Consider the following 144,179-nt stretch of genomic DNA (forward strand, 5'->3'; position numbering starts at 1 on the left):
GCAGTGTCACTGCGCTCATCTTGTTCTTCAGCAATGTCCTCAAGTGTACCTGCATTTTCAATTGACAGTTCTGCCACCCTATTCTTTTTAAACTGTGGCTTTTGTTGTGCGGACTTATCTTCTCTTTTGTCTGTGGACTGTGGTGAGTCTTTCTTTTGTTTCATGTAGTCAGGACGTCTCTCTGACCTGCCCACTCTCTCGCTATGTCTATCCGGTGCATCCTGAAAGGAACAAGAGGGACGTTGTAGGAGGCTGGCCAGATGTGTAGTGGGTATTTATGGTACTTATACCTTATACAGGGTCCAGTTATCACTTATTAGTGAAATGTAGGCAGTGTCTAGAAGACAGACTCTCTAGAGGTAGCTGTGGATGAGCAGCCGAGGCTTATTTAGGAGACATGCAAAGCTCATGCAATACCACTGTAGCCACACAGTACTCACACTCATGAAAGAAAATACTTAGGCGGTCATTCTGACCGCGGCGGGCGGCCGTAGCCGCCCGCCATGCGGTCACCGCCATTTGGCCGCTCAGCGGTCAAAAGACCGCGGAGGCCATTCTGGCTTTCCCGCTGGGCCGGCGGGCGCCCGCCAAAGGAGCGCCTGCCGGCCCAGCGGGAAAGGCCCTGCAACATAGAAGCCGTCTCTGAATAGAGCCGGCGGTGTTGCAGGGGTGCGACGGGTGCAGTTGCACCCGCCGCGATTTTCACTGTCTGCTATGCAGACAGTGAAAATCATGCTGGGGCCCTGTTAGGGGGCCCCTGCACTGCCCATGCCAGTGGCATGGGCAGTGCAGGGGCCCCCAGGGGCCCCACGACACCCGTTCCCGCCATCCTGTTCCTGGCGGTAAAAACCGCCAGAAACAGGGTGGCGGGAAGGGGGTCGGAATCTCCATGGCGGTGCTGCTTGCAGCGCCGCCATGGAGATTCAGCCCAGACAGGGGAAATCCGGCGGGAAACCGCCGGATCCCCTTTTCTGACCGCGGCTTTACCGCCGCGGTCAGAATGGGCAGGGAAGCACCGCCAGCCTGTTGGCGGTGCTTCCGTGGTTATCCATCCTGGCGGTCGATGACCGCCAGGGTTGGAATGACCTCCTTAGTGCTACAAAAATAAAGGTTCTTTATTTTGGTGACACAAACACCAAAAATACGATAGAGACTATACTCCCTTAGGAGGTAGGTAATACACAAATTATAAACACTAGTATGCAGAAATATGCATAAAAACAGTTAAAAAACTGTGAAATTATTGAAAATCACAATAGTTAGAAAAGGGCCTAGGGGGAGCACAAACCATATACTAAGAAAGTGAAATGTGAAAGTCGGTCTCCCACCTAGGCAAGTGTCGTGTGTAGAGGGGACCAGGGAGTACTAGAAAGGGCCAAAGGTAAGTACTAGAACACACCCCAGTGACCAGGAAGCAGGAGTAAATCCCAGTAAATTTCCAGGAACATACACAGAAACGAGAATAAGAAGTATGCAAGACCCAGAAGAGACTGCAAGTCACCAACAGTGGATTCCTGGACAAGGCCTGTGGAAGAAGGGGACCAAGTCCAAGAAGCACAGAAGAGTCCACGAAGAGCAGGAGCCCCTGCTAACCCGGATGAAGGTGCAAAAGGAGAACCACCGGTGAAGAAGGAAAGTCACTACTGCACCCAAAAAGATTAAGTTGGGTTCCTGGAGGGGGCAAGTGATGTCCAACACCAGATGGAGGATTGCAGTCAGGTTTGCGTCGTCGGAGTCCACCAACAGGCCTTGGCACACACAAAGCTTGCGGTTAGTGGTAAATGGTGCTGCCCGGGACCAGGAAGAACCAGGAAGGGGAGGCAGAGGTGGCCCTCAGCAATTCAGAGAGCCCACAGACGAACAGGCAGTGTGCACAGGAGTCCCACAGCACAGGGACAAGAAAGTTGCAGAAGAGGCCCACGCAGCACTACGACAAAGGCTCCCACACCACTGGAGAATCACTCAGAAAGCTGTGCATTACAGGATAGAGTGCTGGGGGCTGGGACTACAAGCTTCACGAACGACTTGGAGAAAGGATGCCAACAAGCCTTGACAGCTGCAAAAGACGAGGTAAGCACTTATCAGGGGAGGGCTGTGAGGTCACCTGCTGGCACTGGCCACTCATATGCTCCAAGAGTTCCCCGTCAACCTTGAATCTAAGATGGTAAAACCCAGGGGCCCTCTGGAGGAGCTCTGAGCACCACCCCTGGGGTTGTGATGGACAAGGGAGTGGTCACTCCCCTTTCGTTTGTCCAGTTTCACCCCAGAGCAGGTGTAGACTGGTTTAAGCTAGGAGGACACCAAATGAGCCCATCAAAGCATTTCCAGTGGCTTGGGGAGGCTACCCCTCCCAAGCCTGTAACGCCTATTTCTAAATGGAGAGGGTGTAACACCCCTCTTTCAACGGAAATCCTTTGTTCTGCTTTCCTCCCCTCGAACATTTCAAGCAACAGGAGGGCAGACACCTGTCTGTGGGGTGGCAGCAGCTGTGGCTGCCTGGAATACCTCAAAAGGCTGAAATGGTAGTACTGGGAGTCCACTAAGGAACCCCCAGAGTGCATGGAATCATACAACCAATGCTTGAAAAGCCTTGAGGTATTATTTCAACATTCTTGATACCAAACATGCCTATGTTCGGAGTTACCATTATGTAACTCGACATAGGTAGTGACCTATGTCAAGTACATGCGTGAAATAGTGTCCCCGCAATCACAATGTCTGGGAAAATGGCCCTGGAGTTCATGGGGGCACCTCTGCTAGTGCAGGGGAGCCCTCACACACAGGTACTTTGCATCCTGCCCTCAGGGCTGGAGGTCCTGGATAGGGGTGACTCATTAGTGACCTGGTGTAGTGTAAATGGCAGCGAAAGGGTGCTTGTACCTTTTCACACAGGCTGCAATGGCAGTCCTGCAGAAGCCTTTGCAAGGGCTCCCCATGGGTAGCAAAATATATGCTGCAGGCCATAGGGGTCCCCTGGAACCCCAATGACCTGGGTACCTAGGTACCATATACTAGAGGCTTAGAAGGGGGCACCGATATGCCAATTGTGGGTGAAATACTGTGTTAGCAGTAACGAACAACCAATTTTTAAAGGTGAGAGCATAACTACTGGGGTCCTTGTTAGCAGGATCCCAGTAGACACAGTCAAGCACACCGACATCAGGCCGAAAATGAGGGTAACCATGCCAAGAAAGAGGGTACTTTCCTACAGACGTGAATCAGTATATCTGCCAGGAGCTTTTAAATTTACTCTGTTTCTGAGATTATGGCTCTCATTACAACCTTGGCGGGCGGCTGAATGCAAAGCAGCCACACTCCCGCCGCGGTCATTTTGAGATCCCCACTGGGCCGGCGGGTGGAAACCTGGTTTCTGCCCGCCGGCCCAGCGGGGATCTCGGACGCAACACAGGAGCCGGCTCCAAATGGAGCCGGCGGTGTTGTGGCTGTGCGACGGGTGCGGTTGCACCCGTCGCGCTTTTCACCGTCTGCATAGCGGTTAAAACCGCCGGGACCAACGTGGCAGTAAACTGCTGGTCATAATACCATGGGAAGCACCGACAGCCTGTTGGCGGTGCTTCCGTCAAAACAGCGCTGGTGGTCTTTGACCGCCAGGGTTTGAATGACCCCCATAATCTCCTTTTGGAATTTTCCGGGTGTGGAGAATCTGCTTTCTGACTTTGTCTGTCTTTACATTTCTTTTGTCTATCCCAGTGCTTTTTAGAACCCTCCTGTCCTTGTTTAGTACCTTCCTGAGGGATGGCACTTTGTATTTCAAGCTTTTTTGACTTGGCTCCCAAACTATCCTGTACTGTACTGGTATAGGTGTCAGAGAAAATTTTCAGTAGCTGTTTCTTCTGTTCCAAATGTGGAATCTCTCGGAGTCGCTGGCGTATAGCCAGGGCTATCACTTCCCCTTTAATGTTACTGAGTATGATTGAGGAGACTACGTCAAAGTAACGCATTAATTTCATCCCTAAATCTAGGGCTGGTACAGCCCTGTGCTCATTCCAAATACACTTCTGGTAAATTGACAAGTGATGGGATACCATATGTGGTAGTATAAATTGCAGCGAAGAATGTACCCCATTTGGCAGAGTCATCCACAGAGGGAAACATGCTGAAGAGCAAGCACATCGTGAGAATTCTATGTTCTTCCTGGGCTCCCATATGGGGAAACACAGCTTCCAGGTGATTTGTTTTCTGGGCTATCCAGAACAGGATTTTCTCTTATTCTGCGGTGACTTTACCCATGTTAGAATGTACTGTTTGTGTGTATTAATCCCAGTAGTAGCAAATTGCTACCCAGCAGGTGTTGGTGGTGCTGGACATGCTGGTGTAGTGTTCAGAGTTTGCATTACAAACTGAACAATTTGTCTATATAATGTTACTAGCTCAAGGTATAGATTGCAGGGTGAGGTGTATATGTGACAAACATAGGCCACGTTGGTCCTTCATTACCTAAGGGACCTAGGGGGTCATTACAACATTGGCGGTAAAGCCACTTACCGCCGTGCAGAAGAGCGCCAATACACCGCCGCGGCCGTGGAATTCCGCCACAGCTATTATGACACACAACTCGGAATCCGCCGAAATTCAGACACCCACACAAGTCCGCCACACCAAAGGTCAGTGTTAAACTGGCGAAAACAAACCTCCACCTCCACGCCAACAGAAACACGCCCATGCTATTACGACCCACGAATCCACGCACATCTCCAAAACACCGCCACATTGGACAATTCCAAATACACACACCTGATACACATACAAACACCACTCCCACACACCCAACTCTATATAAAACCATACGACCAAAATGTATTCACGAAGGCCAGAGAGACTGCACAGAATAGACAATCCCACCACACAGAGGCACACAACACCATCACCCACACAACATCCATGCACAAAACACCACACACCACTACACATCACCACAAGCATCAACACTCACACCACCCCACACATCACACACACCACCCCATGTCACGCCAAAGACACCCCCGCTTTTCCGAGGAGGAGCTCAGGGTCCTGGTGGAGGAAATCCTACGGGTAGAGCCACAGCTATTTGGCTCACAGGTGCAGCAAACATCCATAGCCAGGAAGATGGAGCTGTGGCGAAGAATCGTGGACAGGGTCTACGCTGTGGGACAGCATCCAAGAAATCGGGAGGACATCAGGAAGAGGTGGAACGACGTACGGGGGAAGGTGCGTTCAGCAGTCTCCAGGCACAACATTGCAGTTCAGTGGACTGGCGGCGGACCCCCACCTCCTCCCCCACAACTAACAACATGGGAGGAGCAAGTCTTGACCATCATGCATCCAGAGGGCCTCGGAGGAGTCGGTGGAGGAATGGACACTGGTAAGTCAATTCGTAACTATCATATCCCCCACCCTACCTGCATGCTATCACACACCCCAACCCTCACACCCTCCCCTATCACCCAAACTCCTCACTAATGTACTAAGAACACAAACCACACATCCCAACACCAAGCCCTGCATGACACAACTAAGCATGGACACCCATCACTAAAGCATGCTCACTGCACATACCCATAACAACCCCTAACATCATCACACAAGCCCCCACACAGAAATGCTTGCACTGGGGTACACACTCACCCACCCATTGCACACCATGACACACACACATGCAATAATCATGCTCTTATGCCCCTGCAGGATCACGAAGGACTGTCACCACCCCAACTCCACTCCACCCACAGAAGAGGCCCACAGTGACGATAGCAGCGCTGCCCTACTGGATATTGATGACCAGCCCGGACCATCGTGGGCCTCAGGACAGTCGGTTCCCCTCGCACAGGCACAGCCCAACACTGACCTTCCACCCTCTGGTAACACCAGCACAGCACCCACCCAGCGGGTCCAAACCTCCGTACCCAGGACAGGTCAATCAGCTGTGTGTCCACCACTACAGGGAACCAAGGATAACCCACCACCCCAACAACAACAGGGACCTGGGGGCAGTGGTAGTGGGCACAAGGTCCAGGGGACGGAGGCACAGGAACACAGGGGAACTGGGAGGGCTGCTGTGCGACAGGGGGCGGACCGGCCAGGGGAACCCACTCTCCACGAGGCCCTCTCCTCCATCATGGGAGCATGCCACCACTCCCAGGAGACGATGGCGACGGTCCTGGTCAAGTTTCAGGAGACCCAGCGCCTGCAGGAGGAACAGTATTTGGGGTTAAGGGAGGAGCTCAGGACCATCAGCTCCACCTTGGGCACCATCGTAGGGGTGCTGAAGGATATACAGCAGACCTTGAGGGACACCGTGGCACTCCAAGGGGCCCCGGACACTAGCATTGACGATGAACTGCCCACCACCTCCGCCGGCGCTAGTGGACAGGACGCCCCGCCACAGGACCACCACACCAGCACCCCACCCCCTGCAGACGGACAACCACCACGCAAGCAGTCCCTGAGATCCAGGAACAGGACAGAGCAAGATGGCAAGACCCCCGCCAGGAAATGAGACCACCCTGATTGTCCTTCCACTGTCCCACTTTGTTACCCTGTCCATACTTAAACTTCCCCAGCTCCACTTCCTTTGCCCATATGGCCAGTGCACCTGTGAGACTAATAGACTGGACTCTGCCATGGACATTCCTCCGACATCACCCATCACCATTTTACAACCCCCTCCATTTTTGAGCACTTCAATAAACACCCTTGAACCACAAAACAATGTTGAGTCAGTCTATGATTTGGTTAATTGTATTATCAATGACAGTGTCAAAATGCGTTTCTAGTTGTAAAGGCAACATACCTATGTCACACATCACAAGTCCTTGAAGGATGCATGCAGATGACACACGTTGGTAAGCACACCTGTGAAACCGTAATGGAAAGGAACAACTCAGTTACCAAATAATCCTATGAAATTACACACAGGATAGAGGAAGACGTGTGACAGTGAATGTAATGGTAAAAATGAAAATGTTCTCACCTGTGTATCACTGGAAATATTGCTCTATGACTGACTCCCTGTTGTTGTCTTCTTCCTCAGCTTCCTCCTCATCACTGTCCACAGGCTCCACAGGCTCCACAGCTGCCATGACACCGTCATCTGGACCATCTTCCTGCAGAAAAGGCACCTGGCGTCGCAAAGCATGATTGTGAAGCATCGAGCAGGCGATGATGATCTGGCACACTTTCTTCGGTGAGTAGAATAGGGAACCACCTGTCATATGGAGGCACCTGAACCTGGCCTTCAGGAGGCCGAAGGTGCGTTCGATAACCCTCCTAGTCCTCCCATGGGCCTCATTGTAGCGTTCCTCTGCCCTGGTCCTGGGATTCCTCACTGGGGTCAATAGCTAGGACAGGTTGGGGTAACCAGAGTCCCCTAATAGCCACACACGGTGCCTCTGGAGTTGACCCATCATATCAGGGATGCTGCTATTCCGCAGGATGTAGGCGTCATGCACTGAGCCAGGGAACATAGCATTTACCTGCGAGATGTACTGGTCTGCCAAACATACCATCTGTACATTCATGGAATGATAACTCTTCCGGTTCCTGTACACCTGTTCACTCCTGTGGGGGGGGACCAGAGCTACATGGTTGTCATCAATAGCACCTATTATGTTGGGGATATGTCCAAGGGCATAGAAGTCACCTTTCACTGTAGCCAAATCTTCCACCTCAGGGAAAATGATGTATCTCCTTACGTGTTTCAGCAGGGCAGACAACACTCTGGACAACACGTTGGAAAACATAGGCTGGGACATCCCTGATGCCATGGCTACTGTTGTCTGAAAAGAACCACTTGCAAGGAAATGGAGCACTGACAGCACCTGCACGTCAGGGGGGATTCCAGTGGGATGGCGGATTGGTGACATCACGTCTGGCTCCAACTGGGTACATAGTTCCTGGATAGTAGCACGGTCAAACCTGTAGGTGACAATTAAATGTCGCTCCTCTATTATCAACAGGTCCACCAGCGGTCGGTACACCGGAGGATTCCGCCATCTTCTCAATTGTCCCAAATGACGGTGCCTAGGAAGGGCAACAGCGACCACAGAGTCAACTATTTTCCAGGTATGTACCCACAGTTACACAGAACACGACACCAAACACAAAACCCTTCCTGTATGTGTGTTGAGTGTAGGCCTAGCTATGTGTGACACAGAAGTAAATGAAGCCATGTGGGACCCTGAAATGGCGGCTGCCTGACCTCTAATCTGGGACAATGGGATTGTGGGGTAACTGCGTTGCCATTGCACACCGTCGCGGTAGGCGGTCGTAGACCGTGGAGCAATGCTGCATTGGTTAACATTGGACCTTATGGGTCCCAGGAGCCAATGAACAAGTGCGCCGCCGGAGATGATACGCACCACCGCGGACGTCACCGCTGCGGACGTCACCTCTATTTTCTATCTGTTCAATCACTAGGTACCTGATCTTCGACAGGAGAGGACCTACACTGCACGTGCTGCTGTGACCTCGGTCTGGAAGCGACGATGGCTGCTGCGTCTGGGGAAAGGGCCCCTGCCTTCACTGCTCAGGAGTTGGAGAAACTAGTAGACGGGGTCCTCCCCCAGTATACGCCACTCTACGATCCTCCAGACCAACAGGTTAGTACACAGGTAGCACGTTGTATGGGCTAGGCCTGGGTGGAGAGGGCTGGTTGTAAGATGGAAGGGGGCAGAGTTCAGGGAACATTAATGCATGTGAATGAATGTGCCACATGGCTAAGGTAGGGAGGGGGGACACTCACATCGACGGTGCAGTTGGTAATGACTACTCTTCTTCCCTTGTGCATGTCATGTAGGTCAGCACCCACCAGAAGAAGGACATTTGGCGTGCCATCGCCAAGGACGTCCGGACCCTGGGGGTCCACCAGAGACGGGGCACCCACTGCCGGAAAAGATGGGAGGACATTCGCCGCTGGAGCAAGAAGACGGCGGAGGCTCAGCTGGGGATGGCCTCCCAACGTGGGAGGGGTGCCCGTCCCACCATGACCCCCCTGATGTTCCGGATCCTGGCAGTGGCCTACCCTGAGTTGGATGGGTGCTTTAGGGCATCACAGCAGACACAAGGGGGTGAGTACACTCTCATTCTGCGGACTTTGCTTGTAGTGGAGGGGTCTGGGTGGGGGAGGAGGCCTGTGGGTGTACCTAGGCCAGGCAGAAATACGTAGGCTAGGCCCCTCCGTAATGCAGGCCATGTGGCACTCTACCCCACCGCAGTAGAGTGCCAAGTACAGGTATACATGCCCCTGTGGCATTCATTTGTGCATAAGTCCACCATAGCCATGTAGGCCATATCCCAGGAACTGCATCTGTAGAGGCCAGGAGCACGGCGTAGTGCAGGGGGCTGCTGTGTCTGTATTGTCCGCCAACGGTAGTGGTATGCCATGCACTCAACCTGTCTTTCTTCTGTCTTGCCCCCCCCCCACTTGTTGTGGTCTCCCTGTTCTTTTGTGCATCAACATCATCAGGCGGAGGTACAGTGGCACCGGAGCACGAGGGAGCTGCATCCCACATGGCCATGGAGGGCCACACCACCGACTCTGAATGCACCAGTGGGACGGAGGGCGAGGGGAGCTTCACGTCGGCCACCGGATCACCAACCAGCGACACGGACTCGTCCGCCGATGGGAGCTCCCTTGTGGTGGCGGCACCATCTGTGCGCCCCACTTCTACAGGTACAGTCGCCACCTCCCCTACCAGCACCGCCCTCCCAGCAGCCCCTCAGCGTTCGCCCCGTGCCCGCTCACCCAGGAGGGTGGGCATCACCTTCACCCCAGTCCCACCTGCTGCCCTCAGTGAGGAGGCCATTGACCTCCTCAGGTCACTCACTGTTGGGCAGTCTACCATTGTGAATGCCATCCAGGGTGTAGAAAGGGAGTTGCAACACGGTAATGCATTCCTGGAGGGCATTCATTCTGGTCAGGCTGTCCTTCAGCGAACCCTGCAATCTCTGGCCTCAGCACTGATGGCAGCCATTGTCCCTGTGTCTAGCCTCCCCCCTCCAACCTCCTCCACCCAGACCCAATATCCTGTACCCCAGCCTATCCCAAGCACACCATCAGACCAGCATGCACACACCTCAACACACAAAAGTAGCTCAGGCAAACATAGGCACCACACAACCCACAGGCACACACACAAGCATCACCCACATGCAGACAAAGCAACATCCACTGCCTCCACTGTGTCCCCGTCCTCGTCGTCTACCTCCTCCCTCCCATTCTCGTCTACACTCTCAACTACATGCACTACATCTACAGGCACCAGGACTCGCACCAGAACACCCAGCACCACACCCCGCTCACCTGCACTCACCACCTCCACTCCCATTTACACGTCCCCTGTGTCCTCTCCCAGTGTGTCTGTGACGCCCCCTCCCAAAGTACACAAACGCAGGCACACACCCACCCACCCAACAGCCATCCACCTCAACGACAGCCTCCAGAACCTGCACCTGCACCCAAAACACCTAAAGTGACACCTCCTACAACCACCTCCTCTTCCTCCACTCCCATACCCCCTCCAGCTACCCATCCCAGTGTTCGTCAGAAACTGTCCCTCTGTACAGTTGAACTTTTTTCCCCCTCCTTCACTTCATCATTCCCGTCGTAGCGCCTCAGCCAAAAAGCCTCCAGTACCAGTGGTGCATGTTCAAGGTGTGTGGAGTGCACCGGCCACCAGGGCAGGCAGTGTGACACGGAGCCAAGGCACTGCCAGTCCACCTCCTGTAAAGGCTCTGAAATTGGAAAGTGGACAACGGGACCGTGTGAAGACTCCTGGAGGCAAAACAACTCACAGTGGTCCCAGGGGGGTAGCAGAGTCAGCTGTGACTCCTCCAAAGGTGGGGAAGGGCCAGAAGAAGTCTGCACAGCCTGGTGTGAGCATCACGGCGGAGAAGGGCGGCATCCTCCCTGGCAACCGGGATGCCACCGCCAGCACCGTCATCACTGGTCCGAAGACCACCGCCAGAGTCATTGCCCAGGAGGGCCCAAGTATCGTCACTGGTCAGGAGACCACCGCCAGAGTCATTGCCCAGGAGGGCCCAAGTATCGTCACTGGTCAGGAGACCACCGCCACTGCCGGAATCATTGCCCAGGAGGGCCCAAGTATTGTCACTGGTCAGGAGACCACCGCCGGAGTCAGTGCCCAGGAGGGCCCAAGTATCGTCACTGGTCAGGAGACCACCGCCGGAGTCAGTGCCTTGGAGGGCCCAAGTATCGTCACTGGTCAGGAGACCACCGCCACCGCTGGAGTCATTGCCCAGGAGGGCCCAAGTATCGTCACTGGTCAGAAGACCACCGCTGGAGTCATTGCCCAGGAGGGCCCAAGTATCGTCACTGGTCAGGAGACCACCGCCACCGCCGGAGTCATTGCCCAGGAGGGCCCAAGTATCGTTACTGGTCAGGAGACCACCACCGGAGTCAGTGCCCAGGAGGGCCCCAGCAGCCACAGCCCCGCTGGGCAATGAGGGACTGTCATGCCACACACCAATGTCCAGTCCAGAGAACGTCATTCCACACACCAATGTACAGTCCAGAGAACATCATGCCACACACCAATGCCCAGTCCAGAGAACGTCATGCCACACACCAATGCCCAGTCCAGAGCCCGCCATGGCTAAGCACAGCTGAACAGTCCAGAACCGCCATGGCAAATCACCGCTGAACAGTCCAGAACCGCCATGGCAAAGCACCGCTGAACAGTCCAGAACCGCCATGGCAAAGCACCGCTGAACAGTCCAGAACCGCCATGGCAAAGCACTACTGAACAGTCCAGAGACCGCCATGGCAAATCACCGCTGAACAGTCCAGAGCTGCCATGGCAAAGCACCGCTGAACAGTCCAGAGATCGCCATGGCAAATCACCGCTGAACAGTCCAGAACTGCCATGGCTAAGCACCGCTGAACAGTCCAGAGACCGCCATGGCAAAGCACCGCTGAACAGTCCAGAACCACCATGGCAAAGCACTGCTGAACAGTCCAGAACCGCCATGGCTAAGCACCGCTAAACAGTCCAGAGACCGCCATGGCAAAGCACCGCTGAACAGTCCAGAGACCGCCATGACAAAGCACCGCTGAACCGTCCAGAGACCGCCATGGCAAAGCACCGCTGAACAGTCCAGAACCGCCATGGCTAAGCACCGCTGAACAGTCCAGCGACCGCCATGGCAAAGCACCGCTGAACAGTCCAGAACCGCCATGGCTAAGCACCGCTGAACAGGGCATGCACCGCTGAAGAAGGAAAAGACCGCCACTTCAAGCATTGTTATCCCATGTGCAGCTGGAACAGTGACGGGAAAGGAACTGTCACGGGGAGACTAATCCAGTCTGGGCACCAGTCCCCCTCCAGAACCAGTGGTGGCTGTTATCTACTTGAGAGACTGTGGCTTTGCACTCCCCAGGATGGTACAGTGGGCAAACCACCCACTGTAGAGACTTCAGAGACTGTGGCTTTGCACTCCCCAGGATGGTACAGTGGGCAAACCACCCACTGTAGAGACTTCTGAGACTGTGGCTTTGCACTCCCCAGGATACATCAATGGGCATGGAGCCCCGTCGTGGATCTGGCTTTGCACTCATCCGGCTGAGGTGCCCCCCCTTCCCTTCCCCCTGAGGTGCCTGTTGTATTTGTCTCTGATGCCCCGGCAGTGTTCTCTCTGTTTGTGGACAGGTATCAATTGTGGGCCTCGCCCATGCATTTTTGGACTAGTGGTGCACGGACATTGATATGTGCATATCTGCACTACTTCTCGTAATGTATATACTTTTGAATGATTTTATCATATTTCTGTATATATTTGAGACATGTATATTGAAACATTACAATGTTTGAACTGATTTTGTTTTGTGTTTGCATTCTTCGGGGGGTTGTGGGTTGTTACTGTGATGTTTGTGAATGCATTGGTGTGTATGTTGTAGTGGGTGAGGGTGGGGGTGTTTCGTGTGTGTCCCCCTGACTTTTGCCTCCCCCCTCCCCTATGTCGTAGGTGCAGTACTCACCGTTGTCTTCGCCGGCGCCGGCGTTGCTCTTCGTAGATGAGTAGGAATACAAGGGCCGGTAGGATTTGTAATTCCGGATCCATGGAGTCCTCCTTCCTCGTGAGATGTGTTCAGGTGAGCGTTTTCCCATTGCAGGAACTGTTTCCGCCGTGTTTTTATCCACGGTGAATCCGCCCCGGAAAAGGTGGCGGATTGGTGGGTTGTGATACTATGGGCGGTACATTGTCTTCCGCCTGTCTGTTGGCGGTGACCGCCGCGCTGCTTGTCTGTACCGGCGTGGCGGGCGGGGTGTTAAAGTGGCTGTCTTTGTTGGCGGTTTCCGCCAGGGTCATGATTCCCTTTTTTTGTCCGCCGGCCCGTTTGCGGTATTACCGCACCTTTAACACCGTCCGCCAGGGTTGTAATGACCCCCCTAATCTCATGGTTTGTATTACGTGTGGTAGGGCTCCATTAATCTAGTTCTGTTGTTCTTGATATGTGATCAGAATTTCACGATAGTGGTATGCTTGGCACCAGTGAGGTACATTTGCAATTCTGTATGTGTGGGGTGTGAATGATCTCTGGTCTTCCTGAGGAAAAGTGACCCAGGAGTAAAATGTTTCTGTTTGTTAAGCTTCACTACTTTCTACTATGAGTGTGACATCCCAGCCCTCATCTGTTAAGGCATTCGCTACTAGGTGTATTGTTAATGCTTGTCTGGCATTATTAGGAATGTCTATGACGTTAGCCATATTGTGTAATGTGTAAAGAGATGGAACACCAAGTGGGGAGAAAGTCATTTTAATAGTTTGAGCTCGAACAACCTACAGCCTAGTTAGGTGCTCCCTGTTTGCTGAGGAGGATCTTCCCCAAGATCACGGACGTCTCCGTATAATAGTACTTAGGGTACCTGTTGTATATGAGACAGTGATATTCCGTAAATTAGTGCATAAGAACCATTGTTGGTGGCACACTGTGGTAATTAGACTCTTGCTCTAGGCAAGACTGCTGGTTTAAGTATGACAGTACTTTGCTTGTAGGTGACTAGGCTAGTCCTACCACAAGTCGCAACTGTCAGCCCACCCTCCCGGCTCACAAGCAGTACCTCACCAAAAACCCAAACAGTAAAAAATGATTTGTGGCAGCCTTTCTGCATGGAGTCAAGAGTACGATTTCTCAGGGAGGTCGTGGTTAAATGGAGATTACCCTTTTCTCACATGAGAAACATCTCAATGAAACATAGGCAATGAAGGAGATGCAATAAAGTTTCAATAGGTTTTCTTAACCATACTGCAATCTACGATAAGTTGCATGGGCCGCAATGATTAGGATAATGAACAATGCAAGAAACAGAATGGTAAAACCAAGAGTCATGAATACAAAGACCACCCTATCTTGCAATAACATAAGCTAAGCAAACCCTAATACCCTAGCATGGTGAACTTAATCCCTAACCTAAAGAGAGCTAGGTATGTTAAACCTAATCTGCCAGTACCATGTCCATTAGAAGAGCCCCTCAACCCTCGTTTCCTTGGAATGAGGTCTCTAGATCAGACTCCGTAGGTATACGAAGAGTGGGTCAGCATCTAGCGAAGTGTAGCATAGATAGCGTTGATGGCAACTGGTGGGAATCCCTCTGATTAGCTTGTCTGTGTGAGATGCATTTATACAGATCTGGTAGGACCCCTGACACAGGTATGTTCTCAAACAATAGATAAGAAGGCATGCTTGGGACAGCAGTTATATAAACAATTCCCTGAAAAGGTACATTATGTTACTGTCACAAGAAAGTGGGAAAGTACATAATGTGAATACCTATGAATCTCATTTATCATTGACGCTGATAGTGACACCTTTACAGAGTGGCACTGATAACATGAAGCTAAAACACCTTCCTAACTATAAACATGGCAGCCATCTTAGAAGCATTAATTAAATAAATGTGCTAAAACAGAGGAAGCTAAATAGGTTAAAAGTCACTAGGTGACGGATACACAGGACTGCAAGCCAAATGCTAAACTAAACTTCCCATTAAATCTAAATAGAATCCACTACACAGCTATTGTTAAGAATGTGTACATGGTGCCATGTGATACATGTTAGTACAGCTCAGTCACCACTCACACCATGCTACCACACAGAGTATGGAGCCCATGCACTTACCAAGTCTCTGCTGTTACAGCTCCTCCAGTTGAGTATGGAAGTTCGGCCACACTGTTCTCAGGACCCTCCGGTACAGTGGTGTGAGGCAGGGTTGGTGCACTTGGGGCTGGAAGGACTGACACAACAATTCTTGGGCCCAACTGAAAGCCCAATGTTTCAGGACCTCCCAATGCTTGCCGCAGGTCCTTGCTGTGGAAAGAGAATCTTCTAGTTCTCTCGATTTGTTCAGCAGTATCTGTCTGAAGATGTCGGATTCATAGCAGCAATGATCTCAAGGCCTTTTCATTTTTGTAACTGTTGAAGTTTCATTGCTGCAATGAACCTTTTAATTGTGCCACCACTGAATCGATGGTTTCACCTTGCTTCTATCTCGTGGAGTGTAAAAAATGTAATTCATAATTCACATTCCATTTTGGTAAAATATGACGCAATCAGCAACGTTTTAGACCACCATATGAAAGATATTCTTAGCCTACAAACTGATATATGTTAAACTGTGTGTCAGTTCAATGCATCACATAGAGTCATATCAGCCTTTTCATTTTCAAAGCCTATAGCCCCTGTGTAGAGAGCGAAATCTTTGCTTAAAGATACCTCACTCGGTTTACCCTCGTCATCTTTCTTCTTACCTGGAATCACTTTCTCAACCAGTAGCACCTGCAGGCAACAGGACACAATTGTTTGTATCTGTTATCATTCCTTTTATTCATAAACGTCCTTAAGTTTGGATTGTCACCTTTTGCCATCACACAGCTAATCATTCAAACATAGCTAACAATGTACAAAGTCCTCTTGTGCCCAATCTCGGGGTACACAGTAGTTTGCGAATACTAACGCAACCATTATCAGCCCTTACCAATAGCAACACACAATTGATGTCTCCACTCCCGGCGTGGAGTCTGGAAACCTGTCACAGCACTGGGAGAAAAGACGCTCCCCAGAACTAGAGTGGTCACAACACTACAAGTATAAGGCCCTCATTACAACATTGGCGGTAAATGCCATTTACCGCCGTGCAGAAGACCGCCAACGCACGGCTGCGGCCTAGGAAAACCGCTACAGCTATTTCGACCCACAGGCTGGAATCTGCCAAAATCTAGACACCCACACAAGTCCGCCACACCAAAGGACAGTGATAAACTGGCGATAACAAAACCTCCACCATCACACCAACAGGAATACGCCCACACTATCACGACCCACGAATCCACGCGGCAGTCTTTCAACTGCGGTATTCCATTGGCGGTACACACCGCCGCGCTCAAAATACACACACATTTACAAAACACTACCACATTGGACACACCACCTCACGCATCTCCCACACCACACCATGGCACCGCAAAGACACCCCAGGTTCTCTGAGGAGGAGCTCAGGGTCATGGTGGAGGAAATCATCCGGGTAGAGCCACTGCTATTCGGATCACAGGTACAGCACATCTCCATTGCTAGGAAGATGGAGCTATGGCACAGAATCGTAGACAGGGTCAACGCAGTGGGACAGCACCCAAGAACACAGGATGACATCAGGAAGAGGTGGAATGACCTACGGGGGAAGGTGCGTTCCGTGGTCTCAAGACACCAGATTGCAGTTCAGAGGACTGGCGGCAGACCCCAACCTCCTCCCCCACAACTAACAACATGGGAGGAGCAGGTCTTGGCTATACTGCATCCTGAGGGCCTTGCAGGAGTAGCAGGAGGAATGGACTTTGGTAAGTCAAATCTGAACTGTTACATCCCCCACCCTACCAGCATGCTATCACATACCCCCACCCTCATCCTCACCCCATCTCTCCAACACCTCACATATGTCCCACTATCACAAACCACCCATCCCAACACCAAAGCATGGACACCCATCACCAAAGCATGTCCAGTACAGATACCCACACAGATCCCCAAACCAAATATCACACAAGGTCCTAGACAAGAATGTGAGTACTGGGGTACAGGGTCACCCACCGATTGCACACAATGGCAAACACAGATGCAATAATCATGCTGTTACACCCCTGCAGGACCCCTACCCAACGTCACCGGACAGGAGGTTCCAGACATGTCCACCCCCCCCACAGAAGAGGCCCATAGTGATGACAGCAGCTCTGTCCAGCCTGATCTAGATGACCAGCCCGGCCCATCTGGGACCTCGGGACAGTCGGTTCCCCACACACTGGCACATGCCACCACAGAGCCTCCCCCCTCAGAAAACACCAGCACAGCACCCACCCAGCGGGCTCATACCTCTGTACCCTCTGTCTGTCAAGCAGCAGTGTGTCCACCACTACAGGGAACCCAGGCAAACACACAAACCCAAGAACAGTAGGGACCTGGGGGCAGTGGCAGTGGGCACACGGTTCAGGGGACAGAGGAACAGGAAAACAGGGGAACTAGGAGGACTGCTGTGCAACAGAGGGAGGACAGGCCCAGGGAACCCACTCTCCATGAGGCCCTCTCCAACATAATGGGAGCGTACAATCATTCCCAGGAGACGATGGCAACAGTACTGGCCAAGTTTCAGGAGACCCAGCGGCTGCAGGAGGAACAGTATTTGGGGATCAGGGAGGAACTCAAGTCCATCAACACCACCCTGGTCACCATTGTAGGGGTGCTGAAGGACCTTGTGAACACTAGGAGGGACACTGTGGCACAACAAGGGGCCCCTGACACTAGCCTCAAAGATGAACTGCCCACCACCTCCGCCGGCGCTAGTGGACAGGAGCCACCGCCACAGGACCACAACACCAGCACCCCACCCCCTGCAGATGGAGAATCACCCTGCAAATGGTCCCTGAGATCCAGGACAAAGACAGAGAACAATGCCAAGACCCCCGCCAAGAAATGAGACCACCCTGAATATCATACTTCTGTCCCACTTCGTCACCCTGTCCATCCTTAAACTGCCCTAGCCCCACTTCCTATGCCCCTTTGGACAATGCACCTGTGAGACAAATAACTGGACTCTGCCATGGACATTCCTCCACCATCACCCCTGACCATTTTCTAACCCTCTCCACTAATTTGCACTTAAATAAACACCCTTGAATCACAAAACAATCTGAAGTCAGTCTGTGCTTTCACAAATGTGTATTTGCTATAGCTAAGGAAAATAGCAATGTCCATTGTATTGTCAACATACCTATGTCGCACAGCTCTAGTCCATGAGGTAACATAGCAGAGGTCACACAGTGGGACCCACATCTGTGAAATGGAAAGGCAAAGTGACAGGTTAGGGTCCATACACTGGGTGAAAGTGACAGACATATGATAGGTCTAGCAATTGTATGAGATGTAGGAGGCAGTGATGTCGTCTTACCTGTGTCTCACTGGAAGTATTGCTTGATCACGTTGCTTCTGTTGTAAATATCCTCTTCTTCTGCCTCCTCTTCTTCACTGTCCACAGGCTCCACGGCTGCCACAAGACCTCCTTCTGGACCATCCTCCTGCAGAAAAGGCACCTTTCGTCGCAAAGCCAGGTTGTGCAGCATACAGCAGGCCACGATGATCTGGCACACCTTCTTTGGTGAGTAGTAGAGAGAGCCACCTGTCATATGGAGGCACTGCACCCTGCCGAAGGTCCTTTCGATCACTCTCCTAGTTCGCCCATGTGCCTCATTGTAGCGTTCCTCTGCCCTTGTCCGGGGATTTCTCACTGGGGTCAGTAGCCATGACAGGTTGGGGTACCCAGAGTCACCTGCAAATGTCGAGGGACAACTGTTAGACACACTAACCCTTAGGGACAACCCCAGACCCAGACATCTATTCTCAGGGTATAGGGTCCTTGTCCTCACCTATGAGCACACACGGTGCCTCTGGAGTTGCCCCATCACATAAGGGATGCTGCTATTCCTCAAAATGTAAGCGTCATGCACTGAGCCTGGAAACTTGGCGTTCACATGGGAGATGTACTGGTCGGCCAAACACACCATCTGCACATTCATTGAATGGTAGCTCTTCCTGTTTCTGTACACCTGTTTACTCCTACGGGGGGTACCAAGGCCACATGTGTCCCATCAATAGCATCTATGATGTTGGGGATATGTCCCAGGGCATAGAAGTCACCTTTCACTGTGGGTAAATCCTCCACCTGAGGGAAAACGATGTAGCTGCGCATGTGTTTCCGCAGGGCAGACAACACTCTGGACAACACGTTTGAGAACATAGGCTGGGACATCCCTGATGCATTGGCCACTGTTGTTTGAAAAGACCCACTTGCCAGGAAATGGAGTACTGACAGGACATGGACTAGAGGGGGGATTCCTGTGGGATGGCGGATAGCTGAAATCAGGTCTGACTCCAACTGGGCACACAGTTCCTGGATGTGGCATGATCAAGTCTGTAAGTGATAATGATGTGTCTGTCTTCCATTGTCGACAGGTCCACCAGCGGTCTGTACACCGGAGGATGCCGCCATCTGCTCACCTGCCCCAGCGGACGTGCCCTATGGAAGAGAACAGCGAGCACAGAGTCAACCAACACTGAGGTAGTAAAAAAAGATTTTATTGCACACATTTGTCAATCCGCTATGTGACTGTCACTGTGTATGCAAGGCCTAGATATGTGTGACGCATTTAAAATAATGTCATGTGGCCACCTGAAATGGCGGCTGCCTGACCTGTAATGTGGGACAAGGGGATATGAGGTAACTGCGCTGGCGTTGTACACTGTCGCAGTAGGCGGTTGAAGACCGCAGCGCAATCCTGCATTGGTTAACATTGGGCCCTATGGGTCCAAGGAGCCAATGACGATGTACGCCGGCGGTGATGGTACGCACCGCCGTGGACGTGACCGCCATTTTCTCTCTGTTCACTCACTTGATACCTGACCTTCGGCAGGCACTGCAAGTGCTACCGTGACCTGTGTCTGGAAGTGACGATGGCTCATGTGCCTGGGGAAAGGGCCCCTGCCTTCACTTCGGAGGAGTTGGAGAAGTTAGTGGATGGGGTCCTCCCCCAGTACACGCACTCTACTGTCCTCCAGACAAACAGGTGAGTACACAGTGAGCAAGCTGTATGGGCAATGCCTGTTTGGAGTGGTGTGGATGGAAGATACTGGGGGGGACTGAGGCCTGCATGAGCGGACGGTGAGTGTATGTGCGTCAGGGCAAGGGTGGGAACGTAGCCAATGACTGTGACGGCAAGGACGGTTAAAGATCATCCTTTCCCTCTGTACTATTCCTGTAGGTCAGCGCCCACCAGAAGAAGGATATTTGGCATGCCATCGCCAAGGACGTCCGTACCCTGGGGGTCCACCACAGACGGAGCACCCACTGCCGGAAAAGATGGGAGGACATTCACTGCTGGAGCAAGAAGACAGCAGAGGCCCAGCTGGGGATGGCCTCCCAACGTGGGAGGGGTGCCCGCCGCACCATGACCCCCCAGATGTTCTGGATCCTGGAGGTGCCGTATCTGGAGTTGGATGGGCGCTTGAGGGCATCACAGCAGCCACAAGGTGGTGAGTACAGTCACATCCATCTGACTCTGCGCGCATTATGAGGTGTCTGGGTGGGGGAGGTGGGCAGTGGGTTACCCTAGGCCAGGGCGAGCTTTGTAGCCAAGGACCCTTTGTGAGGCAGGCTGTGTGGCACACCAACCCCACCAGTGGTAAGAGCCATCTACACCTAGTCAGGCTCCTGTGACTTCCATGTGTGCAGCAATCAGGCATAGGCCTTGTACCCCATGTCCCTGTTATTAATTAGGGAACTCTAAGTGCACGGCGTAGTGCAGGGGGCTGCTGTGTCTGTAGGGTCTGCCAACGGTAGCGGTATTGCATGCACTGAACATGTCTTTCTTTTTTCTCCCCCCCACTTTTTGTGGTCTCCCTGTTCTTGTGTGCATTAGCATCATCAGGCGGAGGAACAGTGCCACCAGAGCAGGAGGGAGCTGCATCCCACATGGCCCTGGAGGGCGAGACAATGGAGTCTGAAGTCAACAGTGGGACGGAGGGCGAGGGGAGCTCCAAGGCGGGGACAGGACCAGAGATCAGCGACACTGACTCATCCTCTGATGGGAGCTCCCTTGCGGTGGCGGGCCCCTCTTTGCCCACCGCATCTACAGGTACAGCCGCCACCCCCCCTACCAGCACCGCCCTCCCAGCAGCCCCTCAGCGTGTGTCCCGTGGCTGCTCACCCAGGAGGGTGGGCATCTCCTTTGCCCCAGGCACCTCAGATCCTGCCGCAGTCAGCCCTGCTCCACTCAATGAGGAGGCTATTGACCTCATGAGATCCCTCAGACTCTGGCCTCAGCACTGATGGCAGCCATTGTCCCTGTGTCCAGCCTCCCCCCTCCAACTTCCTCCACCCAGACCCAATCACCTGTACCTCAGCCTATCCCAAGCACACCATCAAACCAGCATGCACACACCTCAACACACAAGGGTGGCTCAGGCAAACATAAGCACCACACATCCCACATGCACTCACACAAGCACCATTAACATGCAGACATACCAACATCCACTGCCTCCACTGTGTCCCCCTCCTCCACATCTCCCTCCTCCCTCCCTGTCTCGTCTCCACTCACACCTGCATGCACTACATCTTCAGCCACTACTTCCATCACCAGCACGCCCATCACCACACACCACTCAAGTGCACTCATCACCCCACTACCATTCACACATCCCCTGTGTCCACTCCCAGTGTGTCTTTGAGCCCTCCTACCAAAGTACACAAATGCAGTCACACACCCACCCAACAGCTATCCACCTCACAATAGCCCCCACCCATGCACCTGCACCCAAAGTGAGTAAACATACCCCTACTACATCCACTACCTCTTCCTCCACTCCCAAACCCCCTCCATCTACCCATCCCAGTGTGTCTAAAAAGCTTTTCCTATCAAATTTTTACCTCTTCCCTACACCTCCCCCCCGTCCGTCCCCTAGGGCCCTACTTTCCAGGGCCCAACCCAGCACCTCAGCCACCACATCATCAGGTACAGTGGTGCCAGCAATAGCGGGATTTTGGAGTGTGCCAAGCAACAGGGCTGCTAGTGTCCCAAGGAGCGAGGGCAAGGACATTCCCCCACCTCCAAAACAGAAACAGTTGCCCACATCCCGGAGGGAGAAGGCGAAAACACCTGCCACCAAGGGCTCAGGCAAAACAAAAGTGGAACGTGGGAAGACAGCTGCTCCACAATCTAAGGTGGGGAAGGGCAAAAAAATCAAAGGCAGGTCCATGTTGACGCCAACCTGCACGGCGGACAAGATCACCACTGGCACCGCCACCTGCACCGCCGCCACAGACACCGCCGCCAGCATCGCAGACACTGAGCCCTTCACCAGCACCGCAGACACTGAGCCATTCACCAGCACCGCAGTCAGTGATCCCGCCACCAACACCGCCGCTACTGACACCGCCGCCAGCACCGCAGTCATTGGGCCTGCCACCAGCACCGCAGTCAGTGAGCCCACCACCAGCACCGCAGTCAGTAAGCCCGCCACCAGCACCGCCACCACAAAGACCGCCGCCAGCACCGTTTCCACATAGCCCACTGCCAGCACTGATGCCACAGAGCCCGCTGCCAGCACCGATGCCACAGAGCCCGCCACCCGCACTGATGCCACAGAGCCCACCACCTGCACTGATGCCACAGAGCCCGCCACCAGCACCGATGCCACAGAGTCTGCCGCAAGCACCGCTGCTACTGACACCGCCGCAAGCACCGCTGCTACTGACACCGCCGCAAGCACCGCCACTACTGACACCGCCGCCAGCACCGCCAGCGGCCCCGCGACATGTCTGCCATCTCCAGTGGTCCAGGAGCCTGGCCAGCTTGCATGTTGCACCACCGTCAGTGGAGTGTCACATCCACTACCTCAGTCCTTGGCAGGATGAAGCACTCTGGGAACAAAGCCCCCTCCAGAACCAGTGGAGTATCACATCCACTACCTCAGTCCTTGGCAGGATGAAGCACTCTGAGCACAAAGCCCCCTACAGAACCAGTGGAGAAAGGGATCCACTACCTTAGTCCTTGGCAGGAAGAAACACTCTGGGCACAAAGCCCGCTCCAGAACCAGTGGAGTATCACATCCACTACCTCAGTCCTTGGCAGGATGAAGCACTCTGGGCACAAAGCCCCCTCCAGAACCAGTGGAGAAAGGCATCCACTTGAGAGACTGTGTCTTTGCACTCCCCAGGATAAAGCATTGGGCAACCCACCCACTGAAAAGACTTGAGAGACTGTGGCTTTGCACTCCCCAGGATAAAGCAGTGGGCAACCCACCCACTGAAAAGACTTGAGAGACTGTGGCTTTGCACTCCCCAGGATAAAGCAATGGCCAACCCACCCACTGTAAAGACTTGAGAGACTGTGGCTTTGCACTCCCCAGGATAAAGCAGTGGGCAACCCACCCACTGAAGAGACTTGAGAGACTGTGGCTTTGCACTCCCCAGGATAAAGCAGTGGGCAACCCACCCACTGAAAAGACTTGAGAGACTGTGGCTTTGCACTCACCAGGATACATCAATGGGCATGGAGCCCCCTCGTGGAGCTGGCATCGTGCACTCATCCGGCTGTGGTGCCCCCCTTCTTTTCCCCCTGAGGTGCCTGTTTAATTTCGATCTGATTCCCCAGCAGTGTTCTCTCCATTTGCAGTCTGGTATTGAGTGTGGGCCTCAACCATGCATTTTGGGCCCAGTGGTCCACGGACTTTGAATGGTGAACTATCCGGACTTGTATAGTTGGTGTACATAATTGTTTGTACTGTATTTAAAGTTTTGACTAATGGATTTTTATTGATTACAATCGTTACAATCATTTCCTTTTGTCATTGTATTCTTCCAGGGGGGGCTGTGGGGTGTAAATCTATTGTTGCAGCATGTATTGGTGTGTGTGTTGTTGTGGGTGAGGGTGGGGGTGTTGCGTGTTGCGTGTGTGTGTCACTCTCTTTTCCCTCCCCCCTCCCCAGTGTTGTAGGTGCAGTACTCACCGTGGTCGTCGCCGCCGTCGTTAGTGCTCCTGGTAGAGCAGCAGGAAAACTATCGCAGGGAGGATTTGGAGTTCTGGCTCCATGGTATCCTGGTTCCTCGTGGGTTGTTTAGAGGTGAGTGTTTCCCCTTCCAAGTCCTGTTTCCGCCATGTTTTTGTTTGCGTTGAATCAGCCCTGGAAAAGGTGGCAGATTGGCCTCTCATAATAGTGTGGGCGGTACATCGTCTTCCATCTGTCTGTTGGCGGTGACCGCCATGCTATTTGTTTGTACCGCCAGCGTTTGTTTGTACCGCCGTGGCGGTCAGAGTGTTAAAGTGGCTGTCTATGTTGGCGATTTACGCCATGGTCGTGATTCCCTTTTTTTTACCGCCGGCCTGTTGGCGGTCTTACCGCCGCTTTAACACCGACCGCCAGGGTTGTAATGAGGGCCTAAGTCTCCTAGAGTCTCTTGATGTATAATATCAGCCTCCTAGCAATAACTGTGATTTTATCTCCGGATAGTTGCCCCACGGTTTATGTTGAAAGGAATGACAGTAGAGTATGCAGGTAAAGTGATAATCGGTTGTGTATACTTTTTAAGTCTTTGGTTATTATGTGTGTGAGAAGCTGGCCTGGTTTGTAGTGGGTACAAGAGGTACTTATGCTAGCGCAGGTGTATTAATAATAAAAAAAAATATGAATGAGTGTTCATGTATTCTGAATCAGGGGTTTGTGTAGAAAATATAATAATGCAGAAAAATAATGCACGCATTTAAAAATGTGATTACGAAGAGTGGCCACCATTGTTCACAAAGTGTACTTACTAGTAGTTTAATATTGTGAACTGTCGAATGTATGTTTGACTAATGTAGTAATACGTCATATTGAAGGTTATGCTGTATGTTCTAGCCTTATTAATTGTAGGCCTTAACATAGCGAAGGTCTTGGCCTAGTTGCCAGGCATCATGTCAAAGCTTTATTTCTTAACGTTTATTAGAACATTGGAATGTTGGCAGCTCCATTGAAAACAATGGAGTGCTCAGTGCTTGTACTGTCTCGTAAAAGCTCGCAGCGCCAACATTCCAATCTTCTTTGTTCACAGAACTAGCTGTGAACAAAGCCTCACAGAGCCTGAGGGGATTTTAATCCCCTCTGGTTCCGTAAAGCAATTGTTTTAATTAGGAGAACCTTCTGCCCTCTAATGGCAGAATGTTCTAATAGCCTTAGAACCCTCCGTAGCGGGCTCTACTGGTTATTAAAGGCCCTCTCCCTTGTTAAAGGCCCTCGCCTTCGGCTCGGGTCTTTAACGCAGTAGCAGGCCTTTAATAGCCGGTAGAGCCCGCTACGGTGGGTTCTAAGGCTATAATAAATGGCTGTCCTAGCGAGTTAAACTGTGATTTTCCATTTTGTATTGTTTAAATGTGCTCACAACTAAAGGTTCTCATGTGAACTGACTGCTAGAAGATGCTTTTCTTGCTAATGTGACATTTTGTGTATAATGGTGTGAGACTGACTTTCTCAGGAGAAGAACAATGGAGATACTGACTGGAGTGGAAGCTGCAACAATATTTTTACCTGACAAGCCGGATGATGAGGACATTGCAGGACAACCAATCAACGACATGTGAACGCAGTAATGGTAGGCTTCATAGATTTGGAGTTTTAGTTTTATTGGACAAAGTGTGAACATGCGATCAATTGACCAATTGGGATTCGGGAAGTAGTATAGTGGTTTTGATTTAACGATACTGCACTGAGAAGAAAGCAGCATTTAGCCCAGCATTCTGCATTTTGCATTTTTGTCTTAAGCATTTTGCCTTAGCTTATTCTTGCCCATTTTGCATCCTGACAAAAGACATGCTTAACTTTAATGCTTAAAAACTTTAGACCTCATTATGACATTGGCGGCAAATCCCACTTGCCACCACGCTGACTGCCACCAACTTACCTCCGCTGCGGCAGATATCCATTCACCATATTATGACACACATACACCAATCTGGTAGTATTCAGCCCCATACACAAATCTGCCAGACCAAAGGTCAGTGATAAACTGGCGGTATCAAAACCCACACCGTTATGCCAACAGAACTACGCCCTTCACATTCTGACCCACAAATCACCATGGCGGACATTCAACGGCTCAAAATGGACACACACAAACAAAACAATACCACATTGGACAATTCAAACAACACACACCTAAAACCCATACACACACCACACCCACACCACTATAAAGCACACACCCACATTACCCACAACCTTTTACCATTACAAACCATTGCCACCAGAGAGATATCAAGACCACAGACACACCACAGCCACACACTACTCAAACCTATATGCCACTCACGCACTCCACATCACACACCCAAACACATTACCCTACACACCTCACACAACACCCATGGCACCACAAAGACTCCCCCGCTTCACAGAGGAGGGGCTACAGGTCATGGTGGAGGAAATCGTCAGGGTAGAGCCACAGCTATTTGGAGCACAGGTGCAGCAGATATCGATAGCTAGGAAGATGAAGCTATGGCAGAGAGTCATGGACAGGGTCAACGCCATGAGAAAGTAGCCAAGAACTAGGGATGACATCAGGAAGAGGTGGAACGACCTATGGGGGAAGGTACGTTCCATTGCAGCAAAACACCATCTCGCTGTACAGAGGACTGGCGATGGACCCCCACCTCCTGCCGCACAACTAACAGCATGGGAGGAGCAAGTCTTGGCAATCTTGCATCCAGAGGGCCTGGCTGGAGTCAGAGGAGGACTGGACTCTGGTAAGCCAACTCTCTACTACTACTACTACTACCCTCCTACCTGCATGCCATCACATATCCCCACCCTCACTCCCATCACTCCACTACATCCCACACACCCCACCATCACATCTCACTCATCCCAATGCCAAGCCCTGCATTCTCTAACAATGCATGGACACCACTCACAGCCCTGCATGGACACTCATCACTAAAGCATGCACACCATAGAGAACTAACAATCCCACCATAAACCAACATACACAAGTGAAAGCTTCCAGGGCAAATAAACCAAAGAGGGCAAGCCACGGACGCACAATATGTCAGTCACAGAAACCATAACACATCATTCACATCCCCACAGGTACCCCAGCCAATGTCAGTGGAGAGGAGGTGACAGCAATATCTACTTCCCCAACAGAAGAGGCCCACAGTAATGACAGCAACTCTGGTCTTCAGGATCTGGATGACCAACCTGGCCCATCGGGGACCTCTGGACAGCCAGTTACCCAGGCCCAGTCACACACCACCACAGAGCCTCCCCATCAGGAAACACCACCACAGCACCCAGTAGCATACCTTTGTCCCCAGGACACATCAATCAGCAGTGTGCCCACCTTTAAAGGGACCCTAGGGTACACCTCGCCCCAAGACAATCAGAGACCTGGGGGTCAGTGGCAGTGGGCACACGGTTCAGGTGACAGAGGCACAGGCCAAAAGGGACACTGGGAAGACTGCTGTGCGCCAGGGGGAAACAGGCCCAGGGAACCGACACTCCAGGAGGCACTTGTAGAGATCCTGGAAGCGTATCAACATTCCCAGGACACAATGGGCCACATCCTGCACAATGTGCAGGAGAACAGGCGGCTACAGGAGGGACAGTACAAGGGGATCAGGGAGGACTTGCAGGCCATCAACAACACCCTAATCTCTATATCACGGGTGCTGGCAGAATTGGCCAATATTATGGGGGAGGCAGTCACACAACAGCGGGCCCCTGCCACTAGCCAGACATCTGAACAGTCTTCCACCTCCGCTGTCGCTAGTGGCCAGGAGGTCCTGCCACAGGACTCACAGGCCACCAGCACCCCTCCCCCTGCAGAAGGAGAACCACCCCACAAACGTTCCTTGCGATCCAGACAGAAGCCAGAGACACTTGCCAAGACCCTGCTAGGAAATGAGACTGTCCTGATTATTACCCTTGTGTCCCACTCTGTCACCCTGTCCATCTTGAACTGCCATTGCTCCCCCTCCTATGTCCCCATGGACAATGCACCTGTGCTACAAACAGACTGGAACAATACCCTGGACTTTCCTCCATCATCACATCATCCCATTGCATTTCCCCCTCAATATTTTAGCACTTCAATAAACACAGTTGGAAAAAAAAAGAAGTTTGGCGTATGCCATGTTTTTCAAGTATGTATTCATTTAAACAGGTACAAACATTGCAATTCAACTGTACAGAAAATGAGCATAGATTAATGACCTGTAGCTGGCTGCAGTGATCACACCAGGAGCTTATGTGAGGTCACCAACATCTGCAAAATGAATTGCCCAGAGGGTACAGTAAGTGGGCATAGAAGCGGGAAATAACAGCATGCCAGTGCCACAGAAATTCAAACACATTTCATTGAAATTTTAAGGAAACCTGTCTTACCTGTGTGTCATTGGAAGTATTGTCTGATCACTGATGTTGTGTTGTCCTCATCCTCATCCTCCTCATCCTCACTGTCCACAGGGTCCCCTCCTGCCACACGGGCATCTCCAGCCTCCTCCTCCTGCAGAAAAGCACGTGGCATCTCAGGGCAAGGTTGTGAAACATTCAGCATGCCGCTACTATCTGGCAGACCTTCTTGGGTGAGTAGCACAAGGATCCACCTGTTAGATGGAGGCACCCAAACCTAGCGTTCAGGAGGCCAAAGATCCTTTCTATTATCCTTCTGGTTAGCTCAAGTGCCTCATTATAACGTTCTTCTGCCCTTGCCCTGGCATTCCTCACAGGTGTCAGCAGCCATGATAGGTTGGGGTAACCAGAGTCACCTGCAAATTGTGAGGGATAACAATTAGCCACACACTATCCCATATGGCCCACACCATATCCAAACACCAACATATACTGGGTGGGAACCAGGGCTCACCTATTAGCCACTCCATGTGCCTCTGTAGTTGGGACATCACATTTGGGATGTTGCTATTCCTCAGGACAAAGGCATCATGTACCAACCCAGGAAACTTTGTCTTGATGTGGGAGATATACTGGTCCACCAAGCACACCATCTATACATTCATAGAGTGGAAAGTCTTACGATTTCTGAACACCTGTTCATTCTGATGGGGGGGGACATATGCAATATGTATTCCATCAATCGCCCCATTTATGTTGGGGATATCTCCCATTGCACAGAACTCTGCCTTCACTGTGATCAAATCTTCAACCTGGGGAAATACAATGTAGCTGCACATGTGTTTAATCATGGCAGACAACACTCTTGTTAGCACTATTGAGAACATTGGCTGTGACATTCCTTCTGCCAAACTCACTGTCACTTGGAAAGAACCAGTTGCCAGAAAATGGAGCACTGATAGAACTTGCACAAGAGGGGGATCCCAATGGGGTGACATATAGCTGATATCAGGTCAGGCTCCAATTGGGCACACAGCGCTGTGATTGTTGCCCTGTCAAGTCTATAGGTGAGGATAATGTGCCTGTCCTCCATTGTTGCCAAGTCCACCAGGGGTCTGTACACGGGGGTATGTCTCCATCTCCTATTCATCCGGAGCAGTAGCAAAAGAGTGAGGAGCCGTTCACAAACTGAACAATGGAGATACAACAGAACTTTGCATTCTGTTAACTTGTAATGGGTAAGTGTGATTTGTCCAGTATGTCCTAATTTCACCATTGACGCAGCAATTTTCCAGGGCCTTCCCCCTCCGAAATGGCGTTCACCCGTCCTGTCTGGGGGAACAGGTGGAAATGAAGTAATTTCACTGACGTTCTTCACCGTTGCGGGAGGCAGTATGGAACCGACATGCAACTCCTCATTGGTTAACATAGGGCCCTATGGGTTACAATGGGCAATGGTGATCTGCGCCGGCAGTGACGGTATGCACTGCCGCAGATGTGACCGCCATTTTCTATCTCATCCATCACTTGCTATCTGATTTTCAACAGGAAAGGACCTACACTGCATGTGCTGCTGTGAACCTACCATGGCCCATGTGACTGGGGAAAGGGCCCCAGCTTTCACCTCAGCGGAGTGGGAGAGACTGGTGGATGGGGTCCTATCCCAGTACTGACTGCTGCATGGGCCCCCAGACCAACAGGTGAGTACACTGTGGGCACGATATGTGGCATGAATGCATGGATTGGTGTGTTTGAAGGCCTTGTGTAATGGGGGTGGGTGGATTTCCTCTGGGAGGCGTATTGGTTGTGTGCTGGGCCATGTGTGTGTAAATGGTGATGTGAAGGGGTATGGGGGATGTGTGTCAGTGGGTGCCCCTAGGCCAGGCCTGACATTGTAGCGTAAGTCCCCTGGTGACTAGGGTTCAGAAGGGAATATTTTGCAACCTAGCTCATAGGCATACACTACTAATCAGGGCTGTGTGGGTCCCAGGTCAGCTGCATTTGGCAGTGTGTGCCCGCCCCTTGCCTTGGCTGGTAATTGTTTCTCTGGTAGTGCTATGGCATATTGCGTAGGTCTGTTCCCTGTGTGTGAGGGTGCTGTGTACACCAACAGTGGTGTTGGTGCAGCCATTGACCAAGTGTATCCTTTGTCTCTTTCCCCCATTACTGTTTTGTCACGCTGTCCTTATGTGCATTAGCATCATCTGGCGGAGGAGCAGAGGCACCACTGATGGAGGTAGCTGCATCCAACAGAAACCAGGAGGCAGAGTCCACCGATGGTGAGGGCACCAGTGGGACGGAGTGCGAGGGGAGCACCACGGTGGAGACTGGAGGGGACAGTTCTGACACAGATACCTCCTCCGATGGAAGCTCCCTGGTGGTGGCCGACACCTCTGTGACCACTCCAGCTACAGGTACATCCGCTGCCCCCCAAACCAGCACTGCTCTCCCAGCAGCCCCTCAGCGAGTTGCCCATGCCCACTCACCCAGGAGGGTGGGCATCTCCTTCACCCCAGGCACCTCAGGCTATGCCCCAGTGAGCCCTGCTGCCCTGAGCGAGAAGGCTATTAACCTCCTGAGATCCATCTGTGTAGAGTAGTCAACCATTGTGAATGCCATCCAGGAGCTGGCAGCCCAGATGCAACAAACAAATGCGTTCCTGGAGGGCATTCACACTGGCTTGGCGGCCCAACAGAGATCAATCCAGGCTCTGGCCTCCTCTCTGATGGCAGCCATTGTCCCTGTTTCCACCCTCCCACCTCCAACTTCCTCTTCCCAGTCCCATTCTCTTCCACCCCAACCCATCCCAAGCACACAGGCAGGGGAGCATGCACACAAGACAACACACAAGAGTGGTACAGGCAAACACAAGCACCACACTTCATCCAACAGGCACTCACACAAACACCATCCTAACGCAGACACACCAACATCCACTATTTGCACTGTCTCCCCCTCCTTCTCCTCCTCAGCCTTCCTCCCAGTTCCGTCTACACTCACACCTGTATGCACTACATCATCATCCATTACCTTCATCATCACACCACCAAGCAGAACACACACCTCACTGGCAGACACCTCCAAAACAACCATGCACACACCCCCGTGTCCTCTCTCACTGTGTGTGTCCCTGCCTCCTAAGGTACACAAACCAAAGCACTCAGACACCCAACAGCCATCCACCTCACAACAGCATCCAGCCCATGCACCTGAACCCAAAATCAGCAGACAAACACCTCCAACAACCACTCCCTCCTCCTTCACTCCCATTCCATCTCCCTCTTCCTGCCCCAATGTCCCTAGAAAACTGTTCCTATCCACCGTTGACCTCTCACTGCCCCTCCCCCCTGTCCTGCATGTATGGCCAGGGTAGGAAGAACCCAGCCAAGCACCTCAGTCACCCAGTCCATGGGCCCAGTCGTCACCACACCCACTTGTGGTGGAAAAGGATCCAGGCCAAATGTCCTGAAGGTGAAGGAGCCTACACCTGCTAAGAAGGGAAAGAAGCCTGTCCCTGCTGCCAAGAAGACAAAGGAGCCTGCAGCAGCTGCTAAGAAGGGAAAGGAGCCTGCCCTAGCTTCCAGGAAGAGCAAAGAGCCTGCACCAACAGGCTAGGAAGAGCAAGGGCCCTGGGGCAGTAACTGTGTCGGATCCCCCACCTTCAACCATGGTTGTGCAGCCGTCGGAGGTTGCAGGGGATGGGCAGGATCCTCCCCCCACCAGCAGCCCCACCACCTCCAGTGAGCAGCCATCCGACGTTGGAGGGGATGGGCAGAAGCCTCCCCTCACCAGCAGCACCACCACCTACAGTGAGCAGCCGTCACCGCCTATGGATGGTATGTAATCCTGCCTCCATGGGCTGCTGTGTGGCCTGCCCCTGAAAATCCAGTGGGCATGACACCCACCTGAGAGACTGTGACCTTGCACTCCCCAGGATCAAGAGCACAGGGCATGTTGCCCCCACCAGAACCAGTGGGTAAGACACCCACATAGTCCAGACTCCCCAGGATCAAGAGCACAGGGGACGAGGTCCCCTCCGAATCCAGTGGGTAAGACACCCACATAGTCCAGACTCCCCAGGATCAAGAGCACAGGGGACGAGGTCCCCTCCGAATCCAGTGGGTAAGACACCCACATACTCAAGACTCCCCAGGATCAAGAGCACAGGCCCCGAGGCCACCTCAAGAACCAGTGGGGAAGACACCCACATAGTCAAGACTCCCCATGATCAGGAGCACAGGGCACGAGGCCTCCTCCAGAACCAGTGAGGAAGTCACCCACTCGAGAGACTGTGGCCTTGCACTCCTCAGGACCAAGCACAGGGCATGTTGCCCCCTCCAGAGCAAGTGGGCACGTTACCAACTCGAGAGACTGTGGCCTTGTACTCCACAGTACCAAGCACAGGGCATGTTACGCTCTCCAGAACCAGTGGTCTTGTTCCATCTCCCAGCTGAGATGCCCCCCGTCCCCCTGAGGTGCCTGCCTGTTTACCAACTCATGCCCATGCAGTGTTCTCTCCGTGTTGATGCAGGTGTCATGTGTGGCCTTGGATGTTCGCCTGTGGCCATGTGGCTTACGAACATTGTGGACTGGGCTGTGTCCCTTTTTCTGTACATATGTACATCTTGCCTAACTTATTTGTCTTTATGTGTTGCTCTCATTACATTCACTTTTTCAAAATTGTTTTGTCCTTGCATTATTCATCCGAGTTACAGGGTATAAATGTTTTAATAATGCAGCTGGTTGAGGGTATGGTGTTTGGGGGTGGGGGGGTGTGGTGCGTGTGTGTGTCACTCTCTTTTTCCTCCCTCCCTCCTTTGTGTGCTAGGCGTATGTACTCACCGTCGTCGTTTTCGCCGGCGTTGGTGTTTGTGGTTGAGCAGTACGTAGAAGATCATAGGGAAGACATGCAGTTCTGGCTCCATGCGGTGTGGTTGTTCCCTCTATCTCCAATGGTGAGTCCTTTCCCATCTGAGCTCAGTTTCCACCAGGCTTTTGATGTAGTTGGTACCGCCCTGGAAAAGGTGGCAGATTGCAGTGTCTTACTATGGTGGGTGGAACACTGACGTCCGTCTGGATGTATGGGCGGCTACTGCCGTGGTGGCTGTTGTTTCCGCCCTGGCGGTTGGTGTGGTTGATTGGCTGTCTATTGGAGATCTTTCCGCCATGGTCATAATTTTGCGGTAGTTGGCGCCAGCCTGTTGGCGGTATTACCGCAGCTTTAACACCAACCGCCAGGGTTGTAATGAGGGCCTTGTGTTTTCTGAACTTTGATGCTGAATCCTGATGCCTTGCTGATCGACTGATGTCCTGAGGACGAAGACTGATTCTGCTTGCTGATCCAACCTGAGGATAGGTATTATGAATTAGATTATCATGCATATTTGCTTTTCCTTTCTAGGTACCAACTGCACTGTTTTGATAGAGCTATAGTTAGATGTTTTTTCCAAATTTGTGTTACTATATTGTTTTGCATGAAGCCCAACATGCTGCCGCTAATCTGATGTTAGTTAAGGATCCTCACTAATGAAATTCTTTTAATAGGGAATAATTCTGGATGAATTTCTCTGCTGAATTGGAATATATGTATTCACTCTGTCGCACTTGACTTTGTTATTAATTTGCATCATAACTTTAGAATGAGTCGTATTTCAAGCTTTGATTAGATTGCATTTCTTCTGCTACTTTGGACAGCCAGTATTGTTTCTGTATGTGTTTGATTTGATTTTGAGATTAATCTACATGACCTTAGCATTGTTAATATAGGGAAATAAATATTCTAGCTTTTAATAAAATGTGTGGTTGTTCATGACAATTACTGACTCTATTGATCACTACTGTTATTTATTGTTGTTGATTATTGATAATGTGTATTGGTTATTGAGTATTTATTTGCATGTACTGGAGCTATTGTAATAACATCTTAATTGCAAGTCAAAAGGCTCCTCGACCTATTCGCGTCCCCTTGTAAGTTTACTTATTAAGGTCAAACGCGCTAACATTTACATCTCATACCAGGTGCAGTGTTCCACCTTAGTGAAATGTAGGCAGTGTCTAGCAGGTCAGGCTGTCTAGGGGTAGCTGTACCAGAGCAGCCAAGGATGAACTAGGAGACATGCAAAGCTCTTGCAATATCACTATAGTCACACAGTACTGATATACAAGAAAGACAATACTCAGTGTTACCAAAAATAAAGGAACTTTAGTTTAGTGACACAAGGGCAAAAATATCTTAGAGCAAATACTCCTACTTGAGGTAAGTGTTTTACACAATATATACACTATTAACCAAAATCAGGTAAGTACATAGTTGGAAAATAGTGCAAACAGTGAAAAACACAGTAGGTTGCAATGGGCCTAGGGGCAACACAAAACATATACAAAAATAGTGGAATGCGAATGTCGGTTCCCCCCAAGTTTCCTCAGAACACACTAGAAGTCGTGGTAAAGGATTATGCAAAAACCAAACAAGACTACACAACACCAACAATGGATTCCTGGAACTGAAGACCTGTGGACAGAGGAGACCAAGTCCAGAAATCAATGAGGAGTCCAGGAAGAACTGGAGCCCCTGCTAACCCGGATGAAGGTGCCAAAGTGTATTCTCCGGTTGGATGAAGAAATTCAAAATGAATCAAAGAAGACAGCTGCAGGTTCCTGCTTGATGCAGGAGATGTCCCACGTCGAGTCGTTGGATGCAGGCTGGTTTTCGTCATTGGATTCTTCCAACAAGCCTTGGCTCATGCAAATGTCACAGTTGGCTGGAAAAGATGCTACCTGAGCTCAGGTGAGTCCTGGGTGCCTTAACTTGGACTGACGAGACAGAGTGGGCTCTCAGCACTTTAGAGAGCCCTCAGAAGACCAGGCAGCACCCACAAAAATGTAAAAAAAAAAAAGTCAAAGAGTCCGAGAACACAGTGACAAAGGAGTTGCAGAATGCAGTCATTACAGCACTACACAAAGGGCTCCCACGCCGCCGGAGAACAACTCAGGGAGCCAAGTGTTGCAAGATAGAGTGCTGGGGACCTGGGCTACGATGTGCATGAAGGACTTTTGGAAGAAGTGCACAGAAGCCCAAGGAGCTGCAGAACACGCAGTGCTCAGGGGTACTGTCTGGCACGGGGAGGCAAGCCCTAACCTCCACCATATTTGGACAGCTGGATCTTTGGACAGACAGGATCACTTCGGTCCACCACTTGTGCTCCAGGGATCATGCTTGTCGACAGGAAAGGAGTCCCAGAGTACTGGTTGTCATTGCAGGGAGGTGCCTGCTGAAGTAGGGAAGTGACTCAGTCACTCCACAGGAGATTCCTTCGGTCCTTGTGGTGCAGAATGAAGACAGGTAGTCCATCTGAATGTACACAACCTGGAAACTGTTGCAGTTGCTGGCTGGAGCTGAAGTTGCAGGGTCACAGTAGCCTTCCTGGATACTTTGTTGCAGTTACAGTGGTTCCTGGGGCAGTCTGCAGTTGATCCGATGGTCAGAAGCTGAAGCAGAGGATGCAGAGGAGTCCTGATGGAGTCTTGCAAACAAAATCTGAGAAAACACCCAGAGGAGAGACCCTAAATAGCCCTCAGAGGGGAATTAGCTACCTAACCCGGTATGCACTTATCAGGAGAGGTCTCTGATGTCACCTGCTGGCACTGGCCACTCAGATGCTCCCAGAGGGTCCCCCCACCTTGAAATCCAAGAAGGCTAATGGCAGGGACACTCTGGAGGAGCTCTGGGCCCCACCCCTGGGGTGGTGATGGACATGGTCACTTCCCTTTCTTTAGTCCAGTTTCATGCCAGAGCAAGGACTGGGGTTCCCTGAACTGGTATAGACTGGATTATGCAAGGAGAGCACTGTTTGTGCCCTTCAAACTATTTCCAGAGGCTCTAGGAAGATACTCCTCCCATTCCTGTAACACATATTTCCAATGGGAGAGGGTGTAACACCCCTCTCCTAAAGGAAATGCATTGTTCTGCCTTCCTGGGATTGAGCTGCTCAATCCCCAGGAGGGCAGAAACCTGTCTGTGAGATGTCAGCAGCTGGGGCTGCAGTGGAAACTTCAAGGAGCTGGTTTGGCAGTACTGAGGGTCCATGGTGGAGCCTCCAGGGTGTATGGAATTGGCCCCCCAATACCAGAATTGGATTGGGGTACAACTTCTCAGTCATAGACACCTCACATGGCCATATTCAGAGTTACGATTGTGAAGCTACATATGTATTGACATATGTGTAGTGCATGCTTATAATGGTGTACCCGCACTCACAAAGTCCAGGAAGTTGGCCATGGGCATGTGGAGGCACCTTTGCTAGTGCAAGGGTGCCCTCACACACAGTAACTTTGCACCTAGCCTTCAGTAACTGAAGGTTAGACATATAGGTGACTTATAAGTTAACTGATGCAGTGAAAAATGGCTGTGAACTAGTGTGTGCACTATTTCACTCAGGCTGCAGTGGTAGTCCTGAATGAGTGATTGTATGAGCTCCATATGGGTGGCAAAAGAAACGCTGCAGCCCATAAGGATCTCCTGGAACCCCAAAGCCCTAGTTACCTAGGTACCAGATATTAGGGACTTATAAGGGGGTTCCAGTATGCCAATCTGAATGTGAATATGGAGTCACTAGACTATAGTTAAAAAATTTGGAAACAGAGAGAGCATAAGCACTGGAGTTCTGATTAGCAGAACTCCAGTGGCACAGTCAAGCATACTGACAACACAGAAACACACACTGACACATAGGCCACAAACTATGAACACTGGGTTCCTGACTAGCAGGATCCCAGTGAGACAATAAAAGCACACTGACAAACAGGCCAAAAATGGGGGTAACCATGCTAGAAGAAAGCTCCCTTCCTACAATGTGATGAAACACGCTTTGGCAGGCTAGAACCTCATGTGCCTGACAATACTGCCAATAAATAAATGAAAATGATCTGAAGAATTAGGGCCAATTTCTGTTGATTTTTTAAGGCGTGTTCACAATTGCTACCAAAATATAAGGGGACAGTTTTCCCACTTAATGAGCATTAGAGTGTCTGCTTGTCTCACCTGCAGAGCACCCCACATTGAAGCATTTTGGACACTTAGGGCCTGATTCATAAAAAGTTAGCGCCACCTTTGCATCATTTTTTGACGTAAAAGCGGCATCAACTTACAAAACATGGGGCATATTTATACTCTGCGCTGAAATAGCATCATTTTTTTCACGTTATTTCAGTGCAAACTTAACTCCATTTTATATTTTGATGCTAGACCCATTTAGCGTCAAAATATTGGAGTTAACAGCATTTTTTGCCTGCAGAAAACTACCTTGCGTCAATGAGATGCAAGGTAGGCATTCCCGGGCAAAATTGACTCTAAGGCCCAGATGCCCTATTTATCCTCCCATGCAAAAATAGTGCATGGGAGGGAGGAGGGCCTAAATAATGGTGCTAAGCTTGCTTAGCACCATTATTTAACGCCTGGGTGAGGGCAGGCATTAGGAGACCATTTGGCCTTTTTCCAGGTTCAGAGACCATGGAAAGAGCCCACAGGTGCCCTTCCCTGGCCCCAGGGACACCACACCATTAAGACACCTAAGGATGAAGAGACCCCCATCCTAGGTAAGTAGAGGTAAGTATCTTACACAAGTCCCCTGGGCATGGCCATTGGGCTGGGGGCATGACTCCTGTCTTTACTTAGACAGAAGTCATGTCCATGGGGGTTATGCGCCGAAATATGGTGCTAATCAGGTTAGAGTCATTTTCTTGACTCTAACCTGTCTAGCACCATTCTTTGACGCACCACCTCCAGTTTTCCCTACGCCACCCCCACCCGGTTGGCGTCAACTATTTTGATGCTAATCGGGCCTTATCACCGGCCAACGTCATCCCATTAATATGACTCCCGGCCGGTGTCTTGGGATGGCGCTCAGCGAATAGTATAAATCAGGGCCTAGATATTTTGCATGTTTACGCCGGGCAGCGCCGACTTTAAAATAAATCAGGCCCTTACTGTATTGTGCATAGAAATACATGGATATTACTCGGACTACGAAATCTTTTCATTAAATGAAAGAGCAGTATGGATATGTATACTTTGCACGTAACATATACCGGAAACTGTTACCACAAGTCTCAGTGCATTAGAAGTGGATCGTGGCTGTAAGACAGAGAGTAGGAGAGCTTCTTAATGAAAGTTACATTTGAATGAACCAACCTGTCAATTTCTGCCAAACTAAAAAGTTTTTTAGTTCATTGCCAGATTTAGGATCATAAATATCATATGACTATTTCTGTTCTGAACACCTTAAGAGACATCAGGAAATAATTTGAGGGAATGCGTAGGCAGCCTCTATGGGGCAGAAAGCCAAATGGCAGAAGTCTAACGATTCTGGGTGACAGATATCACAAACAACAATTCGTAGTGGATTTATTCAGATCAGCACAGCTTTCGTTTTAATTTAAAAAAAGTGTATCCATTGAGAAATCACTCGGCGTACTTTCAATGCGCCTTTTAAGGAAAAGTGCAGGGATTTAGAGGCGAACAGTTTTCCTCATGAAAATGTTTAAAGTACAAGCCCTTGAGCTCAATACTTTAAAGAAGTTAAGACCGTCATCAGATGTGAAAGCTTGTGATGCCTTGTAATAGTCTACATTTCAACCTTACCATAAACAGAACAGTTTATCCTAGTACTTCGAGTTCCCGAAGCTTCAAGATTTCACGCTCTACACACCGAAAACAGCGTGCAATGTCAAAACAAGCTTTTAATGATACATTAGCGCTTGACAAGAGAACAAAACACACACAGAACATACAAACACGCCTTGCGTGGAATATAATCTTGTAAAGAAAGTAATATAGATAACAATCATTTAAAAATACCTTCAGAATTATGGATAATATGAGTCAGACAGCAAAAAGGCAGATGTTTTCCCACATAGTATCTCTTTAAATAAAATACATTCATATTTGACAGAGGGGCTGTTATCCAGAGTTTCATCATGCCAGAATACATAAAGTTTTCAGGAACAGAATTGTAGGTAGTCAGGAAAAGAATGGTAGCCTCTGAATAGATCTTAGGTGGGAGCATTTTGTAACATATGTGAAGGCATTGGCGGGTGCCACTGAACAGGTGTGGCGGGTGCCACTGAACAGGTGTGGCGGGGTGGGATGGACAGGACAGGGTTGGGGGAGTTAAAAAAAAAACAAGTAAAAAAAACCAAAACACTAACCTTCTCCTTTTGGAGACACGGTTTGTCTCCTCCCCGTCCTCTTCCCAGCAGCACACATGCTCCCAGCAAGTCACAACGTTGCTGTCACCAGCATGACAGTAGCGTTGTGATTGGTCTGAGCGTCCTGCTTTGGCACTCAGATTGAGATTGGGAGCCTGTGCATGTTCTCCACAAAGTGCGCATGTCTGTTTTGCCAGCCCAACACAGCCGGCCAAACAGATATGCACACTTTATGGAGCAAATACCCCTCCTCCAGCCCTCCTCCGGCCCTCTTCAGCCCAGCCCAACCGCGTCCCGTCCCTTACTCCCAGGAAAAATAAACTGCTAATAACATAGCATTATTATAATTTTATTTTGCCTTTCGCTAAAATCGAGAGGGGCGATGCTCCTCCGCCTTAGCGGAAGAGCCGCCGCTGTGTGAAGGTCATTTATAAAAGACACAGCGCTTTCCAGCTCTCTCTCTGGCACTTTACTTACCAATGTTGCCAGCTGCCTTGTAGCTTGAAATTTTCTTGGGCAGGAGCCCTGCCTGGATGCTGAGCTGAACTCTGCCCTGGCCAGTGCTTACCATGCCCAGCAGCCTGGTGAGCTGAAGGTGCCCTGGGAATGCTGCAGGTTTTTTCTTGTCCAGGGCTTCATTGTCAGGCAGCTTGAATATCTCAGTCATCAGATACTCCATGACCAAAGACTGATAGTCTGGAGCATGCACCCTGACCCCCCACAGCTCCGTCCTCAGCGTTGCTGCCCTTCCTGGGCAGCCTGTGCACATGGCCCACAGGAAATTGCAGTCCAGCTTGGGTTGGCCTTCCATCCTTGCGTTTATTAGCGAGCAGCGACAGGATCTGTGATGCAGGACAAAGGTAAACAAAAAACTATATAAACATGTAACATAGCTAAATTGTGTTTTATTATATTGATGAAACAGGTTACTTGAAATAAACTATGATACATGAAATAAATAAGCGATTAAACACAAAAGTGAATGTAAAATTGACTGATGATGGCAGACAAATTTTAACTGCCAGTGTAAGTTTCATGTGACATACGTGGACATCAACGACAAGAGCACAGCACATTATCAAGGTGCTAGGGTAGTCCATGTTACTGTTTTGTAAACTCCATTAGTATTTCAAGTGGAAAATGTGCTTTTTATAATAGCATTAAGAATATATTGAACGGTAATAGGTCTATTAAGAATCCATCCAGGCTGTGACCAATCAATCAATCAATCAATCAATCAAGGGGTCTTGTAGAGTGCAAATTTGTTACCCTGGGGAGTCTCCAGGTGCTGGAGGGATGCTGCGGGCCTCATCCAGCTGAGGATGGCAGTCGAAGAGCCAAGTCTTGAGCTGCTTTCTGGAATCCCACAGGGAAGAGGAGGTGCCCAGTTGGAGGGGGAGGTCATTCCAGGACCTGGTGGTGAGGTGGGAGAAGGAGGGACCTCCGAAACATTCACGTCCGATGTGGGGGACATGGGCAAGGGAGGCTGAGCAGAGTTCTCTAGTCAGTCAGTGGAAAGTGAGCCAGTTGTTGATGTAAGCAGGTCCTGAATTGTGGAGGGCCTTGTATGCATGGTTGAGGACCTTGAAGCAGCATCTTTGCTGGACAGGTAGCCAGTGCAGGGCCCTGGTGTGGGGAGTTATCCTGGCTCTTCTGGGGAGGTCAAGGACGACACTTACTGTAGCGTTCTGGGTGGTCTGGAGGCAGTTCATGAGCTGTTTTGTGGTTCCAGCATATAGGCCCTCATTACAACCCTGGCGGTCGGTGTTAAAGCAGCAGTAAGACCGCCAACAGGCCGGCGGTAAAAAAAAAATGGAAACCGCCAACATAGACAGCCACTTTAACACTCCGACTACCACGGCGGTACAAACAAACACTGTGGTGGTCACCGCCAACAGACAGGCGGAAGACAATGTACCGCCCACCCTATCACAAGATGCCAATCCGCCACCTTTTCCGGGGCAGAACCAACGCAAACAAAACCACTGTGAAAACAGGACTTGGAAGGGAAAACACTCACCTCTCCATACCCCATGAGGAACCAGGACGCCATGGAGCCAGAACTCCAAATACTCCCTGCAATGGTATTCCTGCTCCTCTACCAGGAGCACGAAAGACGGTAGCGACGACCACGGTGAGTACTGCACCTACAGCACAGGGGAGGAGAGAGGGAAAAGAACGTGACACACACACACACAACACGCAAAACCCCCAGCCCCACCCTCACCCACAACAACATACACACAAATACATGCTGCAACATTACATTTACACCTCCCCACCCCCCGGAAGAACGTAAGGACAAAAGGAAATGAGTTGAACGAGTGTAATAAATAAAAATCCATTAGTCAAAACTTTAAATACAGTATATACAATTATGTACACCAACTACACAAGTCCAGATAGTGAAACCATTCATAGTCTGTGGACCACTGGGCCCAAAAAGCATGGGCGAGGCCCACGCTGGATACCAGACTTTAAAGGGAGAGAACACTGCAGGGGCATCAGATCGAAATGAAACAGGCACCTCAGGGGGAAGGGAAAGGGGGGCACCTCAGCCTGATGAGTGCACGATGCCAGCTCAACAAGGGGGCTCCATGCCCACTGCTGTATCCTGGGGAGTGCAAAGCTACAGTCTCACAAGTCTTTACAGTGGGTGGTTTGCCCACTGCTCTATCCTGGGGAGTGCAAAGCCACAGTCTCACAGGTCTTTACAGTGGGTGGTTTGCCCACTGTTCTATCCTGGGGAGTGCAAAGCCACAGTCTCACAAGTCTTTACAGTGCGTGGTTTGCCCAATGCTTTATCCTGGGGAGTGCAAAGCCACAGTCTCTCAAGTGGATGCCTTTCTCCGCTGGTTCTGGAGGGGGCTTTGTGCCCAGAGTGCTTCATCCTGCCAAGGACTGAGGAAGTGGATGCCTTTCTCCACTGGTTCTGGAGGGGGTTTTGTGCCCAGAGTGCTTCATCCTGCCAAGGACTGAGGTAGTGGATGTGATACTCCACTGACGGTGGTGCAACATGCAAGCTGCCCAGACTCCTGGAACTATCCACCAGCCTCGTACAACTGACCACTGGGGATGGCAGCAATGTCTGCGTTGGTGCCACTGGCTCAGGATGTTGCGGGGCCGCTGGCGGTGCTGGCGGTGGTGTCAGTGGCATCGGTGCTGGCGGGCGTGTCAGTGGCATCGGTGCTGGCGGCGGTCTCAATGGCATCGGTGCTGGACTCTGTGGCATCGGTGCTGGCGGCAGGCTCTGTGGCATCGGTGCTGGCTGCCGTCTTTGTGGCGGCGGTGCTGGTGCCGGTCTTTGTCGCGGCGGTGCTTGTGGCGGTCTCAGTGACTGTGGTGCTGGTGGCGGGCTCAGTGACTGCGGTGCTGATGGCGGGTTCAGTGACTGCGGTGCTGGTGGCGCGCTCAGTGACTGCGGTGCTGGTGGCGGTGCAGGTGGCAGTGCAGGTGGTGGTGCTGGTGGTGGTCTTGTCTGCCGTGCAGGTTGGCGTCGACGTGGACCTTCCTTGATTTTCTGGCCCTTCCCCACCTTGGATGGTGGCGCAGCTGTCTTTCCACTATCCACTTTTGTTTTGCCTGAGCCCTTGGTGGCAGGTGTTTTCGCCTTCTCCCTCTGGGATGTGGGAAACTTTTGACTTTTGGGTGTGACGGAATGTCCTTGCCCTAGCTCCGTGGAACACTGGCAGCCCTGATGCTTGCCGCACTCCAAAAGCCCGCAGTAGCTGGCACCACTGGGCCCTGTGATGTCGTGGCTGAGGTGCTGGGTTGGGACCTGGAAAGGTGGGCCTTAGGGGACGGACGGGGGGGGGAGGTGTAGGGAAGAGGTCAATAGTAGACAGGAAAAGCTTTTTAGACACACTGGGACAGGTAGATGGAGTGGGTTTGGGAGTGGAGGAAGAGGTAGTGGTTGTAGGAGGTGTACGTTTGCTGACTTTGGGTGAAGGTGCATGGGCTGGAGGCTGTTGTGAGGTGGATGGCTGTTCGGTGGGTGTGTGGCTGCGTTTGTGCACTTTGGGAGGAGGACTCACAGACACACTGAGAGAGGACACAGGGGATGTGTGAATGGTAGTGGGGGTGGTGAGTGCACGTGAGCGGTGTGTGGTGATGGGCGTGCTGGTGATGGAGGTAGTGGCTGAAGATGTAGTGCATGCAGGTGTGAGTGGAGACAAGACAGGGAGGGAAGAGGGACACAGTGGAGGCAGTGGATGTTGGTATGTCTGTATGGGTATGATGCTTGTGTGAGTGCCTGTGGGATGTGTGGTGCTTATGTTTGCCTGAGCCACTCTTGTGTGTTGAGGTGTGTGCATGCTGGTCTGAGGGTGTGCTTGGGATAGGCTGAGGTGCAGGGGATTGGGTCTGGGTGGAGGAGATTGGAGGGGGGAGGCTGGACACAGGGACAATGGCTGCCATCAGTGCTGAGGCCAGAGCCTGAAATGCTCTCTGTTAGGCTGCCTGGCCAGAATGAATGCTCTCCAGGTATGCATTTGGTTGTTGCAAATGCCTCTCTACACCCTGGATGGCATTCAGAATGGTAGACTGCCCAACAGTGAGGGATCTCAGGAGGTCAATAGCCTCCTGACTGAGGGCAGCAGGGCTGACTGGGGCAGAGCCTGAGGTGCCTGGGGCGAAGGAGATGCCCACCCTCCTGGGTGAGCAGCCACGCGACACACGCTGAGGGGCTGCTGGGAGGGCGGTGCTGGTAGTGGGTGTGGTGGCTCTACCTGGTGATGCGGGGGGCACAGAGGGGCCCGCCACCGCAAGAGAGCTTCCATCAGAGGAAGAGCCGCTGTCAATGATGTCACCTCTGGCCCCCGCCGTGGAGCTCCCCTCACCCTCCGTCCCACTGGTGGCTTCAGACTCCGTTGTCTCACCCTCCAGGGCCATGTGGGTTGCATCTCCCTCCTGCTCCAGTGCCACTGCTCCTCCGCGTGATGATGCTAATGCACACAAGAACAGGGAGACCACAAAAATGGTGGGGGAAAGACAGAAGAAAGACATGTTCAGTGCATGCAATACCACTACCGTTGGCGGACACTACAGACACAGCAGCCCTCTGCACTATGCCATGCACTTAGAGTTCCCTAATTGATCACAGGGACATGGGGTACAAGGCCTATGCCCGATTGCTGCACACATGGAAGTCACAGGAGCCTGACTAGGTGTAGTTGGCTCTTACCACTGGTTGGGTTGGGGTGCCACATAGCCTGCCTCACGAAGGGACCTTGCCTAAAAAACTCGCCAGGGCCTAGGGGAACCCACAGCCCACCTCCCCCACCCAGACATCTCTTAATGCGCAGAGTCAGAAGGATCTGACTGTACTCAATCCCTTGTAGCTACTGTGATTCCCTCAAGCGCCCACCGACAGGATCCGGTACATCGGGGGGTCATGGTGCGACGGGCACCCCTCCCACGTTGGGAGGCCATCCCCAGCTGGGCCTCCGCCGTCTTCTTGCTCCAGCGGCGAATGTCCTCCCATCTTTCAAGTCAGTGGGTGCTCCGTCTGTGGTGGACCCCCAGGGTCCGGACGTCCTTGGCCATGGCACGCCAGTCATTGACCCACGTTCCCACCCTTGCCCTGATGCACATACACTCATCGTCCGCTCATGCAGGCCTAAGTCCCCCACGTATCTTCCATCCACACCACTCCAAACAGGCATTGCCGATACAGCATGCTCATAGTGTACTCACCTGTTTGTCTGGAGGACTGTAGAGTAGCGTGTACTGGGGGAGGACCCCAGTCACTGGCTTCTCCAACTCCTCCGAAGTGAAGGCAGGGGCCCTTTCCCCAGACACATGAGCCATCGTCGCTTCCAGACTGAGGTCACAGCAGCACTTGCAGTGTGGGTCCTTTCCTGTCGAAGGTCAGGTATCAAGTGAGTGAACAGAGAGAAAATGGCGGTCACATTCGCGGTGGTGCGTACCGTCACCGCCGGCGTACATCGTCATTGGCTCCTGGGACCCATAGGGTCCAATGTTAACCATTGCAGGATTGTGCCGCGGTCTTCGACCGCCTACCGCGACGGTGTACAACGCCAGCGCAGTTGCCCCACATCCCCTTGTCCCACATTACAGGTCAGGCAGCCGCCATTTCAGGGGGCCACATGGCATTAATTTTAAATGCGTCACACCTATCTAGGCCTTGTATACACACACTGACACGCACATTGTGGATTGAAAAATGTGTGCAATAAATATTTTTTTAATACCTCAGTGTTGGCTGACTCCCTGCTCTCCGTTCTCGTCCATAGGGCACGTCCACTGGGGCAGGTGAGGAGATGTCGGCATCCTCCAGTGTACAGACCACTGGTGGACCTGTCGACAATGGAAGAGAGACACGTAATAGTCACCTACAGACTTGATCGTGCACCAATCCATGAACTGTGTGCCCAGTTGGAGCCAGACCTGATGTCAGCTATCCGCCATCTCACAGGAATCCCCCCTCTAGTGCAGGTCCTGTCAGTACTCAATTTCCTGGCAAGTGGGTCTTTTCAAACTACAGTGGCCATTGCATCAGGGATGTCCCAGCCTATGCTCTCAAACGTGTTGTCCAGAGTATTGTCTGCCCTGCACAGCTACATTGTTTTCCCTCAGGTGGAAGATTTGGCCACAGTGAAAGGTAACTTCTATGCCCTGGGACATATCAACAACATCATAGGTGCCATTGATGGGACACATGTGGCCTTGGTACCCCCCGCAGGAGTGAACAGGTGTACAGAAACCGGAAGAGCTACCATTCAATGAATGTGCAGATGGTGTGTTTGGCTGACCAGTACATCTCCCATGTGAATGCAAGTTTCCAGGCTCAGTGCATGACGCTTACATTTTGAGGAGTAGCAGCATCCCTTATGTGATGGGGCAACTCCAGAGGCACCGTGTGTGGCTAATAGGTGAGGACAAGGACCCTATACCCTGTGAATAGTTGTCTGGGTCTGGAGTTGTCCCTAAGGGTTAGTGTGTGTCTAACAGTTGTCCCTCGATTTTCTCAGGTGACTCTGGTTACCCCAACCTGTCATGGCTTCTGACCCCAGTGAGAAATCCCAGGACAAGGGCAGAGGACCGCTACAGTGACGCACATGGGCGAACTAGGAGAGTGATAGAAAGGATCTTCGGCCTCCTGAAGGCCAGGTTCCGGAGCTTCCATATCACAGGTGGTTCTCTCTACTACTCACCAAAGAAGGTGTGCCAGATCATCGTGGCCTGCTGTATGCTGCACAACCTGGCTTTGCGACGACAGGTGCCTTTTCTGCAGGAGGATGGTCCAGAAGGAGGTCTTGTGGCAGCTGTGGAGCCTGTGGACAGTGAAGAAGAGGAGGCAGAAGAAGAGGATATCGACAACAGAAACAACGTTATCCAGCAATACTTCCAGTGAGACACAGGTAAGAAGATGTCACTGGCTCACACTTCTCATACAATTTTTAAACCTATCATAAGTCTGTCACTTTCACCCAGTGTAAGGACCCTGACTTGTCACTTTGCCTTTCCATTTCACAGATGTGGGTCCCACTGTGTGACCTCTGCTATATTACCTCATGGACTAGAGCTGTGTGACATAGGTATGTTGACAATACAATCGACATTGCTATTTTCCTTAGTTATTGCAAATACAATTTTGTGAAAGCACAGACTGACTCCAGATTGTTCTGTGATTCAGGGGTGTTTATTTCAGTGCAAATTAGTGGAAGGGGTTGTAAAATGGACAGGGGTGATGGTGGAGGATTGTCCATGGCAGAGTCCAGTCTATTTGTTTCACAGGTGCATTGTCCAAAGTGGCATAGGAAGTGGAGCTAGGGAAGTTGATGGATGGACAGGGTGACGAAGTGGGACAGAAGGATGACATTCAGGTTGGTCTCATTTCCTGGCGGGGGTCTTGGCATTGTTCTCTGTCTTTGTCCTGGATCTCAGGGACCGTTTGCGGGGTTGTTCTCCATCTGCAGGGGATGGGGTGCTGGTGTCGTGGTCCTGTCCACTAGCGCCGGTGGAGGTGCTGGGCTGGTCATCATCCAGGCTAGTGTCAGGGGCCCCTTGTTGTGCCACAGTGTCCCTCCTGGTGTTCACAAGGTCCTTCAGCACCCCAACAATGGTGACCAGGGTGGTGTTGATGGACTTAAGTTCCTCCCTGATCCCCAAATACTGTTCCTCCTGCAGCCGCTGTGTCTCCTGAAACTTGGCCAGTACCGTTGCCATCGTCTTCTGGGAATGATGGTACACTCCCATGGTGTTGGAGAGGGTCTTGTGGAGAGTGGGTTCCCTGGGCCTGTCCTCGCCCTGTCGCACAGCAGTCGTCCCAGTTTCCCTGTTATCCTGTGCCTCTGTCCCCTGAACCGTGTGCCCACTGCCACTGCCCCCAGGTCCCTGATTTTCTTGGGGTGGTGGGTTTACCTGGGTTCCCTGTAGTGGTGGACACACTGCTACTCGACGTGTCCTGGGGACAGAGGTATGGGCCCTTCTGGGAGGGTGCTGTGCTGGTGTTTCCTGAGGGGGGAGGCTCTGTGGTGGCATGTGCCAGTGTGTGGGGAATCGACTGTTCTAAGGTCCCAGATAGGCCGGGCTGGTCATCTTGATCCAGTTGGACAGAGCTGCTGTCATCACTGTGGGCCTCTTCTGTGGGGGGAGTGGACATGTCTGGACCCTCCTGTCCGCTGATGTTGGGTGGGGGTCCTGCAGGGGTATAAAGGCATGATTATTGCATCTGTGTGTGCCATTGTGTGCAATGGATGGGTGACCCTGTACTCCACTGCTTGCATTCTTGTCTAGGACCTTGTTTGATACTTGGTTTGGGGTCTGTGTGGGTATCTGTACTGGACATGCTTTGGTGATGGGTGTCCATGCTTTGTTGTTGCAGGAGGGCTTGGTATTGGGATGTGGGGGTTGTGATAGAGGGGTATATGTGAGGTGTTGGAGTGATGGGGTGAGGGTGAGTGTGGGGTATGTGATAGCATGATGTAGGGTGTGCGATGTAATAGTTAAGATTTGACTTACCAGAGTCCATTCCTCCTGCTACTTCTGCGAGGCCCTCAGGATGCAGTATAGCCAAGACCTGCTCCTCCCATGTTGTTAGTTGTGGGGGAGGAGGTGGGGGTCCGCCGCCAGTCCTCTGAACTGCAATCTGGTGTCTTGAAACCACGGAACGCACCTTCCCCCGTAGGTCGTTCCACCTCTTCCTGATGTCATCCTGTGTTCTTGGGTGCTGTCCCACTGCGTTGACCCTGTCTACGATTCTTTGCCATAGCTCCATCTTGCTAGCTATGGAGGTGTGCTGCACCTGTGGTCCGAATAGCTGTGGCTCTACCGGACGATTTCCTCCACCATGACCATGAGCTCCTCCTCAGAGAACCTGGGGTGTCTTTGCGGTGCCATGATGTGGTGTGGGTGATGTGTAGGGTGGTGTGTGTTGTGATGTGTGAGGGGATGTGTTTGTGTGTGTTGTCTGAGGTGCGTGGATGTTGTGTGAGTGATGATGGTGTGTGCCTGTGGATACTAGCATTGTTGATAGTGGTGTCTCTCTGTGTGCTTCTTTCTAAATTTTTGTCATAGGGGTTTGTGGGTGATGTGGGTGTGTGTTTTATAGTGTTGTGGGTGTGTGGGAGTGGTGTGTGTATGTGTTTCAGGTGTGTGTATTTTGAATTGTCCAATGTGGTTGTGTTTTGTAAATGTGGGTGTATTCTGAGCATGGCGGTGTGTACCGCCAATGGAATACCGCGGTTGAAAGACCGCTGTGTGGATTCGTGGGTCGTGATAGTGTGGGCGTATTCCTGTTGGCGTGACGGTGTTGGTTTTGTTATTGCCAGTTTATCACTGACCTTTGGTGTGGCGGACTTGTGTGGGTGTCTGGATTTTGGCGGATTCCAGCCTGTGGGTCGTAATAGCTGTAGCGGAATTCCGCTGCCGCAGCGGTGTGTTGACGGTCTTCTGCACTGCGGTAAGCGCCATTTACCGCCAATGTTGTAATGAGGGTCATAGTCTGTTGCCATAATCGAGTCGAGGAGTGGAGATGAGGACCTGGGTGACTGTTTTCCTGGTAGATATGGGATCCATTAGAAGACCTTGTGGAGCATGATGAGGATGTGGAAGCAGGCAGGTAAGATGGTGTTAATCTCGTGCTTCATGGTTAGTTGGGTGTCCAGGATGATCCTGAGGTTTTGGTGCATGGTTTGTCGGTGTGGGACTGAGGGTGACCACCATGTGTTGTCCCGGGGGGGGGGGCTTTTTCTCAAAGATGAGGACTTCCATTTTGCTAGAATTTAGCTTTAGGCAGTTGGTCCTCATCTAGGTGGCAATGTCTGTCATAGTGTTTTGGATGTTGGCTTGGAAGTGGTGGCATAGTCGTCTGCGAGGGGTAAGACGAGCCTGGTGTCAGCACAGGAGACAATGTTGAGTCCGTGGGTGTATGCAAAGTCTGCCAGTGAGGTCATGTAGGTCTTGAATAGTGTGGGTCTGAGGGAGGAGCCCTGGGGGACTCCATGGATGATGTCTTTGGGTGAGGAGACATAAGGAGGGAGGAGGAGTCTTTGTGTTCGGCCAGAGAGAAAGGAGGAGATCCAGTTGAGTGTATTATCTTGAATGCCAATGCTGTGGAGTCTGGTGATGAGAGTGTGGTGGGAGACTGTGTCGAAGGCTGCCAATAGGTTGAGGAGGATGAGGGCCACTGTACCCCCTAGGTTGAGGAGGAGTCTGATCGTGTCAGTTGCTGCGATCAGGGTGGACTCTGTGCTGCGATTGGGCCAGAAACCAGATTGGGATGTGTCGAGCCTGTTGCTGACTTTGAGATAGTCCAAGAGCTGGCAGTTGATGGCCTTTTCCAAGACTTTGGTGGGGAATGGGAGGAGTGAGATGGGGCAGTAGTTTTTTAGGTTGTTGGGGTCAGCGCAGGGCTTCTTCAGGAGGGGCTTGCCTTCAACATGCTTCCAGGCTCCAGAGAAGGTGGCTGAGGAGATGGTGGTACTGAGGATTTCTGTGAGGGTGGCTCCAAGAACTTCGCTTTCTAGCTTGTAGAAGCAGTGCAGGTAAGTGTCCGCTGGGCATCCAGGGTAGATGGAGGCCATGATTGATACGGTGTCTTTAGTGGAGAGCTGCTTCCATTCAGTGATCTGGTGGGGTGGGAGTGTGGTGGGTATGGGTGCGGGGGTGGTCGAGGTCTGTGAGCCAAGGGCCAAAGTTGGTGTAGATGTCAGCAATTTTTTGGTGTAATTAGCGAGTTGCAGAGGGCTTGGGAGAGGTGGATCATGTTCTCTGTGGTTGAGGGGCAGGAAAAGTCCCTGATGATGTTGAAGAGTTCTTTGGCCTGGTTGGTGCTCACCTCACTGCGGGTGGTGAGTGCTTCTTTCTTCATCCCATTGAGTCGGTAGTGGCAGTGTTGAGGGTGGATCTGAAGGAGTCGAGGTTATCGGGGTCTTGTTGGAGCGCCAGTGTCTCTCGAGTTTCCTAAAGTGACGTTTGAGGGTGAGCAGTTCTGGGATGAATCATATAGCTTGCTTTGTGGGCTTGTTGCTGGTGGTGCTTTTTAGGGGGGCAATGGTGTTGGCGGCTGATGGTTCACTTGGTCAGGAGTCACTTTGACAATAATAAAATGGAGGACAATCAGTTTTAAAACAACACTAAAAGACGATCCTCCTCTTCCTATATAGGCACAAAAAATGTAATGCTGTCATTACAAAATCTGAAGGATATTATTTTATGTTGCTACATTGCTAGTAACTGTGCTAGTAACCATTTGAAAAGAGGCAAACAATTGGCAAACTAAAGCATGTTCTTTAAAAATACCTTTATTCGAGTAATTACTCCTCTGTCAAACACACACCTCTCTTGCATGTTGATCTAACAGCAAAAACATATGAAATTATTTTGCTGAGTTAGAACCAATAATCGCAATACTCTGTACCGAGTAAGTGTTACATTGGTGGAGTGAGGCGTTCCCACGCATCTACCTGTGTTATTTTGGTGCATTCCTTGAAAAAACTGAGAATATGTCAAAATTGTACACCTTCCCGATAGAGTTACAATGAGGAGAGAAAGATGAAAATGGCTCTAAAGATTGTTTTTTTTGTTCACCTGCACAAAACAATCCTGCCTGGAACACAGTAACCCTTAAATCATGGTTCGAGGGTGCTTACATTGGCACTAGGCAGCACACAGTGTGCCAGGGCAGACAGAGAACAGGAATGCACAATATGTTAGAAAATATGGCACACACCTTTCCTCTCCATTTGATGCAGTCCAGCAAGTTGTCTTGCTCTGTTGTGCTGGGTCAATATTAATAAATTGTGGCCCTTGTTTGTAAATAATATTAAGTGATAGAAGGACTGTTTCTTGTTTCCAGCAATTGGATTTCAAAAGAAAGTGTTTAGCCAGTCTGGTATTTAAATAAGGAATGACAGGAGTAAGGAACGCATAAACCATCAAGTTATTTTTATTGCCATTGACCAGCACAATTTCACAACAACCATAATGACGTAGGACATTTTTTTCCAAAGTGTCTTTTGAAAATATTTTGGTTTTATTGCCTGCTTACTTTTCACATAGCTGGCCTGTTTCATAGTGCATTAAAGAGATTTTTTTTCTACTCGTGGTGTACATCAGATATTTTTGCTTTATGAAAACCTGCTTTCAGATATATGCAGGGACATAAGGTCTGCTGAATGTGCCTCAAACCTCTTAGGGTATGTTTTCTAAAGGTTTTCATTTTTCGCCAGGGCGCTTCTCTGTTAATAAGATTAGGACTTAACATGAGAAAAGATATTGGACTATAGCTGTGCTGTTTGAGTTTTTAATAAGGTGCTGTGTACTGACGGTTTCTGTACAGGAGTAATGCCTTCTTGTCATCTAAGCACATGTGCAATATCTAATTGCTTTACCCGTAAACTAACATTGATTTCAAAAGGTAATGGGGCTCACAGATCTATAGCCCAAAGACCCACTAAAATCATTTCCCCATTACTTAATAACATTTAAATGGTGACAGTTATTCTGTTGCTATGCAGAATTATAAACAAATGTTGATGGCTGTATGACAGAACCACTCATGCCTGAACCACGCATGGCTTAACAAAGTGGTGAGAACCAAGACTGCATCTTTACGACGCATGCCTTTACAACAAATTTCATTGTAAGAGCATGCTTAGTAAATGTATATGTGGTAAAACACATGCTTGGTTCTGTCATACAACTCTCCCCTAACGTAAAAAATGACCCCAACCCCTGCCTCCCTCCCTGAGGCCTAAAACTATCCCCAGCCCTAAAAACCTCGATCCCCAAAACTTAAAACCTTCCCCACACAAAAAACTAAATTACCCCGCCACACCCACCCACCCTGACACCTAAAACATTCCCCCACCCTGACAAAACTTCACCCATCCAAAACCTGGCCCAGACCCTCCCGGCCCTGACCCCTAAAACATTCCCCAACCTTAAAAACTGAATTACCCTGACACCCCCACCAGCCCTCAACCCTATAACTGCCCCCAAACCTGCCCCTTCAACCCCACCCTCAGCCCTCCAGCACCACCCAGTTCTAAAAACTATGCTGGCTACCCCCTAACCCTGAGCCCTAACACCAAGTCCCCTGAAAATAAAATAACCCAGACTCTCCAAAACTGCACCTTCCCCCAGAGCCCTCTGACCCACCCTGTCCTTAAAAATACAATCCTGACCCCACCAAGCCACCCAAGCCCCAATCCTGGCTCTAGACATTACCAGCCTTGCGCCCTATATCCTTCCTCACCCCTACAAACTAAATTACTCTGACATCCCCACCTGTCCTGAGCCCTAAAACTACCTCCTAAAACTGCCCTACACCCTGCCCTCAGCCCTCCAACCCCACCCTGTCCTAAGAACTACTTCAGCCTCTCTCCACCCTGACCCCTAATATGACCCCGTAAATAAAACAACTCTGACCCACCAAAACTGCCCCTTCTCCCAGGCCTCCTACTCTACCCTGTCCTAAACAATACCCCCTACCCCTCAAACCACCCCCACCCCACTTACCTGGCCACCACATTCCTCTGTCTGCTGTTCCCACACTGTGCCTGAACCATGCAAATGCTTGGTGCCTTAACTATGCATTTTCATGGTTCAGGCACATGCGTGGTTCAGGCAAGCATGGAAATCCTTGTGCGGTTATGCTACTTGTGTCTCTGCACAGGTAGTAAATACCTTTTCCCAATTTTGATTGATTGTATAAGATAAAACAGAAAATGATGCAGTACAAGCATACAAGTGTACTGCCATTAATAAAGAGAGTGAACTACATCACACTACTGATTCCAACCCATAATAGTTCCACCAATTGCCCTAAATTGTCTTGTATTTATTGGGCATCCTGGTGTCACATAAATGGATTAAGTCAGTTTCACACAGCAGGCCATCGCCCCAACCCAATTTAGTGAGGGTATGTTAGTAGAGCTCCAAGCCTGGGCAATGTTCCTTTTGGTGTTCAAAGTGCCCACTTCCACCAAGCACCACTTACCCCTGCCCTCCAGATCCTCTTGGAGTCCTAAAATGGCAATATGTGGTCAAGGGTAAAAATGCCTTTTCCAAATATGCAAGATGGAGCAAAAGTTGGCAGCCAGAAACTTCGCAATCACAAGGCATGTCCAAAATATTTTTTTTAAAGTCTGTACTTTTATTGGCACATTGGAAGCAAGCAAGGAAAGAGCTCTTTTGGCCCCTCCAAAGCGACAGTGGTATCAAATACGTAGCGTGTAAGAATTTCAGATGGATCATATGACAAGTTGGGTTGTTGGTTGAAGGGGATGCGAGCCCTTCTCAAGCAACAGCCATAATCCTTGTCAGGGTAAACCACGCAATGTCACTAAATTACCATGTGCTTTACCCACTGGTATCTTGCACAAAAGCAATCAGGCTTAATTTAGAGACAATATACAAAGTATTTATGTAGCACTTAAACAATTATATTGTGGAAACACAACCCATGAAAAATCCCAAACAAATTTAGACAAATAGAGTACATTTTAATAAATTAGTTGACATCAAAATGACAAAAAACATATCAGTAGAATTAAAGTTTAAAGTGAAAAATACCACCTAAAAGATCAAAGCGCAAACCAGAGAGATCTAATTGTGTGACACAGGGACAAAGTTGAAAGTTAGAGCCGACAACAAGGGAATGTGGTTCAGATAATTGAAGTGGATTGCACCCGGTCTTCACTTTCCTTTGGACACAGAAGAAATTTTGAAGAATACATGGCTGAGAAAATAGAGTTCAGTGGGGCATCATCATCAGCGGTGTCTAAGTCGGGGCCATCATCATCATCAAAGGGTAGCTGGTCGATGAAGTCACGATGAAGATTTCTATGTTCAGACTTAAGGCCTAATTTAGAGTTTGGCGCAGGGGTTACCCCCTCACAAACTTGACGGATATCCCATCTGCTGTAGTACAATTTCCATAGGTGATAATGGAATTGTACTACAACGGATGGACTAACCATCATGCATGTAATTGAGTAACCCCTGTTGCCAACCTCTAAATCAGGGCCTAGGTCTCTTTAATGGAAGTCAAAAATCTCCAGTGATGTAAAGCTGCAGGCTGTAGGTGACGAGGGCTCCATGAGGCCAGATACACATTCTGCAAGGAGCTGCTGAACAGGATTTGCTGCTGCAGAGAAGATCATAAAGGCGAGCTGCTGCAAATTCAGGCTGACTGGTGATGCTCCTTGGGCAGATTGGCTAGCAGATAGTTCTCTATCTTTTTTTAATTCTCAGAGTACACTTTGGCAGAATGTTTTTTAAGTCCCAAATTTTTTATTTGGGCTATCTGGGCAAACTTAGCACCACTTCAAAGGTGCGGATTCAAGGTGGTTGGAGGCTTTTCTGTCCCTGAAGCTCTGATCAAGATGCCAGCCAACTAGCCCTTGGAGTCACTCTGGAAGCCACAGGTTCAAACAAGAAAGCAAGTCTCAAGTAGGAGGGCGGTCCTCTGAGGGCACAAAGTAGACTTCAGGCAGCAGGGCTATCCTTTTGGTACAGCTGGGCAGTCCTCTGAAGTACACAGCAGGCCCCAGGCAGCAGGGCAGTCCTCTGAGAGTCTTTCCACAGGCTCCAAAGTGAACTGAAGACAGGGTCTGAGGGTTCCTATACCTTGTGCCAGTTTTAAAGTGGAAGAAATGCCTGGAACTACCCCCTCCCCCACAGAAGTGTCTCAAATGTCCTGCCTTCTTGCCTGGTCCCAGCCTGCCTACAGACACAGCAGGCTAGGTGAAGTTTGTGTGTGAGCTGAGGCAGAGTCTCTGAAGTGCAAGTAGGACTGTGCTCCCAATTCTGCTTGGATGACCCTCCTGCTAACATGCAGTCTCTCTATTGTGTGACTGTCCTGTAGGAATACACAAAGGCTAACTGCCAACTGCAGCTCATCATGTGACCTAGGAGACAGGCTGCTGGGCAAAAAATGTTAGGACAAGAAAATAACAACTTTCTAAAAGTGGCTTTCAGAGAATTTCAATTTAAAATCAGACTTTTCCATTAAGAGGGGTTATAACAATTACAATTCCTTAGACACCAAGCATTATATATATATCTGCCCCCTAACAAACCTTTTATGTAACTGTAATCAGGTAACCCAAAATTATCCAATGGAAGAAGTAAGTCTCATAGCAGTGAAACATGAATTTATAAGTTATTCTCTACAAGGACATGTAAAAAATAAAAGAATATGCCCCACTTTTCAAATACAATGCATCCTGCCATTTGAGCTGTGCTACGGCTTATCTGAGGAGTGATCTAGATATATTAGAAAGGGAGTTTTATTATTGCTCACATGCTGCAATGGCAGGCAACATAAATGTTGCAGGCCCACTAATAGCATTACCTTTACATGCCTTGGAAATATGGTATACCACTTTCCTAGGGATTTATAAGTAAATTAAATATGACAATCAGGTGTAAGCCAATGTTACCATATTTTATGGAGTAGACGCAAGCACCTTAGGACTGGTTAACAATGGTAAAGTGCACAGAGTCCTGAGGCCAACAACAATGAATTCAGTAAAACAGGAAGGGGTAAGGCAAAAGGTTTAGGGGTGACCCTGTAGAGAGGGCCAAGTCCAACAGTTCAGCTGAAGTCTATAGGCTATCGCTAACTCCAACAGTGCTCTGAGGGCCACCTGTCACTCGATATCCTCCAAGGGACCTTCCCATGCCTCCCATCTGGTTTTTAAAGGGGTATGTAGGTTCGGTGAATTATTGACCAAGAATTTGTAAGTGCAAGAAATGTCTCCCTTGCCCAAAGGTTCCATCAACAGTTTGGCATCAAACAGGTTGTACTCAAGAGTTCTCCTTGTGGGAGTCCTCGTAGGAAATCATAACGTGGCAGAGTTCTAGGAACTTATATAACTGAGAATGCTGAAGATTTAATTCTGCCTGCAGCTACTGAAATTGCCTCATACAAGACTCTTGCTACAAGGCCCTCGAAAATGCTAATAAAGGCCCTCATTACAAGCCTGGGGGTAGATGGCGCCTACCGCCGTGCTGACGGGTGCCAACATACTGTACCGCGGTGGTAATCCGCCACGGTATTATGACCCACACAGAGAATACCGCCACAATACAGACACCCACACAAGTCCACCAGCCCAAAAGTCAGTGATAAACTGGCGATAGCGAAACCCAAACCGTGATACCAACAGGAAGACGCCCACAGTATCACGACCCATGAATCAATGCGGCGGTCTTTCAACCATGGAAAACCATTGGTGGTACCCACCGCCGCTCCCAAAATACACATACTCAAACAAAACTCCACCACTTTGGACAATTCAAACTACACACACCTGACACACTTACACACACCACACCCACACCACTGTAAAACACACACCCACAATACCCACAACCCCTTACAAAAAAAAGAGACCAAGCCCAGAGAGACAAGCAAAGAGCACACAATCACTCATAGGCACAGAGCACCATCACTCATACACCATCCACGCACATCACATTATACATCCCAACACATCACCCCACACATCACCACACACATATCACTCACACCACATCATGGCACCTCAAAGACACCCCAGGTTTTCTGAGGAGGAGCTATGGGTCATGGTGGAGGAAATCATCCGGGTAGAGTCAAAGCTATTCGGATCGCAGGTGCAGCAGACGTCCATTGCAGGGAAGATGGAGCTATGGCGGAGAGTCGTTGTGAAACAGCATCCAAGAACCAGGGATGACACCAGGAAGAAGTGGAACGACCTACAGGGCAAGGTGTGTTCCGTGGACCCCCACCTCCTCCCCCACAACTAACAACATGGGAGGAGAAGGTCTTGGCGATCATGCATCCTGAGGGCCTCGCAGGAGTAGCAGGAGGACTGGACTCTGGCAAGTCAGATCTTTACTACTATATCCCCCCACCCTACCTGCATGCAATCACATACCCCCACCCATACCCTCACTTCCATCACTCCATCACCTTACATCCACCCCACCATCACAACCCACACATCCCAATACCAAGCCCTACATGCAACACCAATGCATGGACCCCCATCACAGACCTGCAGGGACACCCGTCACCACAGCATGACCAGTAGAGAGACCCACCCAGCTCACACAATCAGCAAGCACACAAGGCCAAGGCAACAGGGAAAGCACAATTCTATGAGGGAAACACCTCCATTGCACAAGATGGCACACACAGATACAATAACAATGCATTTGCATCCCAACAGGACCCCTACCCAACGTCACCGGACAGGAGGTGCCAGCTACATCCAGTCGCCCCCCCAGAAGAGGCCCACAGTAATGACAGCAACTCTGCACACCTGGATCACGATGACCAACCTGGCCCATCAGTGACTTCTGGACAGTCGGTTCCCCTGCCACAGTCCCAACCCACCACAGAGCCTCCCCCTCAGAAAACACCAGCAAAGCACCCACCCAGCGGACCCATGTCACTGTCCCCAGGACACGTCAATCAGCAGTGTGTCCACCACCCCAGCAACCCCAGGCGATCCTGGCAGAAGACAGAGAACATTGGCAAGACCCCTGCCAGGAAATAAGACTCTCCTTATTGTCATCCTTCTGTCCCACTCTGTTCCCCTGTCCACCTTGAACTGCCATTGTTCCCCTTCCTATGCCCCCTTGGACAATGCACCTGTGATGCCATCAGCCTGGACTCTACCATGGACCTTCCTCCACCATCCCCCCCAGCCTCTTGCACATACCCCTATACTTATTAGCACCTTAAATAAACACCCTTGAAACAAATACCAATCTGGAGATAGTCTGATGATTCACAAATGTATTACTACAACATTAGCAAAGCATTGCAAGGTATATGTTCATTTCCTCATACTAATGTATGACAGTTGTTGAGCACCAGTACACATAGCAGAAGCCAGAATGGGGTACACAGATCTGAAAAAAGGAAACCCATAGGGAACAGTCAGTGTCCATAGATAGAGGGTAAGAGGCTGCCATGTACAGTGTCCTAAAGTATACTGCAATGTGAAGAGGAGTTACAGCCTCTTACCTGTGTGTTACTGGAAGTACTGCAGGATAATGTTTGTTCAGTTGTCAACATCTTCTTCCTCTGCCTCTCACTGTCTACAGGCTCCACCACTGCCACAAGACCATCACCTGGCTCATCCTCCAGCAGAAAAGGCACCAGGTGTCTCAATGCCAGGTTGTGCAACATACAGCATGCCACGATGATCTGGCACACCTTCTTGGGTGAGTAGTACAGGGAGCCACCTGTCAGATGGAGGCACTGGAACCTGGCTTTCAGGAGGCCGAATGTCCTCTCAATAATCCTCCTAGTTTGCCCATGTGCCTCATTGTAACGTTCCTCTGCCCTTGTCCTGGGATTCCTCACTAGGGTCAGTAGCCATGACAGGTTGAGATAACCAGAGTCACCTGCACACATCAAGGGACAATTGTGAGACACACACTAACCCTTAGGTTCAACCTCATACCCAGACACCTACATATACTGTGTGGGGACCCTGGGCTCACCTATTAGCCACACCCGGTGCCTCTGGAGTTGGCCCCTCACATAAGGGATACTGCTATTTCGCAGGATATAGGCATCATACACAGAGCCAGGATATTTGGCATTCACATGGGAGGTTTACTGGTCCACCAAACACACCATTTGCACATTCATCGAATAATAGCTTTTTCTGTTCCTGTACACTTGTTCATTTCTGTGGGGGGGGACAAATGCCACATGTGTACCATCAATGGCACTAATGATGTTGGGGATATGTCCCAGGGCATAGAAGTCAGCTTTAACTGTGGCCGAATCTTCCACCTGGGCGAACACAATGTAGCTGCACATATGTTTCAGCAGGGCAGACAACACCCTGCTCAACACGTTTGAGAACATTGGCTGAGACATCCCTGATGCCATGGCCCCTGTTGTTTGGAAGGAGCCACTTGCCAGGAAATGGAGCACTGATAGGACCTGCACTTGGGGGGGATTCCTGTGGGCTGGCGGATGGCTGACATCAGGTCTGGCTCCAATTGGACACATAGTTCTTGGATTGTGGCACTATCAAGTCTGTATGTGATTGTAATGTGTCTGTCCTCCATTGTTGACAGGTCCACCAGGGGTCTGTACACCGGAGGATGCCGCCATCTCATATGCTGCCTCAGTGGTTGTACCCTATGGAAGAGAACGGTGAGCAGAAGGGCATTTAACACATAGATAGCACAACTGTGTCTGAATTAATGTTACAGAGGCAGTGTGTGAAATCAAGAGTTAGTATATGTGCCAATATGTCTTGTGACGCAGTTAGGTGCCATGCCATGTGCCCCCCTGAAAAAGCGGCTGCCTGACCTGTGAGGAGGTAGAAGGGGAAATGAGGTAACTGCGCTGGCGTTGTGCAGCGTTGCGGTAGGCGGTCGAAAACCGCCGCGCAACTCCGCATGGGTTATCTTTGGGCCCTATGGGTTCCAGGAGTCAATGGTGATGTACGCCGGCTGTGACGGTACTCACCTCCAAGGACGTCACTGCCATTTTCTACCCATTCGCTTGCTTAATACCTGACCATCAATAGGAGAGGAGCTACACTGCAAGTGCTGCTGTGACCTGAGTCTGGAAGCGACAATGGCTCATGTTTATGAGGAAAGGGTACCTGCCTTCACTGCGGAGGAGTTAGATAAACTGGTGGATGGGGTCCTCCCCCAGTACACGCTACTCTACGGTCCTCCAGACAAACAGGTGAGTAAACTGTGAGCATGATGAGTGGGCAATGCCTGTTTGGAGTGGTGTGGATGGAAGCCACATGTGGGGGGTGCTAAGGCGTCCTGGCCTGACTGCTGCTTGAGAGATAGTCACTGTATGTACATCAGGGTATGGGTGGGAACTGGTGGGCAATGGGTATGATGGTCCAGACAGGTGAGTAATTACATTTTCCTCTGACTTTCTCCTCTAGGTCAGAGTCCACCAGAAGGAGGGGATTTGGCGTGCCATTGCCAAGGTGGTGCGGACCCTGGGGGTCTATCACAGGCAGAACACCCACTGCCGCAAAAGATGGGAGGACCTGCACCGCTGGAGCAAGAAGACGGCAGAGGTCCAGCTGGGGCTGGCCTCCCAACGTGCCTGTAGCACCATGACCCCCCTCATGTTCCGCATCCTGGCGGTGGCCTATCCAGAGTTGGATGGGTGCTTGAGGGCATCACAGCAGCCACAAGGGGGTGAGTACAGTTTCAGAAAGCTGACTTTGCGCGCTTTAGGAACTAGATGGTTGGGTGATGTGGGCTATGGGTGCCCCAAGGCCAGGGCGATCATGCCAGGGTCCCTTGTTTGCAGGCTCTGAAGCACCCCTACACCAATGGTACAAATGGACAACTACTAGTGTGCAGGCACCTGTGGGTGTCAGGTGTGCAGGAGCTGGAGTTAGGCATTGTACCCCATGGTCTGGGGACTACCTCAGTGAGTGGTTGGGCATGGCCTAGTGCATAGGGCAGCTCAGTGTGTGTTGTGTACCTCAACAGTAGTGGTGTTGCTGGCATTGACCATGTGTGTCCTCTGTCTATCTCCCTCTTTTTGTTTTGTCACCCTGTCCTTGTGTGGATTAGTATCATCTGGCAGAGGAGCAGAGGCACCGGCGACGGAGGGAGCTGCATCCCACATGGCCCATGAGGGTGAATCCATGGAGGGTGAAGCCACCAGTGGGACAGAGGGCGAGGGGAGCTCCACGACGGGGACAGGAGGGAGACCAGTGACAGCAACTCCTCCTCTGATAGAAGCTCCCTGGTGGTGGCAGACACCTCTGTGCCCACCCCAACACCAGGAACAACCGCCACCCCCCCTACCAGCACCACCCTCCCTGCAGCCCCTCAGCGTGTTTCCCATGCCCGCTCACCCAGGAGGGTGGGCATCTCCTTCGCCCCAGGCACATCAGGCCCTGCCCCAGTCAGCCCTGCTGCCCTCAGGGAGGAGGCTATTGACCTCCTGAGATCCCTCACTGTTGGGCAGTCAACCATTCTGAATGCCATCCAGGGTGTCGAGAGGCATTTGCAACAAACAATTGCATACCTGGAGGGCAGTCATTCTGGCGTGGCAGCCCAACAGAGAGCATTTCAGGCTCTGGCCTCTGCACTGATGGCAGCCATTGTCCCTTTGTCCAGCCTCCCCCTCCAACTTCCACTACCCAGGCCCAATCCCCTCTACCTCACCCTATCCCAAGCACACCTTCACATGAGCATGCACACACATCACCACACAAAAGTGGCTCAGGAAAATATAAGCACCACACATCATCACACAGGCACTCACACAAGCACCATACCTATGCACACATACCAACATCCATTTCCTCCACTGTGTCCCCCTCCTTCTCTTCTTCCCTCCCAGTAGCATCTCCACTCACATCTGCATGCACTACATCATCAGCCATTGCCTCCATCACCAGCACGCCCATCACAACACACCCCTCACAAACAATCACCACCCCCACAACCATTCACACATCCCCTGTGTCCTCTCCCAGTGTGTCTGTGAGCCCTCCTCCCAAAGTACACAAATACAGGCACACACCCACTCAACAGCCAGCATCTCACAACAGCCTCCAGCCCATGCACCTTCACCCAAACTCAGCAGACGTACACCTCCTACAACCACTACCTCTTCATCCACTCCCACACCCCCTCCATCTTCCTATTCCAATGTGCCCAAAAAACCTTTCCTAGCTAACGTTGACCTCTTCCCTACATCCCTCCCTGTCCTTCCCCTAAGGCCAGAATGTCTAGATCCCAGGCCAGCACCTCAGCCACCAAATCGGCATCCGCTGTGGTCTGTGCAAGTCCAGGAGGATCAAGGGCCGCCAGTGTGCCACCTACAGATGGTAAGGACCACCCGATTCCGCCACCTGCCAAGGTGAAGAAGGGGCTAGCATGCAGCAGGGTAAAGTCGCACCACCCACCCAGCAAGGCCTCATCCAAACACAAAGAGGACAGTGCCAAGGTCCCAGCAGTGGCAACAAAGGTGGGGAAGGGCCACAAAATCAAGGGCAAGTCACCTCAGGGCATGAAGCCTCCTGGTAATGGGCTGGTGACCACCTTTTCCCCAACAGGCCAGCAACCTGTACCACGATCAGCACTGCCGCACCAACCGCCACCTTCACCACTACCTGTACCGCCACCTGCACTGCCATTTACACCGCCACCTGCCCCGCCATCTGCACCCCCCTGCACCACCGCTGCCACAATGTCAGTCACCAGCATCCTCCACAGTGATCAGCCGTCCGAGGCTGCCGGAGACAGTCTGGTGTCTTCCGCCACTACAGACACCTGCACCATGGGCAGCACCAGCAGCATCTCCGCCGCAGCCAGAGCTGCAGCCACCCCCACCTTCACCGCCATCTGCACCACCACATGCCCAGCCGGTGCCACTACATCAGACATCAGCAACATCCCCAGTGGGCAGCCGTCCGAGGCTGCAGGTGACGTCCTGGACCTTTCACACACCACATGAGGTACCACCACCAGCACTGGCACTACCAGCAGTTTGCAGCCTAAGTCGTCTCAGGATGGAGTGTGGCTCCACCTCTATGGACTATCATGCTACCTGTTCCCTGCACATCTCGTGGCTCAGACACCCAGGTAAGGGTATGGGAACTGCCACACCCCAGGTGCAGCATCACTGTGCACAAGGCCCCCTCCAGAACCAGTGGAGAGATGCATCCACTCACCCTATCCTTGGCAGGATGAAGCACACTGGGCACCAGGCCCCCTCCAGAACTAGTGGAAGAAGACATCCACTAACCCTATCCTTGGCAGGAGGAAGCACACTGGGCACCAAGCCCCCTCCAGAACCAGTGGAGAGATGCATTCACTCACTCTATCCTTGGCAGGATAAAGCACACTGGGCACTAAGCCGCCTCCAGAACCAGTGGAAGAACGCATCCACTCGCCCTATCCTTGGCCGAATAAAGCACACTGGGCACCAAGCCCCCTCCAGAACCAGTGGATGAAGGCATTCACTCACCCTGTCCTTGGCAGGATGAAGCACACTGGGCACCAAGCCCCCGCCAGAACCAGTAGAGGATGCATCCACTCACCCTTAACTTGCAGGATGTAGCACACTGGGCACCAAGCCCCTCCAGAACCAGTGGAAGAAGGCATCCACTCACCCTATCCTTGGCAGGATGAAGCACACTGGGCACCAATCCACTTGAGAGACTGTGGCTTTGCACTCCCCAGGACCAAGCAGTGGGCAAACCACTCACTAGAAAGACTGTGGCTTTGTACTCTCCAGGACCAAGCAGTGGGCAAACCACCCACTTGAGAGACTGTGGCTTTGCACTCCCCAGGACCAAGCAGTTAGCAAACCACTCACTAGAGAGACTGTGGCTTTGCACTCCCCAGGACCAAGCAGTGGGCAAACCACCCACTTAAGAGACTTGAGAGACTGTGGCTTTGCACTCCCCAGGACCAAGCAGTGGGCATGGAGTCCCCTCGAGGAGCTGTGATGTATTACCATCTTCCGGCTGAGGTGCCCCCCCTCCCCTTCCCCCTGAGGTGCCTGTGTTTTTTCGACCTGATGCCCCTGCAGTATTCTCTCCGTTTTGAGGCAGGTGTCATGTGTGGGAGTCACCCATGGTTTTTTGGACCACTGGTCCACGGACATTTACAAGGAACAGTGTACGGCCTTCTGTACATAATGTAAATATTTGTATACACTGAATAATTTGTATTTAATAGCTATATCTGATTGTTCCAAAATATCACTGGTGAAACTCATTTCCGGTTGTCCTTGCGTTCTTCCAGGGGTGACGGGGTGTATCTGTCATGTTGTTGGATGTGTTAGTGTGTATGGTGTTGTGGGTGAGGGTGGGGGATGGGTGTGTTGCGTGCCGTGTGTGTGTGTAACTCTCTTTTACCCCCACCCCTCCCCTGTGTGCTAGGTGCAGCACTCACCGTCGTCGTCACAGCCACCGTCTTTCTACTTCCTGGTGTATTAGTAGGTAGACCAACATGAGGAGGACCTGCAGTTCGCTCTCCATGGCGTCCTGGTTCTTCGTGGAGTGTCGGAAGGTGAGTGTTTCCCCTTCAGTGTAGTGTTTCCACCGTGCTTTTGATGTTGTTGGTACCGCCCCGGAAAAGCTGCCGGATTGTCCTGTCATAATACTATGGGCGGTACATTGTCTTCCGCCTGTCTGTTGGCGGCGTTGCTACCGCCCAGGTAGTCGGAATGTTAAAGTGGCTGTCTATGTTGGCAGTTTCCGCTGTGGTCGTGATCCCATTTTTTTTACCGCCGGTCTGTTGGCGGTATTACCGCCACTTTTACACCGACCGCCAGGGTTGTAATGAGGGCCAAAATCTCATTTGCCAAATCCTTCTAATTGGTCAAACTGCCCTAGCCAGTGGGCCTTCCAGAGGGGGTCACTAATTAGATTTAAAAGTACAACTTCCAAATGACTAAATAGAAATAATCTCACTTAATGGGAGATACATGTTTGGGAGCATACATCTTTTGTAACTTGTTCAACCACTGTTTGGAATACAGAAAAGTCAAAATCAATGTTTGAAGTGAAATCCAAATATGAAATTCAGACCCTTCTGGGACAGGCAGATGATCACCTGCTCATTCCAACTGGGATTAAGGGTAGAGGACCAAATCCAGCTCTTCACCAACTTGCATCAGAATTCAAATAAGCATTGTCAGAAGAGGGCTATGAATTTGAGAAGGGGATACACTTGCAAAATCAATAAAGACGCCATGGTTATTTCTCAACACAGGTCTCAGAGAAACTGTGCGCAGTCCTTGGTCTTTATGGCACAAACAGTAGGCAAATCACCAAAGCAATGCTTGTCTAAGCAGTACCAAAAATTTTAAAGTCAAAAACCAACAATAGAAAATGTCAAAACCTATTTAGAAATAAAGAGAATAATTAAAAAACAAAAAGATAATGACACAAAATCAAACAAGAGGAACACAAGATTGATTTTTTAAGGAAAAACACACCTAGAAAAAATAACACATCAATACGGGTGGGCAGTGAACTCTGCTCTGCTGGCAGAGTTCATGGAGCTTTGGCAAAAAAACTCCACTAGCCGGTGGCTGAGCGGAGTTCACCGGAGAGCCGCTCACACATGGGGCAGGTAACTTGTTGGCAGTCTGTTAACTTACCAATTTATGAAGCAATGCTTTTAGTTGTGTGCCTACATCTTCCAATGACTACACTTTCGTAGAGTCCCTGCTGCCTTGTGAGATTTCACATCTGCGAAGTACGGTCGCCATTTTGAAGAGCTGAACTAGGCTGCAGTGCCTGTGTCTCTAATCCCTGCCCACTGCCCCTGCCTGGACTGGCAAGAGGTTGGCATGACCCCCTCCTCCCTTCTTCACAGACAGGCGGGTCTCCGGAGGCAGAACAGGCCCATCTGAATTGGACGGTTGAGGATTGGGTGCACGCAGTAGCCCAGTAGCACAGATAATAGTGAAGGAAGCTGGGGCCTCAGGCAGGTAAGGTGGAACAAACTGGAGGGTGCTTCTCCCAGGAACCCTCCTTTTGCGGGCAAGGGGAGCCTGCACCTTAGCACATGGGAGATAAAGTGATGGTGGCACACGGTGTGCCAGAGGCATGTGTGCAAATCACAGATTGTGTAATTACATTTCTGAATGGAGGTATGTTAGCCGTATACAATGGAGAAAACACACATATAAAATCATTTGACAATTAATGCTTTTTTATATAGTAGAATAAAGCCCTGAGTCTTTCTTGAGAATTAGAAGGGGGATGACCAATTATACAAAGCATTGACTTCAACTTTATAGCTACTACAAGATGCCTGCTCACTTGTTTGACTTGAACCTGTGGTTCAGTTACTGTGTTTCAAGTTATTTTTATGAGCACTGGGTGGTGATAGGTGTGCCATGTGCTTGTCAGTGTGAAGGCAAAGGGCAGGCTCTGTACTCTTCTGTTAAAGATGCGTTAATAAGAGATCACTTCTCTCTGCGAAAGCCGTTTTTTCCTTGGGTAAATGTTAATACTTTCTGGAGTGACTGTGCAGCAGCTGGGAGTGCTGTGGGGATGGCAGCTAAAAACAAAGGCCATGATTCACTTGCATGTTTTCCTCAGTAAAATCTGAACTTTCATAAGGGTCACACACTCAAGGGACGCAAATGCCCAAGATCAAGAAAGGCACCATGGTGCTAGACAATGGGATGCTGTGCATTTTAAAAAGCTTTATATTCATCCCATATGTTTCCAGAGTCTAGGCGCCTACATGGCTGGTGCTGCATGTCACTTCTATGCCTCCAAGTTTGCATTTGTTGAGCGTTGTGACTAGAACCGGGCAGCGTTCCACCGCTCGCTGAACTCTGTGGAATTTCTCTCAGTATTTATATAAGTCAGAAGAAATCCACAGAGTAGAACTATGCGAGCTCTGCCCACCCCTACACATCAATATAACGTTTTAATTCATGATTGAACCTAAATGCAATCAGTGTGATGGAGCAGAGGCCTGATACACCAAGTGGGTTACCCAGGTCAAAGTTTTTAGCTTGGAATGTTGTTAGCTTTTTGAAGTTCAAAGACTTTTATCAGGGAAAATTCTAATAGTGACACTGGTGAGGACTCTTCAAAGTTGGATATTCATTGGCCTGGTCTTTGCTTTAGCATTTGTTTTGGTGGCAAAAGCTTCTAGCAGGACAAAGCTAGATTTCATAGCTGCCAAGGTCTCATCGCTGCTGAGACTGATTTGCCACCCCACTCCAATCCAAAGTTTTATCTTTGGAAATTAAGCCTTATTTAGAGCTTGGGGACAAGTTACTTCTCCACAACTTGACTGAGCATCCTGTCTGCCAAACTCCAATTTCACCCATTCTGCCTTTGTTTGGTTCATCATCATGTTCCTGTCAGACAAGGATCTGCTAGCTTCGCCATTGGAAACCCTATCACCGATTACCCAAATGGCATTGTACTGTTGATGAAAATACAGCAGTCCAACCTCCCTATTTAGGGCTACCAGGGAAAGCCTGACAATTCCAAACAGGAAACCAAGTAAGTGACTTCCATTCGCTGGGGGAAAGCCCCTAGTGTGTCAAGATCATTTATAGCTGCTTTTACCAGAAACTAACTCCTGCTTTTGGAGTTTGTTTAAAGAAAAACTTCACTATGTGGGTGCACTGAACCAGTTGCCCACACAGCAAAGCTTCAGTGCTTTTAGAGGAGGAACCATGTCTCCTCAGAGGCATGCAGATCTTCACCACACAGGCATGCTTCAGTCTAGCAGGACGGTGGTGTACATCCATCCACGCCCCAGGCAGAGACAAGCACAAATCACCAAAATAAAATAAAAAACCTTAGTCACTTTCTGGCCCTTAAACTCTACCAGTTGAACAAGACTGAAAGCTGTGGCCAAGAAGCCCCCATGATGCCAGAAACATTGCAGTGAGTTTCAACTGAATCAATTCTCAATCAACACCTAGTTTTCTTGGCCAGCAAGTGTGCGTTCTCCTTTGGCAAACTTGACAACATAGAGCTTGCTCACAAATAAAATGTCAATAGAGAAATCATCAGGGGACCTCACAAAGTTACAACTTAATTTAATGTAGTGCCCTTCTAAAAACCTTGTGACTGCCCAGGCTACCACCAACAAACTGATCCCCATCAAAATATACATTTACACAATTATTTCAGGGTAGGCATAATAGTACTAAACTATTCAAAAAGCACCATCTTCAACTGAGTCTTGTTTAAAAGCTTGTCAATCAAGGTGAGACACCCATCAGTACAGGAAGCGAAGCACAAGGACTTTAAGGGATGTGAGCAGCAGGAGAATGAGAATTGACGACCAAGACAGAACAGATATATGGAGCTACATACAGCAGAGGCACAGTGTAGTCATTGTAAGAAATAATGTTCCAGTAAAGTCAAAGCTAACTGAACCCACAGCCAATAGTAGCTCCTAATTTCTAATGGGCATCCATCTCTGCCACTATCACTGCACAGATAAACAGTGCCACCCAGATACTGCACCCCTATAGTCTTCAATGGGAAAGACAGATTGTACTAGGTAACATAGATGCTGCTTCTTAATGCACGGCTAATCCCACTCATACCTAAACACTGAAAGCCAGGACGCTTAATGCCTATCTTCAAATCACAAAAAGATTATCATTGCCAATAAGCTGTATACAAACACGTGATGGTTAGAATACTTCCCATCTGAATACTTCTGAGCCACTGGTAAACACTGGCTGTATCCCAAGCCATAATTATCTTGCACACCATGCCACTTCAGTTTGACCCAGCCACATACAAATCAGGCTTGACCTTTCTCCAGTGGAAACAGTCCATCCTGAACTGGTAGGCAAGGCCCCCCAAAACTGGAACACAAGCAATCCAGGAACAGCTTCACCTCCAGTAAGGCATATTAACCTTCAAACCACCTATTTTTGCTAAACTTGATGGTTTTAGGACTCATGTTACATGTGTGCATATTACCCCTGCTAACCAGTGGTAACGTGATTGTGCTGTAGACTGTAATATGTTAAAATGGCTATACACTCAATTGGCACCTTTAATTTATTTATTAGTCCCTAGCAAATGGTACCACCTGTACCCAGGGCCTGTAAATTACGTGGTGCTGTTGGCAATAGCACTCACTGTACCATCCAGTAACGTAGCACTGTAAAACATGTCTCAGGTATGCCACTGCAGCCTGTAGTGCAGTTTTAAACTACCTATTCAATAAGCCATTCAAACAGTTTGCCAGGCCTAAGCCTTCCTTTTTAAGGCTTCTGTCACCTCCAAAATAGGCCCTAACAACTCATAAGGCAGGGTGCATTGTATTTAAAAAGTGGGAGATGTGTACTTAGGCTTTTCATGTTCTGACAGTGAAAAACTCCTAAAGCCGTTATTTACTGTAACATGGCTGTCTCTCCTATAGACTAACACGGGGTAACTTATTACACTTTAACCCCTTCACTGCCAGGCCTTTTCTCACTCAGGTGCCAAGCCTTTTCTTGGGTATTCAGGGCAGTTTGCGCTTAGGCCCTCATAACGTTTTGTCCACATAAGCAACCCATGCCAAATTTGCATCCCTTTTTTTCCAACATCATAGGGATTCTAGAGGTACCCAGAGTTTGTGGGTTCCACTGGAGGAGACCAAGAAATTAGCCAAAAATCAGTGAAAATTTAGTTTTAAAAAAATAAAATTGGAAACATGGCTGCAGAAGAAAGCTTGTGTTTTTTTTGTTCTGAAAATTGCATCAACAAAGGGTTTGCGGTGCTAAAACCCCAGGTCTGGGCAGGTTCACTGTGTTTTGTTGCCCAGTCACGATGCGTGTATAAAATTCCAGTGCACGGTGGTGAAGAGTGGGTGGGCGATGCGTCAATTTTGGCTGCCGCCGCACAGGTGTTGCATTGATTTCCTAGCCGCAGTGCAGGTGGTACAACAATTTTTCCACCGCAAAGCAGGAGCTGCATCAGTTTTTCTCCCACACGGCTCTTGTGCGTGGATTTCAGTCTCTGTTCCACCAGCTTCTCCTTTTAAGGGCCCAGGAATTGGATTGGGCACTACTTGGCAGGGTAGGAGTCTCAGCAAGAGAGTCCAGGTGCTGGCAGAGGAAGAGAGCAAGCTCAGTCCAAGCCCTTGGAGACACTTCACAAGCAGGAAAACACAGCAGGGGCCAGTCTTTGTCCTCTTCAGGCAGAAGCAGAAACTGCAGGCCAACCCAGCAAAGCACATTCATAGCCCTGCGCTACTCACCTCTCTTTCCCTGAACTTCTGTCTTCTGCCTTCTGCTCTCTCCTCCAACCTTTCTCCGCACCTCTGCTGTCCATTTCCCATCGCTTTCTGCTCCTCCTTCTGGTAGTCATCTTCCTCCGCTCTCTGCTCCTCTTCTGCAGCCCACTTGCTGCGTGTTCTGCTCTTCCTCTGTGCCCCGCTCCTCTTCCTCACCGCGTTCTCTTCCTGCTTTGCTCTTCATCTGTGTTCTTCATTTCTCCTCTTCCTCACCGCGTTCTCTTCCTGCTTTGCTCTCATCTGTGTTCTTCATTTCTCCTCTTCCACACCGCGTTCTCTTCCTGCTTTGCTCTTCATCTGTATTCTTCATTTCTCCTCTTCCTCACCGCGTTCTCTTCCTGCTTCGCTCTTCATCTGTGTTCTTCATTTCTTCTCTTCCTCACCGCGTTCTCTTCCTGCTTTGCTCTTGATCTGCGTTCTTCATTTCTCCTCTTCCTCACTGCATTCTCTTCCTGCTTTGCTCTTCATCTGTGTTCTTCATTTCTCCTCTTCCTCACCGCGTTCTCTTCCTGCTTTTCTCTTCATCTGCGTTCTTCTCCTCCTCTGCACCCCGTCCTGCGTGTTCTTTCTTCTTCTGTGTTCTTCTGTGCTCTTCTCCTCCTCTGCACCCCGTCCTGCGTGTTCTTTCTTCTTCTGTGTTCTTCTGTGCTCTTCTCCTCCTCTGCACCCCGTCCTGCGTGTTCTTTCTTCTTCTGTGTTCTTCTGTGCTCTTCTCCTCCTCTGCACCCTGTCCTGCGTGTTCTTTTCTTCTTCTGTACTCTTCGCTGCATGCTCCTTTTCTTCTTCTGTGGCCTTCTCCTCATCTTCTGGACTCTTCCCTCCTCTGCTTCTCTGGTCTCTCCTCTTCTTCTTGACTCTCCTCTCCTTCTCTTCTGTGGTCTCTCCTCTTCTCCTTGACTCTTCTCTCCTCCTCTTCTGTGGACTCTCCTCTTCTTCTTGACTCTTCTCTCCTTCCTCTTCTACTCCTCTCTTCTTTTCTTCCTGACTCCTCTCCTCCTCTGTAATCCCCCCTTCTCTATCTTTTTTCTCCCTTCCCCTCTACCTGACCCCCCCGCCCTCTGCTCGGCCCCGCCCCCCCTGCTCCCATTCGTTGCCCCCCCTCCCACCTCCTGCCTCCCGCCCCCAGCTGACCCCTCCTCCCCCCTCCTCCCTCTTATGGCGGCCGCTGTGCGGCCGCGCGCAACGGGCACGCCAAAGGCAAGCCCGTCTGCGCCCGTCCGCGCCTTGACCACGGCCAGCGCCACGACCCCTGGCCCCCAGCACTCCCAAACCCTGCAGCACCGCTACAACCCCACCTCCCTCCACGCTCTCAACCCGGGACGCTCCAGAACCTGCTTCCAAGCCAACCCTAAACACACCCATGAGCCCTTCCCATGCCTCACCTGCAAACACACCTTCCACTGCGACTGCACCCCGCCCGCCAGCCCACGCGCCAATAACCACCTCAAATGCATCCTCATCAACGCACGCTCCGTCCACAAGCACGCCATTGAACTATGGGACCTCCTGGACTCCACCGCACCGGACGTCGCCTTCATCACTGAGACCTGGATGAACGCCTCCTCTGCCCCCGACATCACCATAGCCATCCCCTACGGCTACAAGATCACCAGGAGAGACCGCACCAACCAAGTTGGTGGAGGAATCGCCATCAGTGTCACCTCCTCCACAGAAGACACGCCCCTCGCCGCCGAACACATGCACTTCCAGATCCACACCGACCCCAGGACCACCCTCAGAGGAACTCTCTTCTACAGACCCCCTGGACCACGCGCCCTCTTCAGCGAATCCATCGCTGACTTCATCTCCCTGCACGCCCTTGCCTCGCCGGACTACATCCTCCACGGTGACCTCAACTTCCACCTGGAGCAGAACAACGACCCCAACACCACCACCCTGCTCGACAACCTCGCCAACCTTGGTCTCAAGCAACTGGTGAACACCCCCACCCACATCTCCGGACACACGGTTGACCCCATCTTCTCCGCCAGCAACCACGTATCCTTCAGCCACTACTCTGTAATATACTGGACCGACCACAGATGTGTCCACTTCACCTTCAGACGCAAGACTCTCCACCTCCGCACTCAACCCATCCCACGCAGACATTGGAACAAAATCCCAACGGAACAGCTTCTCTCCACTCTCAGCGACAACCAACCCACCTTCTCCACCGACCCCAATGACGCAGCTCTCAACCTCACTCATTGGATCACCAACTGCGCGGACAAACTTGCACCCCTCAGACGCCTTCCAAGACAGACCAGCACCAGGAAACCTCAATGGTTCACAGACACCCTCAAGGAATCCAAAAAAACCTGCCGTACCCTCGAGAAAGCCTGGCGCAAGGACCACACCGCAGAAAACATGTCTGCCCTCAAAAAGTCCCCCCGCGAACACCATCAGCTGATCCGCGCCACCAAAAGAACTTCCTTCACAGACAGACTGGACAAGAACACTCACAACATCAAAGAACTCTTCAACATCGTCAAAGAGCTCTCCAATCCTAACGCCAACTCCAACTCCATCATGCCATCACAAGACCTCTGCAACTCCCTCGCTACCTTCTTCCATCGTAAGATCACCGACCTACAAGACAGCTTCGGACACCAGACCCAGCCAACCACCACAGAACCTACAACCCCAGCCATCACCCTCAACGCCTGGACTCACATCAGCGCGGAGGAGACCAAAGCTACCATGAACTCCATCCACTCCGGTGCCCCCTCGGACCCCTGCCTACACTTCATCTTCAACAAAGCCGACAACATCATCGCCCCGCATCTCCAGACCATCATCAACAGCTCGTTTGCTTCTGCCACCTTCCCCGAGAGCTGGAAACACACGGAAGTCAACGCCCTACTGAAGAAACCTACGGCGGACCCCAGCGACCTGAAGAACTTCCACCCCATCTCGCTCCTCCCCTTCCTGCCAAAGTCATCGAGAAGACCATCAACAAGCAACTGACCAACTTCCTTGAAGACAACAACCTACTCGACCCCTCTCAGTCCAGATTCCGAGCCAATCACAGCACAGAAACAGCCCTCATCTCAGTCACAGACGACATCTGAACTCCGTTGTAGCCGTGGCGGTGACTGCCCGGTTACAGTGCCCATCGTAACAAAAACAGCACATAGCAACAACCTAGGAAGCAGAGGCAAACATTTAGGGGAGACCACACCAAGGATGCTAGGTCTAACACTTTCCCTACCAAAGTCTTAGAAAAGATCATCAATCGCCAGCTCACGTACTTTCCCGAAGACAACAGCATGCTCGACCATCCTAATCTGGTTTCTAGCCTAGCAACAGTACTGAGACTGCGCTGATCGCAGAAACTGTCAATATCAGACACTTCCTTGACCTAGGAGGAACAGCAACCCTCATCCTCCTCGACCTGTCTGCAGCATTCAACACTGTCTCCCACCACACCCTCATCACCATACTCCACAGCAATGGCATCCAAGACAATACACTTTGATGTATCATCTCCTTCCTCTCTCAGGACAGAGGGGAGAATCATTCTCCCCTCTTTTGTCTCCACACCCAAAAGCATAATTTGTGGCATTCCCCAGGGCTCCTCTCTCAGCCCTACCCTCTCCAATACCTTTATGACTCCACTGGCCAACACTGCACACACCCACGGTTTGAACATCATCTCTTACACTGATGACACCCAGCTCACCCTATCTCTCACCAACAATGCCTCCACCATATGAAGGAAGTTCCAAAACACCATGACCAAAATTGCCAGCTAGATACTGTCTCAAACTAAATTTGGACAAGACTGAAATCCTCATCTTTGGGAACAAGCCACCCCCCTGGGATGACACATGGTGGCCCACTGCCCTAGGCTCCCCTCCCACCCATACCAACCACATTGCAATCTTGGCATTATCCTGGACACCCAATACACCATGAAACAACAGATCAAATCCATCTCCTCTTCCTGCTTCAACATCCTCCGCATGCTCTGCAAGATCCTCTGCTTTAGCTTCATCACAACCACTAAGTCTGTCACCCAGGCCCTCATCCTCATCCGTCTTGACTACAGCAATGCCCCTAAGCTGGAAACACATAGTAGATCCTTTACCACTTCCAGACCATCCAGAATGCAGCAGCAAGACTCATCCTCAAGCTCCCCAGAAGAACCAGCATCTCTCTCCACCTCAGGGCCCTCCACTGGCTCCCCATCCAGCAAAGATGTCCCCTGCATCTGTTGGGAACACCTAGGTGGCCGCTCCTTCTCCCACCTCGCCACCAAGTCCTGGATCGACCTTCACCTATGCACCTTCCCTTCTCTGGAAGATTCCAGAAGACAGCTAAAGACTTGGCTTTTCGAGTGCCACCACAAGCTGGCCATGGCTCCCAGACCCCCTCAGTGTCTGGAGACCCCCCAGGGTGACAAGTTTGCACTCTTCAAATCTCCATGATTGATTGAATGATTGTATTCCAAAAATGGTAATATTGGCTTATACACAATTAGCATATTTAATTTACTTGTACGCCCTAGTAAAGAGCACTATATGTGCCAAGAGCCTCTAAATCTAATGCTACTAGTGGACCTGCAGCAGTGAGTGTGCCACCTACTACAGTAGTCCTCTAAATTAGTTTCAGGCCCACCACTGTAGAGCCTGTGTGTGCAGTTTTTAAACTACCATTTTGACCTGGCTAGGGCACCCACTTGCCAGGCCCAAACCTTCCTTTTTATTACATATATTACACCCTTGAAGTAGGCCCTGGTTAGTCCCAAGGGAAGGGTGCAGTGTATTAAAAAAAATTGACATTTACTTTTAAGTTTAACATGTCCTAGTCGCAAAAAAATGTTACTTTCATTTTTTACTACAGAAAGGCCTATCTTTCCCATAGGATAAAATTGGGGTTATCTTGAAGTATCCTTTAAGTGTAACTTCCAATTGGGAAAATTTTGAAATTTGGAGTTTCATGTCTCTGGACTCACAATTTAAAATCACAACTTATGATGAAGTTGGATTTTAAACTGTAAGTCTGAAAATGCCTCTTGCTCTCCCTGAATACACATCTGAGGTGGGTGACAGCTGGGCTTTGTCCGTTCCCTCAAGGCAATCACATACAGAAGGGAGCTTGACTATGACATTTGCATCCTGGTGGCCCATCACCATGCTGATGGGCCTTCCTGGGCTAGATGGGAGGGAGGAGCTGACACTTTCACCTGAATAGGATTGTGCTTCTCCTCTTACAAAATGCTTCATAACACCCTGTAGAGTGTATGGAACAAGGAATGGAAGGACAGGGATCTTGCGCTCTTCAAAGGCCTCTCTGGGGGTGAGCACTGGACCGCAAACCCCACCGAATGAGAACCCTACTGGAACCAAGGACATTCTGCCAGGAAAAAGGACAACAGGGCTGCCCGGAGGGACTGCCACTATGCAACTGTATTGCTGTGTTGGCCTACTGTTGCTGTGTGCTTGCTGTGCAGTGTTGGCCTGCTGCCTCTTGTAAGGAGTGAGAAGGACTGGAACTGTTTTCTTTATCCATGAACCTAAGATTCTCTAAGGGCTTGTTGTCTTGCTCGTTGATCTCCTGTAGTCTCACAGACATCAAAGACTGCCTGCAACTCTCCTAGTTCTGCTGGACTCTGCCATCTGTGAGTCCCACCCTTGCCTGAGATACCTCCCTACAGTCCTCGACCTCAGATGTGGTTTCTGCAAATCTTTTTTGCAAAAATTGGCACATCAACCAAATAGCATGAGAAAATCAGTGCATGGCTCCTTCGACACAGAGGCTGCTTGATGACAGTGGATCCTCAGCCTGCATGGCTTGACAATGACGCTCTATGTGGCTCAGTACTGATGCATCACATTCATCTCAATGGAGTTCAATGCCGACATGGGACCCAACTGCCAGGCTGTATGATGACGCTGTGACCCAACTTCGTGGACGATATTGACTCTTGGCCTTCGCATTTGCTCCTCGATGTCAACGCTTGCTCCATACAAGTTACTGTTTCAGCAGACTCTGCGTAGGTTCTGTAGCCGGCTTACCATGCGTCTCGGTCAGCCTGGACTTTGGATTTGCACTGGTCCCTCTTGACCTCAAGCAACCTTTTGACCGCTAGTGAATTCTTAGCACTATATTATAGGTTATTTGTTAAACATTCATATCACAACTTCTTCTTACTGATTTTTGTCATTTTGGTCTTGTTTTACTCAGATAAATATTCTCTGTTTTTCTAAATGGGTGTGGAGTATTTTTGTGGTGTTTTGCACTGTGTTACTGTAATTTAAGTGCTGCACAAATATTTTACACATTGCCTCTTAAGTTAAACCTAACTGGTCAGTGCCAAGCTAACAGAGGGTGAGCACAGGTTATTTTAGGTTGTGTATCTGACTTAACCTAACTATGATTGTTATCCCTACTTGGACAGGGTGCATACCTCTGCCAACTAGAGACCCAATTTCTAACCTTAATATTTTTTAATGAGTGAGTTAGCATCAACCAGCTTCAACTAGAGTGACACAAAATAACTTTTTTTCATTACTGTGCAAAATGCATTTGGAGTATGCGAGGAAGTACTTATGTAGTACTTTTCTACTCTTATGTGCTTTTGTGGCTTGGCTCTAAATGGTAACAACATGGAAAGAGGCAGGCCTAGTACTCTGATCACATTTTATATGTTTATGAAATCATGCTTAAAAAGTTAATAAAGAGTTGTATTTCAAATATCTATAGAGAGAAAAAAACGAATCAATGCCAATATCTACCTATCTATTTATATGTAGATAGGAATATGCTCATTTTAAGGATAAGGCATTTTAGTAAAAATAGATAACAACAAATACATTTTTTAATATTAAGTATAAAATATCATAATAAATCTGAATATTTGAATGTATCTAAATGTATACTTTTTTCAATCTTTCAGCATTATTTAATGTTAGACAAAAATAGTTCCCTTTTAAATTTCAACTACATAGTGATTAATAACTCAATATTTTTGTTTTGAAATTAAGTGTGTGATTAATATTATTAATTGTGTCATGTTGTCTTATACAATATGACACTAACAGATGCAGCGTTGAATTTTGTGACGTGAAATGTCATCACATCAGAGAAAAGCTTGCAAAGGGAGCAAGCTGAAAAAGAATTGTTAGAGGAGATGGCCAATGGGCTAACTTGTGGCCAGGAAGGGCTACCCTCTCCACCACTTTGGCATTGAGATTATGGTGGTCAGTGAGTAACATTTTCAATGTTTGCATTTATATTTATAGTTATAAAGATGCTGTCCATACTGGTTAAATCCACTGTTATGTTATCACATGATTAAGGAGAAAGAATGAATATAGGAAAACTTTAGAAATGACTTGATGAAAAACAAAAGCCATTCAAAACCCCAAAAATCTATTTTTGGAGGCAATCTAAAAGGGATATTTAACTTCAACGTAAATCACTAAGTGGCACTGCGTAAACACAAGTCCTGGATCCCCCCCCCCACTGAACAACGGTGTTAGAAATTGAGTTGTTAGTTGAGAGAGATGACTACCCACATCAAGAAAGAAAAGCTCTTCTTGTCAAGATCAACCATTAAAGTCACTAAATTACCCTAAAGTCAACCCCTTGATGGCTATGGCAGACAAGCTTAGTTTAGGGCAATATGAAAGCATTTATGCAGTACCAAAACAGAAATAAAGTCAAAACAGAAGACAATAAAAATCCAAATCTGAAATAGAGTGCATTTCAATAAATAAAATGATACCAAAACAACAAGTATCCAACATCTGGAACCGGTGATAGGCATTGTTAATATTTTAAGTTAAAATAGTGCCAATTACGGTCACCTGGTCATGGTAGACCTGGTCCTAGCTGTGATTTGAGGCCGACAACAATGGAGCAGCAATCAAATACAGGAATCCGGTTGGACTGAGTCAGGGAGATTGCCTAGGGACTTAGAAACTCAGCGGATGGGTTACTCCTTCGCAAATCTAAGCCCCATAGGATAGAATGGGATTTAGATTTTGGTGGTCTGGATATCTGTCACCTTTGTGACGGAGTAACCTATCCGTAGACTTTTAAATCAGACCCATAGTCTCAAAAATGGAAGTCCAAAATCTTCAGCGGGGAAAAGTAGCAGGCTGTAGCCAAGGAGGGCTTTATGAGTTTGGAAGGCATTGAATGAGGTCCTGGTGAAGCAGTTGGAGTTTGGCAAGAAAGCTACAAATGGTAAAAATTTGAATTTTCCTCCTAGGAAAGGTCTTTTACAGGGCAGATACTTTTGGTGCCTTCACCCTATTAGGATTTCTTTGTACGCACCTACTCACTTTTTGGAGCTCAAATTCCTCTAGTGGGGCAAGGCTGCACGCTGCAGCCAAAGAGACTTCCAAAAGGGGGAAACTGAATCTTCATCCCAGCCGTAACACAGTCAGATCGGATTGGCAGGTTTGTCCTGGTTCTGAGGAGGTTTTTGGAGCCAAAAAGTCTCTAACTTCCATGTTTTTGGGAGCTAGGAGATGTCCAGCCAGAATTAGCTGAGGGTTTCAGGATCTCAGGAGCTGCACTTGGGGGTTAGGACTCACTACACCAGCTTGCTTTATATATTGATGTAGGCACCCCTTTGACAAATCCAATAGGATTGCCTTCATATAGTGATGTGGTGATCCCTTGACAAAACCTATAGGCTTCCCTTGTATATTGATGTTGTCATCTCTTTACAAAGCCTGTAGGCCTGTCTTTTATATATTGAAGTGGTCACCCTTCACAAAGTCAGTAAATCTGCATTATTTAAAATGATACCCTTTATATTGTGATTAGCGCTCTTACTGCCTGTCAATGCACAGGGTGGAGGTGGGGTTGATCGCCTCCAGTGAGGTTGCATTCAGGGATTGTTCACCACAGGTCAGTGACATTTTAGTTAGGGATGGTAGTAAGATCATACTGTTTTTTAAAAAAAACAGGAACAATTCACTGACAAAAACAAAGGTTAAAGTGACATTATACTGAAATTCTCCAGTTATAGTTCTTTGAGCCTACGTATATTGTGCACCTCTCCATACTGCCTATGACCTCACATATTACATCACTCATGACATTTTCAGTGACATCATTGATTACAAAACTGTGCATGGGGGTGGGAGTTACAGTTCCTTTAGGGCATGAATTATAGTTACTTGAGATAAATATATCTGTTGAGTTCAAGTACTTAAAGTATTGCTTTAAGTCTTGGTTCTTTCTCACCATTATCAAATTTCCCTCAGGATTATAGGAGGAAGAAAAATGCACACCTACTCCCAGGGTTCCCATGGTAACCCTATATGCTTTGGAAGCAAATGCATGTTCCTGGTCCGAGTGGAATACAGCTACTGCATATGTCCTGGCAAAGACTTGCAAATCTTTAATAATAATGTGAGCATCAGCTGATAGGTGTGGCCACACCCACAGGAGTCTGGAGCAAAAATCTACAGCAAGTAGAATATATTTGTATGCACCATCAGAAATTAAGGGACCACAGTAGTCCATGTACACACACTGCATAGGCTTATTGGACACTAAGCGGGGTGTCTGCAGTGAGCACTTAATGGTGGAGCCTTTAATTTGCAGGCAGGTGTCACAACTAAGGACATACTGTTTTGTCTGTTTATACAGAAGATGCTACCAATAGCATTTTTGCAACAAAGACATTTTAGATCTCACACCAACATGAGCAGAAGCAACACCCACATGCGATGCTTGATAGAGTTCCAGCCTATCAAATCAAATCAAATCATAAACATTTATAAAGCGTGCTACTCATCCGTGCGGGTCTGAAGGCGCTAGGGGGATGGGGTTACTGCTGCTCGAAGAGCCAGGTCTTGAGTTGCCTCTGGAATGCGAGGTGGTCCTGGGTGGTCCTGAGGTTGGTGGGGAGGGAATTCCATGTTTTGGCCGCCAGGTAGGAGAAGGATTTCACGCCTGCCGTGGTGCGGCGGATGCGGGGGATGGCGGCGAGAGCGAGGTTGGCGGAGCGAAGTTGACGGGTGGGTGTGTAGTGTGCCTATGGTCATGGTTGGGGATCACACGATCACCCACTCCTAGAATAGTTACATAAGGAATGTTTTGGGCACTTAAATGGTAGGAATATTTTGCTGGATATGCTTTCGGTAAAGGGCGCCATCAGCTGAGGCATTCATAGCAGCCTGTATTTCTTCATCCACCCTCGTATGGGAATGAATAATCACAGCTATATTTGCAATAACAACTGCAGATTTGGTTGCTTTGTCAGCCAGTGAATTCCCCCCAACGTATATTCCAGCACGGTGGCAGCCCAATATATGTATTAGATGAGCTTGTGGCAGTTTATCTTTTAATTCTCCTGCCTTTCCCCATACACTTTGGCCCTCATTACAACCTCGGTGGTCTTTTAAAAAGACAGCTGAGGCTGCGGGAGCCAGAATACAGCCAGTGTCTGCGGTATTCCTGGCTCTCTATTATGACTTTTCCACTGGGCCAGCAGACGGTAACATTGTTATCGTGCATTGGCCTAGCGGAAAAGTCACTTCAACATTGCTCCCAGATCGTAATAGAGCCAGCGGCAATGCTGATGCGCAGCGGGTGCAATAGCACCCGTCAAGCATTTCACTGCCCGAGTCCCCCTTACTGCCTGCCTTTCCATGGTGGTGTTTACCGCTGTGGCAAGGCTGGTGGTCGGGGACTCATAATCCCCAGGGCAGCGGTGTTTGCACCAAAGCCATGGGGATTATGACCTGGCGGTTTGCTGGAGGGGCCGGCGGTATAGTCGTGGCTATTGCGCCACAGTCATAATAGATGGCGGAACACCACCAGCCTGTTGGCGGTGTTACCGCCAGCTTACTGCCGGCCGGCAGGGTCACAATGAGGCCCTTTGTGTTTTATTGTGTTTCATTTTGAGTCTCTGAATCCATTTAGGGGCCAATAAATCAAATTTTCACTGAAAAACTGGACATAGTAGTACAAATAATACACTATCAGTGTTGGGATTTTGGGATTCATATTTCCCGGTGCCAACATCAATGCTTTAAGTTCAGCTAGTTGTGCAGTGCAACCTCCAAGGGACTACAGAAACGTTTTTGTTGAGGGTGAAATTCTTGATCGTTCATCACTCCATAAATGGCTGTGCAGGCCACAAGGTATTGATGCTTAGTACCTACCACAGGTTGAGCTGAACCATCAGTGAAAATATTATATTCATACTGATCAAAAGGCATAATGTTAGTTGGCATGGGGTATTCCGGTTCATATTGGAGAAATTCTCAAGTTTGAAATTAGGGTCAAACACATAATCTACATCAGTGACAGACAAGGTAGTGGCCCATTGTGTTCCTAGTGGAGGTAATGCTTTTACATTCAGAACGTTATCCTTTGTAACAGCCTCTAAACCTGGAACTGGGGTTAAGCGAATGATGCATTTTCCCTGAGCCAGTGGTCTTTGCTTAATGGTAGCCATCTGAACTGCAGTGCATTGGAGTATCAATGTATTTCTATACAATCTATACTGTGTCAACCTCATTAAATGTGACATAAGTAAAGCCAATAGCATCCAGGATTATCTGGATGATCATATTTGTTTTGTTTTCATATGTGTGTGGATGTTTTGCTTCAAGCATGTCAGTCTATAGTGATCTGAGTATTTGTGTTTGTGTTCTGGTGTCCAATGTTTGTTTGAAAAATCTTGACAACTTCAATCATAGACTGGTTTTATGTGTTTTGCATAATCTGGCATGCATATTCTGCCAAAAACAACAAGGATTGCAGTTTTATATGGTATTTGATGGTTGTAGTTGTGCACACTTCACTGGGAAGTGTGGTGCCAGACTCTTACCCTCAATTGAGCTCATATCCCAAACAAATACACTGGGAAAAAAAAATGTTGTCTTCTTAAAGTTGAATCTGTAGCCATGTTCAACAAATAACAAAACAATGGGATCTGCTTTGGCCAGTGTCTTTAAGTCATTATCAAGCAGACATGTCATCGACATAGGACAATGCTTCTGGATCAATATCATGCAATACTGATGTTGCCCGGGCAGAGAATAGCCCTAGACATTTCATATACCATTGGGGGTGTCAGCAAAATCAGCGGTGGTAGCCGAGCATGGAAAAAGCAGATAGATCGCTGCTTTCAGCTGCTATATTTTGGCAGAAAAAAACATTGGAAATATCCAATGTTGTTTTGTACTTTTTGCAGACAATGTTGTTCATTAGTGCTTTATTATATTACTTTGGCTTTGCAAATGTGCATGTGTGACTATTAAATGTCTATAATCTGTCACTATTCCATATGAATGATCTGGCTTAGCTTCTGGGAACAAATGATTGTTCATAGGAGACATACAGGGTTCAATTACTCCCTGGTGCTCAGGCTGTGGGAGAATATCCCTCACAGGGGCTTTTGCTTCATGTTTTAGGGCGTATTGTGGTTGCACTTGTGGACGTGACCTTATGTGTATTGCTTGATAAGAAAAGTCCCTATCCCAGCCCGTATGGATGTGGTATAGTTCTGGGGCTTGTGCAAGAGCCCAGTTTGCAGCATACTCTTGCTTTACTTGCTCTGCAACAATGACTGAGAAAGACAATAATATCACATCTTCCCCTGGTGGGATAGTTCTAACAAAATCTTTTGGCCAATCATTTGCAGCAAAGAGAATGAGATAGCTGTTAGACCTGACAGCCTTAGGGTGGCAACCCCTAACATTTTGCTTGCCTCCCTCCACTTTTCAACAGTGTTTTTGCTGGTTTTAGGACTCTGCGCACTTTACCACTGCTAACCAGTTCTAAAGTGCATATGCTCTCCCCCTTAAAACATGGTGACATTTGCTCATACCTAATTGGCTCATTTAATTTACTTATAACTCTCTAGTAAACTGCACTACATGTGCCTAGGGCCTGTAGATTAAATGCTAGTAGTAGGCCTGCAGCACTGAGTGTGCCACCCACATAAGTAGCCCCTTAACAGTGTCTCAGGCCTGCCATTGCAAGGCCTGTGTGTGCAGTTTCACTGCCAATTCGACTGGGCATTTAAAAGTACTTGCCAAGCCTTAAACTTCCCTTTTTCTACATACAAGTCACCCCTAATGCAGGACCTAAGTAACCCATAGGTCAGGGTGCTATGTAGATAAAAGATAGGACATATACCTGTGTAGTTTATATGTCCTGGTAGTGTAAAACTCCTAAATTTATTTTTCACTGCTGTGAGGCCTGCCCCTTTCATAAGCTAACATTAGGGCTACCCTCGTATACTGTTTGAATGGTAGATTCTGATCTGAAAGGAGTAACAGGGTCATATTTAGGCCCATATTTATACTCTGTGCCGGATTTGCGTCATTTATTTTGTCGCAAATTCGTCTCAGACTTAATTCCATATTCATACTTTGGCGCTAGACCCGTCTAGCACCAAAGTTATGGAGTTTGAGTAATTTTTTGTAAGTGAAAACCTACCTTGCGCTAATGACATGCAAGGTAGGCGTTCCCGTGCAAAAAATGACTTTAAGGCTTGTGCACCTTATTCATTCTCCGCCGTCAAAATGACGCACAGGAGGAGGCGGGCCTTAAAACAAGGCGCCCAGCCGGATTTGCGCAGTTTTTTAAAGCCTGGGTCAGGGCAGGCGTTAAGGGACCTGTGGGCTTATTTCCAAGGTGGGAGACCATGGAAGCAGTCAACAGGTGCCCTTCCCTGCACCCAGGGACACCCCCTGCTACCCTCGCCCACCCCTGGAGGACACCCATGGATGGGGGGACCCATCCATGGTGAGTGCAGATAAATGCAGGTAAGTATAAATTTGTTTTTTTAAAGTGGCATGGGGGCCTAACTTGCCCCCCCCTTCATGCCACTGTGCCCAATGGTTATTCCCAGGGGACAGGAGTCCCCTGGGAATGGCCATTGGGCAGGGGGGCATGACTCCTGTCTTTGCTAAGACAGGAGTCATTTCCATGGGGGTTGTCCGTCAGAAATTGGTGCTAGTCAGGTTAGAGCCAATATTTGTGACTCTAACCTGACTTGCACCATTCTTTGGCGCACAACCCCTAGTCTTCCCTTCGCCTCAGCGCCGGCTGACGTCATTCCATGAATAAGGCGCCCGGCTGGCACGCTGGAATGGCGTTAGCCGGCGGTAAACGTTTTGACCCAAATCTGCCCTAGCGCTGATTAGCGTAAAAAAGTATAAATATGGGCCTTAGTATGGCCAGAATGCTAATGTAAAATCCTGCTGACTGGTGAAGTTGGATTTAATATTACTATTTTAGAACTGCCACTTTTAGAAAGTGAGCATTTCTCTGCACTTAAATCCTTCTGTGCCTTCCAATGCACATCTGGCTTGGTTAGTTGACAGCTCCCATGTGCATTTCACTGAGTCAACCCCAAACACAGAATGCGCAGTCACACCTGTATACACCGGCATACTGAATGGGTCTTCCTGGACTTTGAGGATGAAGGACCTGACATTTACATGTCAAAGGACAGTGGCCTGCCCTCACACAATGGACGGACAAATGCCATACTGGGACCCTGGCAGACATGATGGAACTGAAAGGGGACCTTGTGCACTTCTAAGCCACTCTTTGATGTCTCCCCCACTTCAAAGGCACATTTGGGTATTTAAACTGGGTCTCTGACCCTACCAACTTAGAAACGTCTTGACAAGATACCTACTAGGAAAGGAACTCTGAACCAGAACCTGCAACCTTCTAAGAGAAGCTGCCTGGCTGTCGAAAGGACTCACCTGACTGCTTTGCCGTAAAGGGCTGCTGCCTTGCTGTTGCCCTGCTGCCTTGCTGCCCTCTAGCTCTGATGAGAAGTGCTCACCAACGGCTTGGATTGACTGTTTCCTGAAGTCTCAGGGCCAAAAAGACTTCATTGCTGCAAAGAATTCCTTGTTCGGCGAAAATCGATGCACAGCCTTCCGGAATCGATACACAGCCTGCCCTACAGTGAGAAAATCACTGCATCTCCAAACCAGGACGATACAGCCCGGCTCCCCGAGTGGAGGTTGATGCAGTGCCAGTGTTGAGACCGGAACTTCTACCCAAGGCCCACTGGATCAACACATCGCCAAGCCAGAACGATGCAGCCTGACTTCCTGCGAGAGGAATCAATGCAGCACCTGCTGTGCAACAGAAATTTTCCCACATCTCCCACTGGATCAACGCAGCTCCTGTGACTTCGTCCTGCACACCCAGGATTTCTCTGCATCATCCCTGGGGCATCCAAATACCCTGCAACTTGAAGAGGATACAAGCCTGCGCGATGGAAATCGACGCAAAACCGTTGCCGCATGGAAAAGCATTGACGCATCATATCTGTGCACCCAGAGGAACCGGCGCACACCTCCCTGTTTTCCACGCACTCCTCCTCTGCGGTCATGTGTAGATAATTTAGACTCAAACCAGGTATTTTGCGCTCACAAGAGACCATTGTGATTTTTAAGAACTAAAGACTCTATTTATCATTACAAAATTGATATTTCAGTTTGTATTTATCAAATCTTGGTCATTTTGCCCTTAATCTACTCATAGATATTTTATATTTTTCTAAACCTGTGTGGTGTTTGCACTGTGTTTTTTCATGATTTATTGCACAAATACTTTACACATTCCCTTCCAAGTTAAGCCTGACAGCTCAGTGCCAAGCTACCATAGGATGGGCACCGGATAATTTGGATTATGTGTGACTTACCCTGAGTAGAGTGAGGGTCCTTGCTTGGACATAGGGTAACCTGACTTCCAACCAAAGGCTCAATTTCTAACAATAGCTAATTGTTAATCTTTCCCAGAAAAATACTTTACTTGTGCCCATTGTGTCTCCTCAATTTGTAGGAGCGACTCGTCTGTCTGGGGCTTCGATATCTATATAGTTATTAGTTGCTTTTATACACAGAATCTCTTAACATTTTTGACCAAGTATCGTGACCTCTGTAAACCTGTCCAGCAGTGTCACTGTGTCTCACTGCCCATGTCATGTTCCACAGGAACTGTCTCAATATGTGTTGCATATTTTGCTGAAATTTCCACAGCCTTCTATTTTTTGAATTGAGGTTTTTGATGAGGAAATTTGTCTTTCTTCTTCATGATGACATCAGGCGTGCATTGTGAGTCCTTCTTTGACTTGACGTACCCCTTTTGTCTGAACTCTGGTCACCTTGTTTTCTTGGATCTTTTGTCTGATGAGTACTGAATGAGAAGGGAATGTATAAGTATACTAATACCTTTCAGGGTATTTCAAATTATCAAGGTTACAGAGCTCTCCGAGTGAATAGATTCTCCCTGTAATTTTATTTTATCTTTATTTGATTTTTGTTTGTCCCACCATTTTTTTAGAAGACTCTTGCACTTGTTTGTCATTATCCTTTTCAGGATTCTCTTTAAGGTGTGACATATTTGGTCTGGCCCCTAAATTATTTCTAACTTGTGCAAAATGTTCGTGAACCATCAATGCTGCTACTTCTCCTTTTATATTTCCTAAAATAATTGAGGTGCATGTGTCAAAATTGCCATTTAGTATCACCTCAAAACACAGAGCAGGGGCAGCCCCATATTTGTTTTGGATTGGTTGTAACACTTTCAGTAAAACTGCAAGCAATGTTCTACCATGAGGTATGGTATAAATTAAAGCAAAGACTGTGCCAAAGTAACAGAATCATCTATGGAGGGCACCATCCCATGTGGCAATCAGATTGTGAGAATTTCATGTTTATCTTGGGACCCTGTATGTGTAAACACTGCTTTCAGCTGATTTGTTTTTTGAGCAATCCAAAATGGAATTTCTGGATGTTCGGTGGGTACTTTGTCCATAATAGCATTTATAGTGACTGGGATAATCCAAGGTATAGACAATTATTGTTGGACAGCCGGACTAGCTCTTTCTGGGGCAGTACTTGATGTTCACATTATAAATTTTGTAAAGAATCTATATAAGATAATGTAATAGTGGGTGCTGCTACTAAATTGTGTACATTTGGATATGGTGTGTAGGCAGCTAGAACTGGTAATGTGGCCCCAACATTACTGAGTTGATAAAATCCAACATTTTCAGCAACGTGTGGTAGGGCACCTTGGAACCAATTTTGATGTTCCTGATATGTGAGAGATATTTCTAAATAATTGTATGTTCTGTTTTATTGTGGAATGTTGATTGTTGTATATGCATGAACTATATTTGTATTGGCATTGACTGCAGAAAAATGGACCCATGAGGGAAATGTTTTAGTTTTATACACATTGTGTGCCTCAACCACGGATGAAATATCTCCACCCCATTCGGTAGCCCATTTTTAAGTAAATGTTGTGTGATAGCATGTCTACAATTTACTAGAATAACTACTGGATCCGCCATTCTAGAAAATGGAATTCAGAGAAGGAAACAATGAGTGGGATATGCTTTTAAAGGTTCAAGCTTGAATAATCTACTGACAAATGTAGGTGCTACCTATACTGCTGAGGAGGATAAGGTAGCACCATGTTATGCGGTTCATACTATGGTAATAGGACTGCGTATTTAGGACAGCAGAACACCATTAGTACCTGTTGGCCTAACTCTTGGCTACCTCACATTGTCCCTCCCTAGCCCCAAACCTATAGGGGTGAAAGGTGAAATAGGCATCCTGAACATGAACTCCGACTCCCCAGGGAGGCCATGGAAACATATTTCTCCCCTTTCCTACTATTACTCATGCATGCCAAGGCGAGACACAAAGATGCAAGATAAGTTATCAAAGCATTTATTGAAACAATCACAACCTGGCACATAAAAAGTGATAGATATTGAGCGATAATTAGGCAGATGAAACAAAGCTAGGTAATCAGCGTTATGAACAAGAATAAAAATGATAAACAATCCATCCATGATTTATGTGATTGTAGATGTTCTAGAGGTTCCTATCTAACGCTATGTCTATGCTGAGAACACAGCGGGTGTAACCTTGGACCTGGAACCAGTGTCAGTAGTTAGTCTGTAATGTAGCTGGCAATCTCCTCAGGAAGCTGGCAAATCAACAGCAGCTGAACTGCATGTCACACAGCATGCTTCCCATGATAGTTGCAGCCAGAATGCCCCTTTGCCCCGTCTGGGTCAGTGCATTGTTTATATAATTAACCAAACTGTGTTGGGAGTACCGTTCAGATGCAATGCTGTAACTGGGTGATAGAAGCTGTGGCCTAAACAGGCAAAACAACTAGCATATCTTGTACATAGTTCTGTAGCCTTGGACAGACAGTACTGATTAAATGTTGTGCCAAGACTGAATAAACAGGCACCTTTTGCCAGATGTATGAAAGGATTTTGCATTCGCAAACGGTGCGAATTTCCGTTTGCGAATGCAAAATGCCATTTCAGAATGAATGAAATACATTCTGAACGCAATTTTAAGGAATCGCTAAAATAGTGATTCCTTAAAATTACGACCCTGTTTAGAGAGTCGCATCAGCACAAAGTTAATCACCAACAAATGCCTAATATAAATTGTGGGGAGCACAATGTTAACCCCTTGTTTCAGTCCAATTGGGAAACCTGAGTAGTTTAAAATCAAATGGCCTGTGCACAGGTATGGATTGTCACAATGGATTACATGGAGGTGATAAATTATTCAGTCCTTTCACTAATAATGACAAGCTCATCTTTATGCCAACATATGAATCTAGAGGCCCCCATGACATTTTTAATTGAATTCCTATTCTACAACTATTAGCATTTATTTCAGCCTTATCCAGTATTACATCTGTGGACATTGAGGCAATTTAAGTTAGGCAAGATTCTTCTCATACATCTTAAAGGAAAACGAGTAGCAAAATAAAAATAATAACGAAACCATTTGGTTTCGGTTTTTCAGAGTAGGCAGTGGTCCATTGGTCCACTGCCTACTCTGAAAACCCCTTTTTGGCAACATTCACAAAGGGGAAGGGGTCCCATGGGGCCCCCTTCCCTTTTGTAAATGGGTTACCACCAGTGTGACAGTGGTGGTACCTGCGAATTGTTTTGCGACCGCATTCGCGGTCACAAAGCAATTTAGCATAGCGATGCGAGTCGCAAATAGGAAGGGGACACCCTTTCCTATTTGCGAGTAGCATTCACAATTTGTGAGTCGGTACCGACTCGCAAATTGTGAATGAGCATCGCAATCGACATTTTGCATGGCGCAAACTGCGATTTTCGCAGTTTGCACCATGCTAAATGCTTGCTACATCTGGGCCTAAATATCTCAAAATTGCATTCTATCCTATTATGAGGTGCTATTGGCCCTCTTCTCAAATTGACTAAAAATGTCATGTTTTACAATACCAAACTCAGTCTCTGAACCTTGAATTTGTGAACACAATCCTAAGAGAAAAATCCTAATGGAGGATGAGACTTCGCTCCCGTCCACCCTATATAGACCAACAGCCATCAGTGATTACTGATGTATAGCTAACTTTGACAAACAACAGTTGCTCACAAGAATTTGTTTTTGGAATGTGCATGCTGTAGGAAAATGCCTCTCGTGGCATGGTTACCCCCTAACCTTTTGCCTTTTGTTGATGCTCGTTATGATTGAAAGTGTACTGGGACCCTGCTAACCAAGCCCCAGCACCTGTGTTCTTTTCCTAAACTGTACCCTTGTCTCCACAATTGGCACAGCCCTGGCACAAAAATAAGTCCCTTGTAAGTGGTACCCCTGGTACCAAGTGCCAAGTGGCCAGGGAAGGTCTCTAAGGGCTGCAGCATGTATTATACCACCCTGGGGACCCCTCACTCAGCACATGTACACTGCCTCACAGCTTGTGTGTGCTGGTGGGGAGAAAATTACTAAATCGATATGGCACTCCCCTCAGAGTGCCATGCCCACAACCCACTGCCTATGGCATAGGTAAGTCACCCCTCTAGCAGGCCTTACAGCCCTAAGGCAGGGTGCACTATACCACAGGTGAGGGCATAGTTGCATGAGCACTATGCCCCTAAAGCTAAATCTTATACACTGTAAGTGCAGGGTAGCCATAAAGAGTATATGGTCTGGGAGTTTGCCCAACACGAACTCCACAGTTCCATAATGGCTACACTGTATACTGGGAAGTTTGGTATCAAACTTCTCAGCACAATAAATTCACACTGATGGCAGTGTCGGATTTATTGAAAAATGTACACAGAGGACATCTTAGAGATGCCCCCTGCATACCAGTCCAACTACTAGTGTTAGGCTGACCAGTTTCTGCCAGCCTGCCACATCCAGACAGGTTTCTGGCCAAATGGGGTGAGTGCCTTTGTCACTCTGTGGCCAGGAACAAAGCCTGCACTGGGTGGAGGTGCTTCATGCCTCCCCCTGCAGGAACTGTAACACCTGGTGGTGAGCCTCAAAGGCTCAAGCCTGGTGTTACAGTGCCCCAGGGCACTCCAGCTAATGGAGATGCCTGCCCCTCCGTACACAGCCCCCACTTTTGGCGACAAGTCCGGAGGAGAGAAAAACAAGGAGGATTTACCCTCCAGTCAGGACAGCCCTTAGGTGTCCTGAGCTGAGGTGACCCCTGCCTTAGGAAATCCTCCATCTTGTTTTGGAGGATTCCCCCCAATAGGATTAGGGATGTGCCCCCCAGAGATGGTGTAGCTACCCTCAAGGACAGTAGCCATTGGCTACTGCCCTCCAGACCTAAACACCCCCCTAAATTGAGTATTTAGGGGTGAGCCTGACCCCAGGAAACCTGATACCTGCAAACTGAAACTAGAAGAAGGACTACTGACCTGAAAGCCCCGCAGAGACGACAGAGGCGACAACCGACTTGTCCCCAGCCCTACCGGCATGTCTCCAGACTCAGAGAACCTGCACAGCGACGCATCCAGCAGGTCCAGCGACCTCTGTGTACTCAGAGGACTGACCTGCACCCAAAGGACCAAGAACCTCCTGTGGGCAGAGGCTCTGTCCAAAACTGCAATAAAGAAACCATCTTTAAAGAGACTCCAGCCTCACTCCGGAAGAGTGAGTCTCCACACTCTGCACCCGACGCCCCCGGCTCGTGTCCAGAAGACCAACACCACAGAGAGGACCCCCAGGTGACTCCCACGATGTGGACACCCTGAGACTACCTCCCTGCACTCCCACAGCGACACCTGCAGAGAGGATCCAGAGGCTCCACATGACCGCGACTGCCTGGTAACAAAGGAATCCGATGCCTTGAAAAAGCACTGCACCCGCAGGTGGCCCCCCTCCTTTCCCAGATGGTGGATGGCCTGAGAAGCCCCCCTGTGCCCTGCCTGCATCGCCAGAGTGACCCCCGGGTCTCTCCTTTAATTCCTATCTGAATCCCAACACCTACTTCACACACTGCACCCGGCCGCCCCTGTGCCGCAGGAGGGTGTATTTTGTGTGCCTGTTTGTGACCCCCAGTGCTCTACAAAACCCCCCTGGTCTGCTCCCTGAGGACGCAGGTACTTACCTGCTTGCAGACCGGAGTACCCATGTTCTCCATAGACGCCTATGCTATTTGGGCCCTACTTTGACCTCTGCACCTGACCGGCCATGTGTTGCTGGTGCTGGGTGTTTGGGGTTGCCTTGAACCCCCACAGGTGGGCTGCCTATGCACAGGAGACTGAACTTGTAAATGTTTTACTTACCTGAGAAACTAACTATTACTTACCTCCCCCAGGAACTGTTGATTGTTGGACTGTGTCCACTTTTAAAATAGCTCTTTACCATTTTTGCCAAAACTGTGTACATTACTGTTTTAATTCAAACTTCCATACTTACCTGTGTCAAGTACCTTTCAATATTTATACTTACCTGTAGGAAAGTACCATCTTGCCTGGCATGTTACCCCCATTTTTCACTGTATATATGTTGTTTTAGTTGTATGTGTCACTGGGACCCTGGTAACCCAGGGCCCCAGTGCTCATAAGTGTGCCTGAATGTGTTACCTGTGTAGTGACTAACTGTCTCACTGAGGCTCTGCTAATCAGAACCTCAGTGGTTATGCTCTCTCATTTCTTTCCAAATTGTCACTAACAGGCTAGTGACCATTTTTACCAATTTACATTGGCTTACTGGAACACCCTTATAATTCCCTAGTATATGGTACTGAGGTACCCAGGGTATTGGGGTTCCAGGAGATCCCTATGGGCTGCAGCATTTCTTTTGCCACCCATAGGGAACTCTGACAATTCTTACACAGGCCTGCCACTGCAGCCTGAGTGAAATAACGTCCACGTTATTTCACAGCCATTTTACACTGCACTTAAGTAACTTATAAGTCACCTATATGTCTAACCTTTACCTGGTAAAGGTTAGGTGCAAAGTTACTTAGTGTGTGGGCACCCTGGCACTAGCCAAGGTGCCCCCACATTGTTCAGAGCCAATTCACTGAACTTTGTGAGTGCGGGGACACCATTACACGCGTGCACTACATATAGGTCACTACCTATATGTAGCTTCACAATGGTAACTCCGAATATGGCCATGTAACATGTCTATGATCATGGAATTGCCCCCTCTATGCCATCCTGGCATTGTTGGTACAATTCCATGATCCCAGTGGTCTGTAGCACAGACCCTGGTACTGCCAAACTGCCCTTCCTGGGGTTTCACTGCAGCTGCTGCTGCTGCCAACCCCTCAGACAGGCATCTGCCCTCCTGGGGTCCAGCCAGGCCTGGCCCAGGATGGCAGAACAAAGAACTTCCTCTGAGAGAGGGTGTGACACCCTCTCCCTTTGGAAAATGGTGTGAAGGCAGGGGAGGAGTAGCCTCCCCCAGCCTCTGGAAATGCTTTGTTGGGCACAGAGGTGCCCAATTCTGCATAAGCCAGTCTACACCGGTTCAGGGACCCCTTAGCCCCTGCTCTGGCGCGAAACTGGACAAAGGAAAGGGGAGTGACCACTCCCCTGACCTGCACCTCCCCTGGGAGGTGTCCAGAGCTCCTCCAGTGTGCTCCAGACCTCTGCCATCTTGGAAACAGAGGTGCTGCTGGCACACTGGACTGCTCTGAGTGGCCAGTGCCACCAGGTGACGTCAGAGACTCCTGCTGATAGGCTCCTTCAGGTGTTAGTAGCCTATCCTCTCTCCTAGGTAGCCAAACCCTCTTTTCAGGCTATTTAGGGTCTCTGTCTCTGGGGAAACTTGAGATAACGAATGCATGAGCTCAGCCGAGTTCCTCTGCATCTCTCTCTTCACCTTCTGATAAGGAATCGACTGCTGACCGCGCTGGAAGCCTGCAAACCTGCAACATAGTAGCAAAGACGACTACTGCAACTCTGTAACGCTGATCCTGCCGCCTTCTCGACTGTTTTCCTGCTTGTGCATGCTGTGGGGGTAGTCTGCCTCCTCTCTGCACCAGAAGCTCCGAAGAAATCTCCCGTGGGTCGACGGAATCTTCCCCCTGCAACCGCAGGCACCAAAAAGCTGCATTACCGGTCCCTTGGGTCTCCTCTCAGCACGACGAGCGAGGTCCCTCGAATCCAGCGACTCTGTCCAAGTGACCCCCACAGTCCAGTGACTCTTCAGTCCAAGTTTGGTGGAGGTAAGTCCTTGCCTCACCTCGCTGGGCTGCATTGCTGGGAACCGCGACTTTGCAGTTACTCCGGCCCCTGTGCACTTCCGGTGGAAATCCTTTGTGCACAGCCAAGCCTGGGTCCACGGCACTCTAACCTGCATTGCACGACTTTATAAGTTGGTCTCCGGCGACATGGGACTTCGGCAAGCACCGTTTCACGCATCCTCGTAGTGCCTGTTTCTGGCACTTCTCTGGGTGCTACCTGCTTTAGTGAGGGCTCTTTGTCTTGCTCGACGTCCCCTCTCTCTTCAGGTCCAATTTGCGACCTTCTGGTCCCTCCTGGGCCCCAGCAGCGTCCAAAAACGCTAACCGCACGATTTGCAGCTAGCAAGGCTTGTTGGCGTTCTTTTGGCGGGAAAACACTTCTGCACGACTCTCCACGGCGAGAGGGATCCGTCCACCAAAGGGGAAGTCTCTAGCCCTTTTCGTTCCTGCAGAAACCTCAGCTTCTTCTGTCCAGTAGAAGCTTCTTTGCACCCGCAGCTGGCATTTCCTGGGCATCTGCCCATCTCCGACTTGCTTGTGACTTTTGGACTTGGTCCCCTTGTTCCACAGGTACCCTAGATTGGAAATCCACAGTTGTTGCATTGCTGGTTTGTGTCTTTCCTGCATTATTCCTCTAACACGTCTTCTTTGTCCTTAGGGGAACTTTAATGCACTTTGCACTCACTTTTCAGGGTCTTGGGGAGGGTTCTTTTTCTGACTCTCACTATTTTCTAATAGTCCCAGCGACCCTCTACAAGGTCACATAGGTTTGGGGTCCATTCGTGGTTCGCATTCCACTTTTGGAGTATATGGTTTGTGTTGCCCCTATCCCTATGTTTCCCCATTGCATCCTATTGTAACTATACATTGTTTGCACTGTTTTCTAAGACTATACTGCATATTTTTGCTATTGTGTATATATATCTTGTGTATATTTCCTATCCTCTCACTGAGGGTACACTCTAAGATACTTTGGCATATTGTCATAAAAATAAAGTACCTTTATTTTTAGTATAACTGTGTATTGTGTTTTCTTATGATATTGTGCATATGACACTAAGTGGTACTGTAGTAGCTTCACACGTCTCCTAGTTCAGCCTAAGCTGCTCTGCTAAGCTACCATTATCTATCAGCCTAAGCTGCTAGACACCCTATACACTAATAAGGGATAACTGGGCCTGGTGCAAGGTGCAAGTACCCCTTGGTACTCACTACAAGCCAGTCCAGCCTCCTACATTGGTTGTGCAGTGGTGGGATAAGTGCTTGAGACTACTTACCACTCTTGTCATTGTACTTTTCATAAGAGAAAAATATACAAAACAAGGTCAGTGTATATACACATAGCCAAAAAGTTTTGCATTTCCTCTTTTCACTCTTTTCTAAGTGCTGAAAAGTACTTCTAAACTTTCAAAAAGTTCTTAAAAGTTTAAAAAGTTTTTTTCTGTCTTTCCAAAAAGTTCTGAAAACTTTTTTCTCTTTTTCTATCACTTTAACTCTCTCTAAAAATGTCTGGCACAGGCCAAAATGTTGATCTGTCCAAACTTGCATATGACAACCTTAGCTGGAAAAGAGCAAGGAGTCTCTGTATAGAGAGAGGTTTGAGTGTAGGGAAGAATCCTTCCTTGGAACTGTTACTTAACATGCTTAGAGAACAGGATAAGGCCATAGGTGCCTCATCTGTTGAAAAAGTACCTAATAGTTCCCAATCTGATTCAGGGACTCCCCCAGGAAAAGATTCAGGAAAGAAACTCCCTAGCCTGCCCATTACTAGACAGTCTAGCATAGTTGGTAATGATGATGAGCCACACCATACAAATAGTGTTGTCTCACATCATAGCAAAAGCATTTATTCTCACCATACTGGTAGTAATGTTTCTGTTAACCAAGCTGTTAGGGTGGCTTCTGTAAGGGACAGGTCTCCTTCTGTTCATTCCCATCATAGCTCTGTTTCTAGGAATGTCCCTCCCACCAACCCTGATGACAGAATGTTAGAGAGGGAACTCAATAAGTTGAGGGTGGAACAAACCAGACTGAAGCTTAAAAAGCAACAGCTGGATTTGGATAGACAGTCTTTTGAATTGAGAAGGAAAGACAGAAGTTGGGTTTAGATACCCATGGTGGCAGCAGCAGTATTCCCCATAGTCATCCTGCAAAAGAGCATGATTCCAGGAATCTGCACAAGATAGTTCCCCCTTATAAGGAGGGGGATGACATTAACAAGTGGTGTGCTGCACTTGAGAGGGCCTGTGTTGTACAGGATGTCCCTCAAAGGCAGTGGGCTGCTATCCTATGGCTATCATTTAGTGGAAAAGGTAGGGATAAGCTCCTTACTGTGAAAGAAAATGATGCTAATAATTTCCAAGTTCTTAAGAATGCACTCCTGGATGGTTATGGCTTAACCACTGAACAGTACAGGATAAAGTTCAGAGAGACCAAAAAGGAGTCTTCACAAGACTGGGTTGATTTCATTGACCATTCAGTGAAGGCCTTGGAGGGGTGGTTACATGGCAGTAAAGTTACTGATTATGACAGCCTGTATAACTTAATCCTGAGAGAGCATATTCTTAATAATTGTGTGTCTGATTTGTTGCACCAGTACTTGGTGGACTCTGATCTGACCTCTCCCCAAGAATTGGGAAAGAAGGCAGACAAATGGGTCAGAACAAGAGTGAACAGAAAAGTTCATACAGGGGGTGACAAAGATGGCAACAAAAAGAAGGATGGTAAGTCTTCTGACAAGGGTGGGGACAAATCTAAAAATGAGTCTTCATCAGGCCCACAAAAACACTCTGGTGGGTCCAAATCCTCCTTTAATCAGAACAAGGAAAAGAAACCATGGTGCTATTTATGTAAAATAAAAGGCCATTGGACAACAGATCCCAGTTGTCCAAAGAAAGGCACCACTGCTCCTACCACTACAACCCCTACTGCTACACCTAGTGTCCCCACTAATAGCAGTGGTGGTGGGAGCAAACCTACTAATAGCCAATCCAAGGGAGTAGCTGGGCTCACTTTTGGTAACTTAGTTGGGGTTGGTCTGATTAGGGAGACCACAGAGGCTACTTTAGTCTCTGAAGGGGCTATTGATTTAGCCACTTTGGTTGCTTGCCCCCATAACTTGGAGAAGTACAAGCAACTAACCCTAATAAATGGTGTTGAGGTCCAGGCCTACAGGGACACAGGTGCCAGTGTCACAATGGTGATTGCGAAACTGGTGCACCCTGAACAACACATACTTGGACACCAGTACCAAGTAACCGATGCTCACAACATAACACAAAGCCACCCCATGGCTGTTGTAAATCTCAACTGGGGGGGGTAACTGGTCCAAAGAAAGTTGTGGTAGCTTCAGATTTACCTGTAGACTGTCTATTAGGGAATGATTTGGAGACATCAGCTTGGTCAGATGTGGAGTTGGAGGCCCATGCAGCAATGCTGGGCATCCCAGGGCATATTTTTGCTTTGACAAGGGCTCAGGCCAAAAAGCAAAAAGGACAGGGAAGCTTGGATCCTGGAACAATGGACCAAGTGCTCCCTAAAGCTAGGGGTAGTAGAAGCAAACCACTTCCTACTATCCCTCCCTCTACAGTGGATTCTACTTCTGAGGAAGAAGAATTCCCTCCCTGTGCAGAACCTACACCAGAGGAGCTGGAAGCAGACACTGCTGAGCTTTTGGGTGAAGGGGGGCCTGCCAGAGAGGAGCTGAGTGTGGCACAGCAAACCTGTCCCACATTAGAGGGTCTCAGACAGCAAGCTGTCAAACAGGCTAATGGGGATGTCAGTGACTCTCACAGAGTTTACTGTGAGGACAACCTCTTGTACACTGAGCATAGGGATCCTAAACCTGGAGCTGCCAGGAGATTAGTGATTCCTCAGGAGTACAGAAAGTTCCTCCTAACACTGGCACATGACATTCCCCTAGCTGGGCACCTGGGTCAAATGAAAACTTGGGACAGATTGGTTCCATTGTTTCATTGGCCTAGGATGTCTGAGGACACAAAGGAATTTTGTAAGTCCTGTGAAACCTGTCAAGCCAGTGGCAAGACAGGTGGCACCCCAAAGGCAGCCCTTATCCCACTGCCTGTGGTTGGGGTTCCCTTTGAGAGGGTAGGGGTTGACATAGTTGGCCCCCTTGACCCTCCTACTGCTTCAGGCAATAGGTTTATCTTGGTGGTAGTGGACCATGCCACAAGATATCCTGAAGCTATTCCTTTAAGGACCACTACAGCTCCTGCAGTGGCAAAGGCCCTCCTGGGAATATTTTCCAGGGTGGGCTTCCCAAAGGAAGTAGTATCAGACAGGGGAAGCAATTTCATGTCTGCATACTTAAAGGCCATGTGGAAGGAGTGTGGTGTAACGTACAAGTTCACAACACCCTATCATCCACAAACAAATGGACTGGTGGAGAGATTTAATAAAACTCTCAAAGGCATGATTATGGGTCTCCCTGAAAAACTCTGCAGGAGATGGGATATCCTTCTACCATGCCTCCTTTTTGCCTACAGGGAGGTACCCCAGAAAGGAGTGGGCTTCAGCCCCTTTGAACTTCTTTTTGGACACCCTGTTAGGGGTCCACTCACACTTGTAAAGTTGGGTTGGGAACAACCTTTAAAAGCTCCTAAGCAGGATATTGTGGACTATGTACTTGGCCTCAGATCAAGGATGGCTGAGTACATGAAAAAGGCCAGTAAAAACCTTCAGGCCAGCCAAGAGCTCCAGAAGCAATGGCATGATCAGAAGGCTGTTTTGGTTCAGTACCAACCAGGGCAGAAAGTGTGGGTCTTGGAGCCTGTGGCCCCAAGAGCACTCCAAGATAAATGGAGTGGACCCCACACAATTGTTGAAAAGAAGGGTGAAGTCACCTACTTGGTTGACTTAGGCACTGCCAGGAGTCCCCTTAGGGTGCTCCATGTCAACCGCCTGAAACCCTACTATGACAGGGCTGATCTCACCCTGCTCATGGCAACTGATGAGGGACAGGAAGAAGACAGTGATCCTCTACCTGATCTCTTCTCTTCCACAGAACAAGATGCTCTTGTGGAAGGTGTAGTTTTGGCAGATTGTCTTACTGCTGAGCAGAAAGACCATTGCATAAATCTCCTAGGACAATTTTCAGAACTCTTCTCTACTGTGCCAGGCACCACTTCTTGGTGTGAGCATACTATAGATACTGGAGACAGTTTACCTGTCAAAAGTAAGATCTATAGGCAGCCTGACCATGTCAGGGACTGCATAAAGCATGAAGTTCAGAAAATGTTGGAACTAGGAGTGGTTGAGCACTCTGACAGTCCATGGGCTTCTCCTGTGGTACTGGTACCAAAACCCAATTCTAAAGATGGAAAGAAGGAAATGCGGTTTTGTGTAGACTATAGAGGTCTCAACTTGGTAACCAAAACTGATGCTCACCCTATACCCAGGGCAGATGAGCTTATAGATACACTGGCATCTGCCAAGTATCTAAGCACTTTTGATTTGACTGCAGGGTATTGGCAGATCAAATTATCAGAAGATGCTAAACCTAAGACTGCATTTTCTACCATTGGAGGACATTACCAGTTTACTGTAATGCCTTTTGGTTTGAAAAATGCACCTGCCACTTTTCAGAGGTTGGTGAACACAGTCCTGCAGGGGCTGGAAGCTTTCAGTGCAGCATATTTGGACGATATAGCTGTCTTTAGCTCCAGCTGGGATGATCACCTGGTCCACCTATGGAAAGTTTTGGAGGCCCTGCAAAAGGCAGGCCTCACTATCAAGGCTTCAAAGTGCCAGATAGGGCAGGGTAAGGTGGTTTATCTGGGACACCTTGTTGGTGGGGAACAGATTGCACCACTTCAGGGGAAAATCCAAACAATTATTGATTGGGTTCCCCCTACCACTCAGACTCAGGTGAGAGCCTTCCTAGGCCTCACTGGGTATTACAGGAGGTTCATTAAGAACTATGGCTCCATGGCAGCCCCTCTTAATGACCTCACATCCAAGAAAATGCCTAAAAAGGTATTATGGACAGCAAACTGTCAGAAAGCTTTTGAGGAGCTGAAGCAGGCCATGTGCTCTGCACCTGTCCTGAAAAGCCCTTGTTACTCTAAAAAAATTCTATGTCCAAACTGATGCATCTGAATTAGGAGTAGGGGCAGTCCTATCACAACTTAATTCTGAGGGCCAGGATCAACCTGTTGCTTTTATTAGTAGAAGGTTGACCCCTAGAGAAAAGCGTTGGTCTGCCATTGAGAGGGAGGCCTTTGCTGTGGTCTGGGCTCTGAAGAAGTTGAGGCCATACCTGTTTGGCACTCACTTCATTGTTCAGACAGACCACAAACCTCTACTTTGGCTAAAACAAATGAAAGGTGAAAATCCTAAATTGTTGAGGTGGTCCATATCCCTACAGGGAATGGACTATACAGTGGAACATAGACCTGGGAGTAGCCACTCCAATGCAGATGGACTCTCCAGATATTTCCACTTAGACAATGAAGACTCATCAGGTCATGGCTAGTCTTATTGTCCTTCGTTTGGGGGGGGGGTTGTGTAGGAAAGTACCATCTTGCCTGGCATGTTACCCCCATTTTTCACTGTATATATGTTGTTTTAGTTGTATGTGTCACTGGGACCCTGGTAACCCAGGGCCCCAGTGCTCATAAGTGTGCCTGAATGTGTTACCTGTGTAGTGACTAACTGTCTCACTGAGGCTCTGCTAATCAGAACCTCAGTGGTTATGCTCTCTCATTTCTTTCCAAATTGTCACTAACAGGCTAGTGACCATTTTTACCAATTTACATTGGCTTACTGGAACACCCTTATAATTCCCTAGTATATGGTACTGAGGTACCCAGGGTATTGGGGTTCCAGGAGATCCCTATGGGCTGCAGCATTTCTTTTGCCACCCATAGGGAACTCTGACAATTCTTACACAGGCCTGCCACTGCAGCCTGAGTGAAATAACGTCCACGTTATTTCACAGCCATTTTACACTGCACTTAAGTAACTTATAAGTCACCTATATGTCTAACCTTTACCTGGTAAAGGTTAGGTGCAAAGTTACTTAGTGTGTGGGCACCCTGGCACTAGCCAAGGTGCCCCCACATTGTTCAGAGCCAATTCACTGAACTTTGTGAGTGCGGGGACACCATTACACGCGTGCACTACATATAGGTCACTACCTATATGTAGCTTCACAATGGTAACTCCGAATATGGCCATGTAACATGTCTATGATCATGGAATTGCCCCCTCTATGCCATCCTGGCATTGTTGGTACAATTCCATGATCCCAGTGGTCTGTAGCACAGACCCTGGTACTGCCAAACTGCCCTTCCTGGGGTTTCACTGCAGCTGCTGCTGCTGCCAACCCCTCAGACAGGCATCTGCCCTCCTGGGGTCCAGCCAGGCCTGGCCCAGGATGGCAGAACAAAGAACTTCCTCTGAGAGAGGGTGTGACACCCTCTCCCTTTGGAAAATGGTGTGAAGGCAGGGGAGGAGTAGCCTCCCCCAGCCTCTGGAAATGCTTTGTTGGGCACAGAGGTGCCCAATTCTGCATAAGCCAGTCTACACCGGTTCAGGGACCCCTTAGCCCCTGCTCTGGCGCGAAACTGGACAAAGGAAAGGGGAGTGACCACTCCCCTGACCTGCACCTCCCCTGGGAGGTGTCCAGAGCTCCTCCAGTGTGCTCCAGACCTCTGCCATCTTGGAAACAGAGGTGCTGCTGGCACACTGGACTGCTCTGAGTGGCCAGTGCCACCAGGTGACGTCAGAGACTCCTGCTGATAGGCTCCTTCAGGTGTTAGTAGCCTATCCTCTCTCCTAGGTAGCCAAACCCTCTTTTCTGGCTATTTAGGGTCTCTGTCTCTGGGGAAACTTGAGATAACGAATGCATGAGCTCAGCCGAGTTCCTCTGCATCTCTCTCTTCACCTTCTGATAAGGAATCGACTGCTGACCGCGCTGGAAGCCTGCAAACCTGCAACATAGTAGCAAAGACGACTACTGCAACTCTGTAACGCTGATCCTGCCGCCTTCTCGACTGTTTTCCTGCTTGTGCATGCTGTGGGGGTAGTCTGCCTCCTCTCTGCACCAGAAGCTCCGAAGAAATCTCCCGTGGGTCGACGGAATCTTCCCCCTGCAACCGCAGGCACCAAAAAGCTGCATTACCGGTCCCTTGGGTCTCCTCTCAGCACGACGAGCGAGGTCCCTCGAATCCAGCGACTCTGTCTAAGTGACCCCCACAGTCCAGTGACTCTTCAGTCCAAGTTTGGTGGAGGTAAGTCCTTGCCTCACCTCGCTGGGCTGCATTGCTGGGAACCGCGACTTTGCAGCTACTCCGGCCCCTGTGCACTTCCGGCGGAAATCCTTTGTGCACAGCCAAGCCTGGGTCCACGGCACTCTAACCTGCATTGCACGACTTTCTAAGTTGGTCTCCGGCGACGTGGGACTCCTTTGTGCAACTTCGGCGAGCACCGTTTCATGCATCCTCGTAGTGCCTGTTTCTGGCACTTCTCCGGGTGCTACCTGCTTCAGTGAGGGCTCTTTGTCTTGATCGATGTCCCCTCTCTCTTCAGGTCCAATTTGCGACCTCCTGGTCCCTCCTGTGCCCCAGCAGCATCCAAAAACGCTAACCGCATGATTTGCAGCTAGCAAGGCTTGTTGGCGTTCTTTCGGCGGGAAAACACTTCTGCACGACTCTCCACGGCGAGCGGGATCCGTCCACCAAAGGGGAAGTCTCTAGCCCTTTTCGTTCCTGCAGAAACCTCAGCTTCTTCTGTCCAGTAGAAGCTTCTTTGCACCCGCAGCTGGCATTTCCTGGGCATCTGCCCATCTCCGACTTGCTTGTGACTTTTGGACTTGGTCCCCTTGTTCCACAGGTACCCTAGATTGGAAATCCACAGTTGTTGCATTGCTGGTTTGTGTCTTTCCTGCATTATTCCTCTAACACGACTTCTTTGTCCTTAGGGGAACTTTAGTGCACTTTGCACTCACTTTTCAGGGTCTTGGGGAGGGTTCTTTTTCTGACTCTCACTATTTTCTAATAGTCCCAGCGACCCTCTACAAGGTCACATAGGTTTGGGGTCCATTCGTGGTTCGCATTCCACTTTTGGAGTATATGGTTTGTGTTGCCCCTATCCCTATGTTTCCCCATTGCATCCTATTGTAACTATACATTGTCTGCACTGTTTTCTAAGACTATACTGCATATTTTTGCTATTGTGTATATATATCTTGTGTATATTTCCTATCCTCTCACTGAGGGTACACTCTAAGATACTTTGGCATATTGTCATAAAAATAAAGTACCTTTATTTTTAGTATAACTGTGTATTGTGTTTTCTTATGATATTGTGCATATGACACTAAGTGGTACTGTAGTAGCTTCACACGTCTCCTAGTTCAGCCTAAGCTGCTCTGCTAAGCTACCATTATCTATCAGCCTAAGCTGCTAGACACCCTATACACTAATAAGGGATAACTGGGCCTGGTGCAAGGTGCAAGTACCCCTTGGTACTCACTACAAGCCAGTCCAGCCTCCTACATTACCTAAGTTCTGAATCTTGTGGGTCTAAAATAAATCAAGAAAAGAAAAAAATTCTATATTAAAACCTAATGGCCTGGAGTTAAGTCTTTGAGTGTGTGTTCTTATTTATTGCCTGTGTGTGTACAACAAATGCTTAACATTACCCTCTGATAAGCCACTACCACAAAAGAGAGCGTAGTATTATCTAATTTTGCCACTATCAACCTCTAAGGGGAAACCTTGGTCTCTGTGCACACTATCTCTCGCTTTGAGATAGTATATAAAGAGCCAGCTTCCTACAAATGGCCTTACAAGGCTTCTGGAAGATCCAGAGGCAACAATATTCCTGCAAGGATTTGAAATATAGATCTTTAAAGAAACATAGAGAGGGCAATGTGCCCCGATCATTGGCTAACAAGAATTTTCTATCAATCACACTCATCACATCAAGGTCAAGCTAAGGGAGGGTTAGCAATATATTTAGCAACAGAATCCAACGACAAGCTCCAAGTACGTACCTTTGAATTGACATGGTTGCTATGCATAAAACTTCAGTTTTCATCCCCAAGACTTCCATTAAGTATTTAGTCAAGCATGTGGAGAAATAGCAAGATAACCCTATTTTGTGGGAAATTGTTAAATCGCTGGCTTTTCAATATCTTAACGCAAATCAGAGGTTCTCTGGTGATTTCAATATCTATCGAAACACTGGCAGTGTATTATCAACAAAATCATCTGGTAAGTCAAATTATTATATCACAAAAACCTGTTGTGAAAAATTCCAAAAATTTGGCTTATTGGTGCCTAATGAATGTGTCCTGAAGGCTATAACTACAGAAGGGCTCGAGCTGAAAATGAATCTGTAAACTGCACCGCTGTGAAGACGTGGTAGCTGGGGAAGAGGCTTATTCGCTCCACAAACCGGCCAGGAGACGCTTTAAGAGGAGGGCCACAGTTGTTAGCGCACAGCTCGATTATCAGTGGCAAGCTGACATAATCAGTCTTCAAGATCTAGCAAAACATAACAATGGCTCCATGTATATATTAACCGTCATAGACGTCTTGTCCAAGTATGCGTATGCAGAGTCGTTAAACGATAAAAGTGGTACCAGCGTCACAGCCGCTTTTAAAGACATCTTCGCTAGAGGTTGCGTACCTCAGAAACTACAAACAGACGCCGGAAAGGAATTTTTAAACAAACCTTTCCAAAAATTATTAAACCAGCACGCTGTTCAACATTTTGTAATGCACACAGAGGTAAAGGCTGCCGTTGTAGAGCGTTTTAACCGAACTTTAAAGTCAAAGATGTGGCGATATTTCACCGCCAACAACACTTACAGATACGTGGATGTTCTACAGGCTTTTATAGATGTTTATAACGCCACCTACCACAGGACAATCAAAATGGCCCCCGTTGAGGTAACGCAGGATAATTCGATAATGGTGTGGAGAACTATGTACGGTAGTCGTCTTACGCCGAAGGTCAAGAAACCGCCTTTAAAAGAAGGGGATCATGTCAGGGTTTCAAAGTTGAAAGGTGTCTTCACCAAAGGCTACCAACAGACATTCAGCGATGAGATATTCATAGTGGAAAGTGTTGAGCTCAAAGAGGGGGTATATTTTTACAGGTTAAAGGACTACGATGGTGAAAAGGTAGCAGGTGTCTTTTACAGCGAAGAGTTACAGAAGGATCCCTACGATCCGAACAGGGTGTACAGGGTTGAAAAGGTTCTGAAAAGGAAAGGGAGCGGTGCCAGGAGAAAGGCGCTGGTCAAATGGTGGGGGTGGCCCGAGAAATTTAACAGTTGTGTTCTGGCCAGCTCACTGCGCGGTGTGTGAGGTCAAGCTGTAAGCGCTGTGATGGAGAACTCACCTTTTTATATCACGCTACCGTCCAACGCTTCGAAGGACATGTTCCCAGACAATCAGATTTCTAGTTATACAGTGAAACTGGCAAAGCCGGTGGATTTGAAAGGACCCTGGGAGGTGGCGCTAACGGAGATACAGTACCCTAGAACTTATAATACATTTACAAAGTCCGAGGCTAAATTTCATATAAAGTTCACTCAGGATGCCCTGACCTTTCCCCAGACTTTCCCACACGGCTATTACCCAAACGTAGCATCGGTGGTCGAGGCAATCAACAAATCTATAAGCATCGTTGAAGAGTATGCAAATATATACCTGGTGTCGGATTACGTTAGAAGAAAAGTCTTTCTCAGCCCCTGAGTTTGATACCAGGTTTACATGTACTGGTAAATTACAGCGGATTTTAGGGACCGTACAGCATGTGCAAAGACAGGTGGATCCAGACCCTACATGCCCCGATATTAACAGCGGATTTTATACGCTCTACGTGTATAACGATATCGTAGAATTTCAGAGGGTCGGGGACAGTTATTCACCTTTGTTGAGATGGGTCCCTGTGCAGGGCGAAAATAACACGATGGTTAATATGCAACATCACAAACTTGACTATGTGGCAATTTCTAAAAAACATTTTGACACTATAACCATCATGGTGTACAACGACCAGTCGGAGCCGGTGGCCTTATAAATATGGGAAATTATTGTAAAGCTTTATTTAAGACCCCGTCGCGACTGTGACTATTAGGCTGCTGCGATGGTCATCATGAAAACCTATGGGGATCCCTCTATGTACAGGGACTATTATAGAGTTCAGGCTGGGTATGGAGGTCACCCGCCCTACTTTCAAGGGGCTCCTGTTCTGTACAGGTCGGGATTGGGGGGTTTCTTCCGGAGCCTGTTTAGGCGAGCCATGCCCTTTTTAAGGAGAGGGTTCGAAATTGCAAAACCTCATGTTAAAGCGGCTGCTATGAACATCGCCCAGGACGTCGTGGGTAGTGTAACGTCTGCGGTCGCCGAGCGTATGAACAGACATCCCCAAGGAGGAGCTGGGATGATGTACAATGCGCATGCTGGTGTTAAAAGGAAGTGAAGGGCTTCGAGGCGTAGGGGGCCACCAATGCCCTATAAGAAGCGTAGGACTAATTCAAAAGGCCCACACAAAAGAAGAGCCGTAAGACGGAAGAGATCTTCCAAGAAGAAGAAGAGAACACGTTCTAGTGCGAATATTTTTTAAAGCATCGGTCATGGCCTTCGTACACTGTGCGTCGGGTGAATGCGCCAAACCTGAGTTAGATCTGTTTTCTCTCAAACCCACACAGACCAGCCTTGAAAAAACAGTTTTTTCATGGAAGTGTCGCCTATGGCCGCTCTGACGCCGCTTGCACCAATAGAGTTTTATGTGTGGGGGTCCACGGATATGTACCTGGATCTCAACAACACTTTTCTGCACCTCGTCTGTAAAATAACCAAAGCGAATGGTGCCAACATCGAGGCTGATGCTAGAGTGGCCCGATCGCCTACCCCATCGCAACCATGTTTAATCAAGTGGACATTAACCTAGGCGATCGACTCGTCACGCAGAGTGATAACATGTATGCCTACAGGGCCTACATAGAGAGTATTCTAAATTACAGTCGCAACGCGCTGGACACACAGCTTTCAGCGGGGCTCTTCTACAGAGATACCGAAGCGCATTTGGAGAACACGGCTTTGGATGGGGACAGCGAGGGTTTTAAAAAAAGAGCCAGCTTCTTCGCCGGCAGTAGGCAGTTTGACCTCCTGGGGCACGTACATTCAGACCTTTTCTTCCAAGACAAACTGCTAGTCAATGGTATAGATCTTAAGATCAAACTCAATCGTAACAAGGACGCTTTCTGTCTCATCAGCGGTGATGCGGAGCAGTATAAACTGGCTATATTGTCCGCGATCCTGTTTGTAAAGAGAGTGAAAGTGTCCCCGAGTGTCAGACTGGCCCATGCAGAAGCTTTACAATTATCGAACGCCAAGTATGCCATTGAAAGAGTTGCTCTGAAGATATTCAGCATCCCCGCTGGTACCCCATTAACGCAACAGCAGAATCTATTTCTGGGACAATTACCGAAGCTCATCATCATAGGGTTTGTGGACAATACAGCTTTTAGCGGCCTCTACAACTCAAACACTTTCAACTTCAAACACTACGATATCAACTATGCCGCTTTGGTTCACGAGGGCGCTGTGATACCTGCAAAACCCTTCACACCGAATTTTGGAACATCAAATTTTGTCAGGGAATATCTCGGGCTGGTCTCGATAACGGGGAAACAGCTGCGGGACGCGGGTGTAGTTGTTTCAAGAGAGGGGTATGCGGCCGGCTACATGCTGTTTGCATTCAACCTGACGCCTGACATGGAAGACGGTGACCACTACAACCTGATCAAAAACTGAAATTTACGCTTTACACAGGAGCTGGCTGCCAATGAGAACATGGTTGTGTTCTCAGTATTCGACAGCGTTATCCAGGTCAACCACGCCCGGCAGCTTATGTTTGACTACCATTAAAAGAGTGTAAAATAATGTAATTATTTTTTTTTTACAAAAAATGGACACTGCGGAGATACGAGACTTCTTAAGTAGACATAAATATGCTAAGAAATACTTTCTAGTTGTATTCCCTAGCGATGGACTACCTGAAAAGATAGGCCCAGAAAGACCCCGCACCCTTGTCTTTAACACCGATCCCCATTACAAGGACGGTACACATTGGGCGGCTCTGTTTCTGGAAGTGGACACGGTTATAATGTTTGATAGTTTAGCAGCGTTCCCTGAGCATAGCATTTATACAAAGCCGATATATTCAAATATGTTTAAAAAAAAGCATCACCCACGGTTGAGTATAACAAACTATGTGTGCAGGATCCTCTGGCCATCACATGCGGGGAACATTGTATATATTTTATTAGTAAAATGTCTGAAGGTATGACGTTTAGAAATTTTTTAAATCTGTACTCAGCCGATCTAGTAAACAATGACGGGGTTGTTTTGAAATATGTGAATGAAAACTCCAGGACAATGTTGAGCGCTGTTAAAACAGAATATGGTCTTTGTCAAAAGTGTAAAGCATTGTAAACTGCTATTTGTACTGATGAGTGTCTAAAATAAAAAATAAAAATCTTAAACATGATTTTAGCCTAGGCATTTTTTTTTTCACACAGTGCACATTTTCAAACCATTTAAAAAAAAAAAAAAAGATGTCAGACGACTGTTGAAAATTTTAAAGTGTTTATTACAAACCTGTTTCAGCACAAACATTTACAGGGGTAAACATAAAATGAAGCAAAAAATTTCGACCTGCAAAACTTTTAACAAAAACTGTACATGGCTGCAAATTTAGAGCGGTAGCCTGGTGTTCATTTTGAACAGTCTCTTTTTAGGCCCCAGAGGAAGAGCAACGCTGCTCCTAGCTGGTGTTAGTTGTGGAAAGAAAGGCAACGTCAATACAGCGGGGCTCCTTGTAAAAACAGCAGGGGTCGGATTTTTTTACTTTCAAGCTTACGGCGATTCTCTGCGTTACCGATAATCGTTGAGGGAATGTTGAGTTCCGCAGCGGCACTTAGGAACTGCTCCCAACCTCTAGGAGCGTCTTGTGTTGATAGGGTTTTACCGTGTGTGAGACCCCTGACCAGATCATACATGTGGGACCCAGCAACCGGCTGACCCTTGTAAACGAATTCACTCCGGTCGTTCCACGTGGTCAAATCTTTAGTAGCAGTAATTTTACTGAGCAACATTTGAGCATCCCCTCTATATTTCTGACTTATATTTTTCAAAAGGTCTAGGACAAAGGCATCTGGTGTGGGTGAGGGTCCTAGGTCTTGAGGTGCCATAGAGGGTACTGGCTGCTGTTCAGCATCTGGGGTATACAGAGTCTGTTTTTTTCAGAGGTTAGTTGCTTGTAGTACTGTAGAAAGTTTTGAAGGGCTCCTGAGTAAAGCCCTGCTTTGTCATGTGGTTTTAAATCAGTTCGGTTCAAAATGGCTTTGATTTCAGCGTCAAGATGCTCTGTTTCATTTTTGCGTGTGTCCCAGACATCAGTCGTAGAAGGGCCCAGATGTTCCAGCTGTTGCCGTGGTACGAGATACACTTTATGGGCGTGCTCCATCAGTGTCTCGACAATAGCCCAGTGATTAGGGGTATAGCTATACCTAGCAGCGACCCTATAAAACCACCAGACTGTTTGACCAGTTTTCTTTTAGAAAGGAGCGATGCCCTCTTATTGCTGAGCTTCTTAATAATGTGGCGCTTCTTCTTCAGAACGCGGAACTGGCTCGTTGATATCGGGACATTACCTTTTAGGGTGTTTAGGGCTATTTCTGAAATGGCTGCTACTAAATCGTCCGAGGCAGCGCAAAGGATGGCCTTTCTTTTCGAGGGGTTGGCTGTGATCAGCATTTTTAGGAGGCCTAAATTACGCCGCAGCCTCGCAGACATAGTGGGGACCTTATATTACAAGGTTTAGAGTGTAAATGTTATAAAAGTCTTTTTACGTGTTCTTTTTATAGGCTTTGGGCCCTTTTTTAGGCGTGTTGGCCACTGGGAAGTCAGGTGGTAGTATACCTGTGCGTAGTCTGTAGTCTTCAAGAGTGTTGGGTTTTAAATCCACCAGTAAGTAGCCGTGGGGTTTTGCTGTAGCATCGTTAAAGGCCGGCATGAAAAACTGCGTGTTTCCGGGGTACATTTGTTTAGCTATAATTGAGATCTGAAGCTTGTCTCTGGGGTTTTTAAATGAGACCAGGTATGAGGAGTTGAGAGTTATGGACCGGCTACTCTTACCCTTGTAAAACAAGTTCTGAACTATTTAGCATATGCTCAGATTACGGTGGTGTGAATATTGCGTAAAAGCCCGCTCAATCTCGGGGTGGTCCCCGCCTTCACGCATGAGATCGTCCACCACGACCATGTTTACAAGTTGTTTAGGTAACAAGTCATCGTCGTTGAGATTACCGGGGATGCCTTCTATAACCGGATGTGTGGGAACTTTAGGGTGAGCTCTGTGTAAAGATCCTGCCAGCAGGAATAAAGCCACACAATGTTGTTAGGGGTCTGAGATAAAACACCGGGAGCATTTTCTAGTAGTTTCTTTATAAAAAAACTTTTACCGCTATTGGAGGGACCAGCTAAAACGCAGGAGAATGGGTGTTGTAGCCTGGTGTCCATATCTGGGGGGTTCGAGCCTCTAATGTCTTTTAATAACCGTAAGGCAGTGTTTTGTAGTCCTCAGTGAGGACCCGCTTGTCAAACACTACTCTTAAGGTTTTATACAACGGTTGTGTTGTAATTTCCCACTTTTTCTTGGACCTGACTATACTCGGGTGGTTTACGACTATGGTTTTGTTATTTTTGTGATTGCTCGAGGCGGAGTACTCGTGCACCAGACTGTCAAAGTTTATTTTAAACGTATTGTTGATGTTTAACCCCTTCTGTGCCCAGGACGTAATGGTTACGTCCTGAGGCACAGTGCTGCTGTGCCCAGGACGTAACCATTACGTCCTGTGCACAGAGCCCAGAGGGAGCGCTAGCGCTCCCTCTGTGGGGTTCCCCCCCACCCCCCCCAAGTCAGGGATGGAAGGGGAAGCCCTTCCCCTCCCACCCCCGACCCCCCCAACCCCCCCTGTGACGTCAGCGCGCGAGCGCGCGCTGATTAGTCACAGGGTCTCAAAGCATTTCTCTTTCAATCCCATGGGGGAGGCCCAGAGGGGCTTCAAAGGGAAGGAAATGTATTTCCTTCCCTTTGAAGTCTCTCACAGGGTTTCAAAAGCCGGATTGCTTGCAATCCGGCTTTTGAAACCCCACTAGACACCAGGGATTTTTTTTTTTTCCTGAAACTGTCAAAAGGGAGCGACCCCTTGGGCAAGGGTCGCTACCAGGGGGGGGCATTTTTTTGGGAAGGCCTTTTCTGCCCCTCCCTGGGGGCAGAAACCTCTAGGCACCAGGGATCTTTTTTTTTTTTTTGTGATGTTTTCTTTTTTTTTTTAGGTGGGGAGCGACCCCTTAGACAAGGGTCGCTCCCCTAGGGGGCAATATATATTTAGGCCATTTCTGCCTCCCTTGGGGGCAGATTGGCCTATTTTGATGAGGCCAATCTGCCCCCAAGGGGGACAGAAACCATTAGACACCAGGGAGTTTTTTTTTTTTGCGTGAATTTCATGCAACGGGAGCGACCCCTTGGGCAAGGGTCGCTTCCAGGGGGGGTATTTTTTTGGGAAGGCCTTTTCTGCCCCCCCTGGGGGCAGAAACCTCTAGGCACCAGGGATCATTTCTTTTTTTTTTCTTTTTGTTATGTTTTCTTTTTTTTTAGGTGGGGAGCGACCCCTTAGGCAAGGGTCGCTCCCCTACAGGGCAAATTATATTTAGGCCATTTCTGCCCCCCTTGGGGGCAGATTGGCCTATTTTGATGAGGCCAATCTGCCCCCAAGGGGGGCAGAAATCATTAGACACCAGGGAGTATTTTTTTTGCGTGAATTTCACGCGAGGGGAGAGACCCCTTAGGCAAGGGTCGCTCCCTGGGGGGGGGGGGAAATTATTTTAGGCTATTTCTGCCCCCCTGGAGGGTAGATCAGCCTATTTTGATTAGTCTGATCTGCCCCCAAGGGGGGCAGAAACCACTAGGCACCAGGGATTTGTTTTTTTTTTTTGTTTTACAGATGGGGAGCGACTCCTTGGACAAGGGTCGCTCCCCTGGAGGGGCAAATTGTATTTAGGCCATTTCTGCCCGCTTTGGGGGCAGATCGGCCGATTTTAGGTCAACCTGCCCCCAAGGGGGGCAGAAACCACTAGGCACCAGGGATCTTTTTTTTTACGCCGTCATGCAAGGGGAGCGACCTTGTAGGCAAGGGTCGCTCCACGGGGGCGGTGGGGGTGCTATTTATTTTAGGCCATCTCTGCCCCCCCTGGGGGCAGATCGGCCTATTGGTATTAGGCCGATCTGCCCCCAGGGGGGGCAGAAACCTCTAGGAGCCAGGGCAAATTTTTTTTGTGTGTTTTTTTTTTTTGTTAGTTTTTTTAGAGATGGGGAGCGACCCATCAGGCAAGGGTCGCTCCCCTGGGGGGCAAATTGTATTTAGACCATTGGTCGATTTTAGGTCAATCTGCCCCCAAGAGGGCAGAATCCACTAGGCACCGGGATTTGTTTTTGGCGCCAATGTCACGCAGGGGGAGCGACCCCGTAGGCAAGGGTCGCTCGGGGGTGGGGGTTGGGGGGGCAAATTTATTTTAGGCCATTTCTGCCCCCCCTGAGCCTAATATTAGGCCGATGTAGGCGCCAGGGCAAATTATTTTTTTGTGTTTTTTTTTTTTTTTGTTTGTTTCTTTAGAGATGGGGAGCGACCCATCAGGCAAGGGTCGCTCCCCTGGGGGGCAAATTGTATTTAGACCATTTCTGCCCCCCTTGGGGGCAGATTGGTCGATTTTAGGTCAATCTGCCCCCAAGGGGGCAGAAACCACTAGGCACCGGGGATTTGTTTTTTGGCGCCAATGTCACGCAGGGGGAGCGTCCCCGTAGGCAAGGGTCGCTCCTGGTGTGGGGGGTTAGGGGGGCTGGGGGGTCAAATTTATTTTAGGGCATTTCTGCCCCCCTGGGGCCGGCTGAGCTAGAGGCCAAAATCCACAGGTAGGCACTTTGCAAAAAACACCTCTGTTTTCTGTGAAAAAATATGTTGTGTCCACGTTGTGTTTTGGGCCATTTCCTTTCGTGGGTGCTAGGCCTACCCACACAAGTGAGGTACCATTTTTATCGAGAGACTTAGGGGAATGCTGGGTGGAAGGAAATTTGTGGCTCCTCTCAGATTCCAGAACTTTCTGTCACCGAAATGAGAGGAAAAAGTGTTTTTGGGCCAAATTTTGATGTTTGCAAAGGATTCTGGGTAACAGAACCTGGTCCGAGCCACACAAGTCACCCCATCTTGGATTCCCCTAGGTCTCTAGGTTTCAGAAATGCACAGGTTTGGAAGGTTTCCCTAGGTGCCGGCTGAGCTAGAGGCCAAAATCTACAGGTAGGCACTTTGCAAAAAACACCTCTGTTTTCCTTCAAAAATTTGGATGTGTCCACGTTGCGCTTTGGGGCGTTTCCTGTCGCGGGCGCTAGGCCTACCCACACAAGTGAGGTATCATTTTTATCGGGAGACTTGGGGGAACGCTGGGTGGAAGGAAATTTGTGGCTCCTCTCTGATTCCAGAACTTTCTGCCACAGAAATGTGAGGAACATGTGTTTTTTTAGCTAAATTTTGAGGTTTGCAAAGGATTCTGGGTAACAGAACCTGGTCCGAGCCACACAAGTCACCCCATCTTGGATTTCCCTAGGTCTCTAGTTTTCAGAAATGCACAGGTTTGGTAGGTTTCCCTAGGTGCCGGCTGCGCTAGAGGCCAAAATCTACAGGTAGGCACTTTGCAAAAAACACCTCTGTTTTCTTTCAAAAATTTGGATGTGTCCACGTTGCGCTTTGGGGCGTTTCCTGTCGCGGGCGCTAGGCCTACCCACACAAGTGAGGTATCATTTTTATCGGGAGACTTGGGGGAACGCTGGGTGGAAGGAAATTTGTGGCTCCTCTCAGATTCCAGAACTTTCTGCCACAGAAATGTGAGGAACATGTGTTTTTTTAGCCAGATTTTGAGGTTTGCAAAGGATTCTGGGTAACAGAACCTGGTCCGAGCCACACAAGTCACCACATCTTGGATTCCCCTAGGTCTCTAGTTTTCAGAAATGCACAGGTTTGGTAGGTTTCCCTAGGTGCCGGCTGAGCTAGAGGCCAAAATCTACAGGTAGGCACTTTGCAAAAAACACCTCTGTTTTCTTTCAAAAATTTGGATGTGTCCACGTTGCGCTTTGGGGCGTTTCCTGTCGCGGGCGCTAGGCCTACCCACACAAGTGAGGTATCATTTTTATCGGGAGACTTGGGGGAACGCTGGGTGGAAGGAAATTTGTGGCTCCTCTCAGATTCCAGAACTTTCTGCCACAGAAATGTGAGGAACATGTGTTTTTTTAGCCAAATTTTGAGGTTTGCAAAGGATTCTGGGTAACAGAACCTGGTCCGAGCCACACAAGTCACCCCATCTTGGATTCCCCTAGGTCTCTAGTTTTCAGAAATGCACAGGTTTGGTAGGTTTCCCTAGGTGCCGGCTGAGCTAGAGGCCAAAATCTACAGGTAGGCACTTTGCAAAAAACACCTCTGTTTTCTTTCAAAAATTTGGATGTGTCCATGTTGTGCTTTGGGGCGTTTCCTGTCGCGGGCGCTAGGCCTACCCACACAAGTGAGGTATCATTTTTATCGGGAGTCTTGGGGGAACGCTGGGTGGAAGGAAATTTGTGGCTCCTCTCAGATTCCAGAACTTTCTGCCACAGAAATGTGAGGAACATGTGTTTTTTTAGTCAAATTTTGAGGTTTGCAAAGGATTCTGGGTAACAGAACCTGGTCCGAGCCACAAAAGTCACCCCATCTTGGATTCCCCTATGTCTCTAGTTTTCAGAAATGCACAGGTTTGGTAGGTTTCCCTAGGTGCCGGCTGAGCTAGAGGCCAAAATCTACAGGTAGGCACTTTGCAAAAAACACCTCTGTTTTCTTTCAAAGATTTGGATGTGTCCACGTTTCGCTTTGGGGCGTTTCCTGTCGCGGGCGCTAGGCCTACCCACACAAGTGAGGTATCATTTTTATTGGGAGACTTGGGGGAACGCTGGGTGGAAGGAAATTTGTGGCTCCTCTCAGATTCCAGAACTTTCTGCCACAGAAATGTGAGGAACATGTGTTTTTTTAGCCAAATTTTGAGGTTTGCAAAGGATTCTGGGTAACAGAACCTGGTCCGAGCCACAAAAGTCACCCCATCTTGGATTCCCCTAGGTCTCTAGTTTTCAGAAATGCACAGGTTTGGTAGGTTTCCCTAGGTGCCGGCTGAGCTAGAGGCCATAATCTACATGTACGCACTTAGCAAAAAACACCTCTGTTTTCTTTCAAAAATTTGGATGTGTCCACGTTGCGCTTTGGGGCGTTTCCTGTCGCGGGCGCTAGGCCTACCCACACAAGTGAGGTATCATTTTTATCGGGATATTTGGGGGAACGCTGGGTGGAAGGAAATTTGTGGCTCCTCTCAGATTCCAGAACTTTCTACCACAGAAATGTGAGGAACATGTGTTTTTTTAGTCAAATTTTGAGGTTTGCAAAGGATTCTGGGTAACAGAACCTGGTCCGAGCCACAAAAGTCACCCCATCTTGGATTCCCCTATGTCTCTAGTTTTCAGAAATGCACAGGTTTTGTAGGTTTCCCTAGGTGCCGGCTGAGCTAGAGGCCAAAATCTACAGGTAGGCACTTTGCAAAAAACACCTCTGTTTTCTTTCAAAGATTTGGATGTGTCCACGTTGCGCTTTGGGGCGTCTCCTGTCGCGGGCGCTAGGCCTACCCACACAAGTGAGGTATCATTTTTATCGGGAGACTTGGGGGAACGCTGGGTGGAAGGAAATTTGTGGCTCCTCTCAGATTCCAGAACTTTCTGCCACAGAAATGTGAGGAACATGTGTTTTTTTAGCCACATTTTGAGGTTTGCAAAGGATTCTGCGTAACAGAACCTGGTCCGAGCCACACAAGTCACCCCATCTTGGATTCACCTAGGTCTCTAGTTTTCTGAAATGCACAGGTTTGGTAGGTTTCCCTAGGTGCCGGCTGAGCTAGAGGCCAAAATCTACAGGTAGGCACTTTGCTAAAAACAGCTCTGTTTTCTGTGATGTGTCCACGTTGTGTTTTGGGGCATATCCTGTCGCAGGCGCTAGGCCTACCCACACAAGTGAGGTATCATTTTTATAGGAAGACTTGGGGGAACATAGAATAGCAAAACAAGTGTTATTGCCCCTTGTCTTTCTCTACATTTTTCCCTTCCAAATGTAAGACAGTGTGTAAAAAAGACGTCTATTTGAGAATTGCCCTGTAATTCACATGCTAGTATGGGCACCCCGGAATTCAGAGATGTGCAAATAACCACTGCTTCTCAACACCTTATCTTGTGCCCATTTTGGAAATACAAAGGTTTTCTTGATAGCTATTTTTTACTCTTTATATTTCAGCAAATGAATTGCTGTATACCCGGCATAGAATGAAAACCCACTGCAGGGTGCAGGTCATTTATTGGCTCTGGGTACCTAGAGTTCTTGATGAACCTACAAGCCCTATATATCCCCGCAACCAGAAGAGTCCAGCAGATGTAACGGTATATTGTTTTCGAAAATCTGACATTGCAGGAAAAAGTTACAGAGTAAAACGTAGAGAAAAATTGATGTTTTTTTCACCTCAATTTCAATATTTTTCTTTTTCAGTTGTTATTTTCTGTAGGAAACCCTTGCAGGATCTACACAAATTACCCCTTGCTGAATTCAGAATTTTGTCTACTTTTCAGAAATGTTGCGGTTTCCTGGATCCAGCGTTGGTTTCATGCCCTATTCTGTCACTGACTGGAAGGAGGCTGATAGCACAAAAAAATCGTAAAAATGGGGTATGTCCCAGTACAATGCCAAACTTGTGTTGAAAAATTGGGTTTTCTGATTCAAGTCTGCCTGTTCCTGAAAGGTGGGAAGCTGGTGATTTTAGCACCGCAAACCCTTTGTTGATGCCCTTTTCAGGGAAAAAACCACAAGCCTTCTTCTGCAGCCCCTGTTTCCCATTATTTTGAAAAAAACGAAATTTTCACTGTATTTTGGCTAATTTCTTGGCCTCCTTCTGGGGAACCCACAAAGTCTGGGTACCTCTAGAATCCCTAGGATGTTGGAAAAAAAGGACACAAATTTGGCGTGGGTAGCTTATGTGAACAAAAAGTTATGAGGGCCTAAGCGCGAACTGCTCCAAATAGCCAAAAAAAGGCTCGGCACAGGAGGGGAAAAGGCCTGGCAGCGAAGGGGTTAAAGTGATACCTTTGACTTTCATGCAAACCTTGTTGTTTGAGGTCTTATAACTGTACGTCTTAGGGCCTGATGAGGTAAATTCGTGTATATACTCCCCCTTTTCGAGCTCGCTGGTCAAATCCCTTAGATAATCACTCAGCGGAGGATCTTCGTCACCCTCTTTACTCACAAAGATAACAGACTCAGGGGGTCATTCTGACCTCGGCGGTAAAAGGCTCTTACCGCCGGTCAGAAGACCGCCATTCTACCGCCGCGGCCGCGGTAACCCGCCACGGTCATTCTGACCAACAACTGCCAAGCCTCCAAAAACCCGACATCCACGGAAGGCCGCCTCATCAGCGGGCAGCGATAAACTGGAGATGACCAAACCTCCACCGCCACGCCAACACAAACACGCCCATGCCATTACGACCCACCAATCCACGCAGCGGTATTTCAACCGTGGTATTCCATTGGCGGTACACACCGCCGCGGTCAAAATACACACCCAGGCTCCAAAACCCAGCCACATTGGACAATTTGAAATACACACACCTGATACACATACAAACACCACCCCCACACATCCAAGCAACTATAAAACACACACCCACATCACCCACAAACCCCCACTAGTTGGAAATCGGAGAGAAGGCGAGAGAGAGAGAGCGAGCGAGCACAGCAATCGAAAACCCCAACACACACAGGAACCCAACATCATCAACCACACCACATCTACGCACACATCACCACACACCACCACTCACATCACCGCAAACACCACCGCACACCTCATCCACACCACCCCATGGCACCCCAAAGACACCCCAGGTTTTCTGACCAAGAACTCCGGGTCATGGTGGAGGAAATCATAAGGGTAGAGCCCCAGCTCTTCGGCACACAGGTGCAACACACCACAATAGCCAGGAAGGCGGAGCTATGGCAGAGGATTGTCGACAGGGTCAACGCTGTGGGACAGCATCCCAGAAACCGGGAAGACATCAGAAAGCGCTGGAACGACCTACGGGGGAAGGTACGGTTCATGGTCTCCAGACACAACATCGCTGTGCAGAGGACTGGCGGCGGACCCCCACCCACCCCTCCCGAATTCACAGCATGGGAGCAAGAGGTCCTTAACATCCTGCATCCTGCGGGCCTCGCTGGAGTAGGCGGAGGAATGGACTCTGGTAAGTGTAGTCTCAACTACTCCCCCCCCCAACCACCAGCATGCCAACCCACACCCCCACCCTCACCCCCAACCCCCCAGCACACAGCCTCCCTGCCAATGTCTCACCAGCACAACCCACCCAACCCAAAACCAAACCCTGAATGCCAACACAAACCATGGACACCCATCACCTATGCATGATCACTGCACATACCCATCCCCCCCACAAACCACCCTCACAACTCCTGCCACAAGGGGATGCCAGCACTGGGGGACAAGGGCACCCCAAATCGCACACCATGGAACACACAGAAGCAATAACCATACTCTTTCACCCCTGCAGGGCCCGAACGCCAACACACCGGCCAGGAGCGTCCAGATATGTCCATCCCACCCCTAGAACAGGCCCGCAGTGAGGACAGCAGCTCTGTCGACCTGGAACCTGATGACCAGCCCGGACCATCGGGGACCTCTGGACAGTCGGTTCCCCACACACAGACACAGGCCACAGCAGACCTAACCCCCTCTGGGAATATCAGCACCGCTCCCACCCAGCGGGCCCATACCTCTGTCTCCAGGACAGGTCAATCAGCAGTGTGTCCGCCACTACAGGGCACCCAGGCTGACCCAACACCCCAACAACAACAGGGACCTGTGGGCAGTGGTAGTGGGCACACCGTCCAGGGGACAGAGGCCCGGGGAAACAGGGCAACTGGGAGGGCTGCAGTGCGACAGGGGGGGGAGGACAGGCCCAGGGAACCGACTCTCCAAGAGGCCCTCACCACCATCATGGGAGCATACCACCGCTCCCAGGAGATGATGGCGACGGTAATGGCCAGGTTCCAGGAGATCCAGGCACAGCAGGAGGAACGGTACATGGGGTACAGAGAGGAGCTCAGGAACATCGTCCAGGCCCTGAACCTAATAGTCACCACATTGCGGGACCATGTGGCACCCCAAAGGGCCCCTGTTACCAGCCCGGACCAGGAACAGCCTACCACCTCCGCCGGCGCTAGTGGACAGGAGGCCCCCACACAACGACGGGCCACCAGAACCCCACCTCCTGCTGAAGATCAACCACCCCGCAAGAGGAGCCTGAGATCACAAAGGAAGACAGAGTAGGATGCCAAGACCCCCGCCAGCCTAAGATCCCCCCGGATGTCATTCCACTGTCCCACATCGTCACCCTGTCCAACCTTGAACTGCCCCTGCTCCATCCTTCTACAGGCATATGGACAATGCACCTGTGCGACCGAGAACTGGACTCTGCCATGGACATTACTCCACCCCCACCCATCACCGTTTTACTATCATGGACCTATATGCAGCACTTTAAATAAATCACTTATTGCACTTAAGAACACTCAGGAGTCTGCTTGTATTCTTAACAAATGTATTACACATAACGGGTCAAAAATGTACAGTTACATTGTAATGACAACATACCAATGTCAATTTGCTTTACTCCATGGCCGAACAAACCAGAAGTCACGCAGTGGGTCATACAGCTCTGAAAAGCCAAGGGAAAGTCACAATTCAGTTGAAAGGAACTGGGGGGAAACACAGAAAGTAGAGATGCAGGAGGCCAGAAGTACATGTAAAATGACGAGGGGGATTCTTACCTGGGTGCTACTGAAAATACTGTTGTATGACCGTGTCCCTGTTGTCCGTGTCGTCACCGTCGTCTTCCTCCTCTTCACTCTCCACAGGCTCCACAGCTGCTACAACACCACCATCTGGACCATCCTCCTGCAGAAAAGGCACCTGGCGTCGCAATGCAAGATTGTGAAGCATACAGCAGGCCACGATGATCTGGCACACCTTCTTGGGTGAGTACATTAGGGATCCCCCAGTCATATGCAGGCACCTAAACCTGGCCTTCAGGAGGCCGAAGGTCCTTTCTATGATCCTCCTAGATCGCCCATGGGCCTCATTGTACCGTTCCTCTGCCCTGGTCCGGTGATTCCTCACTGGGGTCAGTAGCCACAGCAGGTTGGGGTAACCAGAGTCATCTATTAGCCACACACGGTGTCTCTGTAGCTGTTCCATCACATAGGGGATGCTGCTATTTCGCATAACATACGCGTCATGCACTGACCCCGGGAACTTGGCATTTACATGGGAGATGTACTGGTCAGCCAAACAGACCACCTGGACATTCATCGAATGGTAACTATTCCTGTTTCTGTACACCTGCTCATCGTCTTTTGGGGGTACTAAGGCCACATGGGTCCCATCAATGGCACCAATGATGTTGGGGATATGTCCAAGGGCATAGAAGTCAGCCTTCACAGTGGCCAAATCACCCTCCTCATGGAAAATAATGTAGCTCCGCATGTATTTCGTCAGGGCAGACAACACTCTGGACAAAATCTTAGAAAACATAGGCTGAGACATCCCTGATGACATGGCCACTGTTGTCTGAAAAGACCCACTTGCCAAGAAATGGAGGACTGACAGAACCTGCACCAGAGGGGGAATTCCTGTGGGTTAGCGGATGGGGGACATCAGTGCTGGCTCCAGCTGGGCACACAGTTCATGTATAGTGGCTCGGTCAAGTCGGTAGTGAAGTATTATATGACGTTCCTCCATTGTCGACAGGTCCACCAGCGGTCGGTACACCGGAGGATTCATCCTTCTCCTCGCAAGTCCCAGCGGACGGTGCCTAGGAAGGACAACATGGAGCACAGAGTCAAACAACCCACAGGTACGTAACTACAGCTTGCACCGTACACAATTGTCAATGCATTGAATGGCTTGTATGAGTGGCAATGCAAGGCCTAGGCCTGTGTGACGCAGTAGTAATTAAGCCCTGTGGTCCCTTGTAATGGCGGCTGCCTGACCTGTGAAGTGTGACAGTGGGATGTGAGGTCAATGCGCTGGCGTGACACACCGTGGTGGTAGGCGGTCGAAGACCGCGGCGCAAAGCCGCATTGGTTAACATCGAACCCTATGGGTTTCACGAGCCAATGACTAGCTGCGCCGGCGGTCGCGGACCGCCGTGGGCGTGACCGCCATTTTCTATCTGATTAATCACTCGAGACCTGATCATCCACAGGAGAGGACCTATACTGCAAGTGCTGCTGTGACCTCGGTCTGGGAGATACAATGGCTGCCGCGACTGGGGAAAGGGCCCCTGCCTTCACTACAGAAGAGTTGGAGAAACTTGTCGATGGGGTCCTGCCCCAGTATGCGCGACTCTACGGTCCTCCAGACCAACAGGTAAGTACACTGGGTGCACGTTGAATGGGCTATGCCTGGGTTGTGTATGGTGGATGTAAGATGGTGGGGTGCGGGGACAATGACGAGTGCAAGGCACGACAGATGAGAGCATGTGCCACATGGCAAGGTTGGGGAGGGGGGGCCAATCGCATCTATCATGCGGAAAATTGATGATATTTCAATTTCCACCCTGTACATGTCAAATAGGTCAGCACCCATCAGAAGATCGACATTTGGCGTGCCATCGCCAAGGAAGTCCGGAACCTGGGGGTCCACAACAGACGGGGCACCCACTGCCGCAAGAGGTGGGAGGACATCCGCCGCGGGACCAGGAAGACCGCCGAGTCACTGCTGGGGTTGCCTCCCAACCTAGGAGGGGTGCCAGTCATACCCTGACCCCCCTGATGTCCCGGATCCTGGCGGTGGCCTACCCCGATTTGGATGGGCGCGTGAGGACATCACAGCAGACACAAGGGGGTGAGTACCAGCACATTCAGCTATCTTTACGCGCAGTGGAGGTGCCTGGGTGGGGGAGGAGGGCTGTGGGTGACATTAGGCCAGGGCGCTTTCTGTAGTGTAGTCCTCTCCTTTAGCCATGTCCCTGTGCCCCCGCCCCCCACCTCTGTACGGTGCCAGGTACAGCTAGCCATGGTCCTGCATCACCCATGTGAGCGTTTGTTGTCCCTAGACCTGTTGGCCAAGTCACAAGTACTCAGTAGTGTATCCCGATTGCGCGGCTTAGTGCATGAGGCTACTGTGTCTGTCCTCTCCGCCAACGGTGTTGACAATGCATGTACTCAACCTTTTATTATGTCTCCCCCCACCCTTTTTCTTTATCTTCTTGTGCATGTGTGCTTCAGCATCATCAGGCAGAGGAGACTTGGCACCGGAGCACGAGGGAGCTGCGACTCACAAGGCCCCGGTGGGCCATGGCACAGACACCAAGGCCACCAGTGATACGGAGGGCGAGGGGAGCTTCACAACGGGGAGCCGTGGTGAAACCAGCGATACCGACACGTCCTCGGAAGGGAGCTCCCTAGCGGTGGTGGCAACATCCGTGCCCCCCGCCTCTACAGGTACAGCCGCCACCCAGCGCACCAGCTCCGCCCTCCCAGCAGCCCCTCAGCCTACGCTCCGTGCCCGCTCGCCCAAGAAGGCGGGCATCTCCTTCGCCCCAGGCACCTCAGGCCCTGCCCCTGTTACCCCTGCTGCCCTCAGTGAGGAGGTCATTGACCTCCTGAGGACCATCATTGTTGGGCAGACTACCCTTTTGAATGCCATCCAGGGGGTAGAGAGGGAGGTGCATCGTAGCAATGCATACCTGGAGGGCATTCATTCGGGTCAGTCTGCCCATCAACGATCGTTCAATTCTCTGGCCTCAGCACTGACGGCAGCCATTGTCCCTGTTTCCAGCCTCCCTCTTCTAACTGCCTCCACCCTGTCTCTGTCTCCTGTTCCTCTGCCTATCCCATCCACACCATCAGACCAGCCTGCACACACCTCAACACCCAAGGGCAGCTCATCCAGACATAAGCACCACAGATCACACAAGCATTCACCCAAGCAACACCCAGATGCAGACATGCCAACAGCCACTACCACCTCTGTGTCCCCCACCTCCTCGTCTCCCTCCTCCCTCCCTGTGACATCTACACTCACCTTCACGCACCTGCATGCACACCACCAACAGCCAGTACACCCATCACCAGCACACCCTCCAGAACAGTCCGCACACGTGTAGTCACCACCCCCACTGCCGTTTACACGTCCCCTGTGTCCTCTCCCACTGTGTCTGTCACCCCCTCTTCCAAGACACACAAACGCAGGCAGCCACTCACCCAACAGCCAACCACCTCACGACAGCCTTCAGCCCATGCACCTTCACCCAAGGACAGCACACCTGACTCTCCTACAACCACCTCCTCTTCCTCCACTCCCATAACCACTGCACCTACCTTTTACCTTGGTCCTAAAAAGTGTTACCTCTCCAATCTTGACCTCTTTCCCTCACCTGACCCACCCCCTCCATCTGCTAAGAGTCCCAAGCGCACCTCAGCCACCACCAGCCCGGGTTCACGTGTCAGCGTAGTCCATGGATTTTGGAGTCCCCTCTTTGCCAGCAGTGAGACATCGGTCAGCAGCAAGGGGACAGCCAGCCCCCCCCCTGGAAAGAGGACCCGGAAAGTGAGGGGCCGCCGCGGGAGGAGTGCCACGGCTGCCCCCAAGGACCAAAGTTCGGACACTTCACCTGCCACAACATCCAGGGGAGGCAAGGCCCAGAGAGCCACAGCGAAGGAGGGCAAGGGCAGCAGGGCGGAGAAGTCAGGCAGCAGGAGCGCGGACCAGGAGGGCCCCACAAGCCCCATCCCGGGTGTGAGGGAGGACACACAAGGGCCCAGGACACCGTCACCGAAGGGTCCAGCAACTGCACGGTCGGAGGGCGACTGAGCAGGGAGTCCTGCCCAGGTCTGACTCCCTGGAATTACAGGACAAACACCGCTGAAGAGGGCCCGCCATCCAGAAAGGCACCGCTGAAGAGGGCCCGCCGTCCAGAAAGGCACCGCTGAAGAGGGCCCCGCCGTCCAGAAAGGCACCGCTGAAGAGGGCCCCGCCGTCTCAAGCACCGCTCCGCTGGGCCCTTCCTGTCAAGCACCGCTCCGCTGGGCCCCGCCGTCTCAAGCACCGCTCCGCTGGGCCCTTCCTGTCAAGCACCGCTCTGCTGGGCCCCGCCGTCTCAAGCACCGCTCCGCTGGGCCCCGCCGTCTCAAGCACCGCTCCGCTGGGCCCTTCATCTCAAGCACCGCTCCGCTGGGCCCTTCCTGTCAAGCACCGCTCCGCTGGGCCCTTCCTGTCAAGCACCGCTCCGCTGGGCCCCGCCGTCTCAAGCACCGCTCCGCTGGGCCCTTCCTGTCAAGAACCGCTCCGCTGGGCCCCGCCGTCTCAAGCACCACTCCGCTGGGCCCCGCCGTCTCAAGCACCGCTCCGCTGGGCCCTTCATCTCAAGCACCGGTCCGCTGGGCACTTCCTGTCAAGCACCGCTCTGCTGGGCCCCGCCGTCTCAAGCACTGCTCCGCTGGGCCCTTCATCTCAGGCACCGCTCCGCTGGGCCCTTCCTGTCAGGCAACGCTCCGCTGGGCCCTTCCTGTCAAGCACCGCTGGGCTGGGCCCTTCCTGTCAAGCACCGCTCCGCTGGGCCCCGCCGTCTCAAGCACCGCTCCGCTGGGCCCTTCCTGTCAAGCACCGCTCCGCTGGGCCCCGCCGTCTCAAGCACCGCTCCGCTGGGCCCCGCCGTCTCAAGCACCGCTCCGCTGGGCCCTTCATCTCAAGCACCGCTCTGCTGGGACCTTCCTGTCAAGCACCGCTCCGCTGGGACCGCCGTCTCAAGCACCGCTCCGCTGGGCCCTTCCTGTCAAGCACCGCTCCGCTGGGCCCCGCCGTCTCAAGCACCGCTCCGCTGGGCCCCGCCGTCTCAAGCACCGCTCTGCTGGGCCCTTCATCTCAAGCACCGCTCCGCTGGGCCCTTCCTGTCAAGCACCGCTCCGCTGGGCCTTTCATCTCAAGCACCGCTCCGCCCTTCCTGTCAAGCACCGCTCCGCTGGGCCCTTCCTGTCAAGCACCGCTCCGCTGGGCCCTTCATCTCAAGCACCGGTCTGCTGGGCCCTTCCTGTCAAGCACCGCTCCGCTGGGCCCCGCCGTCTCAAGCACCGCTCCGCTGGGCCCTTCATCTCAGGCACCGCTCCGCTGGGCCCTTCCTGTCAGGCACCGCTCCGCTGGGCCCTTCCTGTCAAGCACTGCTCCGCTGGGCCCTTCCTGCCCCGCCGTCTCAAGCCCCGCTGGGCCAATGACTGTGCCGGTTCTGTGTCGTGCTAATGTTCACGCTGCACTCGGCCCACCCTGCCTCCTCCATTGCCTGTGGAGACTGTTATCCACTTGATGGACTGTGACTTTGCACTCCCCAGGATATGACAGTGGGCAAGCCACCCACTGTAGAGACTTGAGAGACTGTGGCTTTGCACTCCCCAGGATTGGACAGTGGGCATGGTGGCCCCTTCTTGGATCTGGCGTCGTGGACTCATGTGGCTGTGGTGCCCCCCCTTCCCTTCCCCCTGAGGTGCCTGTAGTTTTGTCATCTGATGCCCCTGCAGTGTTCTCTCCAACGGACTCAGGTCTCCTGTGTGGGCTTTGCCCATGTGTTGATACACTTCGGCCCACGGACATTTGCAATTTCTGTGACTGTGCGGGACTTTCTGCCTCTATTTCTCGGTCACGCAATGTTTACATTTGAAATTTTTTCCATCATTTTCCTATTTTGCCATGTCTTCAATGAACCTATTTTGTACATAAATGTTGTTTCTCACTTGAATCATATCTTTTCGTTATTCCGGGGGGTTTGGGTGGGGTCACTTTGACTTGGTGCTCTGCATTGGTGTGTAGATAGTTGGGGGGTGGGTGTGATGCGTATGTGTGTGCCCGTAACCCTTCCTCCTCCCCCCCTCCCCTGTGTCTTAGGTGCGGTACTCACCGTTGTCGTCTGCGCCGGAGTTCGTACTCGTGGTAGATGAGCAGGTAGACGAGAGCGGGTAGGATGTGTAATTCGGGCTCCATGCTGTCCTCCGTCCTCGTGGAGTGTATAGAGGTGAGCGTTTTCCCGTTCGTAGTCTGTTTCCGCCGTGGTTTTATCGGCGGGGCTCCCGCCCCGAATGAGGTGGCGGATTGGTGAGTTGTGATAGGGTGGGCGGTACATTTTCTGCCGCCTGCCTGTTGGCGGTGACCGCCGCGCTGTTTGTCTGTCCCGCCGTGGCGGTCGGAGTGGTAAAGTGGCGGGCTCTGTTGGCGGTTCCCGCCAGGGTCAGAATTCCATTTTTTGAACCGCCAGCCTGTTGGCGGGTTGGCCGCCGCTTTATCACCGACCGCCAGGGTCAGAATGACCCCCTCAGTGTCATGGTACAAACAACAATCCTGAAGCTTGTCCAGCAACCTGTAAAGCTCTAGCCGGGCGTGAGCAGTTGTGAAGCATGCTATAAAGATGTTTATATTGTTACACGTTGTTGGATACTCTTTGGTGTATTTCCAACATAGAACGGCCGTCTCGTCGTCGATAAATTCACAACTGGAAATGTCATAAACCGGTGTGAATATATACTTAAAAAGCTCACCTGGATCTGTGACAATGGATGTGTTTGACAAATTGGTACGCTGTGCGAATTTTCCCCGCAAGGAATTGAGGCAGAGCTTAGCTAGCTGACGGCGGGCGGGGTTAACCTTAATGAACGCAGGTCTCAGTTTAATACCCTCGCGAGCTTTGTAATCAGCGATATACTTTTTCTTTGAGGGCTCATCGACACACCAGTCTGGATACCCTGAGGCCTCCTGTTTGTCTCTGAGACACAAGTTGATGTACTCAGAAAAGAGCTGGGTGGTTGTGTTTGGAAAGTGCCAAATTTCCAGGATTTTACTGAGCTGATACCCTTTCTCGAGGGCCATCTGCACCTCAATGGTACACCAAGTCCCTTCCAGCAGCCTCTGCTCATCACTATGCAAGCATTCGCTAGTCTGTTTACTTTCAGCGCGGGTTCGGCATAGGGGGAACATTAGCTTACCGTCGACTCTATAAGGGAGCACTGGAAAGTAAAGTTTCCGCAGAGGGTGAATCTGGCACTTAACGATTCCAAAGTACTCTTTGAGTGGTTTAAAGTTCCTGTATATGATCGTAGGATGGCCCACAGGGTACAACTTCACCTTGTTCACAAACGGATACAGACTTGTGAAGTCATAGTAGTGTATTTTCTCACCCGGTCCAGCTATGCAGTACAATTGTATGGCGTTTGTAAGACCGCCGAATAAGGCGTCACGGGGTTCCAACGGTGAAGGTAACTGCTGGCTCTTAATAAAAGTGCCCAGTTCACCATCTTTCGATAGCTCCGCTACCAAATCATGTTCCCAGAGAGTTCTCAGAACAAACCCACAGCTCTCAATATACTGCGCCTTCGCCAGAGTCCGACGGTGCAGATGTTCAAGCGTGGTGCCCTGCAGTCTGTTAAACTCATGGGGTTTGTAACACTGAGGACACCTGTGGTAAAAGCAACCGTTGAACTCAAAGGCGGTTGGCACACCGTTAATTAATGCATACCCGTCTAGGTAGTAGCGACCCAGACGGTATTCGCCGACCTGCAAAGCGTGCTGAATGAAGATGCTCTCATTCGCAGAGACGTACATGAGCCACTGAATAGACGGGGTGGAGTAACGTTTCTGTTTGCCGTTATTGAGGTCAGGTGGTACTAAGGCGATAGTTCCATACAAAAAAAACATGTGTTTCTAAATAGACATACACATTGAAGCCAAAGTAATGTTTTGAAATGGGTCCAGGTATACAGTTTTTTTTTTTTTTTTTTACTCTTGCGCGATTTGATTTTAATAAACCTGACCCGCTTCGTCATCGTCACCACAACGTCTCTGAAAAGGTTGCATGCTTTTCGCAATATCATAACATCCGCCTGACAGTAAGCTTTCAATTCAGTTTGAAAATGAAACCATTTTTCATGGTTTCCATCGTACCACTGTAGAAAACTCTCTTTTTCAGAGGGCATCATGTACTCGTAACCATAACTGTCGGGCGGAGGCATAGGGCCGCTGTAATTCTGATTCGCCCATGTGTTAAAAAAGTGAGGGAAATAACCTTTACAACCTTCAAAACCAAAGGCTTTTGGCAGCTTGCTCAACTTCATGGGCAGAAAATTCAAGGTGTCTATGAACCTAATGTCAAAAGGCACAACCTTAAGCAACATTAGTTTGGAACCTTGGGTAATGAGATTAACGGGCAGCTTTTCACGTATCAGGTCGCGGATAATGAAGAATGAGTCGTATGCTTTGTAGTTGTGAGCCAGAAATGTATAATCCTGGTATCGCGGTTGCATGAACGTGTTGAGGAAATCATTCACGCATGACCGCCCTTCAAACTCCCAGCTCCCATCACCTGTTAGATGGTGAGCATAAATATAGTTTGGCTGGTGCACCCCCGTCTCTTGCGTACACTCTATATTAAATACGATATAGTCTTCTGTTTTTTTCTGGTGGTGACTTCTGAGCATGTAACACAAGTGGGTTGTTCCGGCTTTAAAAGCTTCTGTACACCTAGGGTATTGCATACCTTTACATTTGTGATCGACAGGCTTGTAACGACCGCAAACCCCACAGTCTGCTTTAAGAACACATTGGGCTAGGCTGATGTGCCTGTTTAAGCAGTCTTGCGACCGACAAAACAGCTTGCACGTTGTGCAGTTCACTTTCTGAGTATCGTCATTGACACATCCGTCCCTTTGACACATTTTACAGTTTAATTCACACTGATGTTTGGTCCGATTGTTGTATATGTGATCCCAATGCTCACACACGTACTTGGCACCTAGAAAACCCTTCAGGTTCAAGACACCGTAAAAGTGGTTTTCATGATGTAGCAAATACACAGTCTTGTTTTTCACACCTTCATTGGTAGTGAAGTACTTCCAAGAACCGGCGTATTATAGAACTTTTACCGTCACGGCAAAGTGGTTCTCAAAAAGTCCCAGGTCCCCAAAACCTACCATTTTGTCGGACGGTAGTTGAAGCGCCTCATGGGCTGCTACCGCCATCGACATAATATCGGCGTCTGGGTAGAGCGGTCCACCAATAAGCCTGTAATGCTTGCGGCCATACTCATATTGGTAGCTCCGGTATTAAAATCGAGCAACCAACGAGATTTCTTGCCGATGATTTTACTGTACATAATGCTCTTTAAGGTTCTGGAAACACCACGCTCGCGACCCCTAACAACGAGGGCGATGATTCTAAAGGACCCGTACACCAGTAATTCAGCCTTGCTCTGTAAAAGTTTAGATAGGTTTTCTAAAAACGTTACAGCGTCAGACACATCCCGAGACGACCGTCTGGTGAACAGGGGACTATTGAGACCCTGGCCCTGAAAACGCATCTGAAAAAAATCATTAGGCCCCACATCGTGTTACAATCGTTCGACTAGCGTTTGCACAGCCTGATGTACAGCTATAACGCCATGATCTGAGGAGTGTAGGCGATCAAGGTTAACAAACCTAAACTCCTCATAGTGTTCTGTAGCGTTAAACCGCTCTACAACGCGACTATACCGTCTCACACTTTCCATAAATTCTGGTTCTGTAGCCTCAGCTTGAGAATTACTGGTTGTTGGAGAGCTTGCGGGGGTATGGTTAGATGTAGGTGTGTTTTGGTAACGCAGAGTCTGGCTTTCTTTAACTTTTTTATTACAAGCTTGCGGTTTCTAGCGCTACCAATCCACTTTGGCTTCTTATGGGTCCATCTGGTTTTTGGTAACTGACCCCCACCGATCTGAACAATATTTGGGGTGTTTACAAGTGGTGACACTGACTCTTCACCTACTGTGGGTGGGGATCCTTCATATTGTTTAGGGCGGAGACTGCTCTGACCATCATCCCCAGAGGCCTGTAAATACCATCAACACCTCCTAACTGTATATTTTGAGGCCTCATGGGCTGTGGTTTTGGGGGCTCACATGGCCTCTGACTTTTGAGCGCACGTAAAACTCTTAGAGCTCTACTAAGCAGGTGCTGTGGCTTCTTTTTATATTTAGACCTAAGGCCTATTGTACCGGTAAATGTTGCTCTAACATTCCCCTGGGTTGCACGATCGCCTGGTCACGCTGGTATGTTACTCATGCCTACAACTGCTGAAGCGCAAGCTTGGGCCACCATGCTTCTACACCGAACCAGCAGCTGTTTTAAAGCCTTTATGTTAGCGCTGGATGTCCCTGTATTACAGTCGTTCTTACTCAATTTAAAAGTTTTTAGACGGAGTTGGAATTTTAATTGTCTAAACGGCTGATGTATTTCTTTAATGTAGCTGTCTAGAACTCTGGTACGGTTTGAAAGGTTGGTTTTAAGGCCAGTAATTGAGACATTAGAGGTGTGATTGCCAACTCCCAGAGACACCCCTGTTATAGGACAATGGCTGACGTTATCACCCCCATTCACTGCTGCTGGATCGGAGCGGGATGTAAAAACAGGGTTCCAGTGTGAACACCCAGGAGTTTGAGAGGCCTGATCATCGCTCAAGGGTGTTCCAAAACTCTGATTTTGTGATCCGCTACACCCTATACTGCTGGTGGGGTATATTGATGAGGATGGTGAAGACCACTGCGCACAGGCACTTGGTGTAGGACTGGTGGGGTCGTATGCCCCTGGGGGTGTATCGGGGGACATCAGACATGGGGACGTTTAAATGTTTATCATAATAACTGATGGCTGCTGATGTAGAGACAGTGCTGTGTTTGGGTACTGCTGATTGAGACCCTGCTGATTGTAACCTTGAGAGCCTCGAGGGGATGCGGGGGCTTCAGAACTCTGGCCAGTACCAGCTAGAGCCTTAAGATGTCCTATACAATGGGAATAAGGAACCTCTACACGGTGATCATTTTCCAATGGCGAGTCATGTAACAGGGATGGGATAGTTGTACAACCTGGAGGGGTTAGGGCGTTGACAGACACACATGTAGTAGAACGTTGGGACATAGGTGGAACCGGCTGCACTTTAACAACATTTTTAAAAGATAGGTCTAAAGGCACAGATTGCAGCTCAGGGGTCTGGAACTTCTTCCTACGATTCTTTAATGACAGCCGATTTATTTTAGGATTGCTGCACTGTTTTGGGGTCCCACCAGAGGCCTCACACGGTACAAACTGTTGGTTGTTAGGGGATGTAAGCACTATAATGTCCGATTGTCCAATCCCCCTCCCCGGGGTAGTTGTTGCAGAAGTGTTTGCTGTACTGGTCATGCCCTTTATGAAGGATGGTGGGGTGTAGTTAAAAGTTGTACCTGGACCATGATCGGTGTCTGTAGAGCGGCTGCAGGGCGGGTCTTGGGGGTCTGGGCGGTTCACGAGTACCGATGGCGCTGTGGGGGTTTGAGGAGTCCCAGTGTTGACCTTTAAAGATGACCGAGGCAATTTAGGCGGATGGCCGGCACCTTTGGAGCTCTTGTGGGGTGACTCTAGGATGTAAAGATAGCAAAATACATATTAGGGATTGTTATAGCTGCTATACCTATGGGGGTGAAAGACACACTAAGGATTGTATACATCAGACTCTTCAGTTTCTAAAACCCACCTGGGGTTATCCGACTTGATGTACCCTTCTTAATAGGCGGGCCATCCTTAGACGCTGGGGACTTCCTTTTGCGGTCAGTTTTTTTAAAGCTCCTATCCAGATTCATTGTCGATACTCCCTCAGGGATACCTTGGGATAAAAAGAAAAAAATATATAATGTTACATTTACAATATAATAATACATAGACTATACGTACTCCCTGAGGGGATCCCAATATAGGGCTGGGTGTTGGGTTTTTTAGGTTTTCAGGGGGTTTACAAAAGAACTGCATTATTTACCTGCAAAAGCGTTATCCTGATTGTGCAAGGCCCGTCTTGAACCTGGAGGATTTGCTGTAGAGTGGCAACCGCAAGCTGTAGTTCTGCATCATAACCTGTGCAAAGCCACAGATATAAGGGAAAATGTTAACAGTAAAATAAAAAAATAAAAAATAACCATCATGACAACTCTGTTTAGAACTCCCTGTAACTCACCCTGTTGAACTGTCTCCACTTCCACAGGGGTCGTAGCCGGCTCTTGGAGGTTCTACATACACGAGAGATAGAATTGCCTTTAAAACACAACTCGTTACATGTTATATTCGTGAGCCCTTCATAAAAACAGGTCAAGTGTTGAGAAAAAAAAAATCAATAAAAGAAAAAAAAATAAAATACATTAAAAGCTCTTAAGATTCTAACTGTTGAATCCCTATGTTCGGTAGGTATAATACACCTCAACATTTGTAAAGCTTTTCTCAAAAACTATAAAAGGTTTAATAAACAGAGTCAATATGATGGCGCTATAACACAAGACAAACTCTAGGATTCACTCTATAAGCCATTATTTATATAATTCTAAGGGTTGCACAACCTTATTTTACACATATTACTAGGCATTCAAAGGTCTTTATAATACTATGTAATTACAACATTTGTAAAAATACATAACACACCCTATTTAAAAAACATTACAGTTCCTAGAATTTATATATGCACAGTATACTGGAAACCAGATCCTAGGATCCAGGCCGGGTTTTCAACTCAGCTCAAGAAGGCTCTGAACCATGTGTGGGGGTAGAGCTCAGGCTAAACTCCAAGCTGAGCCACCCCCAACCAACACATTTAGAGTCTTTGTTCAAAAATGGCCATCTGTGGATGCATCATGTGTGAGGGCCTGGGTTTTTCAGCACATCAAACTAGGACACCCAACCCTACTGATCTAAGGTGAGTGGATGGGGGCATTGTGGGGTCTGAGGCTCTTTACCAGGGGTATTTTTTAATTATTTTTATTTTAATTTATTTCAATATCTATTTTTTTTTTGTATTTTATTTTATTTATTATGTATTTATTTATGTGCTTTAAAAAAAAATAATGACCTTGTAGACCCCTCTGGGGCCCCTAAAACCCCGGGGTCACATCTGCCATATTTTTATTTATTTAAAAAAAACAAAAGCTGGCCAATGTGACCCTGGAGTCCTCTGAGCCATGTGTTACAGGCCCTCATGGCCACACAAGCCTTATTTATTTTTATTTTTTTTAAAGATGCTGCCCCCTATTAGGCCTTGGGTGCCTCAATCCCAAGGCCCCCAAAACCCTGTTCCTTACTTCTTTTTTTTTTTTTCTTCATTTTATTTATATGGGCTCTAGGGCCCTAGCGCGCAAGGTCAGGGCCCCACAGACCCAGTCCTCACGCCATTACTATTTTTATATTTAAAAAAAGAAAAACGCCGCACTTTGGCGGCAATCGATCGGATCCCCGAAGCCTCGTGGAACACCACAAGGCCTCGGGGATCCGATAGGAAGAAGGTTTAATTACAGAGAATGCCGCTGAAACATGAGCGGCATTCTCTGTAATTAAACCTACTGCACTGGCTCTCAGAAGCCACTGGTTTGATCCCCAGCAGCTTCTGAGAGCCGGCTTGCACAGTCCCAGACAATGGTTCTCCGAGGCTACGAATGCCCGGAGACCCCGTGTTATCAGTTTCACAGAGCTCTGCTCCGAGGGAGCATGGCCCCCGGCGCAGAGATCTGTAAATCTGATAACACAGGATCTGCGGGCATTCGCCGCCTCGGAGACCGGTGTAATTATTAACAAAGGCCAAACTGCGCTCGGAGACCATGCGGTCTCTGAGTGCATTTTAACCTTAGTTAATAATTACACCGGTCTGAGAACGGTGAAATTATCAACTAAGGTTAAAATGCGCTCAGAGACCACATGGTCTCTGAGCGCAGTTTAGCCTTTGTTAATAATTACACCGGTCTCTGCGCGGCCGCGGACGCTCGGAGAACGGTGAAATTATCAACTAAGGCTAAACTGTTCTCAGAGACCATGCGGTCTCTGAGAGCAGCACGGAGTCATGTTATTGACGGGCTCCCCAGAGCGCTGGCCTGCTCTGGGGAGCTCTGTTATTAACATGACTCCGTGATGCTCGCAGAGACAGCATGGTCTCTGAGAACAGCGTGGAGTCATGTTAATAACGGGCTCCCCAGATTGCGGGACTGCTCTGGGGAGTAATGTTAATAACGGGCCTCCCCAGAGCTTCGAGCCTGCTCTGGGAGCACTGTTATTAATTTTAGAGCTCTGAGCACCGCAAACCAGAGCTCTAAAGTTAATAACAATGCAACCCCAATACAGGTCCATAGCTCTGGGGAGTCCCATTATTAACTTTTCTGAGCTGTTCTCAGAGATCACTTTGTCTCTGAGAACAGCTCAGAAAAGTTACTAGCGTGGGGGCCCAGAGCACTGGATATCTCTGTTGAGTACCAGAACCGTACAGGACAACTTAAAACCTACAGGCCCCCCACAAAATACAGCCCCATCAAGAATACCTACCCATGCATAACCCCAGAACAACCCAGTACAAATTGAGCCCTACAGCCAACCGCCAAAATAAGTGCAGACCACCACAAATACCTTCACATACATAGCACCAGAAACAGCATGTACAAATTAAGCCCTATAATCAAACCACAAAATAAGTGCAGACCCTAAAAAATACCTTCACATACATAACCCCAGAACCAACAAGTACAAATTAAGCCCTACAAACACCCCATAAAACAAGTGCCTACCCTAAAACATACATGTACCTACATGGCCCCAGAACTAACCAGTACAAATGAAGCCCTACAGCCATCCCACAAAATAAGTGCAGACCCTAAAAAAAAATACCGGCACATACACAGCCCCAGAATCATCATGTACAAATTTAACAATACCGCCCATAAAATAAATGCTTACCCGTAAAAAAAACATGTACCTACACATCCCCAGAACCAGCATGTACAAATTAAATAATACCGCCCACAAAATAAATGCTTACCCTTAAAAATACATGTACCTACACATCCCCAGAACCATCAAGTACAAATTAAGCAATACCGCCCTCAAAATAAATGTTGACCCTTAAAAATACATGTACCTACATGGCCCCAGAACTAACCAGTACAAATTAGGCCCTACAGCCATCCCACAAAATAAGTGCACCCCCCTCAAAATACCGGCACATACATAGCACCAGAACCAACAAATACAAATTAAACAATACCGCCCACAAAATAAAATGCTTACCCTTAAAAATACATGTACCTACGCATCCCCTGAATCAGCAAGTACAAATTAAGCACTACCGCCCTCTAAAATAAAATGCTGTCCCTTAAAAATACATGTACCTACATGGCCCCAGAACTAACCAGGACAAATTAAACAATACCGACCCTCCCCACAGATAAGTGCGCCCCCCTCAAAATACATGCACATACATAGCACCAGAACCATCAAGTACAAATTAAGGAATACCGCCCTCAAAATAAATGTTGACCCTTAAAAATACATGTACCTACATATCCCCAGAACTAACCAGTACAAATTAAGCCCTACAACCATGACACAAAATAAGTGCGCCCCCCTCATAATACCAGCACATACATAGCATCAGAACCAACAAATACAAATTAAACAATACCGCCCACAAAATAAAATGCTTACCCTTAAAAATACATGTACCTACACATCCCCTGAACCAGCAAGTACAAATTAAGCACTACCGTCCTCTAAAATAAAATGCTGTACCTTAAAAATACATGTACCTACATGGCCCCAGAACTAACCAGGACAAATTAAACAATACCGACCCTCCCCACAGATAAGTGCACCCCCCTCAAAATACATGCACATACATAGCACCAGAACCAACAAATACAAATTGAGCATTACCATCCCAAACCCCCAAATTAAGTGCAGAGACTCAGAATACTTGCGCATACACAGTCCCTGAACCTATCAGTGCAAATTAAACATTGTAGCCAACAGATTACAGGTGCCCAGTTCCCAACATACATTAATATCATTTTAAAACATGTGCAATTTACACTGCTGGGTATAGTTAAAAATAAAATAAAAAAGGTTGGGGCTGCCATCCATGTTAAACTATAATAGAAAATATACAGACACCACATAGTTACAGACCTTAAGTATAAGAGGTTTAGCATCAACAGTCTGTGCTGGGGTCTTCATATTTTTCTCCTTGAGGGTTTCGGGAAGCCTAAGCTCTCTGTAAGCACCCAGTGTGTAGTTGAGAAAAAGACCCCTGTGGATGTGGGGGTTGTTTTTATATGGGTCCCCCTCTTGATTATGCATAGGTTTTTTGTGCTGGGTTGGGCTTAGAGTTAGGCATCTGTTTTAGGTTTACAATGTAAATTTTATTTTTAAACTGTATGGTCACTTCAGACTCTGACATCTGCTGAACACCTTTGGGGACACGGCCTGGGAACTCCATATGCTACATTTGTTTTAGGTTTACAATGTCTGGCTCCTGTTTATCTCCAAACTATTTTAACTGTTTGGGCAGTTTAGACTCTGACATCTGTTGAACACCTTTGGACTCTGGCCTGGGAGCCCCTCTCTGACATATGTTGAACACATGCGGTCCCTGGCATGGGAACTCTTAGTGCTACATCTATTTTAGACATGCATTTCTACCATGATTGGCTGGCTCTAACAAGCATATCATTTGACCAGCCCCTCTTTTAGGATTAGCCAACAGCTTGGAGGTTTGACCAGCCCCTCTTTTTGGATTAGCCAGAATTGTGGAGGTTTGGTCAGACCGCCCCCCTTCGCCGCCCTGTGCAGAGACGCCCTAACAGTCACTTGCCCCTGATTGTCTGACATGTCCAGACCTGTCCTCACAGGCTCTGAAAACACATAGGCCCACATCTTACAAAAGCCCATATCCCAGCACCCTTGGGGGCTAGGACACAGCCACATAGTTAACACATGACACCATGAGGTCACAGACCACGTGACACACCCTACACACATGGCACTTCCGGGGAGGGCTCTCAGGGACACCGGAAGTCCCAGCCACCGGAAATGGCGTCACTTCCGGGGCGGGATAACTGTCACTTTTAATATGGTATTTAAAGGTATCCCTTCCTACTACTGACCCCCTCCATGACACTCCCTTGCACGGGGGTACAGACGGATGTGAAAAGTTCCTTCTCACTAATGATACAGGTGTGCCTCAATTGAAAATCTAGCAACACCTTCAGCCCATTATGCTCATTCATGCCATCTTGTAAGTAAAATGTAGAGTTCTGCATCTGTGTATTCAATGAGGTTAGTAATAATGCCCAGCTCCTCCAGAATGCAGTGAATTTGGCAAAGTGAGGAAGTTTGAAAATTTGTGGGTATCCATTCACATGCTTTGCTAAATGCTGGATGATGACAATTTAATTTTATCTGGAAAACATAAGGGACATACACTTTATTAAAGATCCTGTTGGAGATATAAAATGCAACAGATAAGAATCCTTGTCAGTATCACACTGATAGGGAGCCAGATAATAGTAATACCCTAATTCTGTCTAGTATTATATTTTGAAAGCTGGGAATGTCAGACTAGCTACTCCAATTGTGAGACAATTTTTCTTTAGACTATTCTTGTTTTGACAAATACATCTAAGTGTATAAGATTATAATTTAGAGATTATTGATAGGGATATTAGTTGATGGCTTTTAGAAAATAATACAATTAAATGTCCTTACAAGTGAGATGAGTACACTTTGGTGTTGATCCAAACTTTGATTTAACTTAGCCCATTTATTCAGGTAATTAGCAAAAACATAGTTCCAATATTTGTAGGTATTTCTTTAGCTGAACAGCACATTTGCTCATTAGTCATCAGTGTATTAGCTAGTAAACTTCTAGTTTCATCTGGCATTCTGTAAATCATTTGGTTGAATTTACCTAGATCATCCTGAACCCAAATCTTCTAACGTCGTATACGTTATGAAGAACTTTACTAACAGTTAGTGAATTTGAAGTTAGTCACAAGAGATCATTGGCATACAATTTAACGTTATTGATAAATATCCCACAGAAATATGCCATGGTCCCCTCTTCCGATCAAAGCCATATTACTAGCAATTTGATGAATACTGAAAAAAACAAGAGTGACAAAGGATTAATTTATGTGGTACCTCAGTGGATGGATAATTCACTGCTCTGGATTCCAATATTCATAACTGTGGCTTTTTCCTCTTTATATTGTGCTTGAAGTGCTAGCGACATTTGAATCCACAAACATTTCGGTTACACTTAGTCACAGCCTGTTTCATGTATTATTATAATAATAAGCAGTTTTTGTAACAGAGTTGCAGAATCTATGAACGCCAGGAAATCAAAATATTCCTCCCTATGTAATACCCTGTATTGAAAGCCTGTTGAGCTTCATTAATTTTGACAGGAAGAACTGAATTTATTTGTGTGAATAACATTTTGACATAAATGTTACTGCTACTCCTTAGGAGTGATATTGGCTGATGAGCACAACAGGTCTTTGCTAGGTTCTCCAAAAAGTACTGTTGTACTATTGTAGCCTTCTGCAAAGGCAGAGGGATTCATACGTATGATTAACATCTGCATACGTGGTCTGGGAAGGAGCCAGTATTTTAAACATTAATGTTTTATGTGTTTTGGCTGGCATTCAAATCAGATCTGCAGCTTTAGGTTTTTCCAATCTTTTGATACCTGTTCTGATCTCCTCCACAGAAATATCTAACTCTAGTTGATCTTGTTCCGGCCTTGTCATTGGAAGAATGCAAAATCCTTAGCAGAATGCAACTTGTTATGTTGAGTTACCCACAAAGGGCATACCGCCCTCATTGTCACAGCTTAGTTCAGTACAACTGCATACCATGTAAAAAAAAGTCTGTCCATGCAAACCAACAGTGGGGACAGTCTTATGGAGGCCCTGGGTAGATGTTAACCGACGCAGCTGGGAGAGGTAAGTACAGTGTAGATAATTGAGTTTTGTGTACTGGAATCATGAATCATGAATCATTTTAGTGAAGTACTCCAGCATTTTCTCCCATGGTTTGCTCGATATGTCATGGCCAAGTGTTTGTTCTCATTTGAGTTTCAGGGGTGGCAGGGGGATTGAAAATATAGGGGTAAGGGCACGATACATGCATGTCACTGCCTTACTTCGAGTCCAATGTGCCGGAAATACTGTAAGAGCCTCAGAGTGTGGATGTTGTAATGCTTCTGCTTCCCATAAGCCACAGAGTGCGCCATGCACCCCTTCGTAGGTTAGGCATTGCCCTTTATGCAGTCCAGAAATATCCACTAAAGCTTCACATGTGAGTGATTTACCGTTAGCAAATTTATCACCCAGTTTGTCAATACCCCTCTGCCTCTATGTATGTGTAACATGGCAATCCACCATGCCTGACAAGCCCGGTAGTGCCCTCAGTGGAGGCTGGGGGAAACATGGGGGCACCACTCCCAGTTTCTTTGTGTACCTGTCCCAGCAATCCTTGATGACCCTGACTTGGATAGGTGTGCCTCAGTTTAGTTCTCTCTTAAAGCAACTGCAGAAGATCCCCCTCTCACAATGGATTTTCCAGGCCCTGACGTTCCGGGTAAGTCACAACTGCTAACCATAGCATCAGCCATACTAGCTGAGCTGCTATATAATAGACTTCCCGGTTCGGCTCACAAATGCCTCCCCCATTCAACGGGCTCATAGCCTTATCAAGTGCTAATCGTCCCCACTCCCCAACATCAGTTCCCAGAAAAGGGAGCTCAGCCCCCAAAATAATGCTTTCAGTAAACATTTTAATAATTGCTACTTGGCGAGATAAGAGAGCGGCAGCAAAAGCCAGCATGGTAGTGGGTCTCAAATCCTTGCAACACATTTGTCAAGGTTACCTCCATTTAAGACTGAATTTGTGTGATAAGTCTGTGTACCTACATATTTGAAAGTGACGGCTTCCCAGCATAGTATATTTCCAAGATAAGATAGCCTATCCACCGTTATTGGCCTTTTCAGTGGAAACATGCAGGAAAGTTCCCAGTCAATTTTGAGGCCTGATATCTGTCTGAATTCCACTAGTAGTGGTACTAGTAGGAGCAGCACCCATTCCGGGTTTTCTAGGAATATTAATGTATCATCTTCATTTCATGCTGCCGCATAATGCTTGTCTCCCAATGAAATCCACCACGAAGGGCCCTTTACTCCCAACGAATAGACCAGCTGCTCCAGGGCAAGAACAAACAAGTTCAGGGACAAGGTGCATCCTTGCCGGGTGCCTTGCTGCAAGAGCCATCTGCTGGAGTAAATTTTCCCAGTTCGATCCATAGCTAAAGGTTGGATATAGAGTAAATATGTCTGTTTCAAGAAGCCGTCTCCAAGGCCAACCACAGACAAAATGTTTTTTCAATGTCAAGAGGTCAGAGAGACAGGGCTCCAGGGTCTGCAGACACTCACTGCATTATATATCGGAGACAACGGATGTTTACATGTCTGTTACATCCAGGGATGAGCCCAAATTTTTCTGGATGTACTAACTGTGGTAAATGAGGAAAGAGCCTGTTTGCTAGTATCTTGCACGGTATTTTGTATTCTGTAGCCAGCAACGAGAATGACCTGTAGGAATGAACGTCTTGTGTAAGTTTACAAACATCCCTTCCAGGCTTAAGCATTATTAAAATAATGGCTTCCCCTGTGGAATCCAGGAGCAGTGGGAGCAGACCTACTCACAATGCCTCCCTGTACATGCGGAGTAATTTAGGGGCCAGTTTGGACCGGCATGTTGGATAGAACTTTGGGGGTAGTCTGTCTATGCCGCTGTCTTCCTTGTGCTAGTTGGTCTATGGTGGCACTCACTTCTCGCCACTGTAGGTCTGCCACCAAGGCCTTGGTTTAACTTGTGGTGAGTATCAGTATCTGGGCCCCCAGTAAAAATAGTGAAATATGAGCATTCTGCATTCTGAATAGTATCTGTGGGAAAAGTAGAGAGATTTATAATAATGTGCAAAAAGGGATGTTCATCACCAGGGTGGAGCTTGGGGGAAGGCTACAAGCCCCAGACTTCCCTGTAAACAGGAGGAGGCAGGAAGCGTCATCGCACCTTGCTGGTGCATAGAAGCACTGTTGGTGCCCCGCAGCGTGTGATGTGCATCACCGAAGTGGAGCTTGGGGGCAGACTACATGCCCCAGACCACCCTGTAACCAGAAGGAAGCAGGGAGAGTCACAGCACCTTGCTGGCCTATAAAAGTGCTATCAGTGCCCTGCAGCATGGGACACGCCCAGGACGCGTTCGGGTGAAGACCGCGCCAAGAGCGGGCCCATCTGCACCCATCAACTTCCTGATCATTGAAGGGGCTCACATTGCGAACTAAAGGTATGGTGTGTGTGAGGCCTTGAGCACTACGGAGAAAAGGAAGATCAGGGCACAAGGGCACAAGTTTATAAGGGTGGCATGAATTCTTCTGCTCAACCTTAAATCACAAACTGCTTGTCTTCAGTAATGGAAGCCATTGAATCTGAATTGTAGCAAGTAGAGGAAAAGATCAGAGCAGTGCAGAAATTTACAAAAAGTCTGCCATTGGAGCTACTTGTAATTATTAATTCTGATACGTACACACCAACCTCACCCCAATGTTTGGATGCAAACCCCGCTCAGGAATGGCCTAGGTTTTAATCTTCACACCTGGGTATGCAGTTGGCAAGCTCAAATGAGAATGTAACAAAGATTACTTCTTTAACGAACTCCCTCCCAACTAAAAAGAGAAGGGAGGGGGGAAAAGGCAATCTGTCACAACAGGGCAAAAAAGGAGTAAGAATATACATCAAGAAGCAAATAAGGGGAAGCAGGTAGTTGACGAAACGTCATCTAGGGATTTGATTAAGGGGAAGGATGTTCGACTGACCTTACTTTTAAAATTTACTCCGTTTTCAAATCTTTCTGTACAGACTCGGAGTCAAAGATAATTAATTTGATTGCTGGCAATTGTATGCTGGCAATTGTATGCACATGTTGCCAAAACACTATCGCAAAAAGTGAACAAGGAAACTGTATTACCCGAGCAAACTTGCATAGGCCTTGTTAAGGGAGCCTGGTCACTCTATAGTTCAGGAAGAAAACCTTCAAAACGTAAGAACATGTAATTCGAGAGAGCAAAACTTGGATCATTTTAACAGCTCAAATCCCTTTGTAGATACTTTTGAAGGTGCACTTCAATTGCCACCAGAAAGTGTGTCACATGTTTTAATTTTGGAAAATCTGTCATCATTAGCACCGAGCAACAAGGAAGATACAATGGCTATGATGAGAAAATTAGCCTACTGGTTGCAAACAAAAGCGGGCTTCCTTGATGATTTGAATAGCAAGATTTCGCATGCATGAAGAGTGAAATCGGTGGGCCTAACAAGGAAATCGTCTGCAGGAGACTGCATAATGATTACCTTTAGAAACTCATGTTTGGTGCATGTTTGGTGAGAGCCTTGCTAACAAACCCGAGTTATTGTGTAGGGATTCCTGGGGGAATTCGAGTTCATTCTCTTGGGTATTTTTATGATCCAGCATTAGAAAAACTTGAAAATGACACATACTCCCATTACCAATTTGCCATCTACACAGGCCCCGTTTGATGCTTATATCAAACCGTTTTGATACACTGAGTACCCTCGTTTCAAATAACTGACTCCTGAAGGATGATAAGGCATTGCCACGGGAGGATGCGCTTTGACTCAAGGTACAGTGGGTTCACTAACTTCTCTAGCTGCAGACCTTATTCCTATTGCTTCTCCCCCTGTAAACATGGGTAAAACAAATGAAATGAAAGGTCCAAAATGCATATCCTTGATTTGCTGGAGCATTGCAGGATTTGAGGCCAAGTTAAATAACCCTGATTGGCTAGGTTTTGTGCCTTTTATTATATTATTTGTTTTCAGGCGACTCAGCTCACAGAATCATTTTATTTAGATGGACATTTAGCTTCACATCAACCTGCACTCCCATCACTAGCAGGGAGGGCCAGAGGGAGCCTTACTATCTTTGTCTCCCTCAAACTATTGACTGTGATGGTAACATTTCAATGGTTGCCACCTTATTTGTTGATCGTCCTGATATCAATTGATAAGAGAATGACACTTATAATAATGTACTGAATTGCCGTGTAAATAAAGCCTTTGAGGATGTAGCTGATTTTCTTGATAACTTCTTTTGGCATCAGAATAAGGAGATGTCAGTGTTATGAGTAGGGGATTTTAATACAGCAATATGCTTGTTGGGGGACTCAAATTTGTGTAGTTTTCCGAATTTCCAAATTTCTGTGTTGTGTATTTTGTTTTTTATAGGGTGTGTCAGGTTGTGTGTTTGGATGAGGTTGTTGTGGTGGGTATGGGTGTGGTAGTGCTAGAGGTTGTGGTGGGGGTGGTGATGGGAGTGGTGCTAGTAGAGGTAGAAGTGGTGGTTGTTGGTGTGATTGTTTTAGACCCGGCATAATTAGTGTGGTTTTTCCTTAACCTTTTTCCTTCAGCAACATGTATTGCTAACTTTGTTTTTGCTGGCTTTAGGACACTGCACGCATTACCACTATTAACCAGTGCTTCGTTTTTGCTGGGTTTAGGACATTGCATACTTTACCTATTTTACCAGTGTTAACCAGTGCTGAAGTGTTTATGCTGTCTCCCTAAAATTGGTAGAACTGGCTTATACCCAATTGGCATATTTAATTTACTTAAGTCCCTAGTAAAATGGCACTACCTGTGCCCTTG

The sequence above is a fragment of the Pleurodeles waltl genome, chromosome 1_2, assembly GCF_031143425.1.
Source record: "Pleurodeles waltl isolate 20211129_DDA chromosome 1_2, aPleWal1.hap1.20221129, whole genome shotgun sequence".
Taxonomy (NCBI): domain Eukaryota; kingdom Metazoa; phylum Chordata; class Amphibia; order Caudata; family Salamandridae; genus Pleurodeles; species Pleurodeles waltl.